The sequence below is a fragment of the Hibiscus syriacus genome, unplaced genomic scaffold (assembly GCF_006381635.1).
Source record: "Hibiscus syriacus cultivar Baekdansim isolate YM2019G1 unplaced genomic scaffold, ASM638163v2 tig00117017_pilon, whole genome shotgun sequence".
Lineage (NCBI taxonomy): Eukaryota > Viridiplantae > Streptophyta > Magnoliopsida > Malvales > Malvaceae > Hibiscus > Hibiscus syriacus.
This window is the reverse complement of record NW_024063526.1, coordinates 893,378-1,016,695: the sequence shown is the minus strand read 5'-3', so window position 1 is coordinate 1,016,695 and position 123,318 is coordinate 893,378. Positions and strand designations below refer to the sequence as shown.

The window sequence follows — 123,318 nt, the reverse complement described above, 5'->3', positions numbered from 1 at the left end:
GGGATGAATTCGGCCAAAGGATGTATTCCATTAAAAGATAAACATCCATTCATCAAAATTCATTCACCTAAGACATGCTTTGTATCTACTTAAAGTATTAACACTCATCCATGAAAGTTCACTCATTAAATGTTTTGTATTCACACCATGAATTCTTAGGCCTATAAATAGCTTTCCATTCATTTGTAAAGGGGACAAAATCACTTTGTTTAATCAAATATTTGTGAGAGTTTCTCTCTTTAGTTCTTAAGTGAACTTTATCGACTTATCAAGCTTATGCTTGTGGTGTCACCCCTATCTATGTCACCCTGATACTTCTGGTTCCTATCTCTTTATAGATAGTGGGTCAAAGTCCTTGTTTACCATCCCTTAAAGAAGCAATATAAAGTCTGAGTCCTTGTTCTTTAACATTGGTTCTTCTTTGAGTCTTCTTTGAGATGCTACTTTTCATATTCATCTCTATCACCTTCATTCTACTTCCATTGCCATACTTCATCATTTCCTTTAAATATATCACAAACTTATATATATTTTCCGCTGCCATATTTATCTTTCCATTTCATTACTTCCATTTAATTATTTTTTTTAGCTTTCTTGTTTGTACAGGATCCTTGTTGCTTTCCTAGATCGAAACAATCAAAGGTACAACCTTGACTTCACCATCCATCCAAGTGAGGCTAGTTTGAACTTTATCATATGGTAATCAGATCTAAGGTGGATTGCAACAAGAACAAGCAAAACCAACATCCTACCATTCAATAAAAAGAAAATCAAAAAGAGAAGTGCCAAAAGAAAAAAATCAGCAAGTTAATCCCAACATCAACAAGGGATTCCAAGTGAAGAAAAACTAAAGAAAGGAAACAAAGAAATCAAAATGCAAAGAAGTGCCAAAGGTGACAAGCGACATCATTATTTTAACCGATCCTAAGGAAGTCTTCAAGACCTTTGATTGTTCTTCTAGGAAGGTGGTGAGTATCTTTGCATAGTAAATGAACCATTTTTTCTTTTTCTTCCTTTTATAATACCATCATTCATTATTTAATCTTTCTACCTTTCTATTTTTTCCTCTACACTAACGAACTTTTCAGCCGACGTCCATAGCACTTGAAAGGTCTTGAGTTAGTTCTTTTAAGAACTTTACAAGAGAGGAACAAGTGGAAAAAGGCTAATCGAGTGTGTGAGATCAGAAGGGGAATTACAAAAGCCAAAGACATATTCTTGAGTGAAACATGAGTGCTTGAGTGGAGTGACATCATAATTTTTTTTTGAGTGACCGTGAGGTTTTGTTGTGTGAAATTTGATAAGGCCATAATTTTCACATTTCAATTTTTTTTACTAACAATGATATTTGATCTTTCTTCTTCCCAAGTAATGGAGAACATTCAGCAAAGAGAGAATGCATTTCATACTCGTTGCCATGTAAATGGTAAAGATGGTAAAGTATGTCTTGTAGCCATTGATAGTGGAAGTTGTGCAAATCTTGCAAGTACATACATGGTCGAGAAGTTGGGGCTTATAACGTTCAAACATCCCAGTCCGTATGTTTTGCAAGGACTAAATGAAGATGAAGAGTTAGAAGTCATAGAGCAAGTACTTGTGTCATTTTCAATTAGGAGATATGAAGATGAAGTCTTGTGTGATGTTGTTTCCATGAATTCAAGCCATCTACTCCTCGGACGTCCTTGGCAGTTTGATAAACGAGCATTGTATGATGGGTTCTCCAATGAGTATTCATTCAAACACCAAGGGAGAATGATCACGTTGGTTCCAATGTGCCCAAATCAAGTCAATGAATGCCAAGTTATCATCAAATCACGTATAGAAGAATGAAAGAAAACAAAAGACATGAAGAAAGTTGAAAGAGAAGTTTCACATGAGAAACAAATAACAGTGGAGGGAAATCAGAAAGAAAATGAGAATATTGAAAATATTGAGTGTGAAAAGACACATGAGTGTGAGAGTGGAATTCAAAAAGAACTGGAATGCAAAGAGAGCATATAAGAAGAGTATGAAGAAGAGAAATTTGAAAAGGGACATGAGCACGAGAGAAAAGAATATGAGGAGAAGGAAGTTTTGCTTTATACTAATCATTTTTTTTCTTCTATTTGTTCTTTGAATTTGCAGGTTATTCATAGGGACATTCAAGATGATTCAAGCATAATTTCTTTTGAAATTCCAAAAGATGTGTCACTTGAAATTATAAAGAACATGTTCATTAACCTTCAAAGTACATTCTCCTCATACTCAAGATCGAATGAACCTTATGAAAGGGAAGATTCAATGAAACTAACAATGGAGAACATTAAGAGTGCAAACTCATTCATTCATGAATTTAATCCTTTCATTTTCTTTGATTCTAAATCATCTACTTCTAACTTTGTTTTATTTTTCAGATTGTTCATTCAAAACAAAGACTTGAACATGTGAAGAATTTTGAGCAAAGAAAACGATGCAATATGAGAATGAAAGAATTTCCATTCCAACGAAGATCAAAGTTGTTCCCTTATGTACCAAGCATTGATTTGGGGACAAATCGCCTTAAAGAAGGGGGGAATGATGTGATCCTACAAACCACCAAGTTCAAACAAAACATGCTCACAACTTTGAAGTTCTTCCAAGATGATTCTAAGGGAGTTCTTCTATATTTTATTATTTATTTACTCATTTATGCTTTATATGTGTTATAAGCATGTTTTTACATTCTAAACTATGCTTGAATATTCATATATTGTCCTATCTTTTCATCCTATATGATATTCATGCATGACACATCTTTAATTAGCTTGTTTCATGCATATGTTACACATTCCTTACTTATTTTATCATATAAATTGCATTATTATATTAGCCATGGCATCATGTGTTACATTAGAATGTTGCTTATTACTTATTCATTACCTTGAGCATTGTAACTTATAATGATGTGATCCTACCGACCACCAAGTTCAAACAAAACATGCTCACAACTTTGAAGTTCTTCCAAGATGATTCTAAGGGAGTTCTTCTATATTTTATTATTTATTTACTCATTTATGCTTTATATGTGTTATAAGCATGTTTTTACATTCTAAACTATGCTTGAATATTCTTATATTGTCCTATCTTTTCATCCTATATGATATTCATGCATGTCACATCTTTAATTAGCTTGTTTCATGCATATGTTACACATTCCTTACTTATGTTATCATATAAATTGCATTATTATATTAGCCATGGCATCATGTGTTACATTAGAATGTTGCTTATTAATTATTCATTACCATGAGCATTGTAACTTATAATGATGTGATCCTACCGACCACCAAGTTCAAACAAAACATGCTCACAACTTTGAAGTTCTTCTAAGATGATTCTAAGGGAGTTCTTCCATATTTTATTATTTATTTACTCATTTATGCTTTATATGTGTTATAAGAATTTTTTACATTCTATACTATGCTTGAATATTCATATATTGTCCTATCTTTGCATCCTATATGATATTCATGCATGTCACATCTTTAATTAGCTTGTTTCATGCATATGTTACACATTCCTTACTTATGTTATCATATAAATTGCATTATTATATTAGACATGGCATCATGTGTTACATTATAATGTTTCTTATTACTTATTCATTACCTTGAGCATTGTAACTTATATACATTTTGTATTTAGTACAAGGTACATTCAAGGCAATCCAATGGACAGATTCACGTCACTCATAGAGATCTCATTTGTTGAACATGTTCCGAGCATCTTTGGGTGCTGAAGTCTTCTTAACATTTAATACCCTATCTCGTATCTTTCCAACACATTTTTAATCTCATCAATACGATATCAGGAGCTTGAGATATACCCAGATTACTGAAGACAATGCAGGCTAAAAATTAATACGGGATTTGCAACCATTCATCTCCTTCAAAGGACTTTTACATGGGAGGAATTAATGAAGACATTCATGGACGAGAAAATAATATTAAAATGAATCAGAACTTTTTTGAGGAGATGAAAGGATTCATTCAAAGGCTTTTAAATTCATCCATTCATTCATATTCATGCAAGAAGCCAAATAGTCATGTTCACACAAGGGGGAAGATTTTCAGCCAAGATACATTCATGAACATTCATCCATAGAAGACAAATCAACAAGTTCACACAAGATGGGATGAATTCGGCCAAAGGATGTATTCCATTAAAAGATGAACATCCATTCATCAAAATTCATTCACCTAAGCTATGCTTTGTATCTAGTTAAAGTATGAACACTCATCCATAAAGGTTCACCCATTAAATGTTTTGTATTCACACCATGCATTATTAGGCCTATAAATAACTTTCCATTCATTTGTAAAGGGGACGAATTCACTTTGTTTAATCAAATATTTGTGAGAGTTTCTCTTTTTAGTTCTTAAGTGAACTTTATCGACTTATCAAGCTTATGCTTGTGGCATCACCCCTATCTATGTCACCCTGATACTTCTGGTTCCTATCTCTCTATAGATAGTGGGTCAAATTTCTTGTTTATCATCCTCTTATAGAAGCAATATAAAGTCTGAGTCTTTGTTCTTTAACATTGGTTCTTCTTTGAGTCTTCTTTGAGATGCTACTTTTCATATTCATCTCTATCACCTTCATTCTACTTCCATTACCATACTTCATCATTTCCTTTAAACATATCACAAACTTATATATATTTTCCGCTGACATATTTATCTTTCCATTTCATTACTTCCATTTAACTATTTTTTTAGCTTTCTTGTTTGTGCAGGATCCTTGTTGCTTTCCTAGATCGAAACAATCAAAGGTACAACCTTTACTTCACCATCCATCCAAGTGAGGCTAGGTTGAACTGTATCAGGTTCAGTTACAAATGAATATCAAAGCCCTATTTATAGGCTTGCATAGGTTTGACCGAATAAATAGGTGTCCATTAGGTTAGATACATGACTTTTAAATATAAATACATGTTGTTTTAATGAATGGAGATGTCCTTGGCCGAATGGTCTCCTTTCTCTTGATCTTGGCACCAACTTTGAACAAAGATATGCTTTGGCCGAATAGTGAGAACCCTCTTCATTTTGGCACTCATTTTATCCACACGCATGGCACATGTGTGGGCTGGTCATGAGGCACTCACATTGGTAGCATAGGGACTTTATGATGTGGCTCCTCCTAGGCATGAATATGATCAGCTATTCGGTGTGACTTGGCATCCATCTAGCGTTTAGGTGATATGTCATAAATGGGGAAACAACTAATTATAAAAGGGCACATTTGTGTGAAGCATCCTTTCATCATTTGAGCTACTTCTCATGGGTTTGAGCTGTAGTTGAGCTGGCCATAGATGAAGGACATGTGTATAAGTCTTAGGGCAGCTCCTTGTGAAAAGGCACTTCTCGGAATGTCAACTCTTCACGAAAAGGTACGAATCCATAAAATTCAACCTAGACCATATTTATAGTGCTCTGTGTGGTGAAGATGATGGTACAACTCTCTAGCTGAAAAGACGTCTCTAGCTAGCTCAAAAGTCCAGCTCAAGTGAGCTCTGAGCTCAGGGCCAGCTGGCAACTTTGTCCCAAAATATCCTTGAGCTGTCCCAGAGTTGTCCTAGTCAAGTTCCTTTAGCTTATTGACTCCAATGCTAGCTTTAAGTCAGCTCCCATCATGTGGCCGAACATGTACCTACAAAATAAAGTATTTATAAGCTAAGTAATATAAGATATAATCATGTAAATATATGGTTCATAATAATAACTTCATACATTCATAATATCATGAACATAACTATAAATATAATGTATGTAAGCTATTATCATAACTATGGTATAAAGAAAGATTAAGTTAAAGAAAATCCCCCTTTGATTATTGAGAAAGGTTGGAGATGCAAGTCCATTTTTTACGCTGAATTGGATCACATCATCCCCCCTTCTTTAAAGTGATTTGTCCTTAAATTGAAGGGTGGTTTCTCTTCATTGTTCCTCCATTCCATAGTTGTTGTTTCGTCAGAAATTGGGATCCCTTCAATAGGCTCTTGAGTGAGATATGTCCTTTTGCTTTGAATGTTTAGGTCCCTTGATTTCCCAGAAGTGGTGTCTCTTAATACTCCAATAGGCATGATCATTGAATCCTCATGGGTCACGTCCATTGGTTCTTCCAAAGACACGTTCTTTGAATGAAAAATGGTGTCCTTTTGTTGTTCGATGGACACGTCATTTGAATAAAAAATTCTGTCCTTTTGTTGCTCAATGGATACGTCTTTTGGATTCCCAAAGGTAACGTCTCCTAAACCTTCCTTTTGGAAAATGGCGTCTCTTTGTACATCCTGCAAGTCAAAGAAACAATATGCATGTTCAAAGTTAGAATAATCATCTTCAACCTTGCATTCTGTCAATAGAAATTCTCGAATCAAGCACTTTGAAGAATAAACACTTGTTCTCGGATCAATTTCCTCCATAGTTGTTGCATTTCCTTTCCTTATAGCCTCAACACTTTGCTTCATTTTGGCTTGATCATTCTGGACTTGTTTAGGCGTTACAGGAGTAAGGATAATCTTCTTCCCTTTATGGTTGAACGAGTATTAATTGGTAAAGCAATCATGAATAGTTATTTTGTCATATTGCCACGGCCTTCCAAGAAGTAGATGACTAGCGTGTATAGGGACAACATTACACATAACCTTATCTTTGTATTTTCCAATGGAAAAAGGAACTAACACCTGTTTGCTAACGTTGAGTTTTCCTCGTTCATTGAGGCACTGCAACTTATATGGATTTGGGTGCTTCATTGTTTTCAAACCAAGCATTTCCACCATTATGGTACTGGCCACGCTAGTACAACTTCCACCATCTATAATAACAAAACATACCTTTTCATTCACATGGCATCGGGTATGGAAAATGTTCTCTCGCTGTGCATTGTCTTCTATGACTTGAAGATTCAAACTTCTTTTAATTACCAAAGCTTCTTCTTGATCAATGGGATCTGCAAGAGTTATTTCTTCATTGACTTCAATGGGTGCCTCTTCTTCTTCTTCAGGTTTAGATTCTATTTCACCATTTCCAAGTAAAAGTATGGTGTTTCGGTTAGGGCATTATGTAGATACGTTGCCCCTCCCAAGACATTTAAAACATCTAATGTCTCTTGAACGTTCAGTAGTTTGCTTTCCTCGGTTGGGGTATTTATTTACTTGCTGATTCTTTGAAGATTCGGCTCGATCATTGATAGAAGGAGTTGGCTTATTGATGTTGTTTGGACCCCATTTGGATGATGTGGGCGCAATATTACAAGATGTATGTCTCCCCTTTAGTTGCTTTTCAATTTTCATTTCCATTTGCACCATTTCATCTATTTCGATGTAATGATACAACTCCAAGGTGTTGGCAATTTCAGGATTAAGTCCAGTAAGGAATCTCACCATAGTTGCTTCACGATCCTCCTCAATGTTGACTCAGATCATTGCCACTTCCATTTCTTTGTAGTAGTCCTCCACACTCCTCTGGCTTTGTTTAAGATTCTGTAACTTTTGAAACAAGTCTCGGTGATAGTGAACAGGAATAAATCATTTATGCATAATACCTTTCATTTCATGCCAAGTTGAGACTGGTCTTTCTCCATTCCTTCTTCGGTTAAGGGTAAGTTGATCCCACCATATTAAAGCATAGTCTATGAACTTCATGGTGGTTGCAATCTTACTTTCTTCATCTCAAAATAGTTGTGGCAACTAAAAATGTGTTCCACTTTACTTTCCTATTCAAGGTAGGATTCAGGATCAGTCTTTCCTTGGAATTGATGAATTTTGGTCTTGATATTGTTCAAATTGTCATCAACAATGGCACGTCTAGGGCTTGGAATGCTGCTTGTTCTCCATCGTCTAAATTTTCTTGAACATCTTCTTCTGGAGGTGGTGATTGTTATTGTCTTCCATGGGCTCCATTATTACGTACTGGTGGTAGATCTTGGCATTGATCTATCTTTTCATGAAGAGCATCGAACTCTTCACGAAACATTCTCATCATTTCGCCAATGAGTGCCTGTATTTGTAAGTTTGGTGTTCATGCATTTTCTTCGGGGCTTTGAGACATGGTTAGTTCAATAAAAACAAATTAAAACCTTACCAACACACTCACATAACCTCACTTGATCACTCCAAAGAAAATTTCAGATTGCACTCCACTCACACTCGTGTTTACACTCGGGGATATATTCGTGGCTTTTTTCTTGATCCCCCTTTTGATCTCACCCTCTCTTATGCCTTTTTCCTCTCGATTCTCTCTTGTGGGTCCTTTTTAAGAACTAATTCATGATTGAGCAAGTCTATTTAGTTTGTGCGTAGGCTTAAAAAAATGGTTATGGTATAGAAATGATTATGGTAGAGATAGGATATAAAATGTTAAGAAAATGGTAATAAAATAAGAAAAGATGAAAGAATAAAGAAATGAAATAGTAAGAAAGTGAAGATAACTCACAACTCAAGTTGCAATACTTACTATCTTCCTTGATGTAAGGCACTTATACCTTAACAATTTGATTATGGATCTAGGAAGGAAGCAAACAACTTGCACAAGTGAATGGCTCAAAAAGAGAGGGTGAAGGGTGGTAGACGTATGGTGAATAGGTGGGCTGTTTAAAATGAGAGATGGAAGCAGAAGATGGTTGATAAGGCTATGGTTATGGCTTATGAAACAAAAGGATGGTAGTGAGGATATTATCTTGAAGAAGTTTCAAAGAAGAACCAATGCTATAGAGAGCAAAGACCCAGACTTTATATTGCTTCTTCAAGGGGTGATATTAAGTACTTTGACCCACTAGTTATATGAACTAGGAACCAGAAGTATCAAGGTAAAAAAGGGGTTGACACCACAAGTATAAAATACTTGATAAGTCGATAAAAATCACTAGGACTTAAGGAAGAGAATAATCTCACTTATATTAATCAAAAGGTCTGAATAAAAATGAAAGTCTATTTATAGTTTTTGAAGGGACTTGGCCGAATAGGTACATGTTGGTTCGGCCAGCCCTTGTACCTTCCTAAAATGACATGATTTTTAATGAAAAAACAATACTTTAGTGAAAATACATGCTCTTGGCCGAATGGTTATGTGTTGATTCGGCCCTAAGGATGATTTGAATGCATTTGGAAGTTATTTGGGCATCAAAATGAAGAGGAAAGAGTCTTTGGCCGAATAGGAAGCATCCCTTGGTGTTTTGGCACCAATTTGATGTCACATGGAGTGTACATGCTTGAATGATGCACATGGCAGCCTACATGAATGCACATGGGTCTTCTTGCTATGCTTTGATGAGGTTGCAACCATAGGATGATGTCTTGAAGTCCATGGAATGAAGATAGGCAACAATAAGGCGTGAATTAGCTTCCAACGTGTATCTAGATGACATGGGATCCATTGGGCATCCTAGAGATGAACTAGCTTCAAGGTAAGTTAGATGAGTGTCTTGGTAGATAACTAGGTGAGTTATAGCTTGATGAACTCAAGCTAGTTAGCTTTGGTCTTCTCAGCTCCTCAGCTACTCTCCCAGCTACTTCCAGCTACCTCTAGTCCACTTTTCAGTAATTTGGTCCAAAGCTCTCCTCCAGCTAAGTTCAGCTAGATGCTAGCTCCTCCAGATAAGTTGAAGCTCCTTATGATGTAAGGTACTTGTACCTTTTTCAAATGATTGTGGATCTAGGAAGGAAGCAAAACAACCAGCAAAGTGAATGGCTCAAAATAGAATGGTTAAGGGTGGTAGACGTATGGGTGAATTGGTAGGCTATTTAAATAATGAGTAATGGAAGCAGAAGATGGTTGATAAGGCTATGGTTATGGTAATGAAATAAAAGGATGGTTGTGAGGATAGTATCTTGAAGAAATCTCAAAGAAGAACCAATGCTATATAGAGCAAAGACCCAATCTTTATATTGTTTCTTCAAGGGATGGTGTTAAGTACTTTGACCCACTAGTTATATGAACTAGGAACCAGAAGTATCAAGATGAAAGGAAGGGGTTGACGCCACAAGTATAAAATACTTGATAAGTCGATAAAAAGTCACCAGGACTTAAGAAGAGAATAATCTCACTTTAATTGAATAAAAAGGTGTCCTACAAATGATGGAATGTTTTCCTATTTATAGGAAATGGAGAGACATGACCGAATAAATACAAGATGATTCGGCCAGCCTATGTATCTCCCTATAAAGACATAATTTAAATGCTAAAAGAGAGGATGGTTCGGCCCTAGATGGAGGGAAATGATCCTTGGCCGAATAGTTCTTGTGTCTCCTCAAGTTGGCGCCAATTTGGATGGAAGATGATGCTTGGCCGAATAGGGAGAGGGCTCTTCATCTTGGCGCCTAAATGAGCTCACATGCAAGGCACATGGGGGCTGGTCATATGCACGGCACATGGGTGTTCTAGGAAGCCTTGTGGTGCACCCATGTGCATTGGATGATGGCTGGTCATGTGCTTCTTCTTAGGCGTGCATGTGTCTCCTCCAAGCTAGCTTTGAGTGTTGAGCTAGCTAGCAAGCATGGGGCTATTTGTGAATGATCTTCCTAGCTGAGTCCTTTTGAGCTCCATAACAGCATGTTCAGCTACATTCAGCTACCTTTGTTATCACTTTTAGCAACTCAGCTTCAAATAGTCCAACTAGCTAAGTTTAGCTAGCCTGAAGCTTCTCCAGCTGAATCGAGCTTCCCTTAGCATTCCATGAGCTGCCTTGTACTTTGTGAGCTGTTTGTGAGCTATATATGACGTCCAAATCATTCACCAAGCTACCTCAACGTGCATCACACTCCATTGTACCTATATGTGCAAGGAAACAAGGTAAGTTCATGATATTGAGCTAAAACGAGCTAAATACCTTGCTGCCATGTTTGTTTATGGTAATGTGAGCTAAGTATGATGGTCAAGAGCTAAGTACATCATCTCATAATATGTGTAAGATAATGTATAAAGCCTAAGAGTTAACATGAATGCAAATAAACTAATGAAATGCATTATAAGTATGCTGCCTTGATGTATATATAATCATGCTTAATATGATAATAAAACTATCCTAACATGCTTAACATATTAAAATAACAATGTGTAATATGAATTCATACTAAGTTACTTAACTAATATTCTTATCATAAAATGTATTATAATAGCATATATTATAAAGCTAATAATAAGTAAATTCAATATAAAGATGTTCAAAAGTACTCCCTTTGTAGATGAAAACGTGCTGATATCATCCCCCCCTTCTTTAGGGCGATTTGTCCTCAAATCGAGTTCATTCTGTCCTTGCATAGCTTCACGCCTCTTTGCTAATAGAAAGTATTCTTTGAACGTTTGTGTTCTTCCATTAGGTACCTTTTCGTAAGATTACCTTTTAGGTCTTTCTTTGGAATATGATTTACCAACAGATACCTTTTGGGAATGATCTTTATCTAAGGATATCCCTTTTGGAAGTGACCTTTTACGTGATTGGTCCTGAAAAGTGAGAAGAGAAAAGGTTTCATATGAAGGGTTACTTACCTTTTGAAGTTTAAACCCATTGGTGAAGAGTTGCGACTTTAAGTCCCAAACATCACCATTGTTCGTAGAAGACCCTTCATTTTCAGCATTGAACCATCATGTTTCTCTATGAAGAAGTTTGGTTTCTTGTTTTGTTCCTCTTCATTCTTTGTTGGGGTTTTGTCTTTGCGCCATGCTTGTACACTCTTTCTCATATGCAACTGATCTTGTTGCACTTCTTTGGGCGTTAAAGGCATCAAGGTCACCTTGCGTCCATCATGCTTAAAAGTGTATTGATTGTGAAAACAATCATGAATAGCCCTTTTATCATACTGCCATGGTCTCCCAAGTAAAATGTGGCTAGCATGCATAGGGACAATGTCACAAAGCACCTCGTCCTTGTACCTACCAACTGAAAAAGGAATTAGAACCTGTTTGGTAACATTTAACTCACCTCCTTCATTGAGCCATTGGAGTTTATACGAAGTGGGATGCTTTGACGTTGCTAATCCAAGTTTTTCAACCATAAGAGTGCTGGCTACGTTTGTGCAACTTCCTCCATCGATGATCATTATGCAAACCTTATCCTTGACATGGCACCTTGTATGAAAGATATTGTTTCTTTGAATATCCTCTTGGGATGTTTGTGATTGTAGGCACCTCTTTGAAACAAGCATTTCACCATGATCTGCATTTTCATCCGTTTCTTCGTCTTGTATTATTTCAGGTTCCTCGTCAAAAATAGGCTCATCAGAATCTGATACAATATCTCCATTGTCAAGTACCATCATGGCATTTCGGTTGGGACATTGACTAGCAACATGTCCTTTTCCGAAACACTTGAAACATTTGATGTCTCTTGATCTCTCGAAAGTGCTGGTTTGCTTTTCTTTACCCTTGCTAGATTCGCCCATTTGTGCAGATTTGGGTATCTCTGCGCGATCCTTTGGTTGGATTGGAGTTTGTTTCCGGAAGGTAATAGGTTCTTGCTTCCATTTGGTGGCCGAATTTGGACTGCTCCTAGTGTAGGATTTCCTTTTGAGTTGTCTTTCAATTTTCATGGCCACATGCACCATCTCTTCAATTTCTACTTAATGCTGAAGTTCAACAAGGTTAGCAATATCAATATTTAGACCAGATAAGAACCTTGCCATTGTTGCTTCCCTATCTTCATCCACATTGGCTCGGATCATGGCAATCTCCATCTCCTTGAAATAATCTTCAACGTTCTTGCTTCCTTGTTTCAGATTTTGTAACTTATGATAGAGATCTCGGTGATAGTGATTAGGAACAAACCTTTTTCTCATAAGGGCCTTCATTTCTTCCCAAGTTGTGATGGGGCGTTCACCATTTTGTCTTCTTGAACTCACCAACTGATCCCACCAAACTAAGGCATAGTCAACGAATTCCATAGCAGCAAGTCTAACCTTCTTTTGCTCCGTATAGTTTTGGCATTCAAAAATGTGTTCAATTTTGATTACCCAATCAAGATAGGCTTCTGGATCAGTTCGTCCTTGAAATGGAGGAATAGTCACTTTAATGTTGCTGAAGTTGTCATTTTGATTTCGATGAACATCTCTCCTTGCTACTGATGTTACTTCAGCCTCTTCCTCTTCTAAGTCTTCTTCCATTCTAGGGCGATTTACTCTCTGATTGCCTAGAGATACTTCTAATTGATCCAGACGATCTTGCAAAGGCTCCAATTCTAATTTCAGCAATCTTGCCATTTCACGCATAATTAGGGGATTCTCTTTCTGGGGATCGTCCTGAACTCCGAGACATGGTTAATAAATAAGAAAAGAATAAGATGTGTAAAAGACCTTACCAGAATATACTCTCACAAAGCCTCACGAGTCACTCCAAGAAAACTTGATGTCACTCAATCCGCTCGTGTTTGCACTCTAGGACTTTAATGGCTTTTACTTGTCCTCTTCTGATCTCACACACGCTCCAGCCTTTTTCCCTCAATTCTCTTGTCTCAAGTTCTAATGAACTTTTACTCAAGAGTATATCGAGTAATTTCACTTGTTTGGCGTCGGCTGCAAATGGTTAGTAGGAATGGAAAGCAAATATAATTGAAAAGGTGGCTTAGAATTTAGAAAGAAGAGAATGAAAGGGTTACTTACACAAGTCACTTCATAACCTTCTATCACCACAATCAATTTTAAAGGCTTACTTGAAAATGCTTGGTGATGAGAATTGTTGATGAGTGCTTCCAACTTTTCTTTCTTTTCTTTGTTTTTTTTTTCTTCTTTTTGAGTGCTTTGACTTTTGAGTCCTTCAATTTTCTTTGCTGATTTTTTTTTCTTTTTCTTTGACTTTGCACTTCACTTTTGCACTTCTTTTTGTATTTTTCTTTTTGTTGTTGTTGCACGTTACTTCTTCCACCAAAGCTCTGATTACCGCTTGATGTATGGTACTTGTACCTTTTTCAAATGATTGTGGATCTAGGAAGGAAGCAAAACAACCTGCAAAGTGAATGGCTCAAAAATAGAATGGTTAAGGGTGGTAGATGTATGGGTGAATTGGTAGGCTATTTAAATAATGAGTAATGGAAGCGGAAGATGGTTGATAAGGCTATGGTTATGGTAATGAAATAAAAGGATGGTTGTGAGGATAATATCTTGAAGAAATCTCAAAGAAGAACCAATGCTATATAGAGAAGAGACCCAATCTTTATATTGTTTCTTCAAGGGATGGTGTTAAGTACTTTGACCCACTAGTTATATGAACTAGGAACCAGAAGTATCAAGATGAAAGGAAGGGGTTGACGCCACAAGTATAAAATACTTGATAAGTCGATAAAAAGTCACCAGGACTTAAGAAGAGAATAATCTCACTTTAATTGAATAAAAAGGTGTCCTACAAATGATGGAATGTTTTCCTATTTATAGGAAATGGAGAGACATGGCCGAATAAATACAAGATGATTCGGCCAGCCTATGTATCTCCCTATAAAGACATAATTTAAATGCTAAAAGAGAGGATGGTTCGGCCCTAGATGGAGGGAAATGATCCTTGGCCAAATAGTTCTTGTGTCTCCTCAAGTTGGCGCCAATTTGGATGGAAGATGATGCTTGGCCGAATAGGGAGAGGGCTCTTCATCTTGGCGCCTAAATGAGTTCACATGCAAGGCACATGGGGGCTGGTCATATGCACGGCACATGGGTGTTCTAGGAAGCCTTGTGGTGCACCCATGTGCATTGGATGATGGCTGGTCATGTGCTTCTTCTTAGGCGTGCATGTGTCTCCTCCAAGCTAGCTTTGAGTGTTGAGCTAGCTAGCAAGCATGGGGCTGTTTGTGAATGATCTTCCTAGCTGAGTCCTTTTGAGCTCCATAACAGCATGTTCAGCTACATTCAGCTACCTTTGTTATCACTTTTAGCAACTCAGCTTCAAATAGTCCAACTAGCTAAGTTTAGCTAGCCTGAAGCTTCTCCAGCTGAATTGAGCTTCCCTTAGCATTCCATGAGATGCCTTGTACTTTGTGAGCTGTTTGTGAGCTATATATGACATCCAAATCATTCACCAAGCTACCTCAACGTGCATCACACTCCATTGTACCTATATGTGCAAGGAAACAAGGTAAGTTCATGATATTGAGCTAAAACGAGCTAAATACCTTGCTGCCATGTTTGTTTATGGTAATGTGAGCTAAGTATGATGGTCAAGAGCTAAGTACATCATCTCATAATATGTGTAAGATAATGTATAAAGCCTAAGAGTTAACATGAATGCAAATAAACTAATGAAATGCATTATAAGTATGCTGCCTTGATGTATATATAATAATCATGCTTAATATGATAATAAAACTATCCTAACATGCTTAACATATTAAAATAACAATGTGTAATATGAATTCATACTAAGTTACTTAACTAATATTCTTATCATAAAATGTATTATAATAGCATATATTATAAAGCTAATAATAAGTAAATTCAATATAAAGATGTTCAAAAGTACTCCCTTTGTAGATGAAAACGTGCTGATATCACCTTATATGATTAAATGAGCTGCCATAATGTTCACGAGCTAGTGTGAGCTGCTATGCTTGTCCTTTTAGCTAACCAAGCTACCATAATATGCCTTGCTTTATGTTTCACCTATAGGAATCACCAAACAAATAAAAAAAATCATGTGTGAGCTTATTTAAGGTAAAATGCATCCAGCCGTGAGGTGTTTGAGTGATATAAGCTATGAATGCATGTCATGAGCTAAGTACATAATGATATAACATATGTAAGCTAATGTGTAAGACATAGGAGCTAAAATGAATGCATATGAGCTAACAAATGAATGATTAAGCATGCCGCCATTTCATGAATGTATTGAATCATGCTTAAATGGATGTAAGATTAATCTAACATACTTATAACATTGTGTATCAATCATAAAGATCTGGGTATATGTTGTATGCATGAATATCATATAACATGGTATTCATAAATGATAAATGGAAACATGTAATAATAATATCCTAAGAAATAATATATAATCATAGCATATATTTGAATGATATGAAAGACTTGATCAATTAAGCATAGGATGAAAATAATAATATGATAACTAATACGAACATGTGAATGCATGCTTATGATAGAATAGAATGTATAAATGATATAATATAAGATAGGGTAAGAAACAACTCCCTTAGAATCAATAATGAAAAACACCCATGGTGTGATTAAGTCATGGAGAAAATTGGAGCTAGTTTGGATCATATCATTCCTTTACAAGAAACAACAAGGATACTTCCTTCTAGATTGTTGTTGGACAGATTGTATTGTTCTTCTCTTTGAGTGTACTTCGCAACTTTTCTTCACTTTTCTTTTTGCTTTTGATTCTTTTTTTTCTTTTGCACTCCAAATTTGATGTAGGAGTCTTTTTCTTTTCTTTTTGTTTTTCTTCTTTTTGTTGCTTTTGTTGCAGCATTTGATTGTCAATTCAACAAAGCTCTGATTACCGCTTGATGTAAGGCTATTCAGGCTTCTTCAATAATGGAGAAGTTGGTAGCCTTGTTGTTTCTCGATCTAGGAGAGACACCAAATGATATACTTTGAATTGTTAAGTAATCTGCAAAATTAAAAGAAAGAAATGATTAAAATGGAAATATGAAATAAGAAATGGAAGATGAATGGAAATGATAAGAAAGGAAATGGAAAGAAATGATATCAAAGTAGGTTGCGGAAGTATTGTAGAAGTATCCTTCAAAGGTTGATGAATTCGGTCTCTAAATAATGTTATTGAACGTATGCCTTGTTAATGATTAAAGGATAATTCAAGGAGAAATAAATGAAAAATAGTAATGGAATGGTGATAGAGTTTGGCGTGAAGGTGATGGACTATGGCTAAGGATTGATGGTGATGGAAATAGTATCTTATAAAACTAAGAAGGATCCAATGTTATAAAGAACAAATACCCGTTTCTTATAAGTTTTATAAGGGATGGTAGCAAGGAATTTGACCCACTAGTTATATGAACTAGGAACCAGAAGTATCAAGGGGAAGGAATGACGCCACAAATTTAAGAATTAAGCTGATGTAAGGCGAATCTACACACTTGAGAGAAGAGAGTAGATAGCCTTATTGTGTCCCGATCTAGGATTGACAAGTACTGATGTCCTTGAATTTATAAGCTTGGGCTGCAAAATAAGATAAGAAAAGGAAATAATATTAATGATGGAATTAAGAAATGGATGATAATATAAGAGATGAAAAAATGAAATTTAGATATAAAAGAGATGGCTGCGGAATTGATGGATTGATGGATGTTGTTGATGATGGAAATGATGAAATGGAGATGGTGGTGATAGTATCCCAAACACGCCAAAGATGAAATAGTGCTAAGGAGCACAATCCCGGTCTTCACAAACTTGCTTGAGGGGTGGTGATCGTGTCTTCAACCCACTAGATAACAATCTAGGAATTTAGGAATCAAAAATGGAAGGAATGACGCCACAAGTATAGGAACTACACTTGTTTAATCGATAAAGTTCACAAAGAACTTTGAAGAGAAATAACTCACAAGAGTATATTTTATATATGAGATGAGATGAGTACAAATGATGGCAAGCCACTCTATTTATAGGAAATAAGAGGGCTTGGCCGAATGATTACAAGTTGTTTCGGCTAGATACATGTCTCTAGGAAAATACATAATGCTTGAGATGAATGAATAAGTCCTTTGGACTTGTGATGGTTCGGCTAACTCTTCATGAAAGGCCTTAATGATTCGGCTAAGGATGGGAAGACATCTCCCTTGGCCGAATATGTATGTTGGTTCATCTTGGCGCCATTTTCTCCCTTTGGCCGAATGGTGGTGTGTGTCTCTTCATGCTTGGCGCCAAAAGGCTCTCATGTGTATGGCATGTGATGTGGCCGAATAGGCATGGAGCCTCTAGCTCATGTTTCTTGATGATTTAAGCATCCAATAGGCGTGATCTCTTCACCGATGTGTTCCTTGTTGAAAAGGCATCTTCATGGGCAGCATCATTCATGAAAGGTCACAATGTTTGAGAAAGGTAACCCTTCATTTTTGAGCTACTTCGGGTGTGAATGAGCTGGTGGTGAGCTAGCCTTAGATGACTTGTAACATGATGAACATTTGGGTAGCTCCTTGTGAAAAGGTACCTCTTGAGGTGGCAACTATTTGTGAAAAGGTATGATTTCACAAATTTTGACGTAGGACATATTTGAAGTGTCCTAAGTGGTGATGATGATGGTGCAACTCCCCAGCTGAAATGAGTTCATCTTGTAGCTCAAATCTTCAGCTCAATCCAGCTATGAGCTCACGGCCTCAAAACAACTTTTCATCAATGAATCCTTATGATCTCTTAAGCATCCCTATGTGAGTTTCCTTGCTGTTTCATGCTCCATTTAGCTCTAATGCAGCTCCCAAGTCTTGGCCGAATGTGCCTACACGCATAATATAAAGAAATAAACTAAGTAAATGAACTTATACAATGTATTATATAATAATGTGGACTATAGTATATAATAACTTATATCTCATATATTAATGATTAAGTTATTATAATAACCATAGATATTATATGTATGAAAATAATTATGAAATAAACATATATGTATGTAAAGTTAGAAAGTTTCTTCCCTTGTAAGGGTGGAATAGCCATGATAATCATGATGCTGAATTGGATCACATCATCCTCCCCTTCTTTTAATCGATTTGTCCTCAAATCGAAAGATCTTCCTTCCTTGAGTCATTCCATTTGATAAGTACCTTTATAAAAAGATTCATATCTTTTGAAAGAATGCCTTGTAAGTTCTTGATCTGGAAAGAAATAAAACTTTCATTAGTATAAATGTGATCAAACAAAATTAAAGTTAAGAAATACTTCCTGAAAGATGTAGGTTCAAAGTTCATGTCTATTGAAGACATTTGGCTTTGAATGTTGATGTCCTTTTGTATTCCAAATTCATGCCCCTTTCCATAGATAGTTGCATTAATTCATGAAAGGTGATGACTCTTGGAATGGTGATGTCCTCATAAGTCACGCCCTTTGGATGAAAAATCATTTCCCTTTGGTTTTCAATAGGCATGTCTTTTGGTTCTTGATGGGTCACGTCCTTTGGATGAAGAGTTACCAATCTTTGCTCTTCAATAGTCGCACCTTTTGGTTCTTGAAAGATCACATCGTTTAGTTTACCAAATTGATGGATTGTGTTGCTTGGTTCATCCTGCAAATCAAAGGAAACTTTGTTTGGTTAAGGTTAGAAAAATCAGCATCAACTTTGCATCTTGTTAATAGGCATCTTTGTGACAAGCACTTAGAGGTATAAGCACTTTTTTGGAATGTTTTCTTCCTGGTTTAACTTCGATTTTCCTTTCCTCATGGCCTCAACACTTTGTTTCATCTTGATTTGATCAACTTGGACTTGTTTAGGCGTCAAGGTGTTAGGATGATCTTCTTCCCTCCATGGTTGAATGAATACTGATTAGTAAAACAATCATGAATGGTCCTCCTATCATATTGCCATGGTCTTCCAAGGAGTAAATGACTAGCATGCATAGGAACAACATCGTACATAACCTCGTCCTTGTACTTGCCAATGGAGAAAGGAACCATCACCTGTTTGTTGACATTAAGTTCTCCTCGTTCATTTAACCATTGTAATTTGTAGGGATTTGGATGTTTCAACGTTTGCAATCCCAATTTCTCCACCATGATGGTACTGGCAACATTAGTACAACTTCCACCGTCTATGATCATGAAACACACATTTTCATTCACATGGCAGCGGGTATGAAAGATGTTTTCCCTTTGTGCATCGTCTTCTACTATTTGAGCACTTAGACTTCTCTTGACCACTAGGGCTTCACCTTCTACCGGAGCACCAATTTCGGTTTCTTCCTCAACTTCTGTTGGTGTCGGTGCAGCTTCTTCTTCTTCATGGTCAGATTCAATCTCACCATTTCCAAGTAATAACATGGTGTTTCGGTTGGGACATTGTGTGGATATATGTCCCCTCCCAAGACACTTAAAGCAACGTATGTCTCTTGTTCGTTCAGGGATCTCTTTTCCTCGATTCTCTTTATTAATTTGGGAAGCATTTGATGATTCAGCCTTCTCTTTGGTAGGAATAGGGGTAGACTTCCTCAAACTATTGTTTGGACTCCATCTTGAAGATGTAGGCACTGAAGTACGAGAGATAGATCTTCTTCGAAGTTGCCTTTCTATTTTCATAGCCATTTGCACCATTTCATCAATTTCGATGTAATGATACAATTCTAGTGTGTTGGCAATCTCAGGATTGAGTCCAGCAAGAAATCTAGCCATGGTTGCTTCGCGATCCTCCTCAATATTGACTCGGATCATTGCCACTTCCATTTCCTTATAGTAATCCTCTACACTCCTTTGGCCTTGCTTTAGGTTCTGCAATTTCTGAAACATATCCCGATGATAATGAGTAGGAATGAAACGTTTACGCATGATACCTTTCATTTCGAGCCATGTTGAAATTGGTCTCTCTCCATTCCTCCTCCGAGTAATAGTAAGTTGATCCCACCATATCAAAGCATAATCAACAAATTCCATAGCTGCCAATCTTACTTTCTTGAGTTCGGAATAGTTATGGCAACTAAACACATGTTCCACCTTGCTTTCCCATTCAAGATAGGCTTCTGGATCAGTCTTTCCTTGGAATTGAGGAATTTTGATTTTGATGTTGCTCATATTATCATCAACATTGGCACGCCTAGGTCCTTGTATCAATGCTGGTTCTTCTTCATCATAAGGATTTGGGACATCATCTTCTGGAAGAGGTTGTTGCCTCCGAGGAGTATCATTGTTTCTGGTTTGTGGTTGATCTCGTCTTTGGTCTAGTTTCTCATGGAGAGCATCAAATTCTGTTCGAAACATCCTTATCATTTCTCCAATCAGTGCTTGCATTTGCAAGTTGGGTTGACCTGCATTTCCTTTAGGACTTTGAGACATGGTTAGTAAATAAAACAAAAATAAACCTTACCAGCACACTCACAAAGTCTCACAAGTTCACTCCAAAGAAAAGATAAGATCACTCCACTCAACACTCGTATTTACTCTCGGGAATATATATTTGGCTTTTAACAATTCCCCTTCTGATCTCACTATCTCAATAGCCTTTTTCCACTCAAATTCTCTTGCTAAGTCCTTCGAAGAACTTACTCAAGATTATAACAAGTTAATTCCTTCCTTTGTGTGCGTCGGCTGCAAATAGGTTAGGATAGAAAAGGAATAGAAATGGAAAAGTAGAAGAAAGGATTCAAAGGTCTTTTAAAGAAAGAAATGGTTGAAGACAAGGAAAATGAAAGGATAGAAAAAGGAAGAGGTGACTTACAATTCAAGAAACAACACTTACTGCAACCTTTCTCAAGAAACAATAAGGTTATCTTCTCTAAATGTAGATGGCCTCTTTGATGTACTTTTCTATGGTAGAGCACTTTCCTTGGCTTTGCTTTCTTTTTGAATTCTTTTCTTTTCTTTTTCTTTTCTTCTTCTTTTTGTCTTTTCCTTTCTCTTTGCACTCCAATTTTGTTGAAGGAGTCTTTTTCTTTTTCTTTGCACGCCAATGACACTTTTGTTGTCAATCCAACTATGCTCTGATTACCGCTTGACGTATAGGCGAATCTACACACTTGAGAGAAGAGAGTAGATAGCCTTATTGTGTCCCGATCTAGGATTGACAAGTACTGATGTCCTTGAATTTATAAGCTTGGGCTGCAAAATAAGATAAGAAAAGGAAATAATATTAATGATGGAATTAAGAAATGGATGATAATATAAGAGATGAAAAAAATGAAATTTAGATATAAAAGAGATGGCTGCGGAATTGATGGATTGATGGATGTTGTTGATGATGGAAATGATGAAATGGAGATGGTGGTGATAGTATCCCAAACACGCCAAAGATTAAATAGTGCTAAGGAGCACAATCCCGGTCTTCACAAACTTGCTTGAGGGGTGGTGATCGTGTCTTCAACCCACTAGATAACAATCTAGGAATTTAGGAATCAAAATGGAAGGAATGACGCCACAAGTATAGGAACTACACTTGTTAAATCGATAAAGTTCACAAAGAACTTTGAAGAGAAATAACTCACAAGAGTATATTTTATATATGAGATGAGATGAGTACAAATGATGGCAAGCCACTCTATTTATAGGAAATGAGAGGGCTTGGCCGAATGATTACAAGTTGTTTCGGCTAGATACATGTCTCTAGGAAAATACATAATGCTTGAGATGAATGAATAAGTCCTTTGGACTTGTGATGGTTCGGCTAACTCTTCATGAAAGGCCTTAATGATTCGGCTAAGGATGGAAAGACATCTCCCTTGGCCGAATATGTATGTTGGTTCATCTTGGCGCCATTTTCTCCCTTTGGCCGAATGGTGGTGTGTCTCTTCATGCTTGGCGCCAAAAGGCTCTCATGTGTATGGCATGTGATGTGGCCGAATAGGCATGGAGCCTCTAGCTCATGTTTCTTGATGATTTAAGCATCCAATAGGCGTGATCTCTTCACCGATGTGTTCCTTGTTGAAAAGGCATCTTCATGGGCAGCATCATTCATGAAAGGTCACAATGTTTGAGAAAGGTAACCCTTCATTTTTGAGCTACTTCGGGTGTGAATGAGCTGGTGGTGAGCTAGCCTTAGATGACTTGTAACATGATGAACGTTTGGGCAGCTCCTTGTGAAAAGGTACCTCTTGAGGTGGCAACTATTCGTGAAAAGGTACGATTTCACAAATTTTGACGTAGGACATATTTGAAGTGTCCTAAGTGGTGATGATGATGGTGCAACTCCCCAGCTGAAATGAGTTCATCTTGTAGCTCAAATCTTCAGCTCAATCCAGCTATGAGCTCACGGCCTCAAAACAACTTTTCATCAATGAATCCTTATGATCTCTTAAGCATCCCTATGTGAGTTTCCTTACTGTTTCATGCTCCATTTAGCTCTAATGCAGCTCCCAAGTCTTGGCCGAATGTGCCTGCACGCATAATATAAAGAAATAAACTAAGTAAATGAACTTATACAATGTATTATATAATAATGTGGACTATAGTATATAAATAACTTATATCTCATATATTAATGATTAAGTTATTATAATAACCATAGATATTATATATGTATGAAAATAATTATGAAATAAACATATATGTATGTAAAGTTAGAAAGTTTCTTCCCTTGTAAGGGTGGAATAGCCATGATAATCATGATGCTGAATTGGATCACATCATAAGCTTGCTTAATCGATATAGTTCTAAAAAGAACATGAAGAGAGAATAATCTCACAAGAGTTTCATTTATCAAAAGGGTTCTGTTACAAATGACTACCAAAGCCCTATTTATAGGCTTGCATAGGTTTGGTCGAATAAATAGGTGTCCATTCGGCTAGATACATGAATTTTAAATGTAAATACATGTTTTTTTAATGAATGGAGATGTCCTTGGCCGAATGGTCTCCTTGATATTCATCTTGGTGCCAGCTTTGAATAAAGATGATGCTTTGGCCGAATAGTGAGAACCCTCTACATTTTGCCACTCATATCATCCACACACATGGCACATGTGTGGGATGGTCATGAGGCACTCACATGGGCGGCATAGGGACTTTATGATTGGGCTCCTCCTTGGCATGAATATGATCAGCTATTAGGTGTGCCTTGGAAACCATCTAGCGTCCATGTGACATGTCATAAATGGGGCAGCAACTAATTATGAAAGGGCAAATTTGTGTGAAGTATCCTTTCATCATTTGAGCTACTTCCCATGGGTTTGAGCTGTAGTTGAGCTGGCCATAGATGAAGGACATGTGTATAAGTCTTAGGGCAGCTCCTTGTGAAAAGGCACTTCTCAGAATAGAAACTCTTCGCGAAAAGGTACGAATCCACAAAATTCGACCTAGACCATATTTGTAGTGCTCTGTGTGGTGAAGATGATGGTGCAACTCTCCAGCTGAAAGGAGGTCTCTAGCTAGCTCAAAAGTCCAGCTCAAGTGAGCTATGAGCTAGGGGTCAGCTGGCAACTTTGTCCCAAAATATCCTTGAGTTGTCCCGGAGTTGTCCTAGTCAAGTTCCTTTAGCTTATTGACTCCAATTCTAGCTTTAAGTCAGCTCCCATCATGTGGCTGAACATGTACCTACAAAATAAAGTATTTATAAGCTAAGTAATATAAGATATAATCATGTAAATATATGGTTCATAATAATAAATTCATACATTCATAATATCATGATCATAACTATAAATATAATGTATGTAAGCTATTATCATAACTATGGTATAAAGAAAGATTAAGTTAAATAAAATCCCCATTTGATTATTGAGAAAGGTTGGAGATGCAATTCCATTTTTGACACTGAATTGGATTATATCATCTCCCCTTGAATAAGCACATGTCTCTTAGAAACCTCCGTTGTGTCCTTTTGAATCATCATGCTTATTTGGAAAGTCATCAACCTTGGTGATAGGACACAAACCTTGGAAGTTTTCCTTTGAACCATCATGTACCCTTTGATTGAAAAAGTTATGTCTATCCACGAATAAACTTGTTTATTCATTCTCACTTTTTGAACCGACACAATATTTGGAAAGGACAACTTTCTTTCCACTTGAAAAATCATGATGCCTTTGAAGAACCTACAACTTTTCAATGAAATTGCCTCTTTTGTGAGTGAATAATCTTACCTTTTTACTTGAATCAACACATTGGATGGAAAAGGAACAAGTCCATTAAGATCCCTCTTTGGAAACGTGATATCTTTTTGGAATAGGACTTACCATTTTGATTACTTCTTTAAACTTTGTACCTTTCCAAATGATGGATTTTGAATTGGTGGATAATGCTCTCTTCATCTCCTCGAATTGTTCATCACAAGTGAAAATAACTCCATAGAGATTAATCATTTGCTGTGAAATAAACAAGGTTAGAAAATGAATAAACAAGATGAATGGAAATAGCAAACCATGGAAGATGTTTTCTGGGCGTTGGTTGCGAATCATTTTGCTACAAAATAAACCAAAGTTAGAAAATGAATAAACAAGATGAATGGAAATAGAAAACCATAAAGGATGTTTAATGGGTGTTGGTTGCTTGATGATGGAAAACTCTATTTGTTACTGAATTCTCTTCAATAGTTGTAATGTACTTGAAGCTTCAATGATTCATAACTATTGGCACTTCAAGGGACACATCTTTTTGAACTTCAAGTGCCATAACTGTTGGAACGTCAAAAGACATGTCTTGTGGATCACCAAAGGTCACACCTATTGGTTCTTCAAAAGACATGTTTATTGAATCTTCAACTCGAAGTGATATATCTCTTGGATTGTCCTGCAAAACAAAAGAAAGAATAGGAGAAATAGTAGGGTTAGATAAAATATGTTCTTCACTCTCATTTTCTTTTCTACACTCACTTCCCCCTTTGCTCCCAAATTCAATCTTTTCAACAGTCTCATTTTCAACTCTAACGTTTCTCACATCAGTTTTCTTATTTTCATTCTTATCTCCCTCCACTTTTACTTATTTCTCAGTGAAAATTCTCTTTCAGCTTCCATCATGGCTTTAGTTTTCTCTCATTCTTATATACGTGATTTAAAGGTAACTTGACATTCATGGACTTGATTTGGGCACATTGGAACCAACGTGATCTTTCTCCCTTGGTGTTGGAATGAATACTCGTTAGATAACCTATAATGGATGACCTTCTTGTCGAATTGCCATGGTCGACCCAAAAACAAATGACTTGTATTCATATGCACTACATCACAAAGGATCTCGTCTTGGTATTTCCTGATTGTGAATGGAATAATGACATGTTTAGTGACCTTCAACTCCCCTCCATTATTTAACCATTGCAACTTATAAGGGATCGGATATTTGGTAGTCTATAGGCCAAGTTTATCAACCATGTAAGTGCTTACAATATTTGTACAACTTCCCCCATCAATAATTATAAAACACACTTTACTATTTTAAAGGAAACGAGTGTGAAACACATTTCTTCTTTGCTGTTTGTACTCACTTGAAAATATGAAAAATGTTAGTGAAATAAAGAATGGAAATGTGTAAAAGGACCTTATCACGATTGCTCTCACAAAACCTCGTATTAACAATCCAAAGAAATTAAAATGTCACTCTTACACTCGTGTTTGCACTATAGGAATTCCAATGACTTTTTCTTGTCCTCTTCTGATCTCACTTCGCTCAAGCCTTTTACCACTCAAATCTCTCTTGTAGAGTTCTTAAAAGTACTTAATCAAGACTTGGCAAGTTTGTCTTTGGGTGTTTGCTACAAAATTAGTTAGGTAGGAAAAAAATATAATGCAATGGTGGATAGAAATGGGAAGAAAAGAAGTAAGGGTTACTTACAAAAACAAGTAACTTACAACCTTCCCTTCAACAAAAATCAAGTCTTGATGCTATGTACTTCGATTTGATGTTGAAGAAGATGATGTCGTTTGTACCTTGTATCCTTATATTGCTTTCCTTTTGGTTTTCTTTGAACTCATTGAATGATGGTGAAGTATTCTTTTTCTTTTTCTTTTCTTTTTTTGATTCACTTTGGGCTTATCTTGTTGCACTTGCTTTCTTCCACTGAAGATCTGATTACCATATGATACAAGTTGTGGAACGCCTTGTTGATGATGAAGACGACAACAACTTGATTATTGGATCTAGGAAGGAAGCAAGGAACCTGTAATGCAAGATAGACTCAAAAAGAAGGTTACAAGGTATGTAGATGTAATGGTGATTAGGTGGGCTAGAACTATGAAAGTAGAACTAAAGAATAGAAATATGGATGGGCTGTTTTTGATGATGATGGTTGTGGTGAAGGAGAGAAAGAAATGGTGATGGTAGTATCTTAAAAAAGGCTCAAAGAATAGCCTATGTAATGAACATAGACCCAGACTTTATATGCTTCTTTAGGGGATGGTATAAATGGACTTGGCCACTCTAGTTATATAACAACTAGGATGCACAAGTATCTTTGATGTAAGGCTATTCAAACTTCTTCAATACTGGAGAAGCTGGAATCCTTGTTGTTTCCCGATCTTGGAGAGACACCAAATGCTACACCTTGAATTGATAAGTAATCTGCAAAATTAAAAGAAAGAAATAATTAAGTAATTGGATTTTAAGAAAGGGAATGGAAATGGAAAGAAATGATATCAAAGTAGGCTGCGGAAGTGTTGTATAATTATCTTTCAAGTGATGATGGATTCAACCTCCAAATGAAACATTGATGAACGTATGCCTTGATGATGATTGAAGGATAATTTAATGGTGAAGAGATGAAGATGCTAATGGAATGGTGGTAGAGTTGGCGTGAAGGTGATGAAATATGGTGATGACAAGATAGTATCTTATAAGACTAAGAAGGAACCAATGCTATAAAGAGAAAAGACCCATTTCTTATAAGTTGTTATAAGGGATGGTAGCAAGGACTTTGACCCACTATCTATAAAGAGATAGGAACCAGAAGTATCAATGGAAGGGGTTTGACGCCACAAACTTAAGAAATAAGCTTGCTTAATCAATATAGTTCTAAAAGAACTTAAAGAGAGAATAATCTCACAAGAGTTTTAATTTATCAAAGGGTTTTGTTTACAAATGGATGTCAAAGCCTATTTATAGGCGTACAAGGGGTTTGGCCAAATAGATACAAGGCTTTTCGGCAAAATACATGTCTTAAAATGAAAGTAAATGATGTTTGGATGAGAGGAGATGATGTGATCCTACTGACCATCAAGTTGAAACCAAACATGCTCACAACTTTGAAGTTATTTCAAGATGATTCTAAGGGATTTTTCCTTATTTTATTATTTATTTACTCATTTATGCACTATATTTTTTATCATATGTTTGTATTTACTTCCTATGATATGTTTATTTAGTTGCATGACATGCATTGCATTTAAAGTATCTATGATACGATCCAAACAAGCTCTAATTTTCTCCATGACTTGAACACACCATGGATGTTCTTCAAATATGTTTCTAAGGGAGTTCTTCATTACCCTATCTTATACTATATCATTTATACATTCTATTCTATCATAAACATACATTCACATGTTAGTATAAATTATATATTATTTCCATCCTATGCTTGATCATGTTTTTCATATATTCAATTATATGCTATGATTTCATATCATTTCATAGGATATTATATTATGTTTCCATTTATCATTTATGAATACCATGTTATATGATATTCATGCATAACATATACCCATATCTTATGATTGATACACAATGTTATAAGCATGTTAGGATAGTCTTATAATCATATTAAGCATCATTATCATATATGCATCAACTCAGCTCATTATAATACATTTAGAGTTAGTTCATAGCATTCATATTAACTCTTAGCTCATTCATAATCTTGCACATTATGATGATATCCGATTAGCTCATGGACTTCAAACTTACTCAGGGGGATTAACATAATCTTTAACATAGTTAGCAAACATACATATTTTATAGTTATGATGATGATTATAATGTATGAAGTTATTTTATGAACCATATATAATATATATATTACTTAGCTTATAAAAGCTTTCTTTTGTAGGTACATGTTCGGCTACATGTTGGGAGCTGATTTAAAGCTAGCATGGGAGTCAATGAGCTAGGAAAACTTCCATAAGATGACTCGGGAGATCATGAAGAACAAATGATGAAAAGTTGTCAGCTGACCTCCGAGCTCATAGCTCACTTGAGCTGGACTTTTGAGCTAGCTAGAGACTTCTTTTCAACTGGAGAGTTGCACCATCATCTTCACCACACAGAGCCCTACAAATATGGTCTAGGTCGAATTTTGTGAATTCGTACCTTTTCGCGAAGAGTTGCCAATCCGAGAAGTGCCCTTTCACAAGGAGCTGTCCTAAGACTCATTATCATGTATTGCATCTATGGCCAGCTCATCTTCAGCTCAAACACATTGGAAGTAGCTCAAATGATGAAAGGTTTTCTTCCACAAATGTGACCTTTCATAAATAGTTGCTGCTCCATTGGCGCCATGTCATCTAGAAGCAAGTTGGATACAAAGTCACACCTAAGTTGCTGCTCAACTTCACGCCAAATAGGAGACACGTCATAAGACCCCAAGCCACCCATGTGAGTGCCTCATGACCAGCCCACACATGTGCCATGCGTGTGGATGAAATGTGTGCCAAAATGAAGAGGGTTATCTCTATTCGGCCTAAGCATCCTTTTGATTCAAAATTGGCGCCAAGATGAAGAGCAAGGAGACCATTCGGCCAAGGACATCTTCATTCATTAAAACATCATGTATTTCTATTTAATAGTCATGTATTTAGCCGAATGGACACCTATTTATTCGGCCAAACCTATGCTAGCCTATAAATAGGCTTGGATATTTCATTTGTAAAAAACAACCCTTTGATCAATTAAAAATCCTTTGTGAGATTATTCTCTCTTCAAGTTCTTTTTAGAACTATATCGATTAAGCAAGCCTTTCTAAAGCTTGTGGCGTCATTCCTTCACCTTGATACTTCCGGTTCCTATCTCCTATAGATAGAGGGTCAAAGTCCTTAATACCATCCCTTATAACGACTTATAAGAAACGAGTCTTTTCTCCTTTATAGCATTTGTTCCTTCTTAGTTATATAAGATACAATCTGTCCATCACCATTATCACGCCTATATCATCACTATATTCCATCACCATATCACCCCTATATTATCACCAACTTCTAAATTTCCATTTCTTCATCTTTGAAATTATCCTTCATCCTCAACAAGGCATTCTTCCATCACCACCATTGGAGGCCGAATCCATCATCACTTGAAGGATCATTCTACAACACTTCCGCAACCCTTCTTTGATAACTATTCTATCCATTTTAATTCTTTCCATTTCCTTTCTTAATTACTCATTTACTTAACCAATCATTCTTCTTTGTGCAGATTACTTTTCAATTCAAGGTGTAACATTTGGGGTCTCTCCTAGATCGGGAAATAACAAGATTACCATCTTCTCTTTTATTGAAGAAGCCTGGTCAGCCTTACATCAAGCGGTAATCAGAGCTTTGGTGGATTGACATTCAAAGTGCTACAACAAAAAAAAGCAACAATAAATAAGAAAAAAACCAAAAAGAAAAGAAAAAGACTCCTACAACAAAATTAGAGTGCAAAAGAAAGAAAAGAAGAAGAAAATCAAAAGTGAAGAAAGTTGCAAATACACTCAAAGAGAAGCATATTACAATCTGCCCCAACAACAAACTTGACGGTGGTATCCTTGTTGTTTCTTGTGAAGGAAGATAGTAAGTGTTGCAACTTGAGTTGTAAGTTATCTTCATTTTTTTTATCATTTCATTTCTTTATTCTTTCATCTTTTCTTATTTCATTACCATATCTTTTTCTAAACCTTTTTCTATACTACCCTTATCATAACCATTTTCTATTCTTAACCATTCTAAACCGACGCACAAACTAAAGAAACTTGCTCAATCTTAAGTTAGTTCTTAAAAAGGACCCACAAGAGAGAATCGAGCGGTAAAAGGCAAACGAGAGGGTGAGATCAGAAGGGGGATCAAAAAAAGCCAAGGAACAAATCCCCGAGTGCAAACACGAGAGTGAGTGGAGTGCAATCTGAATTTTCTTGGAGTGATCAAGTGAGGATTTGTGAGTGTGCTGGTAAAGTTTTCAATTCATTTTATTTGCACTAACCATGTCTCAAAGCCCCAGAGAAAATGCAGGAACACCAAACTTACAAATACAGGCACTCATTGGCGAAATGATGAGAATGTTTTGAGAATAGTTCGATGCTCTTCATGAAAAGATAGATCAACACCATGATCTATCACCAAGCCGTAATAATAGAGTTACTAGAAGACAACAACCACCCCCCATCCAGAAGAAGAAGTTGAAGAAAATTTTGACGAGGGAGAACAAGTAGCATTCCAAGTCCCTAGACGTGCCATTGTTGATGATAATCTGAGTAATATCAAGATCAAAATTCCTCAATTTCAAGGAAAAACTGATCCTGAAGCTTATCTCGAATGGGAAAGCAAAGTGGAACATGTTATTAGTTGCCACAACTATTCCGAAATGAACAAAGTGAGATTGGAAGCCATGGAGTTCATAGACTATGCTTTAATATGGTGGGATCAACTTACTTTGAACCGAAGGAGGAATGTAGAACGACCGGTCTCAACTTGGCTTGAAATGAAAGGTATTATGCGGAAACGATTCATTCCTATTCACTATCATCGTGACTTGTTTCAAAAGTTACAGAATCTGAAACAAGGCCATAAGATTGTGAGGACTATTATAAAGAGATGGAAGTGGCAATGATCCGAGTCAACATTGAGGAGGATCGTGAAGCAACTATGGCGAGATTCCTTGCCAGACTTATTCCCGAAATTACCAGTACCATGGAATTGTATCATTACATCGAAATGGATGAGATGGTGCAAATGGCAATGAAAATTGAAAGGCAACTAAAGAGGAGACACACAACTCGCAATATTGCTCATACATCATCCAAATGGAGGCCAAACAACATCAAAAAGCCAACTCCTCCTCTTGTCAAAGAACAAGCCAAATCTTCAAAGAATCAGCAAGCAAACAAAGACTTCAACCGAGGAAAGCAAACTACTGAACGTTCAAGAGATATTAGATGCTTTAAATGTCTTGGGAGGGGCCACGTATCTATACAATGCCCTAACCGAAGCACTATGCTTTTACTTGGAAATAGCGAAATAGAATCTGAATCAGAGGAAGAACAAGAGGCACCTATTGAAGTCAATGAAGAAATCACTCTTGCAGATCCAGTTGAACAAGGAGAAGCTTTGGTAATTAGAAGAAGTTTGAATCTTCAAGTTGCGAAAGATAATGCCCAACGAGAAAACATATTACATACCCGATGCCATGTGAATGAGAAGGTATGCTTTGTTATTATAGATGGTGGAAGTTGTACTAATGTGGCCAGTACAATATTGGTGGAAAAACTTGGTTTGAAAACAATGAAGCACCCGAATCCATATAAGTTGCAGTGGCTCAATGAACGAGGAGAACTCAACGTTAGCAAACAGGTGATAATTCCTTTTTCTATTGGCAAATACAAAGATGAGGTTATGTGTGATGTTGTCCCTATGCACGCTAGCCATCTACTTCTTGGGAGGCCATGGCAATACGACAAAAGAACTATTCATGATTGTTTTACCAATCAATACTCGTTCAGCCATAAAGGGAAGAAGATTATCCTTACTTCTTTAACGCCTAAACAAGGCTAGAATGATCAAGCCAAAATGAAGCAAAGTGTTGAGGCTATAAGGAAAGGAAAGGCAACAACCATGGAGGAAATCGTTCGAGAATGCCTATTGACAAAATGCAAGGTTAAAGATGATTATTCTAACTTTAAAAATGTAGATTGTTTCTTTGAGTTGCAGGTTGTATCAAGAGGCACCATTTGCCAAAAGGAATGTTTAGGAGAAGTGACCTTTGGGAATACAAAAGATATGTCCATTGAGCAGCAAAAGAACACCATTTTTCATTCAAAGGACATGTCTTTAGAAGAACCAATGGACGTGACTTATGAGGATTCCATGATCATGCCTATTGGAGCATTAAGAGACACCACTTTTGGAATATCAAGGGACCTAAACATTCAAAGAAAAATTACATGGGCATACCTCATTCAAGAGCATAAAGAAGGAATCCCAATTTCTGACGAAACAACAACTATGGAATGGAGGAACGTTGAAAAGAAACCACCCTTCGATTTGAGGACAAATCGTTTTAAAGAAGGGGGATGATGTGATCCGATTCAGCGTCAAAAATGGACTTGCATCTCCAACCTTTCACAATAATCAAAGGGGGATTTTCTTTAACTTAATCTTTCTTTGTACCATAGTTATGACAATAGCTTACATACATTATATTTATAGTTATGATGATGATATTATGAATGTATGAAGTTATTGTTATGAACCATATATTTATATATTTATATATTTATATTTTATATTACTTAGCTTATAAAAGCTTTCTTTTGTAGGTACATGTTCGGCCACATGTTGGGAGCTGATTAAAAGCTAGCATGGGAGTCAATGAGCTAGGAAAACTTCCATAAGATGAAAAGTTGTCAGCTAACCTCCGAGCTCATAGCTCACTTGAGCTGGACTTTTGAGCTAGCTAGAGACTTCTTTTCAACTGGAGAGTTGCACCATCATCTTCACCACACAGAGCACTACAAATATGGTCTAGGTCGAATTTTGTGAATTCGTACCTTTTCGCGAAGAGTTGCCAATCCGAGAAGTGCCCTTTCACAAGGAGCTGTCCTAAGACTCATTGTCTTGTATTGCATCTATGGCCAGCTCATCTTCAGCTCAAACACATTGGAAGTAGCTTAAATGATGAAAGGTTGCCTTCCACAAATGTGACCTTTCATAAATAGTTGCTGCCCCATTGACGCCATGTCATCTAGAAGCAAGTTGGATGCAAAGTCACACCTAAGTTGCTGCTTAACTTCACGCCAAGTAGGAGACACACCATAAGACCCCAAGCCACCCATGTGAGAGGCCTCATGACCAGCCCACACATGTGATATGCGTGTGGATGAAATGGGTGCCAAAATGAAGAGGGTTCTCTCTATTCGGCCTAAGCATCCTTTTGATTCAAAATTGGCGCTAAGATGAAGAGCAAGGAGACCATTCAGCCAAGAAAATCTTCATTCATTAAAACATCATGTATTTATATTTAATAATCATGTATTTAGCCGAATAGACACCTATTTATTCGGCCAAACCTATGCTAGCCTATAAATAGGCTTGGATATTTCATTTGTAAAAAAAACCCTTTGATCAATTAAAAATCCTTTGTGAGATTATTCTGTCTTCAAGTTCTTTTTAGAACTATATCGATTAAGCAAGCCTTTCTAAAGCTTGTGGCCTCATTCCTTCACCTTGATACTTCTGGTTCCTATCTCCTATAGATAGAGGGTCAAAGTCCTTAATACCATCCCTTATAACGACTTATAAGAAATAGGTCTTTGCTCCTTTATAGCATTGGTTCCTTCTTAGTTTTATAAGATACAATCTGTCCATCACCATTATCACACCTATATCATCACTATATTCCATCACCATATCACACCTATATTATCACCAACTTCTAAATTTCCATTTCTTCATCTTTGAAATTATCCTTTATCCTCAACAAGGCATTCGTCCATCACCACCATTGGAGGCCGAATCCATCATCACTTGAAGGATCATTCTACAACACTTCCACAGCCCTTCTTTGATAACTATTCTATCCATTTCAATTCTTTCCATTTACTTTCTTAATTACTCATTTACTTAACCAATCATTCTTCTTTGTGCAGATTACTTTTTAATTCAAGGTGTAGCATTTGGTGTCTCTCCTAGATCGGGAAATAACAAGGTTGCCATCTTCTCTATTATTGAAGAAGCCTGGTCAGCCTTACATAAATGTAGGTACATTGGAGTATGATGCACGTTGAGGTAGCTTGGTGAATGATTTGGACGTCATATGCAGCTCACAAACAACTTACAAAGTACAAGGCAGCTCATGGAACATTAAGGGAAGCTCGATTCAGCTGGAGGAGCTTAAGGCTAGCTAAACTTAGCTAGTTGGACTATTTGTAGCTGAGTTGCCAAAAGTGATGTCAAAGGTAGCTGAATATAGCTGAACATAATGTTGAGGAGCACAAGGACTTAGCTAGGAAGCTTTTCACAAACAGCCCATGTTTGCTAGCTAGCTCCACAACTCAAGCTAGCTTGAAGGAGACACATGCACGCCCAAGAGAGAGAGAGCATGACCAGCCATCATTCTATGCACAAGGCTGCACCACAAGACTTCCTAGAACACCCATGTGCCTTGCATATGACCAGCCCCCATGTGCCTTGCATATGACCAGCCCCCATGTGACTTGCATATGGATCATTTAGGTGCCAAGATGAAGAGTTCCCTCCCTATTCGGCCAAGCCATGTGTTTTGCATGTGATCAGCTGATACATGCACCACATGCCCTAAAGCTAAGGATGATGAATTTACTATACCACTTGGACCTATCACACGAGGCCGGACCAAACTTCTTAAAGACAAGCTTCAAAGCGCAGTTCAAGCATTCATCCGGAAGGGTCTAATAGCAGCAGATTTGAAACAACTTTTTGAAGGTGATCCAGTTGTTATCCGGTCGACATGTCTTCTGGAGATACAACCGTATGTCTCTTATCTTTCCAACAGTTCTTTAATCGTATCAATCCGATATCGGGAACTCAAGATATGGTCATTTTACTGAAGATGGTGCATGCAGGAAATCCTATACGGGATTAATACGTTATTTTGTAAATATTACGAATTTTCAATATTTATATTGATTATTTGTAATATAATTTAATATAGGATGATTAATTATATTTTAGGATCAGATTTATTATTTTATTAGGAATTAAGGTTGGGTTAAAACAATATTTTTAGTTATTATTATTTTATTAGGAATTAGGGTTAAAACATGTTTAGTTTATTAATATTTTATTCTTTAGTTATTTAGGACCTTTAGAATTCAGCCCCTATATAAAGGAGGCTTCATTCAACTTTTTAAATCAGATTTCTTTGATCAATAATACAACAAGAGTTTGTTTTTGCAAGTGCTGATTGCCTTGTGCCTTCGAAGCTTCTTCTCCTGGAGTTCTTTCAAGTTCTTGTGAGGGAGATTAATCTTCACACTCCAATTTGCCTTTTCATCGCGACTAGGAGGGTTGGTTAGAGCCATATTATCGTGTTTGCCTTTTCATTACGACTAGGAGGGCTCGATAGGACATTATCCATCGATTTTCCACATCCATCCATGCCATCAATCATCTTTACCGTTCACTTTCATAAGGGAGATCTTTGATTTCTTGGTTATTTTCTCTATTCTTAATTCCTTTATCTTTTGTTTATCTTATTTTAATCTTGTTTCTTTTCTTGTTTCTAGCACTAAAATAAACCCTAAAGAATCCTAGCTATTGCCTCCACCTTCCTCATTCATTCCTTATTGTTCTTCATCGAGTCTAGAGCTTTTCTAGGTTTGATTCTTCAACAAGAGCAACGTTCATCAATCCGCCACCGCTTCCCTATCAATTGGTATCAGATTTGGGCCGATTCTTGGAGAGAAACAAGAATCTTGCTTGTTCTTGCACACAAAACCGTCAAGGTACCCCAACGGAGCTAGTTCACAAACGATTCAGCGTTTTAGGTTCTTTTTATTTAATTTTAATTTAGATTTAAATCCTTCTTGTTAGTTTGCTATTTTTTTCAAAAAAAACAAAAAAAAAACAAAAAAAGGCAAAAAAAGGCAAAAAAACAAAAAAAAGCCAAAAAAGCTAAAATTTCAAAAAATTGCAAACGAAGGTATTTAGGGCTGATTTTATCCATAAATTATATTCATTCTAAGAGTAATCCTCAGTCCAAATTTCACCCCAATCGGAGTTCATTGATGTCTTCAAATACATCATTCAAGTTTCATCGGCAGATTCGGTTTAGAATCTTGTCGAATTTCTTGAAAAATTTACAGGAGGAATTTCGTGATTAAAATTTCAATATTGAAACTTCATATATTGGATATCATTCACACAAAATATCAGAATTTTTGGAGATCAAGAACAACTTCGAAAAAAGTGATCAAGAAAAACAGATTGTTTGAGGACTCACCGATCAACAGAGTCTACTGGATACTACTGAAGGTATTTGGTTCTGAAATTTTACAGGTGGTTTCTTGACGCATCGAAAGACATTCAAGAAATTTTTCAGAATTTTTGGACACCGGAAACCCCCTCAAAAACGTTGCTCAAGTTGATCCAGCGTTTTCTAGGTTTTCTGGTTTGGTCCCTTTTTCTTTGACTCTTAGTGCTTTAGGTTCTTTTGTTTTTCCTTGTTATTGTTCTTTTGCATTATCTAACACATTATCTTCTTTGTGTTAGTAGGACTAAAGAGTTTGCATACTTCTTCCTTCTTTGCATTCTCGTTCTCTTGGAGTCTAACCTTTGTTTGGCCTCTTAGAGCTTTTAGGTTTTTCTTATCGCCTTTGCTAGTAATCAAACTCCGATACGAACTGTGAAAGACTACTTGGTAAAGTGAGTTTTAAAGAGTACAAGATCGGCTTACTTGCCTCCCGTTGTGTTACTTTCTTGGAGTGACTTGTGAGGTTTCTTGCTTTGCTGAATTTATTTATTTTTATTCTACTTTAAAATCTTCTTTTGAGTGTTATAATTGCAGGATGGACAACAATAACAATGAGACACTTACGGCTATCTTACCCGCACTTGAACGACTCACAACTCAATTTGATCAACTTAACAATGCCTTGAGAGAACGGTAAGAACTACAACTGGATCAACCAAACCAGAATCCAAGGCCAAACAATGCTGAACTTTTGGCCCCCAGGCGAGCACAACCACGTTTTCAAACACCCGAACTCTTTGCAAAACCAAAGTTCACGATCCCGTCTTTTAAAGGAGACTACGACCCAGACAAGTACATCGATTGGGAAGGAAAAGTTGATCTCTTGTTCGCATACCATGACTGCCCCCAAGCTGAACAAGTTCCCCTCATCACCTTGGAATTCGAAGGATATGCTCACACTTGGTGGATGCAAACAAGGAAAAAGATCGACAACTACCAAATTCAACCAATCACATCTTGGACCGAACTCAAACATGCCATGAGGAACCGATTTCTACCGACACATTATACACGAGAAGTTAAACAACGACTACACCGACTTCGACAAGGTAGAAGTTCAGTTGAAGATTACTACAAGGAGATGCAGTCCTTACTCAATAGGGCTAACATAACTGAAGAAGAAGAGGACACCATGTCAAGATTCGTCGTTGGCTTAAACTCAAACATCACTGATCTTCTTGATCTCCATGGGTACGAAAACCTTGAAGATACACTAAAGAAAGCAATGACAATCGAAGCACAAATACAAAGGAGATTCTGATTCAGAGAACATTACCAAGGTACTTCATTCTCTTACCAAGTTAATACTTCAAATCCTTCCTCATCTTATACTCCATCTTCTCAAAAAAAGTCGAGAGATGACAAACTCGACAAAGAAAAACAACGACCAACGAAGAATGAGACACTTCCAGCCCCTAAAGACGACACCCGAGCAAGAGACATCAAGTGTTTTAAATGCTTAGGAAGAGGCCATATCAGCCGCAATTGTCCAAACACGAGGACCTTAACCATACTAGGTGATGGATCCTACAATTTTGACTCTGATGACAACCTCGCCGACATTCCAGCACATGCCGAAGCCAAAGAAGACAGTGATGACTATGGAAGCGATGAGTACAATGGCACAATCTTGGTGATCCGTCATACATTGAACATCGAAGCATCCGACGAGTCTGACATACAACGTTCCAACATCTTCCACACACGCTGCCTAATCAAGGAACAACCATTCTCCATCATCATTGATAATGGTAGTTGTGTCAACGTCATTAGCTCCAATGTTGTTGAATCACTCAAACTTGCTTGCCAATGACATCCGAAACCTTATTGCTTACAATGGCTTAATGAGAGTGCCGAGATGAAGGTGGTTAAACAATACCTCGTTAATATCAAGATGGGAAAGTATTGTGACGACGTATGGTGTGATGTAATTCCGATGCAAGTATCCCACATTCTCTTAGGATGACCTTGGCAATACGACAATGATGTCACATATTATGGTCGAAAGAACATTTACACAATTCCAATAAAAGGTAAACCGTTCCGACTTAACCCCCTACCCCCAAAGAGATTCTCATAGATCAACAACGAATTCTCAAGGAAACAGGGAATTTGAAACAAAAGGCAAAAGAGGTCACAACCGATAAAAGCCAAACAAATGACCCCCGGGTGGTGAGTGAACCTTAATGTGAAAATAAAAGAGTGTCTCAAAACATTTATACGAGTGCAAAAGACATGAGAGATACCCTTTTTCAAAATAGGCCGTGCATTCTAGTCCGTTTCAAGGACTCCATTTTATCAACTATCACTAACATCATAGATTTGCCTAGTGTGTTTTCTTCTCTATTACAGGAGTTTCAAGATGTCTTAAGCAACCCACCGGATGGTTTACCACCTACAAGAGGAATCGAACATCAAATTGAATTCATCCCTGGATCAACCATACCAAACCGCCCCGCTTACCGATGCAATCCTGAGGAAACGAAGGAATTGGAACGACAAATAGATTCATTATTACAAAAAGGACACATCCGTGAGAGTCTTAGTCCTTGTGCAGTTCCCGTCATTCTAGTTCCAAAGAAAGATGGCATATTCTGAATGTGTGTAGATTGTCGACCTATCAATCGGATAACAATCAAGTATAGGCATCCTATTCCACGCCTAAATGATATGTTGGATGAACTACATGGTGCAAGTATCTTCACCAAAATTGACTTGAAGAGTGGTTACCATCAAATTCGAATGAAAGAAGGTGACAAATGGAAAACAACATTCAAGACAAAGTTCGGCTTGTATGAATGGCTTGTTATGTCCTTTGGACTCACAAACGCTCCAAGCACCTTCATGAGATTAATGAATCACGTTCTTAAGGAGTTTATAGGTAAATTTGTTATCGTTTACTTTGATGACATTCTTATATACTCATCTTCTTTTGATTCTCATGTCATTCACGTTCGAATGGTTCTCGAAGTTCTTCGACGAGAACATTTATATGCTAACATGGATAAGTGTGTGTTTTGCAGTGATAAGCTTATGTTTTTAGGCTTTATAGTTAGTGTACAGGGTATTCATGTAGATAAAGAGAAGGTCAAGGCAATTCAAGAATGGCCCACTCCTACTTCCAACACCGAGGTAAGATCTTTTCATGGTTTGGCAAGTTTCTACCGTCGCTTTGTCAAAGATTTCTCAACCATTGCTGCACCATTAACCGAGATCATCAAAAAGTCAGTTGAATTCAAATGGGGACCACTACAACAAAAAGCTTTTGAACTTCTTAAAGATAAGTTATGTTCTGCCCCTATTCTTCGTCTTCCCAATTTTTCTAACACCTTTGAGCTAGAATGTGATGCTTCAGGCATAGGCATTGGTGCCGTCCTCATGCAAGAAAGACAACCTATCGCTTACTTTAGTGAGAAGTTAAAAGGTGCACAATTGAACTACTCTACCTACGACAAGGAACTTCTTGCACTCGTCCGAGCACTCGAAGTGTGGCAACACTATCTTCTCCCTAAAGAGTTTGTCATTCACACGGACCATGAATCACTCAAATGGTTAAATGGACAAGGTAAGTTAAACAAACGACATGCTCGATGGGTTGAGTTCATTGAATCTTTCCATTACATCATCAGATACAAACAAGGGAAAGATAACATCGCAGCTGATGCATTATCTCGACGATACACACTTATCACTCGAATGCATGCTACTGTTCTGGGTTTTGCACATATCAAAGAACTTTATCCTAACGATCCAGATTTTTCTGAGATTTATAAACAATGTGTAAAAGGTGCTTTTAACAAGTTTTATCTTGTAGATGGCTTTCTCTTTCGCATGAACAGGTTGTGTATACCACAAAGCTCTTTGCGAGAATTCTTGGTTCACGAGTCACATGCCGGAGGACTTATGGGACACTTCGGTATTCACAAAACACTTGATATGGTCATGGAACACTTCTTTTGGCCGCACATGCGTAAAACAGTGGAAAAGATTTGTGCATCATGCATCACGTGCAAACAAGCAAAGTCAAAGGTAAATCCTAATGGTTTGTATACGCCTTTACCAATTTTTTCTTCTCCTTGGATCGATTTATCGATGGATTTTATACTTGGCTTACCCCGCACTAAGAAAGGACGAGATAGTATTTTTGTGGTTGTGGACAGATTCTCAAAGATGGCACACTTCATTCCTTGCCATAAAACGGACGATGCCACACATATTGCTAATTTATTCTTTCGAGAAATAGTCCGCCTTCATGGCATTCCTCGCACCATTGTGTCCGATCGTGACACTAAGTTCATAAGCCACTTTTGGAAGGTATTATGGGGTAAGATTGGCACAAAACTTCTCTATTCCACTTCTTGTCATCCTCAAACCGATGGACAAATCGAAGTAATAAATCGGATTCTAGGATCTTTGCTAAGAACTGTGGTAGGTAAGAATACCCGTAATTAGGAAGAATGTTTACCTTTTGTTGAGTTTGCTTATAATCGATCCATTCACTCCACAACAGGTTATTCTCCATTCGAAATAGTTTATGGTTTTAACCCACTAACTACTTTGGATCTTATTCCCTTACCTTTAGATCAGGTTGCCAGTTTAGATGGTGAAAAGAAGGCTGTTCTTGTCAAAGACATTCACGCCAAAGCCAAACTCAAGATGGAGAAAACCTATGAGGCAATCGCAAACCGAGTTAACAAGGGCCGACGACATGTCACCTTTGAACCAGGAGATTGGGTATGGGTTCACATGAGAAAAGAAAGGTTCCCGACACAAAGGAAATCCAAGCTAGACCCACGAGGCGATGGCCCATTCCAAGTTCTTGAACGAATCAATGACAATGCCTACCGCATTGATCTTCCCGGTGAGTATAACGTGAGTGCATCCTTTAATGTTTCTGACTTATCTCCTTTTGATATTTCAGATTCGAGGATGAATCCTTTTAAGGAAGGGGGAGATGATACATGCACCACATGCCCTAAAGCTAAGGATGATGAATTTACTATACCACTTGGCCCTATCACACGAGGCCGGACCAAACTTCTTAAAGACAAGCTTCAAAGCGCAGTTCAAGCATTCATCAGGAAGGGTCTAATAGCAGCAGATTTGCAACAACTTTTTGAAGGGGATCCAGTTGTTATCCGGTCGACATGTCTTATGGAGATACAACCGTATGTCTCTTATCTTTCCAACGGTTCTTGAATCGCATCAATCCGATATCGGGAACTCAAGATATGGTCATTTTACTGAAGACGGTGCATGCAGGAAATCCTATACGGGATTAATACGTTATTTTGTAAATATTACGAATTTTCAATATTTATATTGATTATTTGTAATATAATTTAATATAGTATCATTAATTATCTTTTAGGATCATATTTATTATTTTATTAGGAATTAAGGTTGGGTTAAAACAATATTTTTAGTTATTATTATTTTATTAGGAATTAGGGTTAAAATATGTTTAGTTTATTAATATTTTATTCTTTAGTTATTTAGGACCTTTAGAATTCAGCCCCTATATAAAGGAGGCTTCATTCAACTTTTTAAATCAGATTTCTTTGATCAATAATACAACAAGAGTTTGTTTTTGCAAGTGCTGATTGCCTTGTGCCTTCGAAGCTTCTTCTCCTGGAGTTCTTTCAAGTTCTTGTGAGGGAGATTAATCTTCACACTCCAATTTGCCTTTTCATCGTGACTAGGAGGGTTGGTTAGAGCCATATTATCGTGTTTGCCTTTTCATTGCGACTAGGAGGGCTCGATAGGACATTATCCATCGATTTTCCACATCCATCCACGCCATCAATCATCTTTACCGTTCACTTTCATAAGGGAGATCTTTGATTTCTTGGTTATTTTCTCTATTCTTAATTCCTTTATCTTTTGTTTATCTTATTTTAATCTTGTTTCTTTTCTTGTTTCTAGCACTAAAAGAAACCCTAAAGAATCCTAGCTATTGCCGCCACCTTCCTCATTCATTCCTTATTGTTCTTCATCGAGTCTAGAGCTTTTCTAGGTTTGATTCTTCAACAAGAGCAACGTTCATCAATCCGCCACCGCTTCCCTATCATCAGCCCCCATGTGCCTTGCAAATGATTCCATTTAGGCACCAAGATGAATGGCCATCTATCCATTCGGCCAAACACCATTACTCCTCCAATTTGGCGCCAACTTGAAGGGTTTCAAGTGCTATTCGGCCATGAGACATACCCCTACACTTCAACCGAACCAACACCTATTTATTCAAGTTATTTATGAATTAAATTATGTCATTTTAGGAAGGCACAAGACTGGCCGAATCTCCTTGTAATTATTCGGCCATGTCTCTCCATTTCCTATAAATAGGAAAGCATTCATCATTTGTAAGAAGACCATTATTTTTAATTGAAGTGAGATTATTCTCTTTCTTAAGTCCTGGTGACTTTTTATCGACTTATCAAGTATTTTATACCTGTGGCGTCAACCCCTTCCTTTTCATCTTGATACTTCTGGTTCCTAGTTCTTTATAACTAGTGGGTCAAAGTACTTCATACCACCCCTTAAAGAAGCAATATAAAGTCTGGGTCTTTGCTCTATATAGCATTGGTTCTTCTTTGAGTCTTCTTTAAGATATTATCCTCACAACCATTCCTTTGTTTCATAAACCATAACCATAGCTATATCAACCACCTTCCGCTTCCATCTCTCATTTAAACAACCCACCTATTCACCCTTACGTTTACCTCCTTAACCTTTCTATTTTTGAGCCATTCACTTTGCAGGTTGTTTTGCTTCCTTCCTAGATCCACAATCAAACGAGAAGGTAGAACAACCTTACATCAAGCGGTAATCAGAGCTTTGGTGGAAGAAGCAACGTGCAACAACAATAAAAAGAAAAATACAAAAGAAGTGCAAGTGAAGTGCAAAGTCAAAGAAATCAAGAAAAATCAGAAGAGAAATTTCCAGCACTCAAAAAGAAGAAAAGCAAAGAAAAGAAAAAAAGAAAGTTGAAGCACTCATTAATAATTCTCATCACCAAGCCAATTATATGTTTAAAGGAAATGATGAAGTATGGTAATGGAAGTATAATGAAGGTGATGGAGATGAATATGAAAAGTAGTATCTCAAAGAAGACTCAAAGAAGAACCAATGTGAACAAAGACCCAGACTTTATATTGCTTCTTTAAGGGATGGTAAACAAGGACTTTGACCCACTATCTATAAAGAGATAGGAACCAGAAGTATCAGGCTGACATAGATAGGGGTGACGCCACAAGCATAAGCTTGATAAGTCGATAAAGTTCACTTAAGAACTAAAGGGAGAAAATCTCACAAATATTTGATTAAACAAAGTGAATTGGTTTCTTTTACAAATGAATGGAAATCTATTTATAGACCTAAGAGTGCATTGTGTGAATAGAAAACATTTAATGAGTGAACCTTCATGGATGAGTGTTCATACTTTAAGTAGATACAAAGCATGGCTTAGGTGAATGAATTTTGATGAATGGATGTTCATCTTTTAATGGAATACATCCTTTGGCAGAATTCATCCCACCTTGTGTGAACTTGTTGATTTGTCTTCTATGGATGAATGTTCATGAATGTATCTTGGCTGAAATTCTTCCCCCTTGTGTGAACATGACTATTTGGCTTCTTGCATGAATATGCAGGAATGGATGAATTTAAAAGCCTTTGAATGAATACTTGAACCTCCTCACAAATGTTCTTACTCATTTTAATATTCTTTTCTCGTCCATGCATGTCTTCATTAATTCCTCCCATGCATAAGTCCTTTGAAGGAGATGAATGGTTGCAAATCCCATATTAATTTCCAGCCTGCACTGTCTTCAGTAATCTAGGAATATCTCAAGCTCCTGATATCGGATTGATGTAATTCAAAGTGATTTGGAAAGCTAATTGGTAGGGGGATTAAATGTTAAGAAGACTTAATCACCCAAAGATGCTTGGAACATGTTCAAAAATGGCGATCTCTATGAGTGACGTGAATCTGTCCAACCAACTCTTCAATTGCCTTTGGTCTTCTTAGCATCCAATGTACCTAGACAAAGTTTGTAAACAAATAATTAGATAGGAATTGAGCTATGATAATTATGAATGCATGCTTCCACCTATGTTAATAATGCAAATGAGCTAACTATGAATGCATATGCATTGAATGAGTTATATAAAGATGTGAATTAATAAGTCATGCATGAATATCATATATTATACATATAAATGACAGAATATAATATTCAAACAAAAATTAAGAATAAGATAAACATATTTGCATGACATGTAATGCATAAATGAGTAAATAAATAATAAAATAAGGTAAGACTCCCTTAGAATTAACAAGGTAGAAGGTCCATGAAGTGATCATGTGTTGAAGAAGTTTGGTCATTGTCATGATCCCATCATCCCCCCTTCTTTAGAGCGATTTGTCCTCAAATCGAAGGCTTCTGCCATTGATTAATCCATTGGTGTAAGAAAGAATAAATGAAGATCATTATGCCTATTAGGGTATGCATGAATTTCTTTGAATCCTTCAAGTAGGTAAGTCACGCCAACTTTAGTCTTTTTACCCTTCCACATTATGAATCTTGAATAGTTGGATAATGCTCGTTTCTTTTCCTTGAATTGATGATCACAATCAAGGACACTTGCACCTAAATGATTCAATGTGCTGCAAAAAAGAAATAAGTTAGAACATGAAATATCATTAACAATGTGAATGAACGTACAAGATTCATTAAGGTTCATGAATGGAATTTGGTTCGTTGAAACTTCCCTTTCATAAGGTTCATTGGATCTTGAATATGAAGTGAATGTACTTCGAATGTCAAAGAGCACATGCTTTGGAATACCAAATGTTACAACCTTTGGAATTTCAATGGACAAATGTGATTCATCAATTTGCAATGGTATGGCCTTTGGAATAACCTGCAAATCAAATGAAAGAATAGGAAGAACAGATTGATTAGTAGAAAGTAAAACTTCCTTCTCCTCACATTCTTTTCTCTCATGCTCATGTTTGTTTTGAATTCTCTCTTCAATCTCACTCTCATGTTTTACAAAAAACTCATCCTCACTCTCAATGCTCTTACTCTCATTTTCAATTACCCCAATAGATTTCTCACGCAAAATCACACTCTCATTTTCAACTCCAAATGTCTTGGTTTTCTCACGATGTTCTTCTTTGATTTGTGCATGTTCAACTCTCTCCACTCTTATTTGTTTTTCATGTAAAACTTCTCTTTCAACTTTCTTCATGGCTTTAGTTTCCTCCCATTCCTCTATACGTGACTTAAGGGTCTTTTGGCATTCATGGACTTGATTTGGGCACATTGGAACCAACGTGATCTTTCTCCCTTGGTGTTTAAATGAATACTTATTGGAGAACCCATCATAGAATGCTCGTTTATCAACCTGCCAAGGTCAACCGAAAAGAAGATGGCTTGAATTAATGGAGGCAACATCACAAAAGACTTCATCTTCATATCTCCCAATTGAAAAGGGCACAAGTACTTGCTCTATGACTTCGAACTCTTTATCTTCATTTAATCCTTGCAAAACGTATGGGCTGGGATGTTTGAATGTTGTAAGTCCCAACTTCTTGACCATGTATGTGCTTGCAATGTTTGTACAACTTCCACTATCAATGGCTACAAGACATACTTTGCCATCTTTACCGTTTACACGGCAACGAGTATGAAATGCATTCTCTCTTTGTTGAATGTTCTCTATTTCTTGGGAAGATGAAAGATCAAATAACATTGTTAGTAAAATTTTGAAATGTGAAAATTAGGACCTTACCAAATTTCACACAACAAAACCTCACGGTCACTCCAAAAAAACATTGTGATGTCACTTCACTCAAGCACTCGTGTTTCACTCGGGAATATGTCTTTGGCTTTTGTAATTCCCCTTCTGATATCACACACTCGATTAGCCTTTTTCCACTCGTTCCTCTCTTGTAAAGTTCTTAAAAGAACTAACTCGAGACCTTTCAAGTGCTATGGACTTCGGCTGAAAAATTTGTTAGTGTAGAGGAAAAAATAGAAAGGTAGAAAGATTAAATAATGAAGGGTGGTCTTATAAAAGGAAGAAAAAGAAAGAAAGGTTCACTTACTATGCAAAGATACTCACCACCTTCCTAGAAGAAACAATCAAAGGTCTTGAAGACTTCTTTAGGATCTGTTGGAATGATGATGTTGCTTGTCACCTTTGGCACCTCTTTGCATTTTGCTTTCTTTGTTTCCTTTCTTTAGTTTTTCTTCACTTGGAATAACTTGTTGATGTTGGGATTAACTTGCTGATTTTTTTTGCACTTCTCTTTTTGATTTTATTTTTATTGAATGGTAGGATGTTACTTTTGCTTGTTCTTGTTGCAATCCACCTAGCTCTGATTACCATATGATACAGTTCAACCTAGCCTCACTTGGATGGATGGTGAAGTCAAGGTTGTTCCTTTGATTGTTTCGATCTTGGAAAGAAACAAGTATCCTACACAAACAATAAAGCAAAAAAATGGTTAAATGAAAGTAATGAAATGGAAAGATAAATATGGCAGCAGAAAATATATATAAGTTGGTGATATGTTTAAAGGAAATGATGAAGTATGGTAATGGAAGTAGAATGAAGGTGACGAAGATGAATATGAAAAGTAGTATCTAAAAGAAGACTCAAAGAAGAACCAATGTTAAAGAACAAAGACCCAGACTTTATATTGCTTATTTAAGGGATGGTAAACAAGGACTTTGACCCACTATCTATAAAGAGATGGGAACCAGAAGTATTAGGGTTACATAGATAGGGGTAACACCACAAGCATAGGCTTGATAAGTCGATAAAGTTCACTTCAGAACTAAAGAGAGAAAATCTCACAAATATTTGATTAAACAAAGTGAATTGGTTTCTTTTACAAATGAATGGAAATCTATTTATAGGCCTAAGAGTGCATTGTGTGAATAGAAAACATTTAATGAGTGAACCTTCATGGATGAGTGTTCATACTTTAAGTAGATACAAAGCATGGCTTAGGTGAATGAATTTTGATGAATGGATGTTCATCTTTTAATGGAATACATCCTTTGGCCGAATTAATCCCACCTTGTGTGAACTTGTTGATTTGTCTTCTATGGATGAATGTTCATGAATGTATCTTGGCAGAAATTCTTCCCCCTTGTGTGAACATGACTATTTGGCTTCTTGCATGAATATGCATGAATGGATGAATTTAAAAGCCTTTGAATGAATCCTTGAACCTCCTCACAAATGTTCTGACTCATTTTAATATTCTTTTCTCGTCCATGCATGTCTTCATTAATTCCTCCCATGCATAAGTCCTTTGAAGGAGATGAATGGTTGCAAATCCCGTATTAATTTCTAGCCTGCACTATCTTCAGTAATCTGGGCATATCTCAAGATCCTGATATCGGATTTATGTGATTCAAAGTGCGTTGGAAAGCTAATAGGTAGGGAATTAAATGTTAAGAATACTTAATCACCCAAAGATGCTTGGAACATGTTCAAAAATGGCGATCTCTATTAGTGACGTGAATCTGTCCAACCAACTCTTCAATTGCCTTTAGTCTTCTTAGCATCCAATGTACCTAGACAAAGTTTGTAAACAAATAATTAGATAGGAATTGAGATATGATAATTATGAATGCATGCTTCCACCTATGTTAAATATGCAAATGAGCTAACTATGAATGCATATGCATTGAATGAGTTATATAAAGATGTGAATTAATAAGTCATGCATGAATATCATATATTATACATATAAATGACATAATATAATATTCAAACAAAATTAAGAATAAGATAAACATATTTGCATGACATATAATGCATAAATGAGTAAATAAATAATAAAATAAGGTAAGACTCCCTTAGAATCAACAAGGTAGAAGGTCCATGAAGTGATCATGTGATGTTATCATGTCTAGCACCAACTTTCTGCATTACATACTCACATCATTGACAATCCATCAAGCTCAATATAAGGGAGTTTTACCTTACTTTATATTATATTTACTCATTTATGCACTATATATTATTATGAGCATACATTTTCATATTAGACTATGCTTGAATTATCATAACATGTACATTCATTCATTATGTCCTATGGTTTGCATCATTGATTGATATTCATGCATATAATCTATAGTTATAATAATAATATTCATTCATTATCATATGATGCATGAGTTATTATTATAACCTATAGTTCACATCTTTATAATATGCACATTCTTATTACTTTATAATAATTCAAATACTTAGCTTATATTATGCTTTCTTTTGTAGGTGTATGTTCGGCCATATGATGGGAGCTGACTTAAAGCTAGCATTGGAGTCCAAGAGCTATGGAAACTTAACTAGGACAACTTCGGGACAGCTCAAGAACATTTTGGGACAAAGGTGCCAGTTGACCCCCGATGATATGATCTCGATTATATGTTTCGAGTCATATATGTGAATGTCCGATCGTGATTCTAGTAAAAAATCCCGTAATGATAACTTGAACTCTGAAATTACATAAATATAAACATAAGAAGGAAATGATATGAAATAATAATTGAAATGTTAGAATGAAAAGAATGAGGAAGTTGTTTGAAGGTGATGGAAGAGTGATGGTTGTTGTGGTTTGATGATAATGAAAATAGATGGTGAAGTATGAATGGCGTTGTCGTGGAAAATGGTGTTGTTGTGGCAAAGTGTGTAAGGATAAAGCGGATTGTGACCCGTTAGCTATTTGGAGCTAAGAACCAACAATATAAAAAAAAAATTGGAATCGAAATGGTAGGGTATGGAACGTGACCCACTAGCTATATATGAGCTAGGAACCAACGCTATAACAAAAGGAAATGGATGAAGACTACAAGACTATCTTGAAGCCGATAAAGTTCTACAAGAGAACAAGAATGAAAGCAACCTCTCAAAGATGTTTTATATATTGAAAATGTGTCCTACAAATGATCCCAAAGGTGTCTATTTATAGTATTTATAAGAAGCATATGAAAAGACTCAAAAGATGAAAACATTCTCATCAATTTAGCAATAAAATGCACTTGAATGCTTTGTCTTCTTATCTTCAAAGTTGGATGAATATTCTAGATCATTTTGGGGATGAATCTAGACAATTTGAAGCTGAATTTGGCCTTAATTTCGTCCAAGGGGTGGAAAACTCTTGCTATTCCATGCTGAAAATTGTCTTGATAAGTGAATTAAATCACCCTTCATTGCATGCTCCCTTGAAGAATATGAACAACCCTTGAACTTAGATGATAACAATCAGCTTTGAATGCCTTTAATAGGTGAATTAAGAGTCCTTCAATGGCTTGTCACTTGGCTGAAGTTGAAAAGACTCTCTCTTGGCTCAAACTCATCCAAATCATCCATGCATAAAATTCCCGTAACAAAATTCCATCCTGCACTGTCTTCAATAAATCAATCATATCTCAAGCTCCCGATATCAGATTAAGGTGATTCAAAAGGAGTTGGACAGCTAAGAGATAGAGGAATAATTTCCAATTGATTTCTAGAACCAAACACATCTTTATCATATCCAGAATTGGAAGACATTCTGACTGACATTCTTGCATATGATGAAACCATTTAACTTCTCTCATGCACCTAGAAACAAAGGTGAACTTTATTCAATATTTAATTGAAAACATGCATGAAACAATTAAGAGTTAATATAATAAAAGAACTAATTTGATGAATGAACTAGATGATTTAAATGCAATGCATGCTTGAATGAACAACACACTTATTAAATGCAATGAATGTTATGCAAACTTTAAATTCTCATGCATAAGCAAAGTAAAGTATTCCTCCCTTATTATTCCTTTTTCATCACGTTCCAAACGTGATGTAAACATACTCTCCATAGCTGCTTGAAATTCCTTAGCCCTTGCTCGTGTGATGGGGCCACTTGGGTACTTCTCCGGGTCTTTGCTATTGACTATCATATCAGTCCCTCCCTCTTTAAAGCGATTTGTCCCCAAATCATCACCTATATCATAAGGAGACAAGTCATTAATATTGAAGGTTGCACTGACATTAAACTCACCTGGAAGATCTAATTGATAGGCGTTGTCATTGATCTTCTTGACTATTTGGAATGGTCCATCTCCCCGAGGCAGTAATTTGGACTTTCGTTGTGCCGGAAACCTTTCTTTCCTCATGTGCAGCCACACCCAATCCCCTGGCTCAAAAGTAATTCGCTTACGACCCTTATTTGCTTGATGCTCGTATTGCTTAGTTCGTTTTTCAATGTTCTCCCTTACTTGTTGATGAAGTGATACATGCACCAGAGTCTATAATACATGCTTCTTTGGACTAATGTTTCTAATCGAACCTATTAGAAGAACAAAGTCTCGAAGATTCAAAGCATATCTATTCGGTAAGCATAATGTGAATGAATTATTAAACTATTCTAATTTTGCTCCCTTTAATGTTTTAGATTCGAGGTCAAATATTTTTGAAGAAAGGGAGGATGATACATGCATCACAAGGCTCACATCAAAGGAAGAAGTAATAACTCTTCCAAATGATCCACTCGTCCAAGCTTTGGAAAAGAAGATCAGAACAGTAGCAGACTTGAGACGACTTTTTGAATGGGATCCTGATCTTATTTGGTCAACATATCTTCTGGAGATACAACCGTGTTTCTCTTATCTTTCCAACGGTTCTTGAATCGTATCAATCCGATATCGGGAACTCAAGATATGACCATTTTACTGAAGACGGTGCATGTAGAAAATCCTATACGGGATTTTGTAAATATTACGATCAATTGGTATCAGATTTGGGCCGATTCTTGGAGAGAAACAAGCAATCTTGCTTGTTCTTACACACAAAACCGTCAAGGTACCCCCAACGGAGCTAGTTCACAAACGATTCAGCGTTTCAGGTTCTTTTTATTTAATTTTAATTTAGATTTAAATCCTTCTTGTTAGTTTGCTATTTTTTTTCCAAAAAAACAAAAAAACAAAACAAAAAAAAGGCAAAAAAAAGGCAAAAAAAACCAAAATTTCAAAAAAATTTCAAATGAAAGTATTTAGGGCTGATTTTATCCATATATTATATTCATTCTAAGAGTAATCCCCAGTCCAAATTTCACCCCAATCGGAGTTCATTGGAGCCTTCAAATACATCATTCAAGTTTCATCGGCAGATTCGGTTTAGAATCTTGTCGAATTTCTTGAAAATTTTACAGGAATAATTTCGTATTGAAAATTTCCAGATTGAAACTTCATATATTTGAGATCATTCACACAAAATATCAGAAATTTTGTAGATCAAGAACAACTTCGAAAAAAGTGATCAAGAAAAATAGATTGTTTGAGGACTCACCGTTCAACAGAGTCTACTGGATACTACTGAAGGTATTTGGTTCTGAAATTTTACAGGTGGTTTCTTGACGCATCGAAAGACATTCAAGAAATTTTTAAGAATTTTTGGACACCGGTAACCCCCTCAAAAACGTTTCTCAAGTTGATCCAGCGTTTTCTAGGTTTTCTGGTTTGGTCCCTTTTTCTTTGACTCTTAGTGCTTTAGGTTCTTTTTTTTTCCTTGTTATTGTTCTTTTGCATTATCTAACACATTATCTTCTTTGTGTTAGTAGGACTAAAGAGTTTGCATACTTCTTCCTTCTTTGCATTCTCGTTCTCTTGGAGTCTAACCTTTGTTTGGCCTCTTAGAGCTTTTAGGTTTTTCTTATCGCCTTTGCTAGTAATCAAACTCCGATACGAACTGTGGAAGACAACTTGGTAAATTTAGTTTTAAAGAGTACAAGATCGGCTTACTTGCCTCTCGTTGTGTTACTTTCTTGGAGTGACTTGTGAGGTTTCTTGCTTTGTTGAAATTATTTTATTTTATTCTACTTTAAAATCTTCTTTTGAGTGTTATGATTTCAGAATGGGCGACACTAACAACAAGACACTTACGGCTATCTTAGCCACACTTGCCCGACTCACGACTCAAGTTGAAAGATTTGATGAAATCGTGAGAGAATGACAAGAACCACAACTGGATCTACTAAACCAGAATCCAAGACCAAACAATGCTGAACTTTTGGTACTCGAGAAAGAACAACCACGTTTCCAAGCACCCAAACTCTTTACAAAACCAAAGTTCATGATCCCGTCTTTCAAAGAAGACAACGATCCAGACAGGTACATCGAATGGGAAGGAAAAGTTGATCTCATGTTCACATACCATGACTGCCCCCAAGCTAAACAAGTTCACCGCATCACCATACAATTTGAAGGATATGCTCGAACTTGGTGGATTTAAACAAGGAAAAAGATCCAGAACTTCCAAATTCCAACAATCACTTCTTGGACAGACCTCAAACAAACCATGAGGAACCGATTTCTACCGACACATTATACAGGAGAAGTTAAACAATGACTACACTGACTTCGACAAGGTAGAAGTTCAGTTGAAGATTACTACAAGGAGATGCAGTCCTTACTCAATAGGGCTAACATAACTGAAGAAAAAGAGGACACCATGTCAAGATTCGTCATTGGCTTAAACTCAAACATCACCGATCTTCTTGATCTACAAGGGTACGAAAACCTTGAAGATATACTAAAGAAAGCAATGACAATCGAAGCACAAATCCAAAGGAGATCTCGAATCAGTGAACATTACCAAGGTACTTCATCCTCTTACCAAGGTAATCCTTCAAATCCTTCCTCATCTTCTACTCCATCTTCTCTGATAAAGCCAAGAGATGACAAACCTAACAAGGAGAAAGAACGACCAGCAAAGAATGACACACTTCCAGTCCCTAAAGATCAAATGATAATTTGTGAGGAGGTAGGGAAAGCAAAAAAAGAAAAAGCTGAGAAAGAGGCAAAAGAGAAAGAGGTCACTAGTCACAAAAGCCAAAAGAATAATGACCCATGGGAGGTGAGTGAACCTAATTGTGAGAAGACAAGAGTGGCTCAAAATCTATGTGTGAGCACAAAAGAATTGAGAGAGAATATTCTTTACAAACAGCCTTCCATCCTTGTTCGCTTTAGAGAATCAATTGTTTCGATTTCTAACATTAACAAGGATTTGCCTAGTGTGTTTTCATCTTTGTTACAGGCTTTTCGAGAAGAATTAGGTGATCCGCCTGACGGATTACCACTGGAAAAAGGAAAACAATACCAAACCAATCTAATTCAAGGTTCCATCATACCTCGTCAAACATACAATCTCGAAGAAACCAAAGAGTTATATTTGTTACAAAAAGGCTACATCCATGAAAGCCTTAGTCGTAACGTCATCTTAATGACGAAACATGACTTGAACAACTCCACATGCTTTATAGTTCATGCACAGGGAATCCATGTAAATGATGAGAAAGTAAAAGCAACACGAGACTGGCCCACACCATCTTCCATCGCCAAGAGTTGTCGAATAGTGCTAGGTGACCCTCCTGATGGGTTACCACTTGAAAGCCCTAATCACTATGCCATACCAATGAAGAGTCACGATTTACGAGAGTCCAAAGGTAAGTATTTTATTACTCATTTTAATGACATTGTAATGTACTTCTTCTCCTTCTTACAAGGTAAGGCTCGTGAAGTTGTCATCCATACTAAACACAACTGCTTTAAGTGCGTAACATACCGAGGTAAGCAAAACAAAGTAGACGATACACTACCACGAAGGTATACTCTTACCTATCAAACTCATACTACTATTCCGAGAATTGAACATATCAAAGATGTATATCACGATAACTCGGATATTTCTGATATTTCTACCCATACATTTAAAAGTGCTTTTAATGAGCTTTATCTTGTATATGAGTTTCCTTGCCAACTAAACAGGTTATACAGTCCACAAATCTCCTCCTGGGAATCATTAATTCATGAACCACACTTAGGATACTTAAGGGATTATGTTAACAAACCAGTTGACATGGTTTTTAAACACTCATTCTCGCCACACACGAATAAAACCATGGAGAAATTATCTGAAATAATCATACAGAAAGCCAACAGTGACCGGCGCCATGTTGAAATTCAACCAAAACATCAGATTACAAGACTTGTATGCAAAAGAGGATTTCAAGACTACAAGAAATCAGTTCCTACAAAGAAGAAACCTCGACTAAAACGCATAAAGACACATCACATTGATCCTGGTAAATGTTTCACAAGTTTTTATTTCAACACATCTAATTCTCTTTCTTTTGGATTTTCAGATTCGAGGACGAATCCTTTTGAGGAGTGGGGGAATGATACATGCACCAGAGTCCATAATACATGCTTCTTTGGACTAATGTTTCTACTCGAACCTATTAGAAGAACAAAGTCTCGAAGATTCAAAGCATATCTATTCGGTAAGCATAATGTGAATGAATTATTAAACTATTCTAATGTTGCTCCCTTTAATGTTTCAGATTCGAGGTTGAATCTTTTTGAAGAAAGGGAGGATGATACATGCATCACAAGGTTCACATCAAAGGAAGAAGTAATAACTCTTCCAAATGATCCACTCGTCCAAGCTTTGGAAAAGAAGATTAGAACCGCAGCAGACTTGAGACGACTTTTTTAATGGGATCCTGATCTTATTTCGTCGACATGTCTTCTGTATATACAACCGTCTGTCTCTTATCTTTCCAACGGTTCTTGAATCGCATCAATCCGATATCGGTAACTCAAGATATGGTCATTTTACTGAAGACGGTGCATGCAGGAAATCCTATACGGGATTAATACGTTATTTTGTAAATATTACGAATTTTCAATATTTATATTGCTTATTTGTAATATAACTTAATATAGGATGATGCATTATCTTTTAGAATTAGATTTATTATTTTATTAGGAATTAAGGTTGGGTTAAAATATTATCTTTAGTTATTATTATTTTATTAGGAATTAGAGTTAATATATGTTTAGTTTATTATTATTTTATTTATTAGTTATTTAGGACCTTTAGAACTCAGTCCCTATATAAAGGAGGCTTCATTCAACTTTGTAATTAAGATTTCTTTGATCAATAATACAACAAGAGTTTGTTTTTGCAAGTGCTGATTGAATTGTGCCTTCGAAGCTTCTTCTCCTGGAGTTCTTTCAAGTTCTTGTGAGGGAGATTAATCTTCACACTCCAATTTGCCTTTTCATCGTGACTAGGAGGGTTGGTTAGAGCCGTATTATCATGTTTGCCTTTTCATTGCGACTAGGAGGACTCGATAGGACACTTATCAATCTATTTTCCACAAATCCATCTTCACCATCATCATCTTTACCGTTCACCTTCAAAAGGGAGATCTTCTGATTTCTTTATTATCTTATTTCATCTTCCGTTTATTTATCTTTTGTTTATTTTATTCTAATCTTATTTCCTTGTTTCCAGCACTTAAAGAAACCCCAAAGAACCCTAGCTATTGCCGCCACCTTCCCATATTCATCCCCTTTGTTCTTCATCGAGTCTCGAGCTTTTCTAGGTTTGATTCCTCAACAAGAGCAACGTTCACCAATCCGCCACCGCTTCCCTATCAATTGGTATCAAATGATACATGTACCAGAGTCCATAATACATTCTTTTTTGGACTAATGTTTCTACACGAACCTATTAGAAGAACAAAGTCTCGAAGATTCAAAGCATATCTATTCGGTAAGCATAATGTGAATGAATTATTAAACTATTCTAATTTTGCTCCCTTTAATGTTTCAGATTCGAGGTCGAATCTTTTTGAAGAAAGGGAGGATGATACATGCATCACAAGGCTCACATCAAAGGAAGAAGTAATAACTCTTCCAAATGATCCACTCATCCAAGCTTTGGAAAAGAATATCAGAACAGTAGCAGACTTGAGACGACTTTTTGAATGGGATCCTGATATTATTTGGTCAACATATCTTCTAAAGACACAACCTTCTATCTCTTATCTTTCCAACGGTTCTTTAATCGTATCAATACGATATGGGGAACTCAAGATATGGCCATTTTACTGAAGACGGTGCATGCAGAAAATCCTATACGGGATTAATACGGGATTTTGTAAATATTACGAATTTTCAATATTTTTATTGATTATTTGTAATATAAATATATGATGATGCATTATCTTTTAGGATTAGATTTATTTTTTTATTAGGAATTAAGGTTGGGTTAAAATATTATCTTTAGTCATTCTACTTTGTAAATAAGATTTCTTTGATTAATAATACAACGAGAGTTCATTTTTGCAAGTGCTAATTGCCTTGTGCCTTCGAAGCTTCTTCTCCTGGAGTTCTTTCAAGTTCTTGTGAGGGAGATTAATCTTCACACACCAATTTGCCTTTTCATCACGACTAGGAGGGTTGGTTAGAGCCGTATTATCGTGTTTGCCTTTTCATTGCGACTAGGAGGGCTCGATAGGACACTTATCCATCTATTTTTCCACAAATCCATCCGCACCATCAATCATCTTTACCGTTCACCTTCATAAGGGAGATCTTTTGATTTCTTTATTATCTTATTTTATTTGCAATTCATTTATCTTTTGTTTATTTTGTTTTAATCTTATTTTTATATTGATTCCAGTACATAAAAGAAACCCTAAATAATCCTAGCGACTGTCGCCACCTTCCATATTCATCACCTTTGTTCTTCATCGAGTCTAGAGCTTTCTAGGTTTGATTCTTCAACAAGAGCAACGTTCATCATTCCGCCACCGCTTCCCTATCAATTGGTATCAGATTTGGGCCGATTCTTGGAAAGAAACAAGCAATCTTGCTTGTTCTTGGACACAAAACCGTCAAGGTACCCCAACGGAGCTAGTTCTCAAAAGATTCAGCGTTTCAGGTTCTTTTTATTTTATTTTTAATTTAGATTTAAATCCTTCTTGTTAGTTTGCTATTTTTTTTCAAAAAAACAAAAAAAGGCAAACAAAACAAAAAAAAGCTAAAATTTCAAAAAAATTGCAAACGAAGGTATTTAGGGCTGATTTTATCCATATATCATATTCATTCTAAGATTAATCCCCAGTCCAAATTTCACCCCAATCGGAGTTCATTGGAGCCTTCAAATACATCATTCAAGTTTCATCGGCAGATTCGGTTTAGAATCTTGTCGAATTTCTTGAAAATTTTACAGGAGGAATTTCGTGGTGAAAATTTCCAGATTGAAAATTAATATATTGAAGATCATTCAAACAAAAAATAAGAATTTTTGGAGGTTAACAACACCTTCGAACAAAGCGATCAAGAAAAACCTAAAAGTTCTAAGAGGCCAAACAAGGGTTAGACTCCAAGAGAACGAGAATGCAAAGAAGGAAGAAGTAGGCAAACTCTTTAGTCCTACTAACACAATGAAGATAATGTGTTAGATAATACAAAAGAACAATAACAAGGAAAAACAAAAGAACCTAAAGCACTAAGAGTCAAAGAAAAAAAAGAACCAACCCAGAAACCTGGAAAACGCTGGATCAATTTGAGCAACGTTTTTTAGGGGGTTACCGGTGTCATAAAATTCTGGAAAAATTCTTGAATGTCTTTTGATGCGTCAAGAAACCACCTGTAAAATTTCAGAACCAAATACCTTCAGTAGTATCCATTAGACTCTGTTGAACGGTGAGTCCTCAAACAATCTCATGTTGTCTTGATTCCAGCACATAAAAGAAACCCTAAACAATCCTAGCGACTGCCGCCATCTTCCCATATTCATCACATTTGTTCTTCATCGAGTCTAGAGCTTTCTAGATTTGATTCTTCAACAAGAGCAACGTTCATCAATCCGCCACCGCTTCCCTATCAATTGGTATCAGATTTGGGCCGATTCTTGGAGAGAAACAAGCAATCTTGCTTGTTCTTGCACACAAAACCGTCAAGGTACCCCAACGGAGCTAGTTCACAAACGATTCAGCGTTTCAGGTTCTTTTTATTTAATTTTAATTTAGATTTAAATCCTTTTTGTTAGTTTGCTATTTTTTTTCAAAAAAACAAAAAAAAGGCAAAAAAACAAAGGCAAAAAAAAAGGGCCAAAAAAGCCAAAATTTCAAAAAATTGCAAACGAAGGTATTTAGGGATTATTTTATCCATATATTATATTCATTCTAATAGTAATCCCCAGTCCAAATTTCACCCCAATCGGAGTTCATTGGAGCCTTCAAATATATCATTCAAGTTTCATCGGCAGATTCGGTATAGAATCTTGTCGAATTTCTTGAAAAATTTTCAGGTGGAATTTCGTGGTGAAAATTTCCATATTGAAACTTCATATATTTGAGATCATTCACACAAAATATCAGAATTTTTGGAGATCAATAACAACTTCGAAAAAGTGATCAAGAAAAACAGATTGTTTGAGAACTCACCGTTCAACAGAGTCTACTGGATACTACTGAAGGTATTTGGTTCTGGAATTTTACAGGTGGTTTCTTGACGCATAGAAAGACATTCAAGAAATTTTTAAGAATTTTTGGACACCGGTAACCCCCTCAAAAACGTTGCTCAAGTTGATCCAGCGTTTTCTAGGTTTTCTGGTTTGGTCCCTTTTTCTTTGACTCTTAGTGCTTTAGGTTCTTTTGTTTTTCCCTGTTATTTTTCTTTTGCATTATCTAACACATTATCTTCCTTGTGTTAGTAGGACTAAAGAGTTTGCATACTTCTTCCTTCTTTGCATTCTCGTTCTCTTGGAGTCTAACCTTTGTTTGGCCTCTTAGAGCTTTTAGGTTTTTCTTATCGCCTTTGCTAGTAATCAAACTCCGATACGAACTGTGAAAGACTACTTGGTAAAGTGAGTTTTAAAGAGTACAAGATCGGCTTACTTGCCTCTCGTTGTGTTACTTTCTTGGACTGACTTGTGAGGTTTCTTGCTTTGTTGAATTTTCTTTCTTTTATTTTTATTTTACTTTAAAATTTTCTTTTGAGTGTTATGATTTCAGAATGGGCGACACTAACAACAAGACACTTACGGCTATCTTAGCCACACTTGCACGACTCACAACTCAAGTTGAAAGATTTGATGAAATCGTGAGAGAACGACAAGAACCACAACTGGATCTACCAAACCAGAATCCAAGGCCAAACAATGCTAAACTTTTGGCCCCCAGGCGAGCACAACCACGTTTTCAAACACCCGAACTCTTTGCAAAACCAAAGTTCACGATCCCGTCTTTTAAAGGAGACTACGACCCAGACAAGTACATCGAATGGGAAGGAAAAGTTGATCTCATGTTTGCATACCATGACTGCCCCCAAGCTAAACAAGTTCACCTCATCACCATACAATTTGAAGGATATGCTCGAACTTGGTGGATGCAAACAAGGAAAAAGATCCAAAACTTCCAAATTCCAACAATCACTTCTTGGACTGACCTCAAACAAACCATGAGGAAGCGATTTCTACCGACACATTATACAAGAGAAGTTAAACTACGACTACACCAACTTCGACAAGGTAGAAGTTCAGTTGAAGACTACTACAAGGAGATGCAGTCCTTACTCAATAGGGCTAACATAACTGAAAAAGAAGAGGTCACCGTGTCAAGATTCGTAGTTGGCTTGAACTCAAACATCACTGATCTTCTTGACCTCCATGGGTACGAAAACCTTGAAGATACACTAAAGAAAGCAATGACAATCGAAGCACAAATCCAGAGGAGATTTCGAGAACATTACCAAGGTACTTCATCCTCTTACCAAGGTAATCATTCAAATCCTTCCTCATCTTTTACTCCATCTTCTCTGAAAAAGCCAAGAGATGACAAACCTGACAAGGAGAAAGAACGACCAGCAAAGAATGACACACTTCCAGCCCCTAAAGATCAAATTTGTGAGGAGGTAAGGAAATCAAAAAAAGAAAAAGTTGAGAAAGAGGCAAAAGAAAAAGAGGTCACTAGTTACAAAAGCCAAAAGCATAATGACCCATGGGAGGTGAGTGAACCTAATTGTGAGAAGAAAAGAGTGACTCAAAATCTATGTGTGAGCACAAAAGAATTGAGAGAGAACCTTCTTTACAAATAGCCTTTCATCCTTGTTCGCTTTAGAGAATCAATTGTTTCGATTTCTAACATTAACAAGGATTTGCCTAGTGTGTTTTCATCTTTGTTACAGGATTTTCGAGAAGTGTTAGGTGATCCACCTGACGGATTACCACTGGAAAAAGGAAAACAACACCAAACCAATCTAATTCAAGGTTCCATCATACCTCATCAAACATACAATCTCGAAGAAACCAAAGAGTTACATTTGTTACAAAAAGGATACATCCATGAAAGCCTTAGTCGTAACGTCATCTTAATGACGAAACATGACTTGAACAACTCCACATGCTTTATAGTTCGTGCACATGGAATCCATGTAAATGATGAGAAAGTAAAAGCAACACGAGACTGGCCCACACCATCTTCCATCGCCAAGAGTTGTCGAATAGTGTTAGGTGACCCTCCTGACGGGTTACCAACTGAAAGCCCTAATCACTATGTCATATTAATGAAGAGTCACGATTTACGAGAGTCCAAAGGTAAGTATTTTATTATTCATTTTAATGACATTGTAACGTACTTCTTCTCCTTCTTACAAGGTAAGGCTCGTGAAGTTGTCATCCATACTAAACACAACTCCTTTAAGTGCGTAACATACCGAGGTAAGCAAAACACAGTAGACGATACACTACCACGAAGGTATACTCTTACCTATCAAACTCATATTACTATTCCGAGAATTGAACATATCAAAGATGTATATCACGATAACTCGGATATTTCTGATATTTCTACCCATACTTTTAAAAGTGCTTTTAATGAGCTTTATCTTGTATATGAGTTTCCTTGCCAACTAAACAGGTTCTACAGTCCATAAATATCCTCCTGGGAATCATTAATTCATGAACCACACTTAGAAGACTTAAGGGATTACTTTAACAAACCAGTTGACATGGTTTTTAAACACTCATTCTCACCACACACGAATAAAACCATGGTGAAATTATCTGAAATAATCATACAGAAAGCCAACAGTGGCCGGCGCCATGTTGAATTTCAACCAAAACATCATATTGCAAGACTTGTATGGAAAAGAGGATTTCAAGACTACAAGAAATCAGTTCCTACAAAGAAGAAACCTCGACTAAAATGCATAAAGACACATCACATTGATCCTGGTAAATGTTTCACAAGTTTTTATTTCAGCACATCTAATTCTCTTTCTTTTGGATTTTTAGATTCGAGGATGAATCCTTTTGAGGAGTGGGGGAATGATACATGCACCAGAGTCCATAATACATGCTTCTTTGGACTAATGTTTCTACTCGAACCTATTAGAAGAACAAAGTCTCGAAGATTCAAAGCATATCTATTCGGTAAGCATAATGTGAATGAGTTATTAAACTATTCTAATTTTGCTCCCTTTAATGTTTCAGATTCGAGTCGAATCTTTTTGAAGAAAGGGAGGATGATACATGCATCACAAGGCTCACATCAAAGGAAGAAGTAATAACTCTTCCAAATGATCCACTCGTCCAAGCTTTGGAAAAGAAGATCAGAACCGCAGCATACTTGCGACGACTTTTTGAATGGGATCCTGATCTTATTTGGTCGACATGTCTTCTGGAGATACAACCGTCTGTCTCTTATCTTTCCAACGGTTCTTGAATCGCATCAATCCGATATCGGGAACTCAAGATATGGTCATTTTACTGAAGACGGTGCATGCAGGAAATCCTATACGGGATTAATACGTTATTTTGTAAATATTACGAATTTTCAATATTTATATTGCTTATTTGTAATATAACTTAATATAGGATGATGCATTATCTTTTAGGATTAGGTTTATTATTTTATTAGGAATTAAGGTTGGGTTAAAATATTATCTTTAGTTATTATTATTTTATTAGGAATTAGAGTTAATATATGTTTAGTTTATTATTATTTTATTTATTAGTTATTTAGGACCTTTAGAACTCAGTCCCTATATAAAGGAGGCTTCATTCAACTTTGTAATTAAGATTTCTTTGATCAATAATACAACAAGAGTTTGTTTTTGCAAGTGCTGATTGCCTTGTGCCTTCGAAGCTTCTTCTCCTGGAGTTCTTTCAAGTTCTTGTGAGGGAGATTAATCTTCACACTCCAATTTGCCTTTTCATCGTGACTAGGAGGGTTGGTTAGAGTTGTATTATCGTGTTTGCCTTTTCATTGCGACTAGGAGGGCTCGATAGGACACTTATCCATCTATTTTTCCATAAATCCATCCGCACCATCAATCATCTTTACCGTTCACCTTTATAAGGGAGATCTTTTGATTTCTTTATTATCTTATTTCATCTTTCATTTATTTATCTTTTGTTTATTTTATTTTAATCGTGTTGTCTTGATTCCAGCACATAAAAGAAACCCTAAACAATCCTAGCGACTGCCGCCATCTTCCCATATTCATCACCTTTGTTCTTCATCGAGTCTAGAGCTTTCTAGGTTTGATTCTTCAACAAGAGCAACGTTCATCAATCCGCCACCGCTTCCCTATCATGAAGCTTCTTAACAAACTCAGCTTTGTTAAGTCTATCTTTATTCACAATTTGATCAGCAGGTAATGGTAACAAGTCTATCGGTGTTAATGGATTAAACCCATACACCACTTCGAAAGGCGTACGCCCCGTAGTAGTATGGATTGAACGATTGTATGCAAACTCCACATGTGGTAAACTCTCCTCCCATGTTCTCAAATTCTTCCGAATGATAGATCGAAGTAACATGGAAAGTACTCGATTCACCACTTCAGTTTGACCATCCGTTTGAGGGTGGCAAGTGGTGGAGAATAGTAACTTAGTACCAATCTTACTCCATAGGGCTCTCCAAAAGTGGCTTAAGAACTTCACATCCCGATCAGACACAATAGTTCTTAGTATACCATGTAGCCTTAAAATTTCCCTAGAAAACAAAGTAGCAATATGTGAGGCATCATTAGTTTTGTCACAGGGAATGAAATGAGCCATTTTGGAAAATTTATCAACAACTTCAAAGATAGAGTCTTTGTTGTTCTTTCTGCGAGGAAGCCCTAACACAAAATCCATTGAAATATCCATCCATGGTGCTTCCGGTATGGGTAGTGGTGTGTAAAGTCCATGTGGCATGACTTTAGATTTGGCCTTCTTGCAAGTAATGCAACGCTCACATAACCTCTCCACATCTCGTTTCATTTTGGGCCAATATAAATGTTCTTGAAGTATAGCCAAAGTCTTTGCTATCCCAAAATGTCCCATTAATCCTCCTCCATGGGCTTCCTTAGTGAGCAATTCTCGCATGGAACCTTGAGGGATGCATAATCTCCCTTCCTTGAATAGAAAACCATCATGCTTAAAGTATTTATCAATCGTCCCTTTCTCACAAGCTTTATAAATTTCCCCAAAATCAGAGTCAGAAACATATAAGTCTTTAATAAAAGTAAAACCCAACAACTTAGATTCCAAAGTGTTTAAAAGAACATACCTTCGTGACAATGCATCAGCAACTATATTCTCCTTACCTTTCTTGTACTTGATAACATATGGAAAAGTTTCAAGAAACTCTACCCATTTGGCATGCCTTTTGTTGAGTTTATGCTGCCCCCGAATATGTTTCAACGCCTCATGATCAGTGTGAATGATGAACTCCTTAGGCCAAAGGTAGTGTTGCCATGTTTCCATTGTCCTCACAAGAGCATACATCACTTTGTCGTAGGTAGGATAGTTAACCGTAGCTCCACTTAATTTCTCACTAAAATAGGCTATAGGACGTCCACCTTGAGACAAGACTGCTCCAATTCCTACACCTGATGCATCACATTCAATTTCAAAAGTTAAATTAAAATCAGGTAGAGCAAGTAAAGGGGCATGTATTAAACAATCTTTAATTCTATTAAAGGACTTCTCTTGATCTTCCCCCAAAAAAATTTAGAATTCTTCTTAATAACACTTGTAAGTGGGGTGGCTATGGTGCTGAAGTTTGGAACGAATCTCCGATAAAAACTTGCAAGTCCATGGAAGCTCCTAACTTGAGAAATGCTTGTTGGTCGTGGCCACTCTTCAATGGCTTTAACCTTCTCTTTGTCAACCTCCAAACCTTCAGAACTCACAACGAAACCTAGGAAAACAACCCTGTCAGTACAAAATATACATTTTTGTAAATTAGTAAACAATTTTTCCTTCCTCAAAACAAGTAAAACTGACCTCAAATGTTGAACATGTTCTTCCATGGTTTTACTATATATTAGAATGTCATCAAAATAAACCACACAAAACTTACCCAAGAATGGCCTAAGAACATGATTCATTAACCTCATAAATGTGCTTGGTGCATTAGTTAAGCCAAAAGGCATAACCAACCACTCATAAAGACCTTGCTTCGTTTTGAATGTTGTTTTCCACTCATCACCTTCCCGCATTCGTATTTGGTGGTAACCACTCTTAAGATCAATCTTGGAAAAGAGGTTAGAACCGCTAAGCTCATCTAATATGTCATCTAAGCGAGGAATAGGGTGACGATACTTTACCGTAATTTTGTTTACCGCTCGACAATCCACACACATGCGCCAAGTTCCATCCTTCTTTGGCACAAGTAGAACCGGCACGGCGCATGGGCTAAGGCTTTCCCTCACGTAGCCTTTTTCCATCAACTCAGATACTTGCCTTTGCAATTCCTTAGTTTGTTCGGGGTTGCTTCAGTATGTTGGTCGGTTTGGAATGACGGCACCAGGAACAAAGTCTATTTGATGTTCTATGCCATGAATAGGTGGCAACCCACTTGGTATTTCTTCTGGAAAAGGTCATCAAACTCCTGCAATAAAGACAAAACAAAAGCAAGCAAATTTTGATCAAGGTAGTTAGTGTTAAAAAAAATTTCCTTGTACATGAGTACAAGTGCTTCCTTTGCTGTCATTAAACACTTTTTCAACTCTCTCTCTTTAGAAAGAATGATAATTTTCCTTCCCTCATTTTGATCACACTCTTTTGCTTTTACCTCCATTTTGGTCTCTCTCTCTTTGGCTTTTTCAAATTTTCCTCTCAATTAAATTTGGTCTTCATGTATTTGCTTTGGTGAAAGTGGAGCTAAAGTGATCTTCCTTGCCTCATGGGTGAATGTATACCGATTGGTATAACCGTCATGGATCACTCGCCTATCAAATTGCCAAGGCCTTTCAAGTAGTAAATGGCTTGCGTGCATTGGTACAACATCACATAACACCCTGTCTTTGTACTTCCCTATGGAGAAAGCAATTCGAACTTGCTTGGTCACCTTGAGTTCTCCTCTATCGTTGAGCCATTACAGTTTATAAGGTTGTGGATGCTTTGTTGTTTCCAAGCCAAGTGTATCTACCATTAAGGTACTAGCAACATTAGTGCAACTACCTCCATCAATAATAACAAAGCATACCTTTCCTCCAACGTGGCAGCGAGTATGGAAGATATTTTCACGTTGTTCATCTCCTCCATTGGATTGCACGTTTAGACTCCTTTTGACAACAAGGACCTCTCATTCCACGGCATGCTCTAATTCTTCCATATCAATGGTAGTATCTTCATTCTCATCCTCTTCTTGTTCCGATTCAACTTCTCCATCATCTCGAAGAAGCATGGTGTTGCGATTTGGACATTGGCTTGCAATGTGTCCACGCCCCAAACACTTAAAACATTGTATGTCACGAGAACGATTTAGAGTGGCGGCAGTCTTACCCTTGCTGGTTTCGGCAATGGACTTACTTCCTTTGGGCGGTCCTCCTCTTTCGTGGGATGGCAATGGAGGAGTCTTCTTGTATGAACTTTGCCCCCATTTTAAAGTTGCACTCCCATAAGATCGTGTGGCACCCTTCCTTTTGAGTTGTTTTTCCACCTTTATGGCCATATGCACCATGTCTTCCATCTCCATATAATATTGCAACTCAACCACGTTCGCAATGTCTAGATTAAGTCCCGCTAGGAATCTTACCATTGTGGCTTCTCGATCCTCATCGATGTTGGCTCAAATCATGGCCACCTCCTTCTCTTTGTGATAATCTTCAACACTTCGGTTACCTTGTGAAAGGTTTTGAAGACGGTTGAATAACTCCCGATGGTAGTGGGTTGGAATGAATCGCCTTCGCATCACTGCTTTCATTTCATCCCATGTAGTGATAGGATGTTCTCTATTGCGTCTCCTACTTGATGTCAATTGATCCCACCATATTAGTGCATAATCCATAAACTCAAGGGCAGCGAGTTTTACCTTCTTGAGTTTGGAATAATCATGGCACCCAAAGATGTGCTCTACCTTCTTTTCCCATGCTAAGTAAGCCTCGAGATCCGTCTTGCCTTGGAATGGTGGAATGGAAATCTTGATATTAACAAGATTATCATCCATTAATGGACGAAACCTTTGGGGCCTTATAACTCGATTTCCCATTCTTTGTTGTGATGCATGATCTTCTTCTGGTCTTTCCGCTTCTTCATTTCCTCCTTGATTGACATGTTCTTGCTCTCGAAATCCTTGAGTATGCTCTTCTTCAATATGGTCAATACGTTCATGGAGAGGTTCAAACTCTTCCCTCAAAATCCTAGTCAATTCACGCACCATGGCTTGCATTTGTAGGTTTGGTTCAACGGTACCTGTAACTTGAGAATTGTCTCTCGAATGATGAGACATAATTAGTAATAAAACAATAATCTCACACAACAAAAAAAACCTCACCAAACACTCCAAGAAAAGTCACTCCCACTCGTGTTTCACTCGGGATGGCTTTTACCCTTAATGATCACTTTTGCGTTTTACCACTCATGCTTTGATTTCAAGTCCTTTTGGGAACTTTCTCAAGGCTTACAAGGTCTAGTGTACTTCGGCTGAAACAATTATGGTTTGGTAGTAACGATAGTGAAAAGAAATTGGCTACAAGGAAAAGAGATGGTAAGCAAAGGTAACAAAAATTGAACAATTGAATATAAAGATGAAGTAAATATATTTTTTTTCTTTAAAGATGAAAAGAATTACTCCCTCCCTCTTTAAACTTTTTTTTTTCTTTTTGACTTCTTTTTTATTTTGTACTGACCGGAAGAGAGGAAAATGATACGCTTACTGAATCGACTAGCTCTGATACCAAATGATATAATCGCGATTATATGTTTCGAGTCATATATGTTAATGTCCGATCGTGATTCTAGTAAAAAACCCCGTAATGATAGCTTGAACTCTGAAATTACATAAATATAAACATAAGAAGGAAATGATATGAAATAATAATTGAAATGATGGAATGAAAAGAATGAGGAAGTTGTTTGAAGGTGATGGAAGAGTGATGGTTATTGTGGTTTGATGATAATGAAAATAGATGGTGAAGTATGAATGGCGTTGACGTGGCAAATGGTGTTGTTGTGGCAAAGTGTGTAAGGATAAAGTGGATTGTGGCCCGTTAGCTATTTGGAGCTAAGAACCAACAATATAAAAAAAATTGGAATTTAAATGGTAGGGTATGGAACGTGACCCACTAGCTATATAGGAGCTAGGAACCAACGCTATAACAAAAGGAAATGGATGAAGACTACAAGACTATCTTGAAGCCGATAAAGTTCTACAAGAGAACAAGAATGAAAGCAACCTCTCAAAGATGTTTTATATATTCAAAATGTGTCCTACAAATGATCCCAAAGGTGTCTATTTATAGTATTTCTAAGAAGCATATGAAAAGACTCAAAAGATGAAAACATTCTCATCAATTTAGCAATAAAATGCACTTGAATGCTTTGTCTTCTTATCTTCAAAGTTGGATGAATATTCTAGATCATTTTGGGGATGAATCTAGACAATTTGAAGCTTAATTTGGCCTTAATTTCGTCCAAGGGGTGGAAGACTCTTGCTATTCCATGCTGAAAATTGTCTTGATAAGTGAATTAAATCACCCTTCATTGCATGCTCCCTTGAAGAATATGAACAGCCCTTGAACTTAGATGATAACAATCAGCTTTGAATGCCTTTAATAGGTGTATTAAGAGTCCTTCAATGGCTTGTCACTTGGCTGAAGTTGAAAAGACTCTCCCTTGGCTCAAACTCATCCAAATCATCCATGCATAAAATTCCCGTAACAAAATTCCAGCCTGCACTGTCTTCAATAAATCGATCATATCTCAAGCTCCCGATATCGGATTAAGGTGATTAAAAAGGCGTTGAAAAGCTAAGAGATAGAGGAGTAATTTCTAATTTATTTATAGAACCAAACATATCTGTATCACTTCCAGAATTGGAAGACATTCTGACTGACATTCTTGCATATGATGAAACCATTTAACTTCTCTCATGCACCTAGAAACAAAGGTGAACTTTATTCAATATTTAATTGAAAACATGCATGAAACAATTAAGAGTTAATATAATAAAAGAACTAATTTGATGAATGAACTAGATGATTTAAATGCAATGCATGCTTGAATGAACAACACACTTATTAAATGCAATGAATGTTATGCAAACTTTAAATTCTCATGCAAATTCATGCATAAGAAAAGTAAAGTATTCCTCCCTTATTATTCCTTTTTCATCACGTTCCAAATGTGATGTAAACATACTCTCCATAGCTGCTTGAAATTCCTTAGCCCTTGCTCGTGTGATGGGGCCACTTGGGTACTTCTCAGGGTCTTTGCTATTGGCTATCATATCACCCGAGCTCATAGCTCACTTGAGCTGGACTTTTGAGCTAGCTAGAGACCTCATTTCAGTTAGAGAGTTGCACCGTCATCTTCACCACACAGAACACTTCAAATATGGTCTATGTCAATTTTTGTGGATTCATACCTTTTCGCGAATAGTTGTCATTCCAAAAGGTGCCTTTTCACAAGGAGCTGGTGATGTAAGGTAATTCTACCTTCTCATTTGATTGTGGATCTAGGAAGGAAGCAAAACAACCTGTACAAGTGAATTTCTCAAAACAAAATGGATAAGGGTGGTAAACGTATGGTTTAATAGGTAGGCTATTTAATAAATGATAGATGGAAGCTTAAGATGATTGAAATGGTTATGGTTATGGCGATGAAACAAAAGGATGGCTGTGAGGATAGTATCTTGAAGAACGCTCAAAGAATAACCAATGCTATAGAGAGCAAAGACCCAATCTTTATATTGTTTCTTCAAGGGGTGGTGTTAAGTACTTTGACCCACTAGTTATATGAACTAGGAACCAGAAGTATCAAGATGAAAGAAGAGGGTTGACGAGTCAGCAGGACTTAAGGAAGAGAATAATCTCACTTTAATTAAACAAAGGGTCTGATTACAAATGAAATATAATGGCCTATTTATAGTTTTTGAAGGGACTTGGCCGAATAGGTACATGTTGGTTCGGCCAGCCCTTGTACCTTCCTAAAATGACATGATTTTTAATGAAAAAACAAGACTTTAATGAAAATGCATGCTCTTGGCCGAATGGTTATGTGTTGGTTCGGCCCTAAGGATGATTTGAATGCATTTGGAAGTTATTTGGGCGCCCAAATGAAGAGAAAAGAGTCTTTGGCCGAATAGGAAGCATCCCTTGGTGTTTTGGCGCCAATTTGATGTCACATGGAGTGCACATGCTTGAATGATGCACATGGCAGCCTACATGAATGCACATGGGTCTTCTTTCTATGCTTTGATGAGGTTGCAACCATAGGATGATGTCTTGAAGTCCATGGAATGAAGATAGGCAACAACTAGGCGTGAATTAGCTTCCAACATGCATCTAGGTGACATGGCTTCCATTGGGCAGCCTAGAGATGAACTAGCTTCAAGGTAAGCTAGGTGAGTGTCTTGGTAGCTAACTAGGTGAGTTATAGCTTGATGAACTCAAGCTAGTTAGCTTTGGTCTTCTCAACTCCTCAGCTACTCTCCCAGCTAATTCCAGCTACCTCTAGTCCACTTTTCAGTAATTTGGTCCAAAGCTCTCCTCCAGTTAAGTTCAGCTACATGCTAGCTCCTCCAGCTAAGTTTAAGCTCCTTATGTGATGAAATGAGCTGCTATAATGTTCATGAGCTAGTGTGAGCTGTTGTGCTTGTCCTTTTAGCTAGCCAAGCTACCATAATATGCCTTGTTTTGTGTTTCACCTATAGGAATCACCAAACAAATAAAATAAGCAATGTGTGAGCTCATTTAAGGTAAAATGCATGCTGTCGTGAGGTGTTTGAGTGATATGAGCTATGAATGCATGTCATGAGCTAAGTACATAATGATATAACATATGTAAGCTAATGTATAAGACCTAGGAGCTAAAATGAATGCACGTGAGCTAACAAATGAATGATTAAGCATTCTGCCATTTCACGAATGAATTGAATCATGCTTAAATGAATGCAAGACTAATATAACATACTTAACATACTTGAAATAACATTGTGCATCAATTATAAAGATGTGAATATGTTGTATGCATGAATATCATATAACATGCTATTCATAAATGATAAATGAAAACATGTAATAATAATATACTAATAAATGATATATCATCATAACATATATTTGAATGTGATGTGATCCGATTCAGCGTCAAAAATGAACTTGCATCTCCAACCTTTCTCAATAATCAAAGGGGGATTTTCTTTAACTTAATCTTTCTTTATACCATAGTTATGATAATACCTTATATACATTATATTTATAGTTATGATGATGATATTATGAATGTATGAAGTTATTGTTATGAACCACATATTTATACATTTATAAATTATATTAATTAGCTTATAAAAGCTTTCTTTTGTAGGTACATGTTCGGCCACATGATGGGAGATGATTTAAAGCTAGCATGGGAGTCAATGAGCTAGGAAAACTTCCATAAGATGACTCGGGAGATCATGAAGAACAAATGATGAAAAATTATCAGCTGTCCTCTGAGCTCATAGCTCACTTGAGCTAGACTTTTGAGCTTGCTAGAGACTTCTTTTCAGCTGGAGAGTTGCACCATCATCTTCACCACACAGAGCACTAAAAATATGGTCTAGGTCGAATTTTGTGAATTCGTACCTTTTCGCGAAGAATTTCCAATCCGAGAAGTGCCCTTTCACAAGGAGCTGTCCTAAGACTCATTGACGTGTATTGCATCTATGGCCAGCTCATATTTAGCTCAAACACATGGGAAGTAGCTCAAATGATGAAAGGTTGCCTTCCAGAAATGTGACCTTTCATAAATAGTTGTTGCCCCATTGACGCCATGTCATCTAGAAGCAAGTTGGATTCAAAGTCACACCTAAGTTGCTGCTCAACTTCACGCCAAGTATGAGACACAACATAAGATCCCAAGCCACCCATGTGAGTGCCTCATGCCCAGCCCATACATGTGCCATACGTGTGGATGAAATGGGTGCCAAAATGAAGAGGGTTCTCTCTATTCAGCCTAAGCATCCTTTTGATTCAAAATTGGCGCCAAGATGAAGAGCAAGGAGACCATTCGGCCAAGGACATCTTCATTCATTAAAACATCATGTATTTCTATTTAATAGTCATGTATTTAGCCGAATGGACACCTATTTATTCGACTAAACCTATGCTAGTCTATAAATAGGCTTGGATATTTCATTTGTAAGACAACCCTTTGATAATTAAAAAAACTCCTTTGTAAGATTATTCTCTCTTCAAGTTATTTTTAGAACTATATCGATTAAGCAAGCCTTTCTAAAGCTTGTGGCGTCATTCCTTCACCTTGATACTTCTGGTTCCTATCTCCTATAGATAGAGGGTCAAAGTCCTTAATACCATCCCTTATAACGACTTATAAGAAATGGGTCTTTGCTCCTTTATAGAATTAGTTCCTTCTTAGTCTTATAAGATACTATCTATTCATTACCACCTTCCATCATCACTTTCACGCCAACTCCATCAACATTCCATTACTATTTCCATCACCATTATCCATATCCCTTCACACCCATATAATCATCCTTTATCATCAACAAGGCATTCGTCCATTTACCACCATTGGAGGCCTAATCCATTATCACTTGAAGGATCATTCTACAACACTTCCACAGCCCTTATTTGATAACTATTATATCCATTTCAATTCTTTCCATTTCCTTTCATAATTATTCATTTACTTAACCAATTATTCTTATTTTGAGCAGATTACTTTTCAATTCAAGGTGTAGCATTTGGTGTCTCTCCTAGATCGGGAAATAACAAGGTTGCCATCTTCTCCATTATTGAAGAAGTCGGTTAGCCTTACATCAAGTGGTATCAGAGAAATGGTGGATTGACATTCAAAGTGCTACAACAAAAAAAGCAACAAGAAAGAAGAAAAAAAAACATAAAGAAAAGAAAAAGACTCCTACAACAAAATTGGAGTGCAAAAGAAAGAAAACAAGAAAATCAAAATCAAATCAAAAGTGAAGAAAGTTGCAAATACACTCAAAGAGAAGCATATTACAATCTGCCCCAACAACAAACTTGACGGTGATATCCTTGTTGTTTCTTGTGAAGGAATATAGTAAGTGTTGCAACTTGAGTTGTAAGTTATCTTCATTTTTTTATCATTTCATTTCTTTATTCTTTCATCTTTTCTTATTTCATTATCATATCTTTTTCTAAACCTTTTTCTATACTACCCTTATCATAACCATTTTCTATTCCTAACCATTCTAAATCGACGCACAAACTAAAGAAACTTGCTTAATCTTGAGTTAGTTCTTAAAAAGGACCCACAATAGAGAATTGAGCGGTAAAAGGCAAAAGAGAGGGTGAGATCAGAAGGGGGATAAAAAAAAGCCAAGGAACATATCCCCGAGTGCAAACACGAGAGTGAGTGGAGTGCAATCTGAATTTTCTTGGAGTGATCAAGTGAGGATTTGTGAGTGTGATGGTAAGGTTTTCAATTCATTTTATTTGCACTAACCATGTCTCAAAGCCCCAGAGAAAATGCAGGAACACCAAATTTACAAATGCAGGCACTCATTGGCGAAATGATGAGAATGTTTCATGAAAAGTTTGATGCTCTTCATGAATAGATAGATCAATGCCAGGATCTACCACCAGGCCGTAATATTAGAATTCCTAGAAGACAACAACCACCACCCTCTCCAGAAGAAGATGTTCAAGAAAATTTTGACGAGGGAGAACAAGTAGCATTCCAAGGCCCTAGACGTGCCATTATTGATGACAATCTGAGTAATATCAATATCACAATTCCTCAATTTCAAGGAAAAACTGATCCTGAAGCTTATCTCGAATGGGAAAGCAAAGTGGAACATATTTTTAGTTGCCACAACTATTCTAAAATGAAGAAAGTGAGATTGGCAGCTATGGAGTTCATAGACTATACTTTAATATGGTGGGATCAACTTACCTTGAACCGAAGGAGGAATGGAGAACGAACGGTCTTAACTTGGCTTGAAATGAAAGGTATTATGTAGAAACGATTCATTCATGTTCACTATCACAGTGACTTGTTTCAAAGGTTACAAAATCTTAAACAAGGCCATAGGAGTGTGGAGGACTACTATAAAGAGATGGAAGTGGCAATGATCCCAGTTAATATTGAGGAGGATCGTGAAGAAACTAGGGCGAGATTCCTTGTCGGACTTAATCCCGAAATTGCCAATACCTTGGAATTGTATCATTACATCGAAATGGATGAGATGGTGCAAATGGCAATGAAAATTGAAAGACAACTAAAGAGGAGACACACATCTTGTAATATTGCACCTACATCATCCAAATGGAGTCCAAACAACATCAAGAAACCAACTCCTCCTCCTATCAAATAACAAGCCGAATCTTCAAAGAATCAACAAGCAAACAAAGACTTCAACTGAGGAAAGCAAACTACTGAACGTTCAAGAGACATTAGATGCTTTAAATGTCTTGGGAGGGGCCACGTATCTACACAATGCCCTAACCGAAACACTATGCTTTTACTTGGAAATGGCGAAATAGAATCTGAATCAGAGGAAGAACAAGAGGCACCTATTGAAATCAATGAAGAAATCACTCTTGCAGATCCCGTTGAACAAGGAGAAGCTTTGGTAATTTGAAGAAGTTTGAATCTTCAAGTTGTGGAAGATAATGCACAGTGAGAAAACATATTCCATACCCGATGCCATGTGAATGAGAAGGTATGCTTTGTTATTATAGGTGGTGGAAGTTGTACTAATGTGGCCAGTACAATAATGGTGGAAAAGCTTGGTTTGAAAATAATGAAGCATCCGAATCCATATAAGTTGCAGTAGCTCAATGAACGAGGAGAACTCAACGTTAGCAAACAGGTGATAATTCTTTTTTCCATTGGCAAATACAAAGATGAGGTTATGTGTGATGTAGTCCCTATGCACGCTAGCCATCTACTTCTTGGGAGGCCATGGCAATACGACAAAAGGACTATTCATGATTGTTTTACCAATCAATACTCGTTCAGCCATAAAGGGAAGAAGATTATCCTTATTCCTTTAACGTCTAAACAAGTCTAGAATGATCAAGCCAAAATGAAGCAAAGTGTTGAGGCTATAAGGAAAGGAAAGGCAACAACTATGGAGGAAACTGATCTGAGAACAAGTGCTTATTCCCCAAAGTGCTTGATTCAAGAATTCCTATTGACAGAATACAAGTTTGAAGATGATTATTCTAACTTTGAAAATGTAGATTGTTTCTTTGACTTGCAGGTTGTATCAAGAGACACCATTTTTCAAAAGGAATGTTTAGGAGAAGTGACCTTTGGGATTACAAAAGATGTGTCCATTGAGCAACAAAAGAACACCATTTTTCATTCAAAGGACGTGTCTTTAGAAGAACCAATGGACGTGACTTATGAGGATTCAATGATCATGCCTATTGGAGTATTAAGAGACACCACTTTTGGGATATCAAGGGACCTAAACATTCAAAGCAAAATTACATGGGCATATCTTATTCAAGAGCCTAAAGAAGGGATCCCAATTTCTGACGAAACAACAACTATGAAATGGAGGAAAGTTGAAAAGAAACCACCCTTCAATTTGAGGATAAATCGCTTTAAAGAAGGGGGGATGATGTGATCCGATTCAGCGTCAAAAATGAACTTGCTTCTCCAACCTTTCTCAAAAATCAAAGGGGGATTTTCTTTAACTTAATCTTTCTTTATACCATAGTTATGATAATAGCTTACATACATTATATTTATAGTTATGATGATGATATTATGAATGTATGAAGTTATTGTTATGAACCACATATTTATACATTTATACATTATATTACTTAACTTATAAAAGCTTTCTTTTGTAGGTACATGTTCGGCCACATGATGGGAGTTGATTTAAAGCTAGCATGGGAGTCAATGAGCTACGAAAACTTCCATAAGATGACTTGGGAGATCATGAAGAACAAATGATGAAAAGTTGTCAGCTGCCCTCCGAGCTCATAGCTCACTTGAGTTGGACTTTTGAGCTTACTAGAGACTTCTTTTTAGCTGGAGAGTTGCACCATCATCTTCACCAAACAGAGCACTACAAATATGGTATAGGTCGAATTTTGTGAATTCGTACCTTTTCGTGAAGAGTTGCCAATCTGAGAAGTGCCCTTTCACAAGGAGCTGTCCTAAGACTCATTGACATGTATTACATCTATGTCCAGCTCATATTCAGCTCAAACACATGGGAAGTAGCTCAAATGATGAAAGGTTGCCTTCCAAAAATGTGACCTTTCATAAATAGTTGCTTCCCCATTGATGCCATGTCATCTAGAAGCAAGTTGGATGCAAAGTCACACCTAAGTTGCTGCTCAACTTCACGCCAAGTAGGAGACACACCATAAGACCCCAAGCCACCCATGTGAGTGCCTCATGCCTAGCCCACACATGTTCCATGTGTGTGGATGAAATGGGTGCCAAAATGAAGAGGGTTCTCTCTATTCGGCCTAAGCATCCTTTTGATTCAAAATTGGTGCCAAGATGAAGAGCAAGGAGACTATTCGGCCAAGGACATCTTCATTCATTAAAACATCATGTATTTCTATTTAATAGTCATGTATTTAGCTGAATGGAAACCTATTTATTCGGCCAAACCTATGCTAGTCTATAAATAGGCTTGGATATTTCATTTGTAAGACAACCCTTTGATAATTAAAAAAAATCCTTTGTGAGATTATTCTCTCTTCAAGTTCTTTTTAGAACTATATCGATTAAGCAAGCCTTTCTAAAGCTTGTGGCGTCATTCCTTCACCTTGATACTTCTGGTTCCTCTCTCCTATAGATAGAGGGTCAAAGTCCTTAATATCATCCCTTATAACGACTTATAAGAAACGGGTCTTTGCTCCTTTATAGCTTTGGCTTCTTCTTAGTCTTATAAGATACTATCTATTCATTACCACCTTCCATCATCACTTTCACGCCAACTCCATCAACATTCCATTACTATTTCCATCACCATTATCCATATCCCTTCACACCCATATAATCATCCTTCATCATCAACAAGGCATTCGTCCATTTACCACCATTGGAGGCCTAATCCATTATCAATTGAAGGATCATTCTACAACACTTCCGCAGCCCTTCTTTGATAACTATTCTATCCATTTCAATTCTTTCCATTTCCTTTCATAATTATTCATTTACTTAACCAATTCTTCTTCTTTTGAGCAGATTACTTTTCAATTCAAGGTGTAGCATTTGGTATCTCTCCTAGATCGGGAAATAACAAGGTTGCCATCTTCTCCATTATTGAAGAAGCCGGTTAGCCTTACATCAGAATGATATGAAAGACATGATTAACTAAGCATAGGATGGAAATAATAATATGATAATTTATACTAACATGTGAATGAATGCTTATGATAGAATAGAATGTATAAATGATATAATATAAGATAAGGTAATGAAGAACTCCCTTAGAAACAACTTTGAAGAACATCCATGGTGTGTTCAAGTCATGGAGAAAGTTGGAGCTAGTTTGGATCGTATCATCCTCCCCTTCTTTTAGGCGATTTGTCCTCAAATCGAAGTAGTTTCTCATTGAAGACCTTCTTGATGTAGGAAGGATTGAATCCTTATGTTTTCCTCCAATAGATGATTCACACGATATGTTCAACCTCTTGGCTTCAAATCTGGTAACTTCACGTCCTTTAATGGGAGGACACAATGTTTGGGAACCATCACATGTCCTTTGAATGGAAAAGACGTATCCCTTCACGAACCAACTTGATCCTTTTATTTTATTCTTTGAATAAACATAATGCTTGGAAAGGACCTCTATCTCTTCAATTCCTCCTTTTAATTCACTATGCTTGTTGGTAAAAAGGTTTGTCTCCTGGTTGAAGTCATCACGTATCTTGGTGAAAATAATTGTTCTTTGAATGACTCCTTGGTGCTGATTTAAATGATCATGTCCTTTCACCTTTATGCCTCTCCGAATGATTGCCTTTAAGGTTGGTACTACTTCACCATAAGGATGAAATAGGTTGGTCCTTTCATCCATTGTTTGTCTCCTGGTTGGAGTCATCACGTATCTTGTGGCACTTCAATTGGCACATTCTTTTGAATTTCAAGAGGTACATCCTTTGAAATGTCAAAGGACATGTCTTGTGGATTACCAAAAGTCACATCTATTGATTCTTCAAAAGACATGTTCTTTGAGTCTTCAATTTGAAGTGATATGTCTCTTGGATTGTCCTGCAAAACAAAAGTAATAATTGGAGGAAAAGAATTGTTAGGTGAATCATGCTCTCCATTCTCCCTTTCTTTTCTAATGTTTCTCGTATCAATCTGATTTTCCACTTATTCTACTTGATGCTCTTGCAAGACTTCTCTTTCAACACTAATAGTTTCATTTACAATTGTTCTTGTCTCTCAAAAAGTTCTTCTTCAAGGGTTCTTTTCATGGCCTTCTTTTTCTCCCATTCTTCTATGCGTGACTTAAGGGTCACTTGGCATTCATGAACTTGACTTGGAAGCAGAGGCGCCAATATGATTTTCTTTCCTTGATGTTGGAAAGAATACTTGTTGGAAAATCCATCATGATTAGCCTTCTTGTCAAATTGCCAATGACGTCCTAGTATAAGGTGGCTTGCACTCATGGGCACCACATCACAAAGGACTCCATCATTGTATCTTCCAATTGAGAAAGGTACAACAAATTGTTTGGTTACCTTGGCTTCACCTACATCATTGAGCCATTGAAGTTTGTAAGGATGAGGATTCTTGGAAGTCTGGAGACCCAACTTTTCCACCATGTGAGTACTTGCTACGTTTGTACAACTTCCTCCATCAATGATCACCACACAAATTTTTTCTCCCACGTGACATTTGGTATGGAAGATGTTCTCTCTTTGTTCATCCTCTTGACTTTGAATGTTCAAAGTCCTTTTGACTACAAATATGTTGGATGGAAGAGACATGTTAGCAAATAAGGAAAAACGAAATGTGTGTAGGACCTTACCAGAATGTACTCTCACAAAGCCTCACGAGTCACTCCAAGGAAAATTTGAATGTCACTCAATCCGCTCGTGTTTGCACTCTAGGACTATAATGGCTTTTATTTGTCCTCTTCTGATCTCACACATGCTCTAGCCTTTTTCCTCTCGATTCTCTTGTCCCAAGTTCTAGAGAACTTTACTCAAACCGTATCAAGTAAATTTTACTTGTTTAGCGTCGGCTGCAAGAGGGTTAGTAGGAATGGAAAGTAAAATATAATGAAAGCGTGGCTTAGAAAATAGAAAGAAAAGAACAAAAGGGGTTACTTACGCAAGTCACTTTACAACCTTCTATCACCACAATCAATTTAAACGGCTTTCTTGACTTGCTTTGTAATGAGAATTGTTGATGAGTGCTTCAACTTCTTTCTTTTATTTTCTTTGCTTTTTCTTCCTTTTTGAGTGCTTTAAATTGCTTCTTTGAGTGCTTTGATTTTCTTTGCTAGTTTTTTTTTCGTTCACTTTACACTTCTTTTTGTATTTTTTTGTTATTGTTGCACGTTGCTTTCTTCCACCAAAGCTCTGATTACCGCTTGATGTAAGGTAATTCTACCTTCTCATTTGATTGTGGATCTAGGAAGGAAGAAAAACAACCTGTACAAGTGAATGGCTCAAAGCAAAATGGATAAGGGTGGTAAACGTATGGTTTAATAGGTAGGCTATTTAATAAATGAGAGATGGAAGCGGAAGATGATTGAAATGGTTATGGTTATGGCGATGAAATAAAACGATGGTTGTGAGGATAGTATCTGAAGAACGCTCAAAGAAGAACCAATGCTATAGAGAGCAAAGACCCAATCTTTATATTGTTTCTTCAAGGGGTGGTGTTAAGTACTTTGACCCACTAGTTATATGAACTAGGAACTAGAAGTATCAAGATGAAAGAAGAGGGTTGACGCCACAAGTATAAATTATACTTGATAAGTTGATAAAAAGTCACCAGGACTTAAGGAAGAGAATAATCTCACTTTAATTGAACAAAGGGTCTGATTACAAATGACATGATTTTTAATGAAAAAACAAGACTTTAATGAAAATACATGCTCTTGGCCGAATGGTTATGTGTTGGTTTGGCCCTAAGGATGATTTGAATGCATTTGGAAGTTATTTGGGTGCCAAAATGAAGAGGAAAGAGTCTTTGGCCGAATAGGAAGCATCCCTTGGTGTATTGGCGCCAATTTGATGTCACATGGAGTGCACATGCTTGAATGATGCACATGGCAGCCTACATGAATGCACATGGGTCTTCTTGCTATGCTTTGATGAGGTTGCAAAAATAGGATGATGTCTTGAAGTCCATGGAATGAAGATAGGCAATAACTAGGCGTGAATTAGCTTCCAACATTCATCTAAGTGACATGGCTTCCATTGGGCAGCCTAGAGATGAACTAGCTTCAAGGTAAGCTAGGTGAGTGTCTTGCTAGCTAACTAGGTGAGTTATAGCTTGATGAACTCAAGCTAGTTAGCTTTGGTCTTCTCAACTCCTCAGCTACTCTCCCAGCTACTTCCAGCTACCTCTAGTCCACTTTTCAATAATTTGGTCCAAAGCTCTCCTCCAGCTAAGTTCAGCTACATGCTAGCTCCTCCAGCTAAGTTTAAGCTCCTTATGTGATGAAATGATCTGCCATAATGTTCATGAGCTAGTGTGAGCTGTTGTGGTTGTCCTTTTAGCTAGCCAAGCTACTATAATATGCCTTGTTTTGTGTTTCACCTATAGGAATCACCAAACAAATAAAATAAGCAATGTGTGAGCTCATTTAAGGTAAAATGCATGCTGTCGTGAGGTGTTTGAGTGATATGAGCTATGAATGCATGTCATGAGCTAAGTACATAATGATATAGCATATGTAAGCTAATGTATAAGACCTAGGAGCTAAAATGAATGCACGTGAGCTAACAAATGAATGATTAAGCATTCTGCCATTTCACGAATGAATTGAATCATGCTTAAATGAATGCAAGACTAATATAACATACTTAACATACTTGAAATAACATTGTGCATCAATTATAAAGATGTGAATATGTTGTATGCATGAATATCATATAACATGGTATTCATAAATGATAAATGGAAACATGTAATAATAATATCCTAAGAAATGATATGTCAACATAACATATATTTGAATGATATGAAAGACATGATTAACTAAACATAGGATGGAAATAATAATATGATAATTTATTCTAACATGTGAATGAATGCTTATGATAGAATAGAATGTATAAATGATATAATATAAGATAGGGTAATGAAGAACTCCCTTAGAAGCAACTTTGAAGAACATCCATGGTGTGTTCAAGTCATGGAGAAAGTTGGAGCTAGTTTGGATCGTATCAGCTGGCCTATGACTCATCTTCATGTAATTCATCTATGACCAGCTCATCTTCAGCTCAAACACTTGTAAAGTAGCACTAATGATGAAAGGTTACCTTCCACATAATGTGACCTTTCATGACAAGTTGCTGCCCATTGAAGGCCATCACACCTAGATGCATGTTGGAAGCTAAGTCATGCCTAGTTGTTGTCATATTCATTCCATTGACTTCAAGACACCATCCTATGGTTGTAACATCACCAAAGCCTTGCAAGAAGACCCATGTGCGTTCAAGTAGGCTGCCATGTGCATCATTCAAGCATGTGCACTCCATGTGCATCAAATTGGTGCCAAAACACCAAGGGATGCTTCCTATTCGGCCAAAGACTCTTTCCTCTTCATTTTGGCGCCCAAATAACTTCCAAATGCATTCAAATCAACCTTAGGGCCGAACCAACACATAACCATTCGGCCAAGAGCATGTATCTTCATTTAAATCATGTACTTTCATAAAAAATCATGTATTTTCAAAGGGGTTTCAACCTTGGCCGAACCATCAAGTATCTATTCGGCCTAAACCCTTTGAAAACTATAAATAGGCTATTTCATTTCATTTGTAACACAACCCTTTGATCAATTAAAAATCCTTTGTGAGATTATTCTCTCTTCAAGTTATTTTTAGAACTATATCGATTAAGCAAGCCTTTCTAAAGCTTGTGGCATCATTCTTTCACCTTGATACTTCTGGTTCCTATCTCCTATAGATAGAGGGTCAAAGTCCTTAATACCATCCCTTATAACGACTTATAAGAAATGGGTCTTTGCTCCTTTATAGCATTGGTTCCTTCTTAGTTTTATAAGATAAAATCTGTCCATCACCATTATCACGCCTATATGATCACTATATTCCATCACCATATCACGCCTATATTATCACCAACTTCTAAATTTCCATTTCTTCATCTTTGAAATTATCCTTCATCTTTGAAATTATCCTTCATCCTCAACAAGGCATTCGTCCATCACCACTATTGGAGGCCGAATCCATCATCACTTGAAGGATCATTCTACAATACTTCCGTAGCCCTTCTTTGATAACTATTCTATCCATTTCAATTCTTTCCATTTCCTTTCTTAATTACTCATTTACTTAACCAATCATTCTTCTTTGTGCAGATTACTTTTCAATTCAAGGTGTAACATTTAGTGTCTCTCCTAGATCGAAAAATAACAAGGTTTTCATCTTCTCTATTATTGAAGAAGCCTGGTCAGCCTTACATTATCATGTGTTGAAGAAGTTTGGTCATTGGCCTGATCCCATCAGTGTAGATACATGGCCCCTCCCAAGACATTTAAAGCACCTAATGTCTCTGGATCGTTTAATGGTTTGTTTTCCTCGGTTGGGGTCTTTACTTACTTGCTGAGTCTTTGAAGATTCAGCTTGTTCTTTGATAGGAGGAGGAGTAGGCTTCTTTATGTTGTTTGGACTCAATTTTGATGGTGTGGGTGCAACATTGCGAGATGTATGTCTCCTCTTCAGTTGCCTTTCGATCTTCATTGCCATTTGCACTATTTCATCTATTTCAATATAATGGTACAACTCAAAGGTGTTGGCAATTTTGGGATTAAGTCCATCAAGGAATCTCGCCATAGTTGCTTCACGATCCTCCTTAATATTGACTCGGATCATTTCCACTTCTATTTCTTTGTAGTAATCCTCCACACTTCTCTGGCCTTGTTTGAGATTCTGTAACTTTTGAAACAAGTCTCGGTGATAGTGAACAGGAATTAAGCATTTCCGCATAATACCTTTCATTTTATGCCAAGTTAAGACCGGTCGTTCTCCATTCCTCTTTCGATTAAGGGTAAGTTGATCCCACCATATTAAAGCATAGTCTATGAACTCCATGGCTTCCAATATCACTTTCTTCATCTCAGAATAGTTGTGGCAACTAAAAACATGTTCCACCTTACTTTCCCATTCGATATAGGCTTCAGGATTAGTCTTTCCTTGGAATTGAGGAATTTTGATCTTGATATTGCTTAGATTGTCATCAACAATAGCATGTCTAGGGCCTTTGATATGATCTAAACTAGCTCTAACTTTTTCCATGACTTGATCACACCATGGATGTTTTTCATTGCTATTTCTAAGGGAGTTCTTCATTACCCTATCTTATATTATATCATTTATACATTCTATTCTATCATAAGCATGCATTCACATGTTAGTATAAATTATCATATTATTATTTCCATCATATGCTTAGTTGATCATGTCTTTCATATCATTCAAACATATGCTATGATTACATATCATTTCTTAGGATATTATTATTGCATGTTTCCATTTATCATTTATGAATACCATGTTATATGATATTCATGCATACAACATATACCCACATCTTTATGATTGATACACAATGTTATAAGTATGTTAGATTAATCTTACATCCATTTAAGCATGATTAATTACATTCATGAAATGGTATCATGCTTAATCATTCATTTGTTAGCTCATATGCATTTATTTTAGCTCCTAGGTCTTACACATTAGCTTACATATGTTATATCATTATGTACTTAGCTCATGACATGCATTCATAGCTTCTATCACTCAAACACCTCACGGAAGCATGCATTTTACCTTAAATGAGCTCACACTTTGCTTAATTTGTTTGTTTGTTTGTTTCTATAGGTAAAACATAAAGCAATGCATATTATGGTAGCTTGGTTAGCTAAAAGGACAAGCATAGCAACTCACACTAGCTCATGAACATTATGGTAGCTCATTTCATCGCATAAGGAGCTTCAACTTTGCTGGAGGAGCTAGCATGTAGCTGAACTTAGCTGGAGGAGAGCTTTGGACCAAATTGCTGAATAGTGGACTAGAGGTAGTTGGAAGTAGCTGGGAGAGTATCTGAGGAGCTGAGAAGACCAAAGCTAACTAGCTTGAGTTCATCAAGCTATAACTCACCTAGTTAGCTACCAAGACACTCATCTCGCTTAACTTGAAGCTAATTAACGCCTAGTTGTTGCCTATCTTCATTCCATGGACTTCAAGACATAATCCTATGGTTGCAACCTCATCAAAGCATAGCAAGAAGACCCATGTGCATTCATGTAGGCTGCCATGTGCATCATTCAAGCATGTGCACTCCATGTGACATCAAATTGGCGCCAAAACACCAAGGGATGCTTCATATTCGGCCAAAGACTCTTTCCTCTTCATTTTGGCGCCCAAATAACTTCCAAATGCATTCAAATCATCCTTAGGGCCGAACCAACACATAACCATTCGGCCAAGAGCATTTATTTTCATTAAAGTCTTGTTTTTTCATTAAAAATCATGTCATTTTAGGAAGGTACAAGGGCTGGCCGAACCAACATGTACCTATTCGGGCAAGTCCCTTCAAAAACTATAAATAGGCCATTATATTTCATTTGTAAGAAGACCTTTTTGATTAATATAAGTGATATTATTCTCTTCCTTAAGTCCTGGTGACTTTTATCGACTTATCAAGTATTTTATACTTATGGCGTCAACCTCCTTTTCACCTTGATACTTCTGATTCCTAGTTCCTATAACTAGTGGGTCAAAGTACTTAATACCACCCCTTGAAAAAGCTATATAAAGTCTGTGTCTTTGCTCTCTATAGCATTAGTTCTTCTTTGAGTCTTCTTTGAGATACTATCCTCGCAATTATCCCTTTGTTTCATCAGCCATAACCCATAGCCATATCAATCATCTTCTGCTTCCATCTATCATTTAAACAGCCCACCTATTCACCCTAGCATCTACCACCCTTAACCATATCTTTTTTGAGCCATTCACTTATGTAGGTTGTTTTGCTTCCTTCCTAGATCCATAATCAATTGTTAAGGTACAAGTTCCTTACATCAGCCTTGGAATGCTGCTTGTTCTCCATCGTCAATATTTTCTTGAACATCTTTTTTTGGAGGTGGTGGTTGTTTTTGTCTTCTCGAGACTCCATTATTCTGGGCTGGTGGTAGATCCTGACGTTGATATATCTTTTCATGAAGAGCATTGAACTCTTCACGAAACATTCGTATCATTTCGCCAATGAGTGCTTGTATCTGTAAGTTTGGTGTTCCTACATTTTCTTTGGGCTTTGAGACATGGTTAGTGCAATGAGAATAAATTAAAACCTTACCAGTATACTCACAAAAAGCACTACAAAGAAAGTTCATATTACACTCCACTCACACTCGTGTTTGCACTCGGGGATATATTCTTGGCTTTTTCGATCCCCTCCTAATCTTACCCTCTCGTTTGCCTTTTTCCGCTCGATTCTCTCTTATTGTTCCTTTTAAAAACTAACTAAAGATTGAGCAAGTTTCTTAGTTTATGCATCAGCTTAAAAGAAATGTTTAAGGTATAGAAATGGTTATGGTAAAGGTAGGATAGAAAAGGTTAAGAAAAGGATAAGGCAATGAAATAAGAAGAGATGAAAGATTAAGGAAATGAAATAGTAAGAAAATAAAGACAACTTACAACTCAAGTTGCAACACTTACTATCTTCCTTCACAAGAAACAACAAGGATATCCCCTTCAAGTTTGATGTTGGGGCAGATTGTAATGTGCTTCTCTTTGAGTGTACTTTGCAACTTTGCTTCACTTTTTCTTTGCTTTTGATTCTTCTTTTTCTTTTCTTTCTTTTTGCACTCCAATTTTGATGTAAGAGTATTTTTGTTTTTTTTTTGTTTTCTTCTTTCTTTTTGTTACATCACTTGATTGTCAATCCAACTAAGCTCTGAATACTGCTTGATGTAAGGCTATTCAAGCTTCTTTAATAATGGAGAAGTTGGCAGCCTTGTTGTTTCTCGATCTAGGAGAGACACCAAATGCTACACTTTGAATTGATAAGTAATCAGCAAAATTAAAAGAAAGAAATGATTAAGTACTTGGATTTTAAGAAAGGGAATGGAAATGGGAAGAATTGAAATGGAAAGAAATGATATCAAAGTAGGCTACGGAAGTGTTGTATAATTATCCTTCAAGTGTTGATGGATTTGGCCTCCAAATGATGTTGATATTGTATGCCTTGATGATGATTGAAGGATAATTTAATGGTGAATAGATGAAGATGGTATTCGAATGGTGGTAGATTTGGAGTGAAGGTGATGGAATATGGTGATGGAAAGATAGTATCTTATAAGACTAAGAAGGAACCAATGCTATAAAGAGCAAAGACTCGTTTCTTATAAGTCGTTATAAGGGATGGTAGCAAGGACTTTGACCCACTATCTATAAAGAGATAGGAACCAAAAGTATCAATGGAAGTGGTTTGACGCCACAAACTTAAGAAATAAGCTTGCTTAATCGATATAGTTCAAAAAGAACTTAAAGAGAGAATAATCTCACAAGAGTTTTAATTTATCAAAGGGTTTTGTTTACAAATGAATGTCAAAGCCTATTTATAGGTGTGCAAGGGGTTTTGATGTAGGCTGATCTACACGCTTTGATGGAAGAGAGTAGATAGCCTTATTGTTCCCCGATCTAGTATTGACAAGTATTGATGTCATTGAATTATAAAATTGGATGCAATGAAAATAAGAAAGAAAAATAATATTAATGGTGGAATTAAGAATTGGATAATATTAAAAATAATGGAAATAGAAAGAAATGAAATAAAGATAGAAAGGAGATGGATGTGGAAGAATGAAGTTGGTATGGTCTTGATGAAGGATGTTGATGATGGTTGATGATGAAATGAAGATGGTGGTAATGTTGTATCTCAAACATGCCAAAGATGAAACAATGCTAAGGAGCATAATCCCGATCTTCACAAACTTGTTTGAGGGGTGGTGACAGTGTCTTCAACCCACTATATATTAATCTAGGAATTTTAGAATCAGGATGGAAGGAATGTCGCCACAAGTATAGGAATTATTCTTCTTTAATCGATAAAGTTCACAAAGAACTTTGAAGAGAAATTAACTCACAATAGTAATTTTTATATATGAGATGAGATGGGTACAAATGATGGCAAGCCTCTCTACTTATAGTAAATGAGAGGGCTTGGTCGAATACTTACATAGCTATTCGGTTGATACATGACTTTTGATGAAAGTACATAATGCTTAAGATGAATGGATGAGTCCTTTGGGCTTGTGATGGTTCGGATAACCCTTCATAGAGGGACTTAATGTTTCGGCTAAGGGCGGGAAGACATCTCCCTTGGCTGAATATGCAAGTTGGTTCATCTTTGCGCCACTTTTCCTCTCTTTGGTCGAATGGTGATGTGCCTCCTCATGTTGTCGCCAAAAGCTCTCATGTGCATATCATGTGTTGTGGCCAAATAGGTATGGAGCCCTATCTCATATTCCTTGATGATTTAAGCCTCCAATGGATGTAAATTCTTCACTAACGTGCTCATAATTAAATGGACATCTTCATGGGCAGCATCATTCATGAAAGGTCACAATGTTTAGAAAAGATACCTCTTCATGTTTGAGCTACTTCGGGTGTGAATGAGCTAAAAATTAGCTAGCCTTAGATGACTTGTAACATGGTGAATGTTTGGGCAGCTCCTTGTGAAAATGTAGCTCCTGAGGTGGTAACTATTCACGAAAAGGTACAATTTCACAAATTTTAACTTAGGACATATTTGAAGTGCCCTAAGTGGTGATGATGATGGTGTAGCTCCCCAGCTGAAATGAGGTCATCTTGTAGATCAAATCTTCAGCTCAATCCAGCTATGAGCTCACGGGCCTCCGGATATGACGTATAGGCGAATCTACACCCTTTGGTGAGAAGAGTAGATAGCCTTATTGTGTCCCGATCTAGGATTGACAAGTACTGATGTCCTTGAATTTATAAGTTTGGGCTGCAAAATAAGATAAGAAAATATGTTTAATAATGGACTTAATAAAGGGTAATAATATAAGTAATGAAAATAAATAATAATAATGAAATGAAATAAATAAAAAGATAGAGATGGCTGCGGAATTGATGGAAGCAATGGATGATGTTGATGATGAAATGGCAATGGTGGTGATGTTGTATCTCAAACACGCCAAAGATGAAATAGTGCTAAGGAGCACAATCCCGGTCTTCACAAACTTGCTTGAGGGGTGGTGATCGTGTCTTCAACCCACTAGATAACAATCTAGGAATTTAGGAATCAAAATGGAAGGAATGACGCCACAAGTATAGGAACTACACTTGTTTAATCGATAAAGTTCACAAAGAACTTTGAAGAGAAATAACTCACAAGAGTATATTTTATATAAGAGATGAGATGAGTACAAATGATGGCAAGCCACTCTATTTATAGGAAATGTGATATCATCACGTTTTCATCTACAAAGGGAGTACTTTTGAACATCTTTATATTGAATTTACTTATTATTAGCTTTATAATATATGTTATTATAATATATATTATGATAAGAATATTAGTTAAGTAACTTAGTATGAATTCATATTACACATTGTTATTTTTAATATGTTAAGCATGTTAGGATAGTTTTATTATCATATTAAGCATGATTGTTATATATACATCAAGGCAGCATACTTATAATGCATTTCATTAGTTTATTTGCATTCATATTAACTCTTAGGCTTTATACATTATCTTACACATATTAGGAGATGATGTACTTAGCTCATGACCATCATACTTAGCTCCCATTACCATAAACAAACATGGCAGCAAGGTATTTAGCTCGTTTTAGCTCAATATCATGAACTTGCCTTGTTTCCTTGCACATGTAGGTACATTGGAGCATGGCACACGTTGAGGTAGCTTGGTGAATGATTTGGACTTCATACATAGCTCACAAACAGCTCACAAAGTACAAAGCAGCTCATGGAATGCTAAGGGAAGCTCGGTTCAGCTGAAGAAGCTTCAGGCTAGCTAAACTTAGCTAGTTGGACTATTTGAAGCTGAGTTGCTAAAAGTGATGACAAAGGTAGCTGAATGTAGCTGAACATGTTGTTATGGAGCTCAAAAGGACTCGGCTAGGAAGATCATTCATAAACAGCCCCATTCTTGCTAGCTAGCTCAACACTCAAGCTAGCTTGGAAGGAGACACATGCACGCCTAAGATAGAACCCATGACCAGCCATCATTCCATGCGCAAGGCTACACCACAAGCATCCTAGAGAGACCATGTGCACGCCTTGTGACCAGACCACCATGTGATTGGCGTGTGACTTCATTTAGGCGCCAAGATGAAGAGTCCTCTTACCATTCGGCCAAGCACTCCTTTCTCTCCAATTTGGCGCCAACTTGAAGGGGTACAAGCACTATTCGGCCAAAGGATATTTTCCTCCAATTAAACCGAACCATCCTCTCTATTTGTAATTAAATTATGTCATTTCATAGAGGCACAAGGGCTGGCCGAAACCTCTTGTAATCATTCGGCCATATCCTTCCATTTCCTATAAATAGGAAAGCATATTTCATTTGTAAACAGACCTTTTTATTCAATTAAAGTGAGATTATTCTCTTCTTAAGTCCTGGTGACTTTTTATCGACTTATCAAGTATTTTATACTTGTGGCGTCAACCCCTTCCTTACATCTTGATACTTCTGGTTCCTAGTTCATATAACTAGTGGGTCAAAGTACTTAATACCACCCCTTGAAGAAGCAATATAAAGATTGGGTCTCTGCTCTCTATAGCATTGGTTCTTCTTTGAGATTTCTTCAAGATACTATCCTCACAACCATCCCTTTATTTCATCTCCATAACCATAGCCTTATCAACTATCTTCCGCTTCCATTACTCATTATTTAAATAGCCTACCATTTCACCCCTACGTCTACCACCCTTAACCATTCTATTTTGAGCCATTCACTTTGCAGGTTGTTTTGCTTCCTTCCTAGATCCACAATCATTTGAAAAGGTACAAGTACCTTACATCAAGCGGTAATCAGAGCTTTGGTGGAAGAAGCAACGTGCAACAATAATAAAAAAAGAAAAAAATACAAAAAGAAGTGCAAAAGTGAAGTGCAAAGTCAAAGAAAAAGAAAAAGAAAATCAGCAAAGAAAATTGAAGGACTCAAAAGTCAAAGCACTCAAAAAAGAAGAAAAAGCAAAGAAAAGAAAGAAAGTTGAAGCACTCATCAACATTTCTCATCACCAAGCCATTCAAGTAAGCCTTTTAAATTGATTGTGGTGATAGAAGGTTGTGAAGTAACTTGTGTAAGTAACCCTTTCATTCTCTTCTTTCTAATTTCTAAGCCACCTTTTCAATTATATTTGCTTTCCATTCCTACTAACCATTTGCAGCCGACGCCAAACAAGTGAAATTACTCGATATAGTCTTGAGTAAAAGTTCATTAGAACTTGAGACAAGAGAATTGAGGAAAAAGGCTGGAGCGTGTGTGAGATCAGAAGAGGACAAGTAAAAGCCATTAAAGTCCTAGAGTGCAAACACGAGCGGATTGAGTGACATCAAGTTTTCTTGGAGTGACTCGTGAGGTTTTGTGAGAGTATATTCTGGTAAGGTCTTTTACACATCTTATTCTTTTCTTATTTATTAACCATGTCTCGGAGTTTAGGACAATCCCCAGAAAGAGATTCCCCTAATTTGCAGACTCAAGCCGTTATGCGTGAAATGGCAAGATTGCTGAAATTAGAATTGGAGCCTTTGCAAGATCGTCTGGATCAATTAGAAGTATCTCTAGGCAATCGGAGAGTAAATCGCCCTAGAATGGAAGAAGACTTAGAAGAGGAAGAGGCTGAAGTAACATCAGTAGCAAGGAGAGATGTTCATCGAAATCAAAATGACAACTTCAGCAACATTAAAGTGACTATTCCTCCATTTCAAGGACGAACTGATCCAGAAGCATATCTTGATTGGGTAATCAAAATTGAACACATTTTGAATGCCAAAACTATACGAAGCAAAAGAAGGTTAGACTTGCTGCTATGGAATTCGTTGACTATGCCTTAGTTTGGTGGGATCAGTTGGTGAGTTCAAGAAGACGAAATGGTGAACGCCCCATCACAACTTGGGAAGAAATGAAGGCTATTATGAGAAAAAGGTTTGTTCCTAATCACTATCACCGAGATCTCTATCATAAGTTACAAAATCTGAAACAAGGAAGCAAGAACGTTGAAGATTATTTCAAGGAGATGGAGATTGCCATGATCCGAGCCAATGTGGATGAAGATAGAGAAGCAACAATGGCAAGGTTCTTATCTGGTCTAAATATTGATATTGCTAACCTTGTTGAACTTCAGCATTATGTAGAAATTGAAGAGATGGTGCATGTGGCCATGAAAATTGAAAGACAACTCAAAAGGAAATCCTACACTAGGAGCAGTCCAAATTCGGCCACCAAATGGAAGCAAGAACCTATTACCTTCCGGAAACAAACTCCAATCCAACCAAAGGATCGCACAGAGATACCCAAATCTGCACAAATGGGCGAATCTAGCAAGGGTAAAGAAAAGCAAACCAGCACTTTTGAGAGATCAAGAGACATCAAATGTTTCAAGTGTTTCGGAAAAGGACATGTTGCTAGTCAATGTCCCAACCGAAATGCCATGATGATACTTGACAATGGAGATATTGTATCAGATTCTGATGAGCCTATTTTTGACGAGGAACCTGAAATAATACAAGACGAAGAAACGGAAGAAAATGCAGATCATGGTGAAATGCTTGTTTCAAAGAGGTGCCTACAATCACAAACATCCCAAGAGGATATTCAAAGAAACAATATCTTTCATACAAGGTGCCATGTCAAGGATAAGGTTTGCACAATGATCATCGATGGAGGAAGTTGCACAAATGTAGCCAGCACTCTTATGATTGAAAAACTTGGATTGGCAACGTCAAAGCATCCTACTCCGTATAAACTCCAATGGCTCAATGAAGGAGGTGAGTTAAATGTTACCAAACAGGTTCTAATTCCTTTTTCAGTTGGTAGGTACAAGGACGAGGTGCTTTGTGACATTGTCCCTATGCATGCTAGCCACATTTTACTTGGGAGACCTTGGCAGTATGATAAAAGGGCTATTCATGATTGTTTCATAATCAATATACTTTTAAGCATGATGGACGCAAGGTGACCTTGATGCCTTTAACGCCCAAAGAAGTGCAATAAGATCAGTTGCATATGAGAAAGAGTGTACAAGCATGGCGCAAAGACAAAACCCCAACAAAGAATGAAGAGGAACAAAACAAGAAACCAAACTTCTTCATAGAGAAACATGATGGTTCAATGCTGGAAAATGAAAGGTTTTCTACGAACAATGGTGATATTTGGGACTTAAAGTCGCAACTCTTCACCAATGGTTTTAATCTTCAAAAGGTAAGTAACCTTTCATATGAAACCTTTTCTTTTCTCACTTTTCAGGACCAACCACGTAAAAGGTCACTTCCAAAAGGGATATCCTTAGATAAAGATCATTCCCAAAAGGTATCTGTTGGTAAATCATATTCCAAAGAAAGACCTAAAAGGAAATCTTACAAAAAGGTACCTAATGGAAGAACACAAACGTTCAAAGAATACTTTCTATTAGCAAAGAGGCGTGAGGCTATGCAAGGACAGAATGAACTCGATTTGAGGACAAATCGCCCTAAAGAAGGGGGGGATGATATCATCACGTTTTCATCTACAAAGGGAGTACTTTTGAACATCTTTATATTGAATTTACTTATTATTAGCTTTATAATATATGTTATTATAATATATATTATGATAAGAATATTAGTTAAGTAACTTAGTATGAATTCATATTACACATTGTTATTTTTAATATGTTAAGCATGTTAGGATAGTTTTATTATCATATTAAGCATGATTGTTATATATACATCAAGGCAGCATACTTATAATGCATTTCATTAGTTTATTTGCATTCATATTAACTCTTAGGCTTTATACATTATCTTACACATATTAGGAGATGATGTACTTAGCTCATGACCATCATACTTAGCTCCCATTACCATAAACAAACATGGCAGCAAGGTATTTAGCTCGTTTTAGCTCAATATCATGAACTTACCTTGTTTCCTTGCACATGTAGGTACATTGGAGCATGGCACACGTTGAGGTAGCTTGGTGAATGATTTGGACTTCATACATAGCTCACAAACAGCTCACAAAGTACAAAGCAGCTCATGGAATGCTAAGGGAAGCTCGGTTCAGCTGAAGAAGCTTCAGGCTAGCTAAACTTAGCTAGTTGGACTATTTGAAGCTGAGTTGCTAAAAGTGATGACAAAGGTAGCTGAATGTAGCTGAACATGTTGTTATGGAGCTCAAAAGGACTCGGCTAGGAAGATCATTCATAAACAGCCCCATTCTTGCTAGCTAGCTCAACACTCAAGCTAGCTTGGAAGGAGACACATGCACGCCTAAGATAGAACCCATGACCAGCCATCATTCCATGCGCAAGGCTACACCACAAGCATCCTAGAGAGACCATGTGCACGCCTTGTGACCAGACCACCATGTGATTGGCGTGTGACTTCATTTAGGCGCCAAGATGAAGAGTCCTCTTACCATTCGGCCAAGCACTCCTTTCTCTCCAATTTGGCGCCAACTTGAAGGGGTACAAGCACTATTCGGCCAAAGGATATTTTCCTCCAATTAAACCGAACCATCCTCTCTATTTGTAATTAAATTATGTCATTTCATAGAGGCACAAGGGCTGGCCGAAACCTCTTGTAATCATTCAGCCATATCCTTCCATTTCCTATAAATAGGAAAGCATATTTCATTTGTAAACAGACCTTTTTATTCAATTAAAGTGAGATTATTCTCTTCTTAAGTCCTGGTGACTTTTTATCGACTTATCAAGTATTTTATACTTGTGGCGTCAACCCCTTCCTTACATCTTGATACTTCTGGTTCCTAGTTCATATAACTAGTGGGTCAAAGTACTTAATACCACCCCTTGAAGAAGAAATATAAAGATTGGGTCTCTGCTCTCTATAGCATTGGTTCTTCTTTGAGATTTCTTCAAGATACTATCCTCACAACCATCCCTTTATTTCATCTCCATAACCATAGCCTTATCAACTATCTTCCGCTTCCATTACTCATTATTTAAATAGCCTACCATTTCACCCCTACGTCTACCACCCTTAACCATTCTATTTTGAGCCATTCACTTTGCAGGTTGTTTTGCTTCCTTCCTAGATCCACAATCATTTGAAAAGGTACAAGTACCTTACATCAAAATGAGAGGGCTTGGCCGAATGATTACAAGTTGTTTCGGCTAGATACATGTCTCTAGGAAAATACATAATGCTTGAGATGAATGAATAAGTCCTTTGGACTTGTGATGGTTCGGCTAACTCTTCATGAAAGGCCTTAATGATTCGGCTAAGGATGGGAATACATCTCCCTTGGCCGAATATGTATGTTGGTTCATCTTTGCGCCATTTTCTCCCTTTGGCCGAATGGTGGTGTGTCTCTTCATGCTTGGCGCCAAAAGGCTCTCATGTGTATGGCATGTGATGTGGCCGAATAGGCATGGAACCTCTAGCTCATGTTTCTTGATGATTTAAGCATCCAATAGGCGTGATCTCTTCACCGATGTGTTCCTTGTTGAAAAGGCATCTTCATGGGCATCATCATTCATGAAAGGTCACAATGTTTGAGAAAGGTAACCCTTCATTTTTGAGCTACTTCGGGTGTGAATGAGCTGGTGGTGAGCTAGCCTTAGATGACTTGTAACATGATGAACGTTTGGGCAGCTCCTTGTGAAAAGGTACCTCTTGAGGTGGCAACTATTCGTGAAAAGGTACGATTTCACAAATTTTGACGTAGGACATATTTGAAGTGTCCTAAGTGGTGATGATGATGGTCCAACTCCCCAGCTGAAATGAGTTCATCTTGTAGCTCAAATCTTCAGCTCAATCCAGCTATGAGCTCACGGCCTCAAAAATAACTTTTCATCAATGAATCCTTATGATCTCTTAAGCATCCCTATGTGAGTTTCCTTGCTGTTCCATGCTCCATTTAGCTCTAATGCAGCTCCCAAGTCTTGGCCGAATGTGCCTACACGCATAATATAAAGAAATAAACTAAGTAAATGAACTTATACAATGTATTATATAATAATGTGGACTATAGGTTATTTAATATTCAATATGTAACATATTAAACAACCTATTATCTGATGGTTCTTTCTCATTAAAAAAAACTTAAAAACATTAAGGCACTTATGAGAAAGTACTTCCCTGAATTGTTTTGCCTTTGCACGAGTGATAGGTCCAATGGGCATGACTTCAGGATCTATTTGTGTAGTTGTGATTACATCATACTCCCCTTCTTTTGAGCGATTTGTCCTCAAATCATCGTTGTCTTCAAATGGAGAAAGATCTGAAATATTAAAAGTTGCACTTACATTGTATTCACCAGGTAGATCCAATTTGTATGCATTATCATTGATCTTCTTAATGATTTGGAATGGTCCATCTCCTCTTGGTAACAATTTGGATTTCCTTTGGGAAGGGAAACGTTCTTTTCTGAAATGCACCCATACCCAATCACCTTCTTCCAATTTTAGTGGCTTACGTCCCTTATTTGCTTGTTGTTCATATTGTCTTGTCCGTTTTTCTATATTGTCTCGAACTTGCTGATGAAGTTTCTTAACGAACTCAGCCTTGCTCTTGCCATCTTTGTTGATCATGTGTTCCTGAGGCAAAGGAAGAAGATCTAAAGGTGTTAAGGGGTTAAATCCATATACTACCTCAAATGGTGACATCTTAGTTGTTGAATGGACTGCCCGATTATATGCAAATTCAACGTGTGGTAAGCATTCCTCCCAAGCTTTGATGTTCTTTTTGATGATAGATCTCAACAATGTTGATAGTACTCGATTCACCACTTCGGTTTGCCCATCGGTTTGAGGGTGACACGTTGTAGAGAATAGCAACTTGGTCCCAATCTTACTCCATAATGTCCTCCAAAAATGGCTAAGAAATTTGACATCTCTATCGGAAACTATGGTTCTTGGAACGCCATGTAATCTCACAATTTCTTTGAAGAACAAATTGGCCACATGTGTTGCATCGTCTGTCTTGTGGCATGGTATGAAATGTGCCATCTTGGAAAAACGATCTACAACAACAAATATTGAATCTCGCCCCATCTTGGTCCTTGGTAGTCCCATTACAAAATCCATTGATATGTCAACCCATGGTGCTTGAGGAATAGGTAGAGGCATGTAAAATCCATGAGGCATAACCTTTGATTTTGCCCTTTTGCAAGTGATACATCGTTCACATACCCTTTCAACGTCTCTCTTCATCTTAGGCCAATAGAGGTGTTGTTTCAAAATCTCCAATGTTTTACTTACTCCAAAATGACCCATGAGACCTCCCTCATGTGCTTCTCGAACAAGCACTTCTCTAAGGGATCCTTGAGGAATGCATAGACGCCCTTCTTTGAATAGATACCCTTCGTGCCTATAAAACTTTTCATATGCACCTTTCTCACAAGCCTTATACTTCTCTTTAAAGTCATGGTCAGTAGCATAGCAATCTTTAATATATGAAAACCCAATTAACTTTGAATCAAGAGCATTAAGGAGAACATACCTTCGAGAGAGAGCATCGGCTACAATGTTTTCTTTACCTTTCTTGTAATGAATGACGTAAGGGAATGACTCCAAAAACTCCACCCATTTGGCATGTCGCTTATTTAACTTATGTTGGCCCTTGATATGTTTTAAGGCTTCATGGTCGGTGTGTATGACGAATTCCTTTGGTAGAAGATAATGCTGCCAAACTTCAAGTGCCCTTATGAGAGAATACATCTCTTTATCATAAGTTGGATAGTTTAGCAAAGCACCATTCAACTTTTCACTAAAATATGCAATGGGTCGTCCTTCTTGAGTCAAAACAGCCCCAATTCCGATTCCAGAAGCATCACATTCCACTTCAAAAGTCTTATCAAAGTTAGGTAATGCAAGTAAAGGTGCCTTGGTTAGATATTCCTTCATTTCATTAAAGTCATCTTCTTGTTCTTTGCCCCATGAAAAGATAGAATTCTTTTTAATGATCCCTGTTAAGGGGGCGGCAATAGAACTAAAATTAGGCACAAACCTTCTGTAAAAACTTGCAAGACCATGAAAACTTCGGACTTGACTAATTGAAGTAGGCGTAGGCCACTCTTGAATGGCTTTGATCTTTTCAGGATCAACTTCAAGTCCCTGTGAACTTACAATAAAGCCTAAGAAGGTTAAACTGTTAGTGCAAAAGACACATTTCTTCATATTTGCATAAAGCTTTTCCTTTTGAAGGGTTTCAAGAACATACCTCAAGTGTTGCACATGTGATTCCAAGTCATGACTATAAATCAGAATATCATCAAAATAAACCACACAAAACTTACCGATGAATGGTCTGAGTACATGATTCATTAACCTCATGAAGGTGCTTGGAGCGTTTGTTAATCCGAAAGGCATTACCATCCATTCATACAATCCTTGCTTTGTTTTGAATGCGGTCTTCCACTCGTCTCCTTCTCGCATTCTGATTTGATGATATCCACTTTTTAAATCAATTTTAGAGAACATAGTGGCTCCACTCAATTCATCCAACATATCATCAAGTCTTGGTATAGGATGTCGGTATTTGATGGTAATTTGATTGATAGCACGACAGTCTACACACATTCTCCATGAACCATCCTTTTTGGGTACAAGTAACACCGGAACAGCACATGGACTCAAACTCTCTCGTATGTATCCTTTGTCCATCAATTCTTCAACTTGTTTCTGAAGCTCCTTAGTTTCTTCAGGGTTACTTCTATATGCTGGACGGTTTGGAATGGATACACCTGGTATGAAGTCAATTTGATGTTCGATCCCTCTAATAGGTGGCAATCCACTAGGAATATCTTCTGGGAATAACTCTTCAAATTCCTGCAACAAAGATGAAATAGAAGAAGGCAAACCTTCTGGAATGTTAGTCAAAATTAAGCTTTCCTTGTACCTAAGTACAATTAGAGCTTTGTAGGATAACAAATGTTTCCTAATGTCTTTTCCTCCAGCATATATGTTCATCTTCGTTGGTTCCTCCTCCTTGATAGATTTGAAAACTTCAATGCTTTTCTTCAAAGCATCTTGATCTTCAGACACTTGATTTGGTAAAAGAGGAGTCAAAATGAATTTCTTTTCATTGTGATAGAAAGAGTACCGGTTTGTGAAACCATCATGGATAGCCTTCTTATCAAATTGCCAAGGCCTCCCTAGAAGTATATGGCACGCGTTCATTGGAATGACATCACAAAGGACTTGATCTTGGTATTTCCCAATTGAAAAGGAAATATTGACTTGTTTGGTGACTTTAACTTCTCCTCCATCATTTAGCCATTGTAGCTTGTATGGTGTAGGATGTTTAAGTGTCTTGAGTCCGAGTTTAGCCACAATTAAAGTGCTTGCAACATTGGTACAACTTCCTCCATCAATAATCATGAAACAAACCTTGTTGTTTACATGACATCTAGTGTGAAAAATGTTCTCTCTTTGATTATTCTCCATGGACTGAATATTCAAGGCTCTTTTCACTACAAAAACTTGTCCTGAAACTTGAGACATTGTAGTAGATAAATAAACAAAATAAACCTTACCAGCACACTCACGAAGTCTCACAAGTTCACTCCAAAGAAAAGATAAGATCACTCCACTCAACACTCGTGTTTACTCTCGGGAATATATATTTGGCTTTTAAAATTCCCCTTCTAATCTTTCTCTCTCAATAGCCTCTTTCCACTCAAATTTCTCTTGCTAAGTCCTTTGAAGAACTTACTCAAGATTATAACAAGTTAATTCCTTCCTTGTGTGCGTCGGCTGCAAATAGGTTAGGGTAGAAAAAGAATAGAAATGGAAAAGTAATAAAAAGGGTTCAAGGTATTTGAAAGAAAGAATTGGTTGAAGACAAGAAAAAATGAAAGGAAGAGGTGACTTACAATTCAAGAAACAACACTTACTGCAACCTTTCACAAGAAACAATAAGGTTATCTTCTCTTAGTGAAGATGGCCTCTTTGATGTACTTTGCTATGGTAGAGCACTTTTCCTTGGCTTGCTTTTCTCTTTTTGAAATCTTTTTCTTTTCTTTTCTTCTTTTCTTCTTCTTTTTGTCTTTTTCTTTCTTTTTGCACTCCAATTTTGTTGAAGGAGTCTTTTTCTCTTTTGAACTTCTTTTTGCTTTGCACGCCAATGACACTTTTGTTGTCAATCCAACTATGCTCTGATTACCGCTTGACGTTAGGCGAATCTACACACTTTGGTGAGAAGAGTAGATAGCCTTATTGTGTCCCGATCTAGGATTGAAAAGTACTGATGTCCTTGAATTTATAAGTTTGGGCTGCAAAATAAGATAAGAAAATATGTTTAATAATGGACTTAATAAAGGGTAATAATATAAGTAATGAAAATAAATAATAATAATGAAATGAAATAAATAAAAAGATAGAGATAGCTGCGGAATTGATGGAAGCAATGGATGATGTTGATGATGAAATGGCAATGGTGGTGATGTTGTATCTCAAACACGCCAAAGATGAAATAGTGCTAAGGAGCACAATCCCGGTCTTCACAAACTTGCTTGAGGGGTGGTGATCGTGTCTTCAACCCACTAGATAACAATCTAGGAATTTAGGAATCAAAATGGAAGGAATGACGCCACAAGTATAGGAACTACACTTGTTTAATCGATAAAGTTCACAAAGAACTTTGAAGAGAAATAACTCACAAGAGTATATTTTATATAAGAGATGAGATGAGTACAAATGATGGCAAGCCACTCTATTTATAGGAAATGAGAGGGCTTGGCCGAATGATTACAAGTTGTTTCGGCTAGATACATGTCTCTAGGAAAATACATAATGCTTGAGATGAATGAATAAGTCCTTTGGACTTGTGATGGTTCGGCTAACTCTTCATGAAAGGCCTTAATGATTCGGCTAAGGATGGGAAGACATCTCCCTTGGCCGAATATGTATGTTGGTTCATCTTGGCGCCATTTTCTCCCTTTGGCCGAATGGTGGTGTGTCTCTTCATGCTTGGCGCCAAAAGGCTCTCATGTGTATGGCATGTGATGTGGCCGAATAGGCATGGAACCTCTAGCTCATGTTTCTTGATGATTTAAGCATCCAATAGGCGTGATCTCTTCACCGATGTGTTCCTTGTTGAAAAGGCATCTTCATGGGCAGCATCATTCATGAAAGGTCACAATGTTTGAGAAAGGTAACCCTTCATTTTTGAGCTACTTCGGGTGTGAATGAGCTGGTGGTGAGCTAGCCTTAGATGACTTGTAACATGATGAACGTTTGGGCAGCTCCTTGTGAAAAGGTACCTCTTGAGGTGGCAACTATTCGTGAAAAGGTACGATTTCACAAATTTTGACGTAGGACATATTTGAAGTGTCCTAAGTGGTGATGATGATGGTACAACTCCCCAGCTGAAATGAGTTCATCTTGTAGCTCAAATCTTCAGCTCAATCCAGCTATGAGCTCACGGCCTCAAAAATAACTTTTCATCAATGAATCCTTATGATCTCTTAAGCATCCCTATGTGAGTTTCCTTGCTGTTCCATGCTCCATTTAGCTCTAATGCAGCTCCCAAGTCTTGGCCGAATGTGCCTACACGCATAATATAAAGAAATAAACTAAGTAAATGAACTTATACAATGTATTATATAATAATGTGGACTATAGGTTATTTAATATTCAATATGTAACATATTAAACAACCTATTATCTGATGGTTCTTTCTCATTAAAAAAAACTTAAAAACATTAAGGCACTTATGAGAAAGTACTTCCCTGAATTGTTTTGCCTTTGCACGAGTGATAGGTCCAATGGGCATGACTTCAGGATCTATTTGTGTAGTTGTGATTACATCAGGATAGCTTTTCACCAATGAGTCCTTATGCTCTCCTAAACGTCCCTATGTGAGTTTCCTTACTGTTACATACTCCATTTAGCTCCAATGTAGCTCCCAAGTGTTGGCCGAATATGCGTACATGCATAACATAAAGAAATAAACTAAGTATATAAACTTATATAACGTGTATAATATAAGAATATGACTATAGTATATAATAATAACTTATATCTGACATATTGATGAATAAGTTATTATCATAATAGCTATAGCTATAGATAATATATATATATATATATATATATATTTATATATATATGATTATAGCATATGAAATAATCATATGTATATATAATGTTAGAAAGATTCTTCCCTTGTAAGGTTGGAAAGGCCATTGTATATATGATGTTGAATTGGATTACATTATCCTCCCCTTCTTTTAATCGATTTTTCCTCAAATCAAAAAGTCTTCTTTTCCTAGGGTCCTTTCATTCAATAAGTTCCTTTATCAAAATGTTCATATCTGTTGAAAGAAGGCTTTGGAAGTTCTTGACCTGAAAAGAAAGAAAACTTTCATTAATAAAAATGTGATCAAACATATCTAAAGTTCAGAAATACTTCCAGTAAAATATATGTTCAAAGTTCATGTCTATTGAAGTCATTTTGCTTTGAACGTTTGTTCCCTTTTGCATTCCAAGAATCATGCCCCTTTGTTCTTGATACATGAGGCACAAGGCTCACATCAAAGGAAGAAGTAATAACTCTTCCAAATGATCCACTCGTCCAAGCATTGGAAAAGAAGATCAGAACAGAAGCATAATTACGACGAATTTTTGAATAGGATACTGATCTTATTTAGTCAAGATGTCTTCTGAATATACGACCGTATGTCTCTTATCTTTCCAACAGTTCTTGAATCGCATCAATCCGATATCGGGAACTCAAGATATGTCTATTTTACTGAAGACGGTGCATGCAGAAAATCCTATACGGGATTAATACGGAATATTGTAAATATTACGAATTTTCAATATTTTTATTGATTATTTGTAATATAACTTAATATAGGATGATGCATTATCTTTTAGGATTAGATTTATTATTTTATTAGGAATTAAGGTTGGGTTAAAAATATTTTCTTTAGTTATTATTATTTTATTAGGAATTAGAGTTAAGATATGTTTAGTTTATTATTATTTTATTCATTAGTTATTTAGGACCTTTAGAACTCAGCCCCTATATAAAGGAGGCTTCATTAAACTTTGTAATTCAAGATTTCTTTGATTAATAATACAACGAGAGTTCGTTTTTGCAAGTGCTGATTGCCTTGTGCCTTCGAAGCTTCTTCTCCTGGAGTTCTTTCAAGTTCTTGTGAGGGAGATTAATCTTCACACTCCAATTTGCCTTTTCATCGCGACTAGGAGGGTTGGTTAGAGCCATTTATCGTGTTTGCCTTTTCATTGCGACTAGGAGGGCTCGATAGGACACTTATCCATCTATTTTTCCACAAATCCATCCGCGCCATCAATCATCTTTACCGTTCACCTTAATAAGGGAGATCTTTTGATTTCTTTATTATCTTATTTCATCTTTCATTTATTTATCTTTTGTTTATTTTATTCTAATCGTGTTGTCTTGATTCCATCACATAAAAAAAACCCTAAACAATCCTAGCGACTGCCGCCACCTTCCCATATTCATCACCTTTGTTCTTCATCGAGTCTAGAGCTTTCTAGGTTTGATTCTTCAACAAGAGTAACGTTCATCAATCCGCCACCGCTTCCCTATCAATTGGTATCAGATCTGGGCCGATTCTTGGAGAGAAACAAGCAATCTTGCTTGTTCTTGCACACAAAACCGTCAAGGTACCCCAACGGAGCTAGTTCACAAACGATTCAGCGTTTCAGGTTCTTTTTATTTAATTTTAATTTAGATTTAAATCCTTCTTGTTAGTTTGCTATTTTTTTTCAAAAAAACAAAACAAAAAAAGCCAAAAAAGCCAAAAAAGCTAAAATTTCAAAAAATTGCAAACAAAGGTATTTAGGGCTAATTTTATCCATAAATTATATTAATTCTAAGATTAATCCCCAGTCCAAATTTCACCCCAATCAGAGTTCATTGGAGCATTCAAATACATCATTCAAGTTTCATCGGCAGATTCGGTTTAGAATCTTGTCAAATTTCTTGAAAATTTTACAGGAGGAATTTCGTGGTGAAAATTTCCATATTGAAACTTCATATAGTGGAGATCATTCACACAAAATATCAGAAGTTTTGGAGATCAAGAACAACTTCGAAAAAAGTGATCAAGAAAAACAGATTGTTTGAGGATTCACCGTTCAACAGAGTCTACTGGATACTACTGAAGGTATTTGGTTCTGAAATTTTACATGTGGTTTCTTGACGCATCGAAAGACATTCAAGAAAGTTTTCAGAATTTTTGGACACCGGTAACCCCTCAAAAACGTTGCTCAAGTTGATCCAGCGTTTTCTAGGTTTTCTGGTTTGGTCCCTTTTTCTTTGACTCTTAGTGCTTTAGGTTCTTTTGTTTTTCCTTGTTATTGTTCTTTTGCATTATCTAACACATTATCTTCTTTGTGTTAGTAGGACTAAAGAGTTTGCATACTTCTTCCTTCTTTGCATTCTCGTTCTCTTGGAGTCTAACCTTTGTTTGGCCTCTTAGAGCTTTTAGGTTTTTCTTATCGCCTTTGCTAGTAATCAAACTCCGATACGAACTGTGAAAGACTACTTGGTAAAGTGAGTTTTAAAGAGTACAATATCGGCTTACTTGCCTCTCGTTGTGTTACTTTCTTGGAGTGACTTGTGAGGTTTCTTGCTTTGTTGAATTTATTTTATTTTATTCTACTTTAAAATCTTCTTTTGAGTGTTATAATTGTAGGATGGGCGACAATAACAATGAGACACTTACGACTATCTTATCCGCACTTGAACGACTCACATCTCAATTTGATCAACTTAACAATGCCTTGAGAGAACGGCAAGAACTACAACTGGATCAACCAAACCAGAATCCAAGGCCAAACAATGCTGAACTTTTGGCCCCCAGGTGAGCACAAAAGAATTGAGAGTAAACCTTCTTTACAAACAACCTTCCATCCTTGTTCGATTTAGAGAATCAATTGTTTCGATTTCTAACATTAACAAGGATTTGCCTAGTGTGTTTTCATCTTTGTTACAGGATTTTCAAGAAGAATTAGGTGATCCACCTGACGGATTGCCACTGGAAAAAGGAAAACAACACCAAACCAATCTAAGTCAAGGTTCCATCATACCTCGTCAAACATACAATCTCGAAGAAACCAAAGAGTTAAATTTGTTACTAAAAGGCTACATCCATGAAAGCCTTAGTCGTAACGTCATCTTAATGATGAAACATGACTTGAACAACTCCACATGCTTTATAGTTCATGCACAGGGAATCCATGTAAATGATGAGAAAGTAAAAGCAATACGAGACTGGCCCACACCATCTTCTATCGCCAAGAGTTGTCGAATAGTGCTAGGTGACCCTCCTGACGGGTTACCACCTGAAAGCCCTAATCACTATGCTATATCAATGAAGAGTCATGATTTACGAGAGTCCAAAGATTCGAGGACGAATCCTTTTGAGGAGTGGGGGAATGATACATGCACCAGATTCCATAATACATGCTTCTTTGGACTAATGTTTCTACTCAAACCTATTAGAAGAACAAAGACTCGAAGATTCAAAGCATATCTATTCGGTAAGTATAATGTGAATGAATCATTAAACGATTCTAATGTTACTCCCTTTAATGTTTCAGATTCGAGGTCGAATATTTTTGAAGAAAGGGAGGATGATACATGCAGCACAAGGCTCACATCAAAGGAAGAAGTAATAACTCTTCCAAATGATCCACTCGTCCAAGCATTGGAAAAGAAGATCGGAACAGAAGCAGACTTACGACGACTTTTTGAATGTGATCCTAATCTTATTTCGTCAAGATGTCTTCTTAAGATACGACCGTCTGTCTCTTATCTTTCCAACGGTTCTTGAATCGCATCAATCCGATATATGGAACTCAATATATGGCTATTTTACTATAGACGGTGCATGCAGAAAATCCTATACGGGATTAATACGGAATATTGTAAATATTACGAATTTTCAATATTTTTATTGATTATTTGTAATATAACTTAATATAGGATGATGCATTATCTTTTAGGATTAGATTTATTATTTTATTAGGAATTAAGGTTGGGTTAAAAATATTTTCTTTAGTTATTATTATTTTATTAGGAATTAGAGTTAAGATATGTTTAGTTTATTATTATTTTATTCATTAGTTATTTAGGACCTTTAGAACTCAGCCCCTATATAAAGGAGGCTTCATTAAACTTTGTAATTCAAGATTTCTTTGATTAATAATACAACGAGAGTTCGTTTTTGCAAGTGTTGATTGCCTTATGCCTTCGAAGCTTCTTCTCCTGGAGTTCTTTCAAGTTCTTGTGAGGGAGATTAATCTTCACACTCCAATTTGCCTTTTCATCGCGACTAGGAGGGTTGGTTAGAGCCATTTATCGTGTTTGCCTTTTCATTGCGACTAGGAGGGCTCAATAGGACACTTATCCATCTATTTTTCCACAAATCCATCCGCGCCATCAATCATCTTTACCGTTCACCTTAATAAGGGAGATCTTTTGATTTCTTTATTATCTTATTTCATCTTTCATTTATTTATCTTTTGTTTATTTTATTCTAATCGTGTTGTCTTGATTCCATCACATAAAAGAAACCCTAAACAATCCTAGCGACTGCCGCCACCTTCCCATATTCATCACCTTTGTTCTTCATCGAGTCTAGAGCTTTCTAGGTTTGATTCTTCAACAAAAGCAACGTTCATCAATCCGCCACCACTTCCCTATCAGTTCTTCTATTGATTCATAAAAACTGATGACTCTTGGAATGGTGATGTCATTATAGTCTTCATAAGTCACCTTCCTTGAGTGAAGAATCGCCTTCCTTTGCCTTTCATTGGGTATAACTCTTGATTCCTGAAGAGTTACATCTTTTGGATGAAGAATTACTACTCTTTGCTTTTCAATAGTCGCACCTTATGGCTTTTGAAAGGTCACGTCCTTTAGTCCCCCAAATTGATAGATTGTGTCACTTGGATCATCCTGGAAATAAAAGGAAACTCTTGCATTTTTGAGGTTAGAAAAATCTTCATCGACCTGGCGTCTTGATGTAAGGCGAATCTACACACTTTGATGAAAAGAGTAGATAGCCTTATTGTGTCCCGATCTAGGATTGACAAGTACTGATGTCCTTGAATTTATAAGTTTAGGCTGCAAAATAAGATAAGAAAAGAATGATTAATAATGGAATTAATAAAGGGGGTAATAATATAAGTAATGAAAAGAAATAATAAGAATGAAATGAAATAAAGAAATGATAGAGATGGCTGCGGAATTGATGGAAGAAATGGATGATGGTGATGATGAAATGGCAATGGTGGTGATGTTGTATCTCAAACACGCCAAAGAGGAAACTATGCTATGAAGCACAATCCCAGTCTTCACAAACTTGCTTGAGGGGTAGTGATAGTGTCTTCAACCCACTAGATAACAATCTAGGAATTGGAATCAGGATGGAAGGAATGACGCCACAAGTATAGGAACTATACTTGTTTAATCGATAAAGTTCACAAAGAACTTTGAAAAGAAATAACTCACAAAAGTATATTTTATATAAGAAATGAGATCATTACAAATGAAGGCAAGCCACTCTATTTATAGGAAATGAGAGGGCTTGGCCGAATAGTTACATGATGTTTCGGCTAGATACATGTCTTTAGGAAAATACATAATGCTTAAGATGAATGAATAAGTCCTTTGGGCTTGTGATGGTTCGACTAACTCTTCATGAAAGGCTTTAATGATTCGGTCAAAGGGTGGAGAGACATCTCCCTTGGCCGAATGGTGCATGCTTGTTCATCTTGGCGCCAATTTCCTCTCCTTGGCCGAATAGTCATGTGCCTTATCATGTTTGGCGCCAAAGCTTCCATGTGCAAGGCATGTGGTGTGACCGAATAGGAATGGAGCTCTATCTCATGTCTCTTGTTGATTTAAGCTTCCAATACTAGCAATTCCTTCACCAACGTGCTCCTAGATGAAAAGACATCTTCATGGGCAGCATCATTCATGAAAGGTCACAATGTTTGAGAAAGGTGTCCCTTCATGTTTGAGCTGCTTATGGTGTGAATGAGCTAAAGGTGAGCTGGCCATAGATGACTTATGACATGGTGAACGTTTGGGCAGCTCCTTGTGAAAAGGTACCTCTTGAGGTGGCAACTATTCGCGAAAAGATACGATTTCACAAATTTTGACTTAGGACATATTTGAAGTGTCCTAAGTGGTGATGATGATGGTGCAGCTCCCCAGCTGAAATAAGGTCATCTTGTAGCTCAAATCTTCAGCTCAATCTAGCTATGAGCTCACGGTTTCCGGACAACTTTTCACCAATTATTCCTTGTTCTCTCCTATTCGATCCCATGTAAGTTTCCTTGCTGTTACATGCTCCATTTAGCTCCAATGTAGCTCCTAAGTGTTGGCCAAATGTGCCTACATGCATAACATAAAGAAATAAACTAAGTATATATACTTATATAATGTGTATATTATAAGATTGTGACTATAGTATAAGATAATAACTTGTATCTCATATATAAATGGATAACTTATTATCATAATAACTATAGGTATAATATATATATATATATATATATATATATGAAAATAAATATCTTATAACATATGAAATAAGCATCTATAGGTATAAAGATAGAAAGTTTCTTCCCTGGAGAGGTTGGAATAGCCATGGTAAATATGATGTTGAATTGGATCACATCACGTCTTGTCAATAAATATCTTTGTAACAAGCACTTAGATGTATAAGCACTTGGTTTTGGACTAGTTTCCTCCTGGTTTGCCTTTGATTTTCCTTTCCTCATAGCCTCAACACTTTGTTTCATCTTGATTTGATCAATTTGGACTTGTTTAGGCATCAAGGGTGTTAGGATAATCTTTTTTCCTCCATGGTTGAACGAATACTGGTTGGTAAAACAATCATGGACGGTTCTTCGGTCATATTGACATAGTCTTCCAAGGAAAAATGGCTAGCATGCATAGGAACAACATCACACATAACCTCGTCCTTGTACATACCAATTGAGAAAGGAACCATCACCTGTTTGTTGACATTAAGTTCCCCTCGTTCATTAACCATTATAATTTGTAGGGATTGGGATGCTTCAACGTTTTCAAGCCTAATTTCTCCACCATGATTGTAATTGCCACATTGGTACAACTTCCACCATCTATGATCATGAAACACACCTTTTCATTCACATGGCAGCGGGTATGAAAAATGTTTTCCCGTTGTGCATTGTCCTCTACCACTTGAGCACTTAGGCTTCTTTTGACCACTAGGGCTTCGCCTTCCAATGGAGTACCAATTTCTGCTTCTTCCTCGACTTCAGTTGGTGTTGTTTCTTCCTCCTCATGGTCATACTCAATTTCACCATTTCCAGGTAGTAGCATGGTGTTTTGGTTAGGACATTGTGTAGAGATGTGTCCCCTCCCAAGACATTTAAAGCATCGAATGTCTCTTGATCATTCAGAGGACTCTTTTCCTCGAATATCCTTGTTGTGTTGGGGAGAACTTGATGATTCGGCCTTTTCCTTGGTAGGAATAGGAGTAGACTTCTTCAAATTGTTGGGACTCCATCTTGAAGATGTAGGCATGGTAGTGCGCGATATAGATCTTCTCCAAAATTGCCTCTCTATTTTCGTAGCCATTTGCACCATTTCATCAAGTTCTATGTAATGGTACAACACTAGTGTGTTGGCAATCTCGGTATTGAGTCCGGTAAGAAATCTAGCCATGGTTGCTTCTCGATCCTCCTCAATATTGACTTGGATCATTGCAACTTCCATTTCCTTATAGTAATCATCCACACTTTGTTGGCCTTGTTTAAGGTTCTACAATTTCTAAAACATGTCCCGGTGATAATGAGTAGGAATGAAACGTTTACGCATGATACCTTTCATTTCTATCCATGTTGTGATTGGTCTCTCTCCATTCCTCCTTCTGGTAATAGTAAGTTGATCCCACCATATCAAAGCATAATCGACAAACTCCATGGCTTCCAATCTTACTTTCTTGAGTTTGGAATAGTTGTGGAAACTGAAAACATGTTCTACCTTACTTTCCCATTCAAGATAGGCTTCAGGATCAGTTTTCCCTTGGAATTGAGGAATTTTGATTTTGATGTTGCTCATATTATCATCAACATTGGCACACCTGGGTCAGTGTATTAATGTTGGTTCTTCTTCATCATAAGGGTCTAGGACATCATATTCTGGAAGAGGTTGTTGCCTCCAAGGAGTATCATTGTTTGGAGCGTGAGGTCTATCTTGTCTTTGGTTGAGTTTTTCATGAAGAGCACCAAATTCTGTCAGAAACATTCTCATTATTTCTCCAATTAATGCTTGCATTTGCAAGTTTGGTTGACCTGCATTTCCTTTAGGAATTTGAGACATGGTTAGTAGATAAATAAAACAAAAATAAACCTTACCAGAACACTCACAAAGTCTCACAAGTTCACTCCAAAGAAATAATAAGATCACTCCACTCAACACTCGTGTTTACTCTCAAGAATATAATTTCGGCTTTTAACAATTCCCCTTCTGATCTCACTTTCTCAATTAGCCTTTTTCTACTCAATTTCTCTTGCTAAGTCCTTTGAGGAACTTACTCAAGATTAGACAAGTTAATCCTTTCCTTGTGTGCGTCGGCTGTAAATAGGTTAGGGTAGAAAGAATAGAAGAAAAATGGAAAGGTAGAAGAAAGGTTTTAAGGTATGAAAAGAAAGAAATAGTAGAAGACAAGGAAAATGAAGGTATAGAAAAGGAAGAGGTCACTTAAAATTTAAGAAACAACACTTACTACAACCTTTCTCAAGAAGCAATAAGGTTATCTTCTCTTAGTGTAGATAAGCCTCTTTGATTTAATTGCAATGGTAGAGCACTTTCCTTGGCTCTCTTTCTTTTTGACTTTTTTTCTTTTTCTTTTTTTTTTCTAAATTTTTCTTCTTTTTGTCTTTTCTTTTTGATGTAAGGCACTTGTACCTTATCAATTGATTGTGGATCTAGGAATGAAGCAAAACAACCTACACAAGTGAATGGCTCAAAAGAGATGGTTAAGGGTGGTAGATGTATGGGTGAATAGGTGGGTTGTTTAAATGAGAGATGGAAGCGGAAGATAATTGATATGGCTATGGGTTATGGTTGATGAAACAAAGAGATGGTTGTGAGGATAATATCTTAAAGAAGACTCAAAGAAGAACCAGTGCTATAGAGAGCAAAGACCCAGACTTTATATTGCTTCTTTAAGGGGTGGTATTAAGTACTTTGACCCACTAGTTATAAGAACTAGGAACCAGAAGTATCAAGGTGAAAAGAGGGTTGACGGCACAAGTATTAAAATACTTGATAAGTCGATAAAAGTCACCAGGACTTAAGGAAGAGTCATGTGCCTTATCATGTTTGGCGCCAAAGCTTCCATGTGCAAGGCATGTAGTGTGACCGAATAGGCATGGAGCTCTATCTCATGTCTCTTGGTGATTTAAGCTTCCAATGCTAGCAATTCCTTCACCAACGTGCTCCTAGATGAAAAGGCATCTTCATGGGCAGCATCATTCATGAAAGGTCACAATGTTTGAGAAAGGTATCCCTTCATGTTTGAGCTGCTTATGGTGTGAATGAGCTAAAGGTGAGCTGGCCATAGATAACTTGTGACATGGTGAACGTTTGGGGAGTTCCTTGTGAAAAGGTACCTCTTGAGGTGGCAACTATTCGTGAAAAGGTACAATTTCACAAATTTTGACTTAGGACATATTTGAAGTGTCCTAAGTGGTGATGATGATGGTGCAACTCCCCAACTGAAATAAGGTCATCTTGTAGCTCAAATCTTCAACTCAATATAGCTATGAGCTCACGGCCTCCGGATAACTTTTCACCAATTGTTCCTTGTGCTCTCCTATTCGATCCCAAGTAAGTTTCCTTACTGTTACATGCTCCATTTAGCTCCAATGCAGCTCCCAAGTGTTGGCCGAATGTGCCTACATGCATAGCATAAAGAAATAAACTAAGTATATATACTTATATAATGTGTATATTATAAGATTGTAATGTGATCCTACCGACCACCAAGTTCAAACAAATCATGCTCACAACTTTGAAGTTCTTCCAAGATGATTCTAAGGGAGTCTTGCCTTATTTTATTATTTATTTACTTATTTATGCATTACATGTCATGTGAATATGTTTATCTTATTCTTAATTATGCTTGAATGTTATATGCTGTCATTTATATGTATAATATATGATATTCATGCATGACTTATTAATTCACATCTTTATATAACTCATTCAATGCATATGCATTCATATTTAGCTCATTTGCATTATTAACATATGTGGAAGCATGCATTCACATTTATCATAGCTCAATTCCTATCTAATTATTTGTTTACATACTTTGTCTAGGGTCATTGGATGCTAAGAAGACTAAAGGCAATTGAAGAGTTGGTTGGACAGTTCACGTCAGTCAGATTGATCTACATTTTTGAACATGTTCCAAGCATCTTTGGGTGATGAAGTCTCTTAACATTTAATCCCCTATCTCGTATCTTTCCAACGCATTTTGAATAACATCAATCCGATATCGAGAGCTTGAGATATGCTCAGATTACTGAAGATAGTGCAGGCTGGAAATTAATACGGGATTTGCAACCATTCATCTCCTTCAAAAGACTTATGCATGGGAGGAATTAATGAAGATATGCATCGACGAGAAAAGATTATTAAAATGAATCAGAACATTTGTGAGGAGGTGCAAAGATTCATTCAAAGGCTTTTAAATTCATCCATTCATGCATATTCATGCAAGAAGCCAAATAGTCATGTAACATTCATCTATAGAAGACAAATCAACAAGTTCACACAAGGTGGGATGAATTCAGCCAAAGGATGTATTCCATTAAAAGATGAACATCCATTCATCAAAATTCAATCACCTAAGCCATGCTTTGTATCTACTTAAAGTATGAACACTCATCCATGAAGGTTCACTCATTAAATGTTTTGTATTCACACCATGCACTCTTAGGCTTATATATGGATTTCCATTCATTTGTAAAAGAAACCAATTCTCTTTGTTTAATCAAATATTTGTGAGAGTTTATCTCTTTAGTTCTTAAGTGAACTTTATCGACTTATCAAGCTTATGCTTGTGGCGTCACCCCTATCTATGTCACCCTGATACTTCTGGTTCCTATCTCTTTATAGATAGTGGGTCAGAGTCCTTGTTTACCATCCCTTAAAGAAACAATATAAAGTCTGGGTCTTTGTTCTTTAACATTGGTTCTTCTTTGAGTCTTCTTTGAGATACTACTTTTCATATTAATCTCCATCACCTTCATTCTACTTCCATTACCATACTTCATCATTTCCTTTAAATATATCACCAACTTATATATATATTTTCCGTTGCCATATTTATCTTTCCATTTCATTACTTTTATTTAACCATTTTTTTAGCTTTCTTATTTGTGCAGGATACTTGTTGCTTTCCTAGATCGAAACAATCAAAGGTGCAACCTTGACTTCACCATCCATCAAGTGAGGCTAGGTTGAACTGTATCATATGGTAATCAAAGCTAAGGTGGATTGCAACAAGAACAAGCAAAAGCAACATCTTACCATTCAATAAAAAGAAAATCAAATAGAGAAGTGTAAAAAAAAATCAGCAAGTTAATCCCAACATCAACAAGGGATTCCAAGTGAAGAAAAACTGAAGAAAGGAAACAAATAATGCAAAATACAAAGAGGTGCCAAAGGTGACAAGCAATATCATCATTCCAACCGATCCTAAAGAAGTCTTCAAGACCTTTGATTGTTTCTTCTAGGAAGGTGGTGAGTATCTTTGCATAGTAAGTGAACCTTTCTTTCTTTTTCTTCCTTTTATAAGACCACCATTCATTATTTAATCTTTCTACCTTTCTATTTTTTTCCTCTACACTAACGAATTTTTCAACCGACGTCCATAGTACTTGAAAGGTCTCGAGTTAGTTCTTTTAAGAACTTTACAAGAGAGGAAATAGTGGAAAAAGGCTAATCAAGTGTGTGAGATCAGAAGGGGGAATTGCAAAAGCCAAATTATATTCCCGAGTGCAAACACGAACGTTGAGTGGAGCATCATCATTTTTTGGAGTGATCGTGAGGATTTGTGAGTGATTATTAGTAAGGTCCTTTCATCTTATTCAACTATTAATTTTTCACTAACAATTCTCCCATCTTTCGAATGGAATACGAGCAGCAAAGGAGGAATCCATTTCATACTCATTTTCATGTGAATGATAAAGTATGCCTTGTAGCCATTGATGGTGGTAGTTGTGCAAATCTTGCAAGCACATACATGGTTGAGAAGTTGGGGCTTATAACATTCAAACATCCCAGTCCATATGTTTTGCAAGGATTAAATGAAGATGAAGAGTTAGAAGTCATAGAGCAAGTACGTGTGTCATTTTCAATTGGGGGATATGAAGATGAAGTTTTGTGTGATGTTGTTTCTATGAATTCAAGCCATCTACTCCTTGGACGTCCTTGGCAGTTCGATAAACGAGCATTGTATGATGGGTTCTCCAACAAATATTCATTCAAACACCAAGGGAGAAAGATCGCGTTGGTTCCAATGTGCCCAAATCAAGTCCATGAATGCCAAGTTATTGTCAAATCACGTATAGAGGAATAGAAGAAAACTAAACCCATGAAGAAAGTTGAAAGAAAAGTTTCATGTGAGAAACAAATAACAGTGGAGGGAGATCAAAATGAAAATGCGAAAATTGATGTGAGAAACGTTGGAGTCGAAAATGAGAAAGTTGAAAAGATTGAATTTGGGAGCAAAGGGGGAAGTACGTGTGGAAGAGAAAATGAAAAGATTCCAAGTGAGGTTGTAGTTAAAAGATATGATGGAGTTGAACATGCACAAATCAAAGAAGAACATTGTGAGAAAACCAAGACATTTGGAGTTAAAAATGAGAGTGTGACTTTTCGTGAGAAAGCCATTGGAGTAATTGAAAATAAGAGTAAGAGCATTGAGAGTAAAGATGAGTGTGTTGAAAAACATGAGCATGAAAGAAAAGAATGCGAGGAAAAGGAAGTTTTGCTTTATACTAATCAATTTTTTTCTTCTATTTATTCTTTGAATTTGCAGGTTATTCCAAGGGACATTCAAGATGATTCAAGCATCATATCTTTTGAAATTCCAAACGATGTGTCACTTGAAATTATAAAAAACATGTTCATTAACCTTCAAAGTGCATTCACCTCATACTCAAGATCGAATGCACCTTATAAAAGAGAAGATTCAATGAACCTAACCATGGAGAACATTAAGAGTCCAAACTCATTCATTCATGAATTTAATCCTTTCCTTTCCTTTGATTCTAAATTATCTACTTCTAACTTTGTTCTATTTTTCAGATTGTTGATTCAAAAGCAAAGACTTGAACATGTGAAGCATTTTGAGCAAAGAAAACGATGCAAGATGAGAATGAAAGAATTTCCATTCAAACGAAGATCAAAGTTATTCTCTTATGTACAAAGCATCGATTTGGGGACAAATCGCCTTAAAGAAGGGGGGATGATGTGATCCTACCGACCACCAAGTTCAAACAAAACATGCTCACAACTTTGAAGTTCTTCCAAGATGATTCTAAGGGAGTCTTGCCTTATTTTATTATTTATTTACATCTTTATATATGCTCACAACTTTGAAGTTCTTCCAAGATGCTCACAACTTTGAAGGCTTGAATGTTATATGCTGTCATTTATATGTATAATATATGATCTTCATGCATGACTTATTAATTCACATCTTTATATAACTCATTCAATGCGTATGCATTCATAGTTAGCTCATTTGCATTATTAACATATGCAGAAGCATGCATTCACAGTTATCATAGCTCAATTCCTATCTAATTATTTGTTTAGATACTTTGTCTAGGGTCATTGGATGCTATGAAGACTAAAGGCAATTGAAGAGTTGGTTGGACAGTTCACGTCAGTCAGATTGATCTACATTTTTGAACATGTTCCAAGCATCTTTTGATACAGTTCAACCTAGCCTCACTTGGATTGATGGTGAAGTCAAGGTTGTACCTTTGATTGTTTCGATCTAGGAAAGTAACAAGTATCCTACACAAACAAGAAAGCTCAAAAAAATAGTTAAATGGAAGTAATGAAATGGAAAGATAAATATGGCAGATGATATAGTTACGTCTACACCAGATCCGGAGGTCATACCACATGGTCCCATTACTAGGTCAAGGGCCAAACAATTCAGGGAAGTGCTCTTAACTAAGTGTCTTGAAGCTTTTAATTCATTTGATAACTTAACACTCTCTAATGTTATGTTATATAATGTTTTAATAGCTAAAGAGTAACTTAGTATGAATTCATATTACACATTGTTATCTTAATATGTTAAACATGTTAGGATAGTTTTATTATCATATTAAGCATGATTGTTATATATACATCAAGGCAGCATACTTATAATGCATTTCATTAGTTTATTTGCATTCATATTAACTCTTAGGCTTTATACATTATCTTACACATATTAGGAGATGATGTACTTAGCTCATGACCATCATACTTAGCTCCCATTACCATAAACAAACATGGCAGCAAGGTATTTAGCTCGTTTTAGCTCAATATCATGAACTTACCTTGTTTCCTTGCACATGTAGGTACATTGGAGCATGGCACACGTTGAGGTAGCTTGGTGAATGATTTGGACTTCATACATAGCTCACAAACAGCTCACAAAGTACAAAGCAGCTCATGGAATGCTAAGGGAAGCTCGGTTCAGCTGAAGAAGCTTCAGGCTAGCTAAACTTAGCTAGTTGGACTATTTGAAGCTGAGTTGCTAAAAGTGATGACAAAGGTAGCTGAATGTAGCTGAACATATTGTTATGGAGCTCAAAAGGACTCGGCTAGGAAGATCATTCATAAACAGCCCCATTCTTGCTAGCTAGCTCAACACTCAAGCTAGCTTGGAAGGAGACACATGCACGCCTAAGATAGAACCCATGACCAGCCATCATTCCATGCGCAAGGCTACACCACAAGCATCCTAGAGAGACCATGTGCACGCCTTGTGACCAGACCACCATGTGATTGGCGTGTGACTTCATTTAGGCGCCAAGATGAAGAGTCCTCTTACCATTCGGCCAAGCACTCCTTTCTCTCCAATTTGGCGCCAACTTGAAGGGGTACAAGCACTATTCGGCCAAAGGATATTTTCCTCCAATTAAACCGAACCATCCTCTCTATTTGTAATTAAATTATGTCATTTCATAGAGGCACAAGGGCTGGCCGAAACCTCTTGTAATCATTCGGCCATATCCTTCCATTTCCTATAAATAGGAAAGCATATTTCATTTTTAGACAGACCTTTTTATTCAATTAAAGTGAGATTATTCTCTTCTTAAGTCCTGGTGACTTTTTATCGACTTATCAAGTATTTTATACTTGTGGCGTCAACCCCTTCCTTACATCTTGATACTTCTGGTTCCTAGTTCATATAACTAGTGGGTCAAAGTACTTAATACCACCCCTTGAAGAAGCAATATAAAGATTGGGTCTCTGCTCTCTATAGCATTGGTTCTTCTTTGAGATTTCTTCAAGATACTATCCTCACAACCATCCCTTTATTTCATCTCCATAACCATAGCCTTATCAACTATCTTCCGCTTCCATTACTCATTATTTAAATAGCCTACCATTTCACCCCTACGTCTACCACCCTTAACCATTCTATTTTGAGCCATTCACTTTGCAGGTTGTTTTGCTTCCTTCCTAGATCCACAATCATTTGAAAAGGTACAAGTACCTTACATCAAGCGGTAATCAGAGCTTTGGTGGAAGAAGCAACGTGCAACAACAATAAAAAAAGAAAAATACAAAAAGAAGTGCACAAGTGAAGTGCAAAGTCAAAGAAAAAGAAAAAAAATCAGCAAAGAAAATTGAAGGACTCAAAAGTCAAAGCACTCAAAAAAGAAGAAAAAGCAAAGAAAAGAAAGAAAGTTGAAGCACTCATCAACATTTCTCATCACCAAGCCATTCAAGTAAGCCTTTTAAATTGATTGTGGTGATAGAAGGTTGTGAAGTAACTTGTGTAAGTAACCCTTTCATTCTCTTCTTTCTAATTTCTAAGCCACCTTTTCAATTATATTTGCTTTCCATTCCTACTAACCATTTGCAGCCGACGCCAAACAAGTGAAATTACTCGATATAGTCTTGAGTAAAAGTTCATTAGAACTTGAGACAAGAGAATTGAGGAAAAAGGCTGGAGCGTGTGTGAGATCAGAAGAGGACAAGTAAAAGCCATTAAAGTCCTAGAGTGCAAACACGAGCGGATTGAGTGACATCAAGTTTTCTTGGAGTGACTCGTGAGGCTTTGTGAGAGAATATTCTGGTAAGGTCCTACACACATTTCATTTTTTTTATTTGCTAACATGTCTCTTCCATCCAATATTTTTGTAGTCAAAAGGACTTTGAACATTCAAAGTCAAGATGATGAACAAAGAGAAAACATCTTCCATACCAAATGTCACGTGAGAGATAAAATTTGTGTGGTGATCATTGATGGAGGAAGTTGTACCAATGTAGCAAGCACTCACATGGTGGAAAAGTTGGGTCTCAAGACTTCCAAACATCCTCATCCTTACAAACTCCAATGGCTCAACGATGTGGGAGAAGCCAAGGTAACCAAGCAAGTGATTGTACCTTTCTCAATTGGAAGATACAATGATGAAGTCCTTTGTGACGTGGTACCCATGAGTGCAAGTCACCTTATACTAGGACGTCCTTGGTAATATGATAAGAAAGCCACCCATGACGGATTCTCTAACAAGTACTCATTCCAACATCAGGGAAAGAAAATCATATTGGCACCTTTGTTACCAAGCCAAGTTCAGGAATGTCAAGTGACCCTCAAATCACGCATAGAAGAATGGGAGAAAGAAAAGAAGGCCAAAGAAATCCATACTCCAAAAATGAATATCTATGCCAGCAGAGGAGATATTCGGAAACATTTATCAACTAAGAAAGCTCTACTTATACTTATGTATAAGGAAAGTTTTCTTCTTACTAACCCTCCTAAAGGTTTGCCTTCTTCTATTTCTAATCTTTTGCAGGAATTTGAGGATATGTTTCCTGAGGAAATTCCTGATGGATTGCCACCGATTAGAGGAATTGAACATCAAATTGATTTCATTCCTGGAGCCACCATTCCTAATAGACCAGCATATAGGAGTAATCCTGAAGAAACAAAGGAATTGCAAAAACAAGTCAAAGAACTCCTAAACAAAGGTTACATTCGAGAAAGCTTAAGTCCATGTGCTGTCCCCGTTTTGTTGGTACCAAAGAAAGATGGAACTTGGAGAATGTGCGTTGATTGTAGAGCAGTGAATCAAATCACTATTAAATATAGGCACCCTATACCTCGGTTGGATGATATGCTTGATGAACTTAGCGGGGCCAATATCTTCTCCAAAATTGATTTGAAAAGTGGCTACCACCAGATAAGAATGAAGGAAGGTGATGAGTGGAAAACTGCGTTCAAAACCAAACAAGGTTTGTATGAATGGTTAGTCATGCCTTTTGGCTTGACTAATGCCCCTAGTACCTTTATGCGTTTAATGAATCATGTCCTTCGGCCTTATATTGGTAAGTTTTGTGTTGTTTACTTTGATGATATCTTGATATACAGTAAGTCATTGAAAGATCATGTTGAACACTTACGATCTATTCTTAGCACTTTGAGAGAAGAACATTTATATGCTAATCTCAAGAAGTGTGATTTTTGTACTAATCAAGTTACTTTCTTAGGCTTTATTGTAAGTTCACAGGGATTATCAGTGGATCCAGAGAAGATTAAGGCAATACAAGAATGGCCAAAACCGGTTAATGTCAGTCAAGTTCGAAGTTTCCATGGATTAGCCAGCTTTTACAGAAGGTTTGTACCAAACTTTAGTTCCATTGCTGCACCCTTAACAGGGATTATTAAGAAGAATTCAAACTTCTCTTGGGGCAATGAACAAGACAAATCTTTCAACGAACTCAAAGATTGTTTGACAAAGGCCCCATTACTAGTCTTGCCAAACTTTGAGAAAACATTTGAAGTTGAATGTGATGCTTCTGGAATTGGAATTGGTGCTGTCCTAAGTCAAGAAGGAAAACCCATTGCCTATTTTAGTGAAAAACTAAATGGTGCAACTCTGAACTATCCAACATATGACAAAGAGATGTATGCACTCATTCGAGCATTGGAAACTTGGCAGCACTATTTATTGCCAAAGGAATTCGTGATACACACTGACCATGAAGCATTAAAGCATATCAAAGGACAACACAAACTCAACAAGAGACATGCCAAATGGGTTGAATTTCTTGAGTCTTTTCCCTATGTCATCCACTATAAGAGAGGAAAGGATAATGTCGTGGCAGATGCTCTTTCACGCAGGTATGTCTTACTTAACACTTTGGATTCCAAACTTCTTGGTTTTTCATTCATTAAGGAACATTATGCTACTGATTTGGACTTTGGAGAAAGGTATAAGTTATGTGAAACAGGTGCTCATGATAAGTATTATCAGCATGATGGATATCTTTTCAAAGAAGGACGATTATGTATTCCACAAGATTCCATAAGAGAAGTGTTAACCAAAGAAGCACATGAAGGAGGACTCATGGGACACTTTGGAGTTGAAAAGACTCTTAGCATTCTGAAAGAACACCTCTTTTGGCCAAAGATGAAAAGGTATGTTGAAAAGGTATGTGAAAGGTGTTTAGTATGTAAAAGGGCAAAATCAAGAGTCATGCCTCATGGATTATACATGCCTTTGCCAATACCAACCATGCCATGGATAGATATTTCAATGGACTTTGTTTTAGGTTTACCAAAAACAAAGAGTGGAAAGGATTCAATATTTGTGGTGGTTGATCGTTTCTCCAAAATGGCTCACTTTATACCATGTCACAAGACTGATGATGCTATTTTTGTTGCCAACTTATTCTTCCGAGAAGTGGTAAGGTTACATGGACTTCCTCGAACTATTGTGTCAGATAGAGATGTTAAGTTCTTAAGTCATTTTTGGAGGACTTTGTGGAGTAAAATAGGCACAAAACTGCTATTCTCTACTACATGTCATCCTCAAACGGATGGTCAAACTGAAGTAGTTAATAGAGTTTTATCAACGCTGCTACGATCCATTATCAAGAAAAATATTAAGACATGGGAAGAATGCCTACCACACGTGGAATTTGCATACAACCGAACCATTCACTCGGCAACTAAACATTCTCCATTTGAGGTAGTGTATGGTTTCAATCCTTTAACTCCTTTGGACTTACTTCCTTTACCTTATGATCAGATAGTGAACAAAGATGGAAAGAACAAAGCAGAATTTGTTAAAAAACTCCATCAACAAGTCAAGGACAATATTGAGAGAAGAACAAGACAATATGAACAACAAGCAAACAAAGGAAGGAAGAAGGTAACTTTTGACGTAGGAGATTGGGTTTGGATACACTTTAGGAAGGAAAGATTCCCAAACCAAAGGAAGTCTAAACTATTACCCCGAGGAGATGGTCCATTTCAGATTAAAGAAAAGATCAACGACAATGCCTATAAAATTGAATTGCCCAGTGAGTTTGGTGGCGTCAGTGCTTCATTCAACATCACTGACTTATCTCCCTTTGAGGATGGACACGATTTGGGGACAAATCGCTTAAAAGAAGGGGGGGATGATATAGTCACGTCTACACCAGATCCGGAGGTCATGCCACATGGTCCCATTACTAGGTCAAGGGCCAAACAATTCAGGGAAGTGCTCTTAACTAAGTGTCTTGAAGCTTTTAATTCATTTGATAACTTAACACTCTCTAATGTTATGTTATATAATGTTTAATAGCTAAAGAGTAACTTAGTATGAATTCATATTACACATTGTTATCTTAATATGTTAAACATGTTAGGATAGTTTTATTATCATATTAAGCATGATTGTTATATACATCAAGGCAGCATACTTATAATGCATTTCATTAGTTTATTTGCATTCATATTAACTCTTAGGCTTTATACATTATCTTACACATATTAGGAGATGATGTACTTAGCTCATGACCATCATACTTAGCTCCCATTACCATAAACAAACATGGCAGCAAGGTATTTAGCTCGTTTTAGCTCAATATCATGAACTTACCTTGTTTCCTTGCACATGTAGGTACATTGGAGCATGGCACACGTTGAGGTAGCTTGGTGAATGATTTGGACTTCATACATAGCTCACAAACAGCTCACAAAGTACAAAGCAGCTCATGGAATGCTAAGGGAAGCTCGGTTCAGCTGAAGAAGCTTCAGGCTAGCTAAACTTAGCTAGTTGGACTATTTGAAGCTGAGTTGCTAAAAGTGATGACAAAGGTAGCTGAATGTAGCTGAACATGTTGTTATGGAGCTCAAAAGGACTCGGCTAGGAAGATCATTCATAAACAGCCCCATTCTTGCTAGCTAGCTCAACACTCAAGCTAGCTTGGAAGGAGACACATGCACGCCTAAGATAGAACCCATGACCAGCCATCATTCCATGCGCAAGGCTACACCACAAGCATCCTAGAGAGACCATGTGCACGCCTTGTGACCAGACCACCATGTGATTGGCGTGTGACTTCATTTAGGCGCCAAGATGAAGAGTCCTCTTACCATTCGGCCAGGCACTCCTTTCTCTCCAATTTGGCGCCAACTTGAAGGGGTACAAGCACTATTCGGCCAAAGGATATTTTCCTCCAATTAAACCGAACCATCCTCTCTATTTGTAATTAAATTATGTCATTTCATAGAGGCACAAGGGCTGGCCGAAACCTCTTGTAATCATTCGGCCATATCCTTCCATTTACTATAAATAGGAAAGCATATTTCATTTGTAGACAGACCTTTTTATTCAATTAAAGTGAGATTATTCTCTTCTTAAGTCCTGGTGACTTTTTATCGACTTATCAAGTATTTTATACTTGTGGCGTCAACCCCTTCCTTACATCTTGATACTTCTGGTTCCTAGTTCATATAACTAGTGGGTCAAAGTACTTAATACCACCCCTTGAAGAAGCAATATAAAGATTGGGTCTCTGCTCTCTATAGCATTGGTTCTTCTTTGAGATTTCTTCAAGATACTATCCTCACAACCATCCCTTTATTTCATCTCCATAACCATAGCCTTATCAACTATCTTCCGCTTCCATTACTCATTATTTAAATAGCCTACCATTTCACCCCTACGTCTACCACCCTTAACCATTCTATTTTGAGCCATTCACTTTGCAGGTTGTTTTGCTTCCTTCCTAGATCCACAATCATTTGAAAAGGTACAAGTACCTTACATCAGCAGCGGAAAATATATATAAGTTGGTGATATGTTTAAAGGAAATGATGAAGTATGGTAATGGAAGTAGAATGAAGGTGAAGAAGATGAATATGAAGAGTAGTATCTCAAAGAAGACTCAAAGAAGAACCAATGTTAAAGAACAAAGACCCATACTTTATATTGCTTCTTTAAGGGATGGTAAACAAGGACTTTGACCCACTATCTATAAAGAGATAGGAACCAGAAGTATCAGGGTGACACAGATAGGGGTGACGCCACAAGCATAAGCTTGATAAGTCGATAAAGTTCACTTAAGAACTAAAGAGATAAACTCTCACAAATATTTGATTAAACAAAGTGAATTGGTTTCTACAAATGAAATGGAAAACTATTTATACTCCTAAGAGATGTCTAGGATGCACATACAAGATTTAATGTCATGGATGAATGTTCATCCTTAAGTAGATACAATGTATGTCCCCTATGCAAGTTCATGGACTAATAAAATAAATGAATGTTCATCCATTTAAGTGAATACATCTTCATAGCC

At 36.8% G+C, this 123,318-nt stretch overlaps 1 pseudogene; it reads right to left on the bottom strand.

The window, feature by feature from the left end:
* Positions 1 to 6,230: 6,230 nt before the first annotated feature.
* On the bottom strand, positions 6,231 to 83,033 carry LOC120195653 (annotated as a pseudogene).
* Between the last annotated feature and the right edge of the window lie 40,285 nt (positions 83,034 to 123,318).